Genomic DNA, 119,635 nt, shown 5'->3' with positions numbered 1-119,635 from the left:
CACTCACTTTAAAGACCTCTTTAATTGGTAATGAAGAGAACGTGGGGCTAAGAGACTCTGGTAGCTTGAATATAACTGGTCCCCATAATCTTATAGGGAGTGGCAATATTAGGAGGTGTGACTTCGTTGGAGTAGGTATGGCCTTGTTGGAGGAATGTGTCACTGTGAGGGAGGGCTTTGAGGTTTCCTATGCTCAGGATACTGCCCAATGTCTATGTCAATTTCCTGTTGCTTGCAAAATATAGCACTCTCAGCTCCAGTACCATATCTGCCTGCACGCCACCATGCCTCCCCACCCCCGTTATGATGATAATGGACTGAACTTCTGAAACTGTAAGCCAGCCACCCCAGTTAAATGTTTTCTTTATAAAAGTTGCTGTGGTCATGGTGTCTCTTCATAGCATTAAAAAATCCTAACTAAGACAGAGACAGACACAGTTTTTGCAACAAGATCTCAAAACCAGGCTTGGTCACAAGAACCAAGCAGGGTGCACCAAGCCCTACTAAACATTTTGGGTAGGAGTCATGGCCAGAGAGCCCAGGGAAGAGGGTAGAAGGGGTTCTCACCCTTACCAAAGCCATACCCCACCTAGGATGTGACCCCCCAACACCCTGTTCTCCCCTCCCACTCTCACCCCTGTTTACGTCCTGTGACTCTGTGAACCATAGCTGAAGACTTGGGCTCAAGGTTGAAGGCAGATAAGGATGTGTATAGATTCCTGGTGGTCCAGTACCGCCACCCTCCCCTAGTCCCAACCCCAAGGTTATGCAAGTGGCAGGCTGTCCTGGCTAAATTCCACCTCTGTCCCAATGCTTGACTCACTAACTCACAAAAACAGGTCAGAGTGTTTGTGCAGCCCTCAATAAAGCCAGATCCCTCCACTCAGAGGGCAGGCTCTGTTTACCATGCGCAAAGGACAAAGTCCAGGCTGCTACCTGTCCTGTGAAGTGAGCCCTACTTTTTTTTTTTTTTTTTTTTGAGACAGGGTTTCTCTGTGTAACCCTGGCTTGTCCTGGAATTCACAGGCTGGCCTCAAACTCAGAGATAGGCCTGCCTCTGCCTCCTATGTGCTGAGATGAAAGGTGTGTGCCACCACCAGTGGGCTAGCATTGGCATTTTGAAGCACAGACTGCCTTCACGTCTTCAGCGATCCGTGGCTGTTATCATCCTGCTGAAGTCTGGCCTTCACTTCTAGCAGAAAAAGAGGGGCTCCCTGCATTGCAGGCCCAGGCCCTCCACGTTTGGTTCCGTTACACGCTCTCCTCAAGAGTTGGTTTGACAAGCCAGGGACTCTTTGGGGGCAAACACTTGCACAGGAGAGAAACTATGGCACAACACAAAGGTTTGCCTGAAAGCCAATGAAGGCCTGGGTTAGCTCTGGTTAAGCACACGTGCACACATATCCACACCCTCTATTGTATATCAAAGCCCATGCTATCTTTAAATAAAAAAGTGACTCTCCTTTTAAATATTTACTCCTGGGACTGTAAAATGGCTCAGTGGGTAAAGGTATTTTGCTGCCAAACCAGATGACCTAAGTTTGATCCCCTAGATCCACATGGTGAAAGCAGAAACTGACTCCTACAAGTTGTCCTGACCCCATACATGTGCTGTGGCATGTACGCCCCCCATAAGTAAAAAGTACAAACAAATAAACAAACAAATAACTCTATTTAATACCTGTTTCCACTCTCCAGATATACATCTCTCGGTTGCAGCCATGGGGCTGTGGAGAAATCACCTGGGCCTGGAGAACTTGTAGGGTTATCTCATTTGCTCAGACTCCCTCCTTCCCAGGGCCCCGTGAGAACGGTGTTAGAGAAGAAAAGGAAGACCCATTCTGCTTCTATCAGATACCAGTGAGGCACTGACTGGTTTATTAGATATAAGGAGCCAGGATTCAAGTCAAAAGCAAGGAAACTACCATCACATTACGGGTTAGAACCCCAGGACCCAGTGGAGCTTGGCTCCCAGGGACCCCTGGCTTATCCAGGTCTCCAACCTTCATTCCTTTCTCTGGAAGGGTCCCACGAGGCCATCTCTGGTGAAACCCAAGTCTTTCTGTCCCCAGGGAAAGAGTACTAAGACAGGACAGCAGGATGCAGTTTGCTGCATCTGGTTTACCAGCTGGGAAGCAGAGCTCAGGCTCAGTACAAAGACTTTTTCAACCAGTGACAAGACAGGACAGGCACCTCAAACCACAACAGCTAATGTGAATGTTGTGTAAATCACCCTTTTGACCAAACTCAGGTCCTGTGAGTGAGGTACAGCAGAGATGGGTTCCGAAGTGAGGGCTGGCGAGGAAGGTTCATCCTTCCTTACCCAGGAAACTCAGCTGATTTAAATGTGCCCCTTCCTAAGTTTCAAACATGGGTAACAAATACAAAAGATTTTTAACCCTGTAATTTCCATCTTAGACAAATTCCTAACTTAAATTTCAAGTCCCTTTCCTTGATCGAATAATAAAACTCCAGCTGAATGATTATATAGGATTGCATAAGTCAACACTGTAACAAAAATATAGCAGCTTCAAATACACCACCCCCTCCATTTAAAAACAAAATCAAGTCCAATTGATAATTCAACCCCCTCCCCCTTGAGACAGGGTCACTGGGATTACAGGCATGTGAACCGCATCCACTTTATATAGTGTGGGGATCAAACTAGCAGGCGAGGCTATCCCTCTACTAACTGAACTACACCCCCAGCCTCAATTTCATTCTTGAATAAAACATGCCAGTTGGGACCACTTCCTGTGGGACAACCTTGCATTATTAGAATGATGTCTGCTTCCCCCTCATGCCAGGAAGAAGCCATCCCTCTGTACCTCATACTCTCTCCATGAAACTGAAAGGGAATAGGATTAGGTTGTGGATTACCAAGAAGAAATCAAGGCATAGAGCAGGGAGGGTCCCCTCCCTTGGTATTGTCACAGAAAGGGTTGAAATTATGACTCAAAGGTATGCAGCTCCGGGCGGTGGTGGCGCACGCCTTTGATCCCAGCACTCGGGAGGCAGAGCCAGGTGGATCTTTGTGAGTTCGAGGCCAGCCTGGTCTACAGAGTGAGTTCCAGGAAAGGCGCAAAGCTACACAGAGAAACCCTGTCTCTAAAAAACAACAACAAAAACAAAACAAAACAAAACAAACAACAAAAAAAGGTATGTAGCTCCTCACAGGGAGATATACAAAGCATGGCACAATTGTATGTCTCAGAGTGGATCACATGAATATGTGAATCTATCCACATCCCTCTGACAGTACTGTTTGCACATCAGGGAAAACCAGAGTGGCCCTTCCCCTTCCAAAGACTGATTTCCCCAGTTGCCTCTGCATGAATAGACAGCCTAGCAGACTCTGTAGAGAACATCACCCATCTATGTGGCTCACAGACTCAGGGAAGATTCTAGAATAATTGGGCTGGGACCTGAGATCTAGTACAAGTCAGGGCGTTGAACACCCCAACACCCTGGCTTTCTCCTCCTTGGTGCTATAGGCAGCTCCCAGAAAACTTTTCCACAGTGAATTTGGCACAGTAATCAGTGTCCACACAAGAAGGACAAAGGCTGCTTTTTTTCACAGCATGCAAGGCGCTTTTGGTCCTGGCCCTGCAACACACAGATCATCTCGGCTCTGGCCTGGCAGGTCCCCTCACAGCAACAGCCAGGTCTTTCTTTATTTTGGCTTGTTCTGGGAACCAAGGTCCCAGGAAATCTAAGGGGGATCTCTTCTTCACAGAACAACAGGGAGAAGGGATTGGCTCTTCCATTTCTCAAAAGGGTCACAACTGGTATTCTGAGGAAACCAATTATTGGTGGTTGGATCGTCCTACACACTGTGAGATGCCCACTAATCGCCCTCACACAAGTTTCCAGTGTTGCCTGCAGGTGCAGCCTAGCCCCTGGTGGAAAGCCCACTGGGCTGGTAGCCCCCTCAATCATTTGGGAAACAGAAGCCCCGGACAGAGTGACAAAGTGGGACAGTGTCTCCTGGGCTCAGAGAAATGAAGGCACAGATCAAGATCACCGCACCCTGATCACAGAGCAAAAAGCACGCAGTGCGGAGCAGGCCCTACAGGCCCTGGGACCTAGATGGTAACAGTGAAAGTGTGACCCCCAAGCAAGTGGGGTCTTTATGGTCAGTCAGTCACCAGCTGCTGAGGTCGACACTGTGACATGAAGACTCAATGCGAAGGTATAGACCCCAGTGTGCAGGTTAGGGCCAGTCCAGGAGTCCAGCCTTCATCTTGTGTCCCCTAAGGGCTTGGGTGGCAGGTGGAGAACTCCATCCTGGGCTCTAGATCCACTCCCACGGTCTTCACAGTCTCCATTGGGAAATATGGCTGTCAGTGCAAGCTCCTCCTCTGAGACCTGGAGGTGTTCTGGAACATTTGAGAATGAAAAGGTCAAGTTTATGAGGCAATATTCAAGCACTTTGTAAAAAGTCAAGCAAAATACAGGTCTAAAACCATTTTTCAAAAAGGCACACCCCTTCGACCCAGCAAGCCCAATTTTAGATGTTTATGCAAGGACATATCAGGAGTGATCACTGGATGAAATGATGGGCCAGCAGAGAGAAGGAAAAGTCCCAGGTCCTTAATGGGGCCTGTGAGCTCCTGGGCCGATGCTGACCACCTCTAAAGCCAGTTCCACTATTTTTATGAGCGATAATGCGTTTCCATACAGCTTATACTGGCTGAGTCGTGGCTTTCCCACCTGCTGCTGAACTATTGCAATTGACCTTCAGTCAGCATTTGAAGAAGGCACAGGCAAACAACCTATGGTTTCTATGTAGGCTGGGGCATTAAGAGTGGGGTTGGGGACGTAGCTCAGTTGGTAGAGTGCTTGCCTAGCATGCATAAGGCCTAGGGCCAGTCCCCAGCACCACATCAACTGGGTGTGATTGTGTTTGCCTGTATCCCAGTACTTGGGAGGAATACCTAGAATATATGAAATCCTGTCTCAGAAACAACACAACATGTATAAAATTGTTAAGGAATACATAAAGAATATTCTAAAAAGCAAAACCAAATAAAACAACAATAAAATGTTGTGCATGTAGCTCAGAGTGAGGTTGTAGGTCCATCTCCCAGAATCACAAAAAAAACGGTGTGTTTTGTTTTGTTTAAAATAAAAGATGTTGTATAAAATTCACACACACACACACACACACACACACACACGCACGCACGCACGCACGCAGCAGTGAAAAGTACTTGCTATTATTGCAGAAATTGGGTTCAGTTCCCAGTCAGTTAACCACATGGTGGCTTACAAAGGTAAGTAACTACAGTTTCAGGGGATCTAGCACCCTCTTCTGGCCTCAATGGGCACTATATGCACATGGTGCACATACATATATGGAAGTTAAACACATACACATAAAATAAAAAAAATCTGGAAAAAATTAAATACAGTATAACAAGTACTCTCATGTTATAAATAATCCAGAGATGACTAAAATGCACAGGAGGATGTACATAGGTTATGCATACATACTGTGTCCCCCTCCCACTTTTCTTGTGTGTGGTATGTGCATGTGTGTATGTCTTTTCATGTATGTGGGTGCATTTGTGTGTACCACTGAGCCATCGTCCTAGCCCAGTGTATGTTCTTTTAAGCCGCTGTTCGTAGCAAGCGATTAAGCAGTGAAAGAAGGCTATGAGGTCAGTGCACGGTCAGTTTTAAACAAGGGAGACAATCCAAGCTTATTTCCAGCAGCACTCACTGTTTGTCTCCACTCTTTCCTCACCTCCACTTGCCAGCAGGGTGGCTCCACCCTGGAAGCCACTCTAGGTGAGTCACCTCCTTCCTAGCCTCACAGCCTCTGTGCGTCCAAGTCACCCACTATCTCTTCAGAGCTGCTGTGATCCCCTCTAGCTGGGATCTGCCTCTGATCTCTCTGTGTGTTTCCACAGGCTGCCAGCTTTCTGCTTGTGTCTAAGACCCTGCACCCCCAAAGGGCATCCTGGCCCCCAGGTGACCCAGTTCCACACCTTAAGGTCTTCCATTGCCATCTGCACCTCAGCCCTGAGCACCCTGAGGGCTCTTCCTTGAATATGATATCTGCTAGCTGCCTTTGCTCAGGGTACTCTCTGAGTCTTTCTGTGTCTGCCTACAGGAAGCCCTGTATCTCAGCTCAAATGTCACTAGTTCCTTAACACTCACGGTTCTTCAGGGGACCCTGGCCTGTTCCCTATCCCCCACTACGCATGGAACTCCGGTCCTATAGTTCTCTCCATGTCTTCACCAGGGTGGAGGACTCTTGGGGCAGGAACTCTGCATGACCCAGCCCTAGCCCTCTCGGGGAGGGGGGGCGCAGGCACTGAGTGCTTGTGCTGTTCTCAGCATGGAGAAAGTGTGTCCTTAAGGCCTCTGTTTTCACTCTGGAGCAGGCAGCCTGTAGTTAGAGTTTTCAATGTACTTACCCTGAGCTGGGCCTTGGGAGGAGGTGGTATCTCCTCGGTTCTTCCTCTGGTTCCGAGGACCCCAGGAAAAGCAAGTTAGTAGGCCAGGGAAGCCGGGTCTTTCCCAGGTACCTTCTGCTAGAAAGAGTCCAAATCCGCAAGGCAGAGGTCAGCTAGTGCCTGCTTCACAAACCAAGACACTTTCTTCAGCAACCCAGGCGTCTCGACTTTCCACCACCCTGCCTTCATCTCTCTAGTTATCTCACTGCAGCCTCACACATTTCTGTGACATGTGCACATGCTGGGGAAACCATGGCAACACAATGCCATGGAATCAATCACAGCTGCATACCAAAGAGGGCGGTCAGTTCTCCTTCGGTCCTAGTTCAAACTCTCCCTCCGTCCCGTGTCTCCCACATCACTTCTTCATTTGTTTGTCCGTCCATCTATTCATTTGTTTTGGTGACAGGACCTCACTATGTAGCCAGGGTTGCCCTTGAACATTCCGCCCTGCCTCAACCTTCCAAATGCTGTGATCACAGGCATGCATCATTGTGCCTTGCTTCAAATTACTTCTGAACGCAATAGATTAAACGCCTTTTTTTTTTTTGAGACAGGGTCTCTTTCCTTAGTCTGGCCTGGAACTCACTACATAGACCGGGCTGGCCTCAAACCACAGAGATTTGTCTGCCTCTGCCTATTAGGTGCTAGGATTAAAGGTGTGGGTTATCATGCCTGACTTTCACAAAACATTCGAAAAGCAGGAAATGGATGCACAAGGAGTTATAATTAACTCATGACCTTGACTCATTAGTAAAAGTTTTTGTTTTTCTCAGTGTGTTATAAAAGTAGGCAAGAGTTGCGTACAGCGGAAGATGATATTTCTGCTAAGGTCCCATTTTCCAGAGTGTTAGTGTTTACTTCAAAGCAAGAATTTACTTCATCCATCTGGGATGCCAGGCAGGGTGTTAGGAAATGGGAATACTAGGGTTGTTAAACTCACAAGAGAACAGTGACCAACCATTGGTCGTCGCCGAGAGCGCCAAAAACCAAAGGTTCTGAAATTTCACTAGTGAATTTGCAAACGGGACCGAGTGTGCAGGTTTTTCAGAGGGCTCCCTGAGGGAAGAAGCCGGTTCTGAATGGAGGGGTGGGTGAGCTCCAGAAAGAAGGGAGGTTGGGTCACAGACATGGGCCGAACCACGGGCACCCTGGCCAGAGTTCAGCGTGCCTGGAGAAACTGCGAGCTGAGAGAAGGAAGGGCTTAGAGGGTTTTCTAGGTGCCAGCTCCTGAGTCTAGGGAGAGTTTGCCTGAATTCCTTTCTTTCCCTCAAGGCCCGGTAAGGAATCAGCTGACCGGATACTATCGGAACAGGAATATACATGGATATATTCAGGATGCTGGAAGTTGCTCAGCCTGCACAGAAGGGAAATTGGCCGGAGGCTAGGGGAGCCTCCAGTGAGAGAAACACATTTGCCAGGCTGACAAGTGTGACATTTGGAACATCAGATAGTGTCTCCCCATGAGAAAGGTCTGACGTCTCCCAGGGGATGGCTAATGGCCAATAGCAGATGCCCCGGAACACCCCACACAGCCACTTATTAACTCGGAAGCTTACTATGGTAAAGAGTCAAGTGGAAGGGAGTTGAGCAGAGCAAAGATCTCCCCAATGTCTGGCGCAGCTCCGTTGAAGGTCCACATTTTAATCCCACTACACTGCACAGTTCCTGTAAAACCTGCTGCCTGGGACATCTGACCCGTCTGTGATGGAGCAGTGCCCGGCTGGGGGAAGCTCTCACACCCCTCTCTACACTTCAGAGTGTGGAAGGAAAAAGTGGCCCCACTACACCTAGCAAGGCAGCCAGCGATCAGTGGCGACGCAGTGCAGGCAGGAAGCCAGGAATCACCGAGGTCACCATGGTCTCGGTTCCCCGAGACCTTCCCGACTGACACTTATTTCGTGCCTCTGCCAGGAATTGTGCCTTCCACCCTTCCACACCGAGCCTCCAGGGCGCGGCTCACCCTCTCCCAAAATTCCTGCGACAACCGTACCTGCACCGTGTCCTAAAGCTCCAGTCACCCTCTCTCCGCCTAAGTTCTTCACCATCCCCCACGCACACCACCCACACTTTTGCACCCCGAGACGTGACGTCTTCTTCCCTATCCCCAGTCTCCAACCCCTACATTTTTGCTCAGAGTAGTTCAACTCTACTTCATATCCACTTACTGACCAGTTGTACCCTCCCTCGGCTCCTTGTCCCCTTCTCCCGTACAGTCTGGATCTGGCCTGACCGACTCAACTTCTTGTCCAGAGCCAGCAGCTCACCTTAGGCTGAACGGTCTTGAGCTAGGGACTTCCCTGCCCCGGGCTTCAGTTTACCTCGGTGCACAAGAGAGTTGGGTGGCCTAAAGCGGTCCAACCGATCTAAAGGCTTCCCCAGACGCCTTCACCTATACCCAGCCAGACCCCGCGCAGCCTCACCTGGTCGACCTGGCCCCGCAGCTTGCAGGGCCCTGCAGGCCGCCTCCTGGACCGCCAGGCTGGAGGCCGGGGAACCGGGACTGAAGGCGGCAGCCTGCACCGGGCCCCCCACCTGGCGGCCGAACACTGTGCGCAGCAGCGTCTCCAGCAGCTGCAGTCCTGGCGCCACCGCGTCCTCTGCTCCCGAGTCGGCCACCAGGACCCCGACCAGCGCGGCGCCCTCCCGCCGCCGGCCGCGCACATCCCGCAGGATCTCCCGCAGGCTGCGCCGCGGCTCCCGGGCGGCCAGCGACGAGGAGCGGCACAGCGCGAAGACGAGCGGCGAGCGGATGACGCGCGCTGCCTTCGCCCCGGGAGCCCGATGCGGCCCGGTGGCCGCTGCGGTGACCGCGTTCCCGGCCTCTGCGCAGCCCGGCTTGCCTGGTTCCGGCTCCGGCTCCGGCTCCGGCTCCGGCTCCGGAGGGAACACGGCGCGGGAGAAGTCCTGCAGCAGCGCGCGGCTCTGCTCGCGCTCCCACAGCTCGCCCACCAGCAGCACTTGCCCGCGGCCGCCCGCAGCTTCCACCAGCGCCTGGAAGAGCGGCTCGGCCGGGCTCGCTGGCTGCCGGGCCAGCGCCTCCAGCTCGCTCTCCATGCTAGCCGCGGCCGCCTCCTGCGCGGGGCTGGGAGCTCCGCTGCGGCCTCTACGGACACGCCCCCGAGGGCCGAGCCTCCCCGACCCCTTGCTCCAAGGCTGCGCCCAGCGCACTCCTGCCCCAGACGGCTAAATGTCTTTCATTCATTCATTCATTCATTCATTCATTCATTCATTCATTCATTCATTCATTGAGACACCCAGTACATACCCAGTACATACTTACTGAGCACCTAATAGGTGCAGGCTCTTGAGGAGCTGAGGGTGAGTGGACATTAACGTACTCACAAAGGTACCCGCTCAAGGTAAGATGATTTTGAACCCCAGAACAGATTTATTTATTTATTTTTCAAAAAAGGACTTCTCTCTCTCTCTCTCTCTCTCTCTCTCTCCTTATTTATTTTATGTGTATGAATGTTTTGTTTGCATGTATGTGCACTGGTACCAGCGTCTGATCCCTGGAACTGGAGTTGTGGGTGGTTATGAGCAACCCACGTGAGTGCTGGGAACTCAACCCAGGTCCTCAGCAAAAGCTGATGCTTATTTTTGGGGGAGTCATACAAGGTTTGGGGTTCGGGGCTGCTTTTCTCGTGGTGCACGCGTTGGAACTGAGATGGAGCAGAAGAGTGAGTGAGATCGGGAGAGGGAATCGAAACATGGCATCCTAGCTTCATTTCTGTTCTGTGATAAAAACACCCTAACCACAAACAACTTAGGGGAGGGAAGAAAAGGCTCATTTTAGCTCATAGTTCCTGGCTGCAGCCCATCACTGCAGGCTATCGACAGAGGCAGGAACTCCAGACTGCTGGCCACATCACACCCACAGTCAAGAGAAGAGAGAAATCAACACTCTACTTGTGCACAAGCACACCAAGGAACAGAGTCATCCACTTTCAGGCTGTGTCTCTCCACATCAATTAAGTCAATCAAGATAATCCTGGCCACCCCCAGACTTGCTCACAGGCCAACCCGACCTAGACAATCCCGCCTTGAGACTGATTTCCCAGGTGATCTAAAGTGTGTTGACAACCAGAGTTAACTGGTACACAGGGCATACCTCCTCTACCCAGCTCTCCTTTTCAACCTCCAACACTTCCTTCAAATGGATCAAGGTCACCATTTCCACAACTACTTGTTGAATTCTGGGTCCTGCCCCATATAGTGTGGGGCTGTTGCTCCTCATGGACCAGAATCTAAAGCAGTGGTTCTCAACCCGTGGGTTGAGACCCCACTGGAAGTTGAACAACTCTTTCACAGGGATGGCCTAAGTCCCTCAAAAAACACATATATTTACATTAGGATTCATAACAGTAGCAAAACTACAGTTATGAAGTATCAATGAAAATATTTTTATGGTTGGGGTCACCACAACATGAGGAACTGTATTCAAGGGTCTTCATTAGGAAGACTGAGAACCATTGATTTAGAGTTAGATGTGGGATAATGGCATGCTTGATGTTGGGGTGCATGTGTAGGTATGTATGTATGTATCTATGTCTGTGTGTCTGTCTGTCTGAAAACCAGGTTAGAAGCAGGAACGCTTTTCCTACATTCTCTTGGACCCTGGCAACTTTCTCCAAAAGAACATTCTGTGAAATGCTTTTCCTCCCTTGTGCAAATGCAGTTGCCCTGAGGCACATGTGGTTATTATTGTGCACAGGAGAGGAGCTGGTGCAAATGACTTTTACATGCTATTTAACGTCACTTTAAATCCAAATAGCCTCAGTGGCTTGTGTCTAACCTCTTTATTTTCCTTGCCATTCACTACATAGCAATTGGCCCAAAGGCTGTTGGTGTCAAGACATTTTAATGCCCATGTAATTTTAATTCACCATATAACTCTAACCTTTGAAATACCTGTTCCCTACTTTTATAACTATGCTCCCGAATCATGGAGGGTTTTTCATGTCCATAAAACAAATCTTTCTTGGGTACCTACTGTATGCACGAAGCGGTCAAAGGTGTTCAAGATGCAGCCCTTCCCTAAGTCTTATTGTCTAGTGGTTGTCTTAGCCAGTATTTGGAGGAAGGTAACATGTCTTCTCCTCTCCCACTCCTCCTCCTTCTTCTTGGTTTTTTGAGACAGGGTTTCTCTGTGTAGTCCTGACTGTCCTGGAACTCACTTTGTAGACCAGGCTGGCCTCAAACTCAGAGATCTACCTGCCTCTACTTCCCAGGCTGGGATTAAAGGCGTGCTACTCCCACCCGGCTAAGGCAACATATTTTTTATCTGGCTCTCATTAATGGGACTCTTGTCTTTGCAGACTAACTTGTGAACTCCCCTGGAAGGGTGCTGTGATGTTCAAAGCAGAGTTTGGGACCTGGGTGGGAAAGCTTCATGTTTAGAGATGAATACAAAGTGGGGTTCCTTCACCAGATCAGTGATGAAGTCACTTCACCTATATAGACTGGGTATCTCCGGTTTCCACCATGCCCAGTGCTGGGGAGCAGTTGTGAATGGGCAAGCTCACCTCCACAGAGACAATGAACAAGTGAACACACAGCAAACAGCTTCAGATGGTGGTCTGTATTGTGGAAAACAAATAATGTATCACTGACAAGAGGCCTGAGGCCCTGGTCCATTCTGAGTGCACAACTCTGACCATATCCCAGGAGCAAGGGGTAAGTGAATAAGGACCATGACAAATTAATGTAAAAACAATAGAAACCCCCACATGTCCTCCACCCAGGGCAATAAAAGCGATTAGGTTAAGTGAACACATCACGCTCCCCCACCCCACCCCATTCCTATCTCTACCTCCACTGTGATACTTGGAGACAGAACAAAGCTGTGCCATTGAGGAAAGGTATACAGGAAGTGGCTAATAGAGAGTAACTTTTCCTAGGTTTTGGAGGACTTTGTTTTTAGAACAGTGATTATTCTTTCCTCATACCACCATAATGGCAGCTAAAGCTCCAGTCATCACATCTCCCTCTGAAGAGCTTGATGGCAGAACTGAATAAAGAACAGAAATCAAGCACTCCATGAAGAGACTAGGATGTCGGAGGAATAGCTCCGCAGTAGAGTACTAGTATGTATAAAGCTCTAAGAGCCAGGAGGATAGAGAGTCTAGGATTACTCAACAGCACCATGTGTGATGGTTAATCTTCATTGAAACTTGACTAGATTTCAAATCACCTAGGAGACACACCTCTGGGTGTGTCTGTGAGGCTGTGTCCAGAGAGATTTGAGTGAGTAAAAGCCTATCCTGAATGTGGGTGGAAAACACACACACACACACACACACACACACACACACACAAACACTGAACCCCCAGACTGAATAAAAAGGGAAAAGGAGAAAGAAAGAAGAAAGGGACCTGAGCCCCAGGAATTATTTCTTTGCTTCCTCCCTGGAAGCAAGTGACCAGATGCCCCAGGCTCCTGCCACCAGGCATAAGGGACCACATCCCCAAACTGTGATCCAGAGTAAGTCTGTTCTTCCTTAAGCTGCTTTTGTCTAGCAGTTAGTCACAGTAGCTGGAAAAACTCCAGGTATGGAAAATTGCCTCTGAAAAGGGCTGTTTCTGTGATGAACCTGACCATGTGGTTTGTAGATATTTGGGACTGACTTTTGGAAGGGATGTGGAAGAGTTTAGAACTGTATGCTAGAGAAGCACCAAACACTCTGAGGAGAACTCCATGAGGGTAGACAGTAAAGACTGTACTCAAGAGTTCCCAGAGGGGGACAGTAACTCTGTCAGGAGACAGATTAGGCGATAATCATGTGCTATTCTGTGAAAGAATATGACCACCTTCTGCCCATGCCCTGAGAACTTGTGTGAGGCTGAATTCAAAAGTAACAGACTAATTTGTTGCACAGAGGCTTTTTAACACAATGTAGCATTCAGTCCATAGTTACTGATGACTATTCTTATCCAGGTTTACAGTAGAACGAGGAGAAAGTGGGGGAAAGGATATGAAAAGTGTGCCATTTAGTGAGGAAAGTGATGCGAATGAGTTTAAAGGCTGCAGATGCAAAGGGTGCAGCTCAAGCCTACAATGTCGGAGAGTTTAGCATGGTTGCCCTTCACACTGAGATGATAGGAAAGATACCTTGATCCCACCTATCAAAGACACTGAATGTGGGCTGGAGTTAAGAGCACTGGCGATTCTTTCAGAGGTCTTGAGTTCAGTTCTCGGCACACACCTGCAACTCATAACCCAACTATAGTCCCATGGGATCCAATGCCCTCTTCTGGTTGCAGACATACATAGGGATATAAACAAAAAAAATTTTTAATCTTATTTTGGGCGGGATATGAGTTCTCTGTCTGCATGTATGCCTGCATGCCAGAGAGCATTAGATCCCATTACAGATGGCTGTGAGCCACCATGTGGTTGCTGGGAATTAAACTCAGGACCTCTGAAAGAGCAGCCAGTGCTCTTAACTACTGAACTATCTCTCCAGGCCCCTAAACAAATCTTTAATTTTTTTCTAACTTGTGAAAAGGCAAATACATTTGACAGGAAGAAGACTGAACTTAAAATGCAACTAAAGGGATCTCATGCTTGGTGATAACCTCCTGTGGCTGGCTACCATTCTCTGCCAAGGTGCCCAGGGGGCACTATAGCTGTGGTAGAAGGGGGTAGACTATCTTTCACTGTGGCATCAAGACCTTGGCATAGTCATCTACATGGTGCTGGTTTTATAGGCCTGGAAAAAAAAATGCAAGAGTTACACAATGGAGGCTTACATTAAAGTTCCAGAAAGACATGAGACCAGGCAATGTGCGGCAGGGTCATATTCCCTGCAAGGAGACCCCTGAGAAATCATTTCATAAAACTGTGAAGGTGAAGCCTCAGTTGCAGGGGGACCCCGTTTTGGAGAGGCCAGGACTGTGGGATGTCCACCAAGACAAGCTACAAGCATAGAGTTGAACAGGCCTAAGAGAGGCTGTGTGTGCTGCAGTCCGCAGACTGGAGAGTGGTGCTCCCCATGACTGTAGGAGCTTCAATGACCTCATAAAGGGCTCCACATTCAGGACACGGAGCAGAAGAACACGGTGTTTTTCCTAGTGGGTTTCCTTCAGGCGTCGCCCAATTTTTCTTTGCTATGACCCCATTTCTCTTTTTGCAGTGGGGATGTTCATTTTGTGTCATTGTGTACTGGAAGTATATAGTTCATATTTTTTATTTTACAAGGACTCAGTTAAGAGATTGTGTGAATTTTGGAAGACACTTTGCACTTACATTTTCAAATAATCTGGAACTGTCAAAACTATGGGGAGTTTAAAATGAGAATGGGGGGTTGAGGATTTAGCTCAGTGGTAGAGCACTTGCCTAGCAAGCACAAAGCCCTGGGTTTGATCCTCAGCTAAAAAAAAAAAAAAAAAAAAAAAGAATGGATGCACTTTGTATTATAAGATTGCCATGTGTCTGCAAAGCCTGGGGGCTATTTTGATTTTAAAATGATGTGTTTGTGTTGGAAAGGTGATTTAGAGGGCACAGGCCTTGCTTGCAGCCCTGAAAACCTAAGTTTGATCTTGATCTTTAGATTACACAAGGTGGCAGGAGACACCTGAGAATTGTCCTCTGACTTCCACATGCATGTGGTGGCATGTGTGCACCTGTCTATACATGCTTGCACCTACACTCTCATGTGTGCATGCTCACCCATACAAATCAATCAATCAATCAATCAACCAATTAATTAATTAAGTAATGTGTTTAGGTATAGAATTGGCCAGGGATAGCCTTGTAATGACTAATTTGTTGTCAACTGACCACCTGGGAGGCACATCTGGGCATGTCTATGAGTGTGTTTCCAGAGAGATTTAATAGACAAAAGACCCATCCTGAATGTGAGTGGCACCATCCTAGTGACTGGGGTCCTATACAGAATGAAAAAGTAAAAAGTGAGCTGAGTCCTGTCAGTCACTTCTCTCTACTTCAAAGAAAAATTCTTCTATAAACTTTGCTATAAAAAACCAAACTTGCAACTAAAAAAAAAAAAAAAAAATGCCACATGCAGAAATGAACCAGACTCAAAGTCTCTATATCATCTTAATGAACTTCTATACAATGAGAACAGCCGTTCTGGATCTGGAACTTCACACTGGGCTTTGCACTTTCTGTGTTTGGAATCTGGAGACAGTGTGGACTGGTTGTCACCTGCCCCTTTCTTGCTACCACACTTTCTCTGTCACAATGGGCCGTGCTTCCAACCCAAGAGCCAAAACAAGCCCTTTAATCTTTAGGTGGCTTTTGTCAGTTCAACAAGAAAAATAAGACTCTGCTGGCCAGGATTTTCATCAACCCGACACACTCTAGGGTCTTCTGGGAAAAGGAACTTCAGTTAAGTAAATGTTTCTATCAGATTGGCCTGTAGACAAGTCTCTGGGGGCATTTTCTTGATTAATGATTAATATGGGAGGGTCCAGCTCACTGTGGGTGGTGCCACCCCTGGGCAGATGGTGAGCAAGCCAGTAATTAGCACTTCTCCATGGCCTCTGCTTTTCAATTCCTGCCTCTAGGTTCCTGCCTTGTGTTCCTTCCCTGACTTCCTCTCGAGGAAAATCAGTTCTTTTCCCTGCAGGTTGCTTTTGGTCATGGTGTTTATTACAGCAGTAGAAACCCAGTTAGGACGTACAGCAAGCACAAGGGATGGAATGACTTGTCAAAACTCTGCAGTGCCATGCCAGCGAGACACGACCCTTTGGCTCTTTCTCCTGGCCCTGTTCTTTTCATGAGCTAGAATCCCTAACCCATGCAAGGAGGAGAAGGGAGTGCTAGACCTCTTTGTTGTGGCTTCTCACCTCATTCCTGGCTTGGACCCTGCTCTGTCTACCAGTGTCATGCATAGGGGTGGGGCTAGAGGTACGTAGTGATTCCCACCAGACATCAGAGCACAAGCCTAAGATGGTAACTCAGCCCTGGTCCCCCTTCCCTTTCTATCTATCTATCTATCTATCTATCTATCTATCTATCTATCTATCTATCTATCTATCTATCTTTCTATCTATTTGCCTTGAGGTGGAGGCCATGTGGTGTTTCTCCTGTTTTTGCATTAGCTTCTTAGCATCCTTATTAACCTCCCTCTTCCTCTATAGCAGCACAGTTGAGGTTGTGTACACAGAAGGGGCTTGCCTTTCAAGGGCACTACCACCTTGAAATGGGCACAAGCTGAGAGGACGGCAGGGCCAGGCTGAGTCAGGTGAACAGAAAGGGAGTTGACCCCACTAGGTCACCTCTTTAAGGAGTAAGGACAGATCGTGGAGAACTTCTTGATAAGGCTGGGCCTCCTGAACTATTTATCTCCTCTTGGGCTCTCAATCTTCAGGTAACAAATTCCAAACTTTCCAGAGGTGGGATGCAAGGTAGACCAGATAGAGGAGAGAATGTTAAACAAAGGTTGGAGTCCAGGGCCAGTGAGTTTATCTTTACCTGTGCTATTTACACAGCAAAGGTTCTGGTATGAAATTAACAGGAAATTACAAAGACCTTAAAAACAAAAACCAGGCAGGATGCCAAGAATCTTTCTTCTTTCTGGTCATCCACACTCTAGGAAGCAACAGGAACCAAAGGGAGTTCCTCTTTCTGGTGTTCAGTGGCTGTAATTGGAGACTAGGATTTCTGAAACCGTTTGCCCTTCCTGTCCACTTCATCAGGATTTAAGTGGGGGCCCGGGGTGACAAGGAAGGGCTAGTTTGGAAAACAAAGGGCGCAATTTCCACCCCTTGGCTTGGGGCTTCCTTCCTCTGCACTGCTTCCCTCTTTCTGTCTGTTTTCACTTTCACAGTTGTTTTTGTTTTTTTTTCCCACCATTTACTCTTTCATCCTGCTTCTCTCTCTCCGGGCTGTCTCTTCTTGCCTGACTATTGTTTTACAGGCTGTGCACTAGTAGGTGGGAGTGAGAGACGGGGGAGAGTATTGATCAGAGAAACCACAGGACCCATAGAAGAATGAGGGCTGGTAGAAAGAAAGCAGACTAGAAACATTCTGACAGGGATTGTGGGCACTCATTGGCTAGCCCCAGGCTGTGTTCTGGCTGCTGGATGGCCAGACAGGACACCACTATTGGAAGAGTTCACTTCTTCATCTGCCTGGCAAGGGTTGGTTTCAATCTGGCCCAGGAAAACATATTTCCATGCCAGCTGGCATTCATATGGAGGTAATCATCTCAGTTTCACTTGTTGAAGGTGTGTTAAAAAGACCGGAGGAGGGGTTGGAGAGATGGCTTAGTGTTAAAAGCACTGGCTGTTCTTCAGAAGATTTGGGTTTCATTCCCAGGTCGCACATGGCAGCCCATAACTGTCTATAACTCCAGTTCTAGGGAGAACCGAATGCTTCCTTCTAACTTCTGCAGGTACCAGACATGCATATACTGTAAAAACATACGTGCAGGCAAGACATTCATCCGCATAAAAAAACCAAAAATCTGAAATATAAAAAATAAATAAATAAACAAAATTTTTGTGAGACAGAACCCTGGCACAAGGAAGCCCCTGCTGTGTTCTTGATGGGCTCAGGAGTACTTGACAGTACTTAACTTCAGGAGGAAGTGCAGACAGGCCCCTGGAGTGTGCCTGCCCTGACTGAGAGAGCTAGAGGGACAATCCTGTATGCAGAGACACTAAGCATGCAATGGCAGAGAATGTATCAGCACTTGCCACCCTGGTGTCCTGCCCACAGCCCCAGTGTGACTTCATGGGAAGCTGTCATTATCTGACTCTCCAACAGCCAGCTTGTTAGTTAGTGTCATGGTGGTTTCAAAGCCACTTGATTTGGGTCTCTCTCTCTCTCTCTCTCTCGTTCTCTCCTTTTTTGGTTTTTCAAGACAGGGTTTCTCTGTGAAGCTCTGGCTGTCCTGGAACTCACTATGTAGTCCGGGTTGGCCTTGAACTCACAAAGATCTGCCTACCTCTGCTTCCTGAGTGCTGGGATTAAAGGCGTGAACCACCAAGCCCAGTGATTTGGGTCTCTTGAAATTTAGTTGGCTTAATCAAGCAGGAGGTTGAGCCTAAGTTTCTATGGTCCAAATTTCCTGGGGAAATGGTGCTGGTTACCAATTCGATCAGGAAGCAGTCATGTTCTTTTTTTTTTTTTTTTTTGGAGCTGAAGATTGAACTCGGGCCTTGCGCTTGCTAAGCAAGTGCTCTACCACTGAGCTAAATCCTCAACCCTGCAGTCATGTTCTTTATTGTGTGGATTGATTCTTCCTTATTTGGATGGCTGTCTTAAGTGTGTACCCCCAAGGGTTCACATGTTGGGAGCTTGGTACCCAATGTGGTGGCAAGGTTACTAGGGTTCTTTTGCAGTATTTTCATGGAAATCCTAAACAGGATAAGAGTAACTCTGTAACTTGGTAGCCCTGCACCTCTGAGCAGCAGACACTTTGAGCTGGGTTTTCAAAGCCAGTGGCTTCCATCTCTAATCCTGGAGAAGCAGACACAAGCCAGTGATTTACACCCTAGGCTCTCAAAGGCAGAGGCACGCTGCCTTGAGCCTTGAGTGCTAGGAAGCCAGTGTCCAGTGTGTAGTGTTACAGCCCTGAGCTTGACCTGCTAGGGCTCTTGGCTCTTAGCTCCTCTAGGTGACTCAGCAGCTTTCTAGAACTCTTCAGTCCCTCATGCTTGAGCTACAACCTCTTGCCTTCCATAGACTCCATTCTCTTCAGCCCCTGCACTCAGTTACTCTCTGGAATGTTCTTTCTTTCCAGATGCTGCTGAGTTATCTGGGGCTAGACACTCTGGAAATTGCCCATTCTGTGCAGACAGCTGATTCTACCCTGAGAAAAGACCAGAAGGAGACAATGGGCTTTATTGGGTCCTGTGTTTACTGCACAGGGGAGACTATGGGAGGGAAGTCTTCTGCACAACCACCCTAAAGTTGGGAAGAGCATTGTTCAAATAAACAGACCTTCTCCCTGCTAACTACTCACACAAAACAGACACATAGAAAAGTCCGAGGTGTGCGTAGTTAATAGCAATGAACTAAATGCTATGTAAGAAGCAGAGACTGTCAGACTGAATTGAAAAACACAGAGCATCCACCAAGGTAGACTGTAGGCTGGGCAGTGAAACAAGTCTCAGTGAACTTCAAAGGACTGATATTCATCCCCACTTGCTCCCAGACTGCGGATGTAACATGACCAGCTGCCTCAGGCTCCTGCCGCCAGGATGGACTGTACTCCTCAACTGTGAGCCAGAACGAACCCTTCCTACCTTAAAAAACAAAACAAAACTTTGAAGGATTCACTACACACATGATGTGAGGTATTAAATCAGTAATCAATCATAGAAATAGTAAGTTGTAATCAATCTCAAAATTTCTAGAATGAGAATTGAGCAATATACTTTGAATTGACCTGTGGGATAGTCTTAAAAAATCATAATTGATGTTAAAAAATATTCTTAATTGAGAAAAGGTGATAACAGGGAGCTGGGGAGATGGCTCAGTGGTTAAGAGCACTTAACACTCTTGCAGAGGACCAGGGTTTGGTTCCCAGAACCCACATGGTGGTTCACAGTGATTTAACTCCAGTTCCAGGGGATCTGATGCCCTAAGGGCGCCTCCTTGGACACTGGGCACTTACATGGTGGACAAACATACACACAGGCCAAACATCCACACACATAAAATAAAACAAGTCTAAAATGAAATGAAAACAAAATACCAAAAGTTGTGTGATGTATCCAGATTAGTAAGTAAAAGGTTTTTTTTAAAAAAACAGCTATGGACTAGTGGTTATAATGAGCCCCCTCGGCCCTCACTCAGCCTTTTTGAGTGAGGGGATTCTGCAGTTTTTCTGTTACAATTTTTCCTTTGTGTGCAGGGGAGACAATCGGTCTTTGTAGTTCACAGATCTCTGCAAACAGTAACAGCCCTTGAAATATTTCACCTGGATCACCCTGTGATCTGACTTTGATGGTGACCTGTAGGACCTCAAACCCGAGTCTGACTCTGGAAGTCAGGTTTTGCTTTAGGGGTGACTCATTTTACAAGCAGATATGAATCATGGAGAGAGTCAGAAGGCAGATTGTGATAGATTATTGAACTGGCCCTCAGGGAAGCCACACCTCCTGGTATTAAAATTCTTATGTAGTTTCATATGGACTCAGGCCATGGCCAACAGGACATCAGCCAAAATAAGCAAGCCAACTTTAAACAGGGATGAATATTGAGGTGCATCCAGTTGAAACACTTTTGGAATTCAGCTGCTGCTGTCAAGAGGCACCAGATGACTGACCCATGCAGACACTTCAGAGAGAAACCGTGAGGCTGAGGCACATCCTGGGTTCTTGTTTCTTCCCAACTCTCCACCAAAAACTGCATGAAGAGCCTCAGCTGTACTGTATGGTGCAGAGGCCCCCACACTCATGGCCTGGTTCAGTCTGGACCCCCTCCAGTTGCCTCAGGCTGTGCTCACCCATATCTATGAGAAACCTCCATCTCAACCCATACCTAGGAGCTGCCACACCCTTGGTTTATTTGTTTGTTTTCCATTCAGCTGGGATGGCCTTCCGGAATTATACCCAAATGAGGCTCGGATCCAGGCTTTTCTTAGCCACACATGGACTTGCCATTCAACCTACATTGCCTTCTGGGGACATGGTATGATTCTGAGTGAGGCAGCTTTCTTTAGTTAAAACAATGCTCAGAGACAGGTATTGCTATAAATGGCCAGCAGTGAATAATACACCAGAGTCCCAAGGTAGTGAACTCATCTGTGGGCAATACACTACCATATCGACTTCAGTCATATCTTTGTAGACTTCCATGTTTTCACAGAATACAGGAAGGTCAGTTTACTTGATGCCCAGACAAATTTCTGTCAAGAATGTGCTTGGCTTAAAGTGAGGAGTAAATAATTAGATTAAAGACACAAGACGGGTGGGTTTGTCCAGTTAGGATTTCTGATTTGATGTGAACACTCTTTCATCACGGCTGACCGTCATAGGATGAGAATCAAGTTTCAGATTTTCTGACCTCAGAAGGCCATCTGGATCAGGCTGGGTAGGTAACAAAAGTGAAGGTGTGAGATAGCCTGCTTGTGTGTGTGTGTGTGTGTGTGTGTGTGTGTGTGTGTGCGCGCGCGCGCGCAACCTTGGACAAAGGGCAAGAAATTTCTCCTCTAGAAATCAGAGGAGAACAGCATTGAAAAGGATCTTTTCTAAAACGTTTACTGGAGGATGCCCATTACAGCGCTATTTATAAAAAGTGGAACACTGGAAAAGCTTCTAGATCCCTTGAAAGAGAATGTTTCAAAAGGGGGAAAAAGCCAGGCAGTGGTGGCTCACACCTTTAATCCCAGCACTCGGGAGGCAGAGGCAGGCAGATCTCTGTGAGTTCGAGGCCAGCCTGGTCTACAGATCGAGATCCAGGAAAGGCGCAAAGCTACACAGAGAAACCCTGTCTCCAAAACCAAACAAACAAAAGTGGGGGGGGAGATACTGAGAACTGATATATGTTGAAGCCCCCCATAGCTTTCTATTAAAATAACTAGATTTTTATCTAATGTCCCCCTTCCCTCACGCAGCCTACTTGATCCAAGGGTAGATAATTCCAACCTTAACTCCCAAGTGGGCCGTGAGCAGTGTAAGCCAATTGAGTTATTGCAGTTCCCTGGCCCCAGTCATGGGTATTCAAGTGACCTAAGTTGTTCCAGAAAGATTGAACCATAGGACTTTCGCTTGGGATGCTAGGAGATTGACAGGCTCATGGGCATGCTCTCTGGGTGGGGACAAAGATCTATTGGCAGCTGTTGGAGCTCAAAAACAATACTCCAAAGTATGGTGCTTTGAGCTGAATAAAAGAAGCCTGGACAATTCTCAGCAGCTCAGCACCTCTGACTTGCTGCCGGTCTCCTGTTGCCCCTCCCTCCCAGAGTCAGAGAAACCAGAATTCTCCCTCAAGCTGGGGCATAGGAACAAGAACCTTTCCCTAAACCATAAAAATCTACGAGTCAGGGAACTTTCTCCCTTGAGGGCCAGCTATCATTCCAGATCTTCTGCCCCATAGCCAGGAGGAAGGAATGCTACACCAAGGCCGACAAGAATCTGAGAAGACAGGACCTGCTGGGTTTCACCTTCAGTCATTTACATTCTTCACGTCCATGTGGGTGTCCAGGCTTCATCAAACCCAGGTCTGGAAATGGTTTTCTCTGAAGCTTGACTCTTTGTTATTTATTTATTTATTTAAATTTTATTGTTTTGGACAGGATTTCTCAGTGTAGCCCTGGCTGTCCTGGAACTCACTCTGTAGACCAGGCTGGCTCCAAATTCATAGAGACCCCCCTGCCTCTGCCACCACAGCCCAACTTCATTTATTTTTTTATTCATATTTTCTGAGACAGGGTCTCACTGTGTAGCTTTGGCACTCTTTTATGTAGACCAGGCTGGCCTCAAACTCATAGAGATCTGCCTGCCTCTGCTTCCTGAATGGTGGGATTAAAGCTGTGCTTCAGTAGACCCAGAGGTCTTCAGTACTGAAGGGCTTGAGTGTCACATAAAACCAACTCAGAACATGTCCTGTGCTTTTGTTAGCCTGTCTTTCGTTGTAGGAAGGCAGGCTGTTACGATGGGTGAGGAAGGGATCACATCTTTTTGTTCCAACACAACCATCATAACCACAGGGGGAAACCAATACCTCATAAGGTAAAAGGGGAGTGAGGAAAGAAAGGAGTCTGTGGATAAAACCTTCCTCAAAGCCTGCTACTTATGGATTATATAGTTGCACAAGCCACTAGATTCCCCTTGTTGTCCAAGGCACGTGGACCTGGTTTCCTCTCCTTTATTTGTGACTGTAACTGGCATCATAGACAGAATTCACCAAATGGTATGGTGAGCCAGATACTAATGTAAGCCTGGCCGGCTAATGCTTGATCTGTTATAAAACAGGCATATGCTGGAATATCATGCAGCCACGAGAGATTGGCTGGGTTTGGTGACATTCACCTGTTATCCTAGTACTACTGGAGGTGCTGAGGCTGGAGGATCATGAGTTCTAAGACATCTAGCTACATCATGCGCTTAAACAAAGAAAGCCGGGCATGTTGGTACACGTCCAAAACCCAGGAGGCAGAGGCAGGAGGATCACTGTGGGTTTGAGGCTATCCTGATCTACACAATGTCTTCCAGGCTAGCCAAAGCTACACAGTGAGACCTTGTTAAAAAATAAAACAAAGTAAAACCAACTCCCCCGTACCCCACAAACAAAGACATTTCATGAAAAGATTCTCTTGGAAAGTGGGAAAAGCAGGTACAAATCTTTAGTGTAAAATTCTACAGAATCCAGAAGAAAACCACCCAAACGGTTGTTTGGTGGGGGAATGGGGAGCTATGGAGAGGGAAGAAAGAGCCTGGGCTCTTCAGTTATCTCAGCCCCAGGGACTCCTATCTGACGCCTGAGACAAGAGAACATCTTACCCTCAGGAAGAGCCTGTGGGGAACAAGGGACCCTGGGATACTGGGTTGGGGGCTGGGTCAGGAGCACCAGAGGAGGGTAGGGAGCACCGTCCGCCAGCCTCATGCTTCTTGACAGTCATCTTCAGAGTCTGAGGTGGGAGACCTTAGCTAGAGCCTTCGGGTTACTGGGGTGGAGGGGAGCTATTTGCTCATTTAGTGGCTTATCCAGTTTTCTGGATTTGAACTGTGGATCAGCAACAGCTCTGTCAGGTTGAGTCTCTCATCACCCATGATTAATGTGGCATACAAACGAAAGGACAAAAGTGGCAAGGCTGGGGTCAGGATGGGCACCTCTACAAAAAAGCAGGAGACCCGACACCTGCAAATCCCCCAAAGGGTGAGCCTCCTGCTTGGCTGCCAGCCCCAAGTTCTGCTCCCTACAAACGCTAACATTAGTTCTTCAGGAGCCTCCTGCCTTGGGAAGCCTGCCTCATCAAGAATATGCAAAGTTGGTGTTTGAAAAGAAGGATCCGCTTCTGAGAAATTTGCATTTCCAGCAAGCTTTCAATAGCCGGCCGGCCGTGAATGAGGTCTTTCTGAGTTTGTGAACAGTGCAGGGACAAGAGGAGAAAGCATCCACACTTCATACCCCCCAGCAGCTCCAGGCCAGAGAGGCAAGAAGCTGCCTTTGCCAAGAGCAGAGGATGCTGGGATGTGTGTGTGAGTCATTTCTTCCCGGAGGTTTCCAGGGAGCTGAGCCATGAGAGGCAAACCCGCAGCCAAGGCCCAGGAAGGCTTCTTTTCCCAGCTTTGAGCGTCCTCTTGCTCAAGGATATGTCTTTGTATAGCCGGCTGAGCGCCTTGGTGGGTGGGGCCTGGCTGCTCCAGTTTGAATGGGGTTCACCTCCCTCTTCCTAAGGGTTTCCTTTTTATCCCTTTTGCCTTAGGAGTCACCTGTGTAGTTTATGAATGCTACCTTGGACTGATCCCTACCTCATCTTTGTTCTCAAGAGGCAGAAACAGCCTGGAGAAGGAAGACATTTAACACCTGACTCCAAGCGTTCACCATAAGGCTTTGGCCCCAGTACAAAAACCCATGGTAGGTCCCTGAGCCATGGCAGGCAGCGCCTCTTGGAGATCACTGTGAGAACCGCGGAGGTTTTAGCTCGCATCTGTTCTCATTCATGACTCCTCTCCTAGGACACAGGCCCTCCCTCTGCAGTTTGTGGTCAGCCTGTTGGAGTGACCTTCAGGAAGGACAAAGATAGAGTGTCAGAGGATCCCTAGTACCGCTATCCTAGATCTTGCTTCAGATACGCTGTGTGCACTGCGGGGGAGGAGGGGATCACAGAGCTGAGTAGTCCAGATGTGCAGTTTTGACACCCCCCCCCCACCAGAATGCATTTCAAAGTCATTGGCATGCATGGACTATCACCACAGAGGATTTTGTTCTAGGATCAGCTGTCTAACCCGTAGACCAGTGGTTCTCAACCTTCCTAATGCTGCGGTCCTTTAGTACAGTTCCTCATGTTGTGATGTCCAACCAAAAATTTTGTTGCTACTTTGTAACTGTAGTTTTGCTAGTTATGAATCATAATGTAAATATTTGATATGCAGGACATCTGCTATATGACCCCTGTGAAAAAGTCATTCAAATCCCCAAAGGGGTCTTGACACACAGGTTGAGAACCATTTGGCTTTTGGTTCTAGGGCCCAGACCAAGAAAATGGCTTTATTTTGTCTGGACGCATAGTTTATAGTATGTTAGAAGGTACTGAGTGCTGGTGGGAGATCAGCATGGAGATTTGTAGTTTTAAACAGGGTGGACCCTAGCTTGATCGAGTGACTAACCAGAGCTGAAGATAGATAGCTAGGGACTCTTGGGGAAAGGTGTGACAGGAACAGCCAGTACAGAGATTCAGGCAGGAGGTTTCCCCACAGAGGCAAGAAACAGCAAGCAAGCATACACAGATGCTGTCAGAGTGGTGTTTGGGGACCTTGTCTTCGAGTGAGATAGGAAGCCAGTAGGGGATCGTTTTGTTAAAATTATGTTTATTATTTTGTATATGTGCATTGGTGCTTTTGAAATGTGGGTCTGGAGAGCAAGTCCAGGTCATCAGGTTTGGGCAAGTGTCTTCCCTTGCTAAGGCACCTGACCAGCCTTTTACCTTTAACTCCTGCTTCCGAGGGGGCCTCCTTCATGACCCAGAGATCAGCGGACATTTCTCATCAGCAAACAATGACAGAAAAAGTTGAGAATGTACAAAAATAGTGTAGGGAATATCTTAGTCTATTTGTACTGCTGTCTCAAAAATACCTGTGTGGTACAATGTGTGCATTTTACATTTATACTTACCCCTTTTGGCTTTCCCTCTCTAGTGCAGGCCATAAAGCTAGAATTTCTTTTCCCCAGGTCAGCTGTAGAAACTCCAGTCTTCTAGCCATCTTGCAGTTGACTGTAAATAAATTCTATGATCTACCAGAGGTCACAACAGCCTCCCCATTACCCTAGAGGGAGAAATGCTGCCCAGAGATGCTAAGAGGAATCCTAACAGGCCTTGCTGTGTCTGCTCCCCCACCCATTCAGTCTGTCATCACTGGAACAACCTCTTTTTGTCCAATTACGTCTCTGCACTGGTGTCTGTGCTTGTGTCATGCCTAAGCAATAAAGTCTCCATAGACAAGGCTGGGGCGATCCTGCAGAGCTGTTCACAGAGGATGGTGCATGAGAGGACAGGGAAGTTCCTTGCTCCACCCCATAACCACAGGAGATTTTTTTGTTTTTAAGACAAGGTTTGTCTGCACAACAGTCCTGGCTGTCCTGGAACTCACTCTGTAGACCAGGCTGGCTTCAAACACAGAGATCCACCTGCCTCTGCCTCCCGAGTGCTGGGATTAAAGGCATGCACTACCACCACCCCGCCTCTGTAGATAATAAATATGTTTCCTTGGGTCCCTAGAGGGTCATTCTAGCAAACCTGAATACGAGGAGAGCTTGGGGAAACTTTGATTTATGCCAGTGGGTCAGAAGCACAGCGTCTGGGTCTAGAACCTGCTGGATGGGGGCAGTCTTGAGATCTGAGTCCTCAACCTGTAGGATCTATCTCCAGGCAGGTAGTGCCAGAACTGGATTGGAAAGACCCAAGGATGTTGACTACAGCATCAGTGTTGCTTGCTGGTGTGGAGAAGTCTCCTCTCCTCCTGAGGTCACAGAGGTTTTCAGGAGTCTTCAGTGTTGTGAGGCATGAGAGCAGAGGAGACATTTTTTGGAGGCACAACTGAGCTTGAGGCAGGGTCTCCTGTGGCCCAGACTGGTCTTGAGTTTGCTATGCTGTGGAAGATGATCTTGAATTTCTAATCCTTCTGCCTCTGCCTAGAGAGTGCTGGGATTGCAGGTCTATGTTGTGCCAATGACTGAAGCCAGGGCTTTGTACATACTAGGCAAACATTCTACAACTGAGCTACATCCTCAGCCCCGAGACCTTTTGCTTTTGTTTTAATAAAGGTACTAAACTCATTTATGAGTGCCTGATCTAATCATGTTCCAAAGGCCCCACCTTCTAATACTGACATATTGGGGATTGGCTTATGTTTTAACATACAGATTTTGGGGATTGAGATGAAAAAATTCATATCTAATGTGGAGGGAAAAATCCTTTTTCCTTTACCCATGTTAGGTTTGTTGACAGTGCCCTCCAAATTAGACTGACAAAAGGCAGATTAACAAGAAAAAACCAAGTTATTAACGAGGCAGCATATACACACATGAGGGCATTCAGAGAAATAACCAAAGGAAGGACTTAGAGAGCGTCTTCACAAATGGAAACTTTTGTAGGGAAGTTTTAAAAGGTCTGAGTGTGTATGGTGGCCAACTGTGGAAGGGTAAGAATGTGGGGTCACCAGTGGCAGATGAGGCAAGCTTTGTGTGGGGTGGTTTCCCTGTAAGCTGTCTCCAGGGACAAGACTGTTTACCCTTCCTGGGGTGAGGTCATCTCATGGTAATAGCAGAAATTGTGCTCTGTTTTCAGGTAGATCAGGTCAAAGAGTTATTTCTCAATGGCTTTCTGCTTAAACTAACCCTTCTGCAGAGTGTTGTAGGTGCCATGCCATGAACCCCTAAATGAGCCCTCACCTGGTTCCCACAACAATCACCCATTTCAACTTCCTCTGAATTTCAACCATCTAGTGTTCTATTTATACCATTTATTATATTTGTATTCTGTGTATATGACTGTTTTAACCCTGACTATAAAATCACTTTCACAGCTAAACATTTACTGTCAATCCCTTAGTAAAGGTCTAGCAGTGGGTCAGTAAAGTGTTTTGCTGGTCCAGAGGGGTACCATGCACTGGCTCACTAAATGGCTGGGTAGTGTGGCGCCTCCAGAGCACTCACAGTTCTGATGGAGGAGTCTCACATGGTACAAACACTTCAGAAAATGTCTCACCAATTTCTTTTCTAGGTCTTTAAAAAAAATGAAAACTTTGCTTTTATTTAAAAAAGTACACAAGCACATTAGCTTCATTTATGAACCCTACCTGTAAATAGCACTTTATCAGTAGCAGATGAGTGGAGGCACACTTAGAAATAAAAAGAGAACAATTGCTATATATAGGACCAAAATATAAATTCAAAACATTGTGTTGAATAAAAGCAGCCAGCCAAAAGAATCCATGATAGTTGAGTCCATTTACTTTGGTTCCTAGAACATATATGTGGTCAGCATGGTCCCATCGGTCAGTGCCTCAGGGACAGGGTAACAGGCACTGTGGGCAGAGTCTTAGAAATAGGGGGAAGGAGGTGGAGGAGGTTTGAGGACAACAGATAAGTGATTGAGGAATATAAGGTGATTTGAGCCTAGCGGCTCACAGTCCCACCCAGAGTCCGTGGTCAGGTATTTAGAGTAAGTCTGGGACTAGAGATGCATCTCAGTTGCTCACATGATTGTCTAGAATGCACAAGGCCCTGGGTTTGATCCTCAGTACAGCGTAAACTGTGCATGGTGGTTTATGCCTGTAATTCTAGCACATGTGATGTGGAGGCAGGAGGGTTCAAGGTCTTCTCAGAGAATTTCTTCTCCTCCTACATAGGGAATTTGAGATACATGAGACCATCCTGGGAGACATGGCCAGCCTGGGATACATGAGGCACTGAGAGAGATCAAGAAAATGAACAGAGTGAGAGAGGAACTAACGTGAGTCTGGCTTGTGTGGGTAAGCAGCTCCAAGTGTGTCTGCATAAGCCTGCACGGCCTGTGTGCGGGGCAGAGGGCTGTGTCTAACCAGGGTCAAGGTTTTGCCAAGTTATTTACAATAAAGGGGGTCTAATTAATACACCAGGGAGAGGAGTTCATCTTCAGTCATAGGAGTCAGGCCTTGCCAAAACAGTGGCCACTAGGTTTCTGATATCTGTGGCTGCTTCATCTCCAACCGTAGCACAGGGCGGAAGCACAACCCTCCTGTGTCTCTTGTTATGCATTCTTCAAGAGCCTGACTTTTCAGAGAAGGCTTTATCGGCTCAAGGAGGGAATCCCAGTGCTGGCCACCTCTGTTCCCTGGACATTTCCTTTAGCTAGTGGTGTTTGCTGGGATCACCTTAAACAAAGATTCCAGAGTTCTGGGGATCCCAGTAACTAACCAGCCTGGCCTATCCCATCCACTTCTATCTACTGCTACAGGAAGATCAGTCCCCTGACTCATTGGGGCAGTCTGGCTAGATTTCCCCTTGGGCAACTCTTAGAGAAACAGCAAGTTCTTAGCCCACCTTCTCCTGCCCCACAATAGTTAGGCACAGCTTTCTCTGACATCTACTCTTCTCTGTCTACAGGTTTCCTCTCCAGAGGAGGACAGAAGTACAGCCTTTCTCTCCTAGTAGGCCTCCATCAATGGTAGACAGGAGTGGCTGTTCACTGCTTAGTTTGCTCTTGGGTGGGATTACTCTGGTGGTGTCTAGTGCCATCTTCCAGGGTGGCACCAGCAAAGTCTGACTCCAGCTGCCTGCAGAGGCCCCTGGAACCAGTGCTGTCCATCTCCTTTCCTTGTCATATCTGCCTCTTCCAGGGGTATCTGCTGAGATTTCTGTTGACGATGAGTCTACCTGACTAAGAGAAGAAAAAGCTCACTCAGCATTGGCTAGAAGCATCTATAGGGTGTAAGCAGGTCAGGACCCATCACAAGAAATGCTAAGAGGGGCCATTTCCTAGAGATAGCCCTGCTGGGTTCAGGGCTCTTGCCTCCTAGAACACAGGCTTTTTGTTAGCTTATCCCTCCTGCCTCTACTAACTGGCCTGAGGTGAATCTGATTAGTCAAATCAGGCACTGAATTGACCCTTGCAATTCTTGCTTTTAGAGTGAGAAAAATGAAAACACATTGTCTTGTTGATTGTATGCAGAGTGTGCAGAGAGGCTAAGACCAGGAACGGTGGGTTCCTACTCCAGCTCTAAACATCTTAAAGACACTTACCTCCCCGACTGTGTGCCGGATCCAACTTCCATATTTCTGAGCAAAAGACACTGAAGACAGATTTCTAGCTGGGTGTGGGGGCACAAAATGCCTGTAACCCTAGCACTCTGCAGGCTCTGGTAGGAGGATTATGAGTTTAAGGCTAATATGGGCTACATAGAAGTCCTTGTCTCCAAAATAATAAAAAAATAAGCCCAGCAGTGGTGGTAGTGGGTGGTGGTGGCGGCAGCTGCCACCGCTGCCACCGCCACCGCCTCTGGCGCACGCCTTTAATCCCAGCACTCGGGAGGCAGAGCCAGGCGGATCTCTGTGAGTTCGAGGCCAGCCTGGTCTGCAGAGAGAGATCCAGGACAGGCACCAAAACTACACAGAGAAACCCTGTCTCGAAAAACTAACTAAATAACATAACATAAAATGAAGAGAAGAGACAAGATATTTTTCTCTCTCTATTTTGGTGACAAGTGAGATCCTTTGATGGAAACTGGATCTGTAAGGAAAAATAAATAAATGACAGGGCCATTAGCTTCATCAGCCCCTTGTGACCGATCTCAACAACTTTCAACTTTTACAGTCTTATCTATGAGGGTTCAACAGCTACATGCTTTTTTCAAAAAAAGTAAATTATTTTAGAATTCCAATTCCTTTTATCATCCTCCTCTTCTTGCTCCTCCTCTTTCTCTCTTCTTCTTTCCTCTCTCCCCACCTCTCTCTCTTCCTTCTACCTTCTCTTTCTTCCTCACGGATATCTCCCATTCTTCACGTTTCCTTCTTCAGTTGAAGTCGGCTACACTGTTTCACCCCAAGGCTGTGACAGTAACGTCTAAGAGCATCCTCTCGGCTCTGCCAGGGTCAGCATCCTCCCTGCTAACTCCCCATTCCTCCAGAGACCGCAGCAGCGAAGAGGGAGCCTCATCCCCCCAGAGGTTGGCGATGGTGCTGGCTTTGACCATATTCAATGTCCCAAAGGAACCTTTTGCTTTTGTCGCCTCTTTATCAGCTGAGGAATTTGCTGAGGGAGACGGTGATTCCCCAAGCTCTAGGTAGGAAGGAAAATTCTGGGAGCATCTTTCTCTAAGAGGAAGCAGATTTGCATATGTATGTGGGAATAAATGTGAGTAGGTGTCAGGAAGCTAGAAAGGGGCCAGTAGATAGAAGAAAAAGGCTTTAAGTAAGGGTGTGAGGAGGAGGATAGGTCACAAGAGACGTGGAAGGGGCAATTCCTGGACAGAAGAGTACAGTTCGGATGGGAGGGTGGGGAGATGGGAGGAGTCGGGGGAGAATCAACCCAAATTAAATATATGTGAAAATGCCATAAAGGAACTTGTTACTTCAAAAGCTAATTAAAGGTCTGGAGAAATGGCTGAGCCCTTAAGAACACTTGTTCTTGCAGAGGATCCTGGTTTGTCTCAGGTGACCTAATGCGTGGTTTTGTAGCAGCACACGCTCTTCTCCTCCCCCTCCTCTGCCCCCTCTCCGCCAGTCTGTCTCTGCATGTGTGTACTGATTGATACATGTAAGTATGGAAGCCAGAGGTCAACATGATGTCTCCCTCAGATGCTCTCCACCTTACTTTTGAGACGAGGTGTAGTCTCTCCCTGAACCTAGAGTTCACTGGTTGGCTAGACTGGCTGTCCAGAGAAGCCCAAGAATCCTCCTGCCTTACTTAGCTCTTCAGCATTGGGATTGCACTGCTGGATCCTGCTTTTTATATGGGTGCTGGGGATCTGAACTCAGGTCCTCATGCTTGCAAGGCAAGTAATTTACTGGCTGAGACATCTCTCCATCACTAATTTTTAAAACTCAGTCTTCCAAAAAGAGGGTTCTGCTGGTATTATCTCCACTTAATGGGAAGAGAATAAGAAGTCAGAGCCTGCCCCAGGCTCCAGGCACTGGATGCCAAAGGGACATCTAACCCTAAGCCTGTATGCTTGCAGAACCCATACTTCAAGCAGTCAGTGACACTATAAGGAATCTCATAGATAAAATGCTTGCATCCTTCATGTGCCCCACCTTAGGCAGTGGCCCTGCCTAGGACACCTCTGAATCTCTCTGAATCCTCATGACCATTATCTTTGGAGAGAGCTGTTACTCTCCACCAGAGAAGTTAAGAACATGCTCCTAACACTGAGTCCAGGCGGCACAGTCTAGACTAGAGATTGTTAAATTGACTCCAAAGCCAGAATCTTCTCAGGCACCATGCTGATATGATAACAAGGCACAATAGCCACCAGCTATCTCCTACAGACACCTCCTCACTCCCAGCAAGTCCAAGAGGAGGGAAGCCAAGGCTCTTAAGTGCTGTGGTATTTCCTGGAGGTCAGGTGGTTTAATACTATTAATTAGTATTAGATGATCGTTGAATAGACATCAGGAGCTCCAGAAAAGAGTTTACACTCTCACTGGAGTATTTGTAGGATTTGGATGTAAATATATATATTCTGAGACAGGGTTTCTCTGTAGCTTTGGAGCCTGTCCTGGACTAGCTCTGTAGACCAGGCTGTCCTCGAACTCACAGAGACCCACCTGCCTCTGCCTCCCGAGTGCTGGGATTACAGGCATGCGCCACCATTGCCCGGCCTGTTTATGTTTTAAGCATTGATTCCCAGACCTATGTTTGACTATAATCATCACCTGTCCACTCCCAGGGAAGATGGAGGACTAAGGGGTGGGCTGAAATGTCTCTCTTGGCTCTCACTCCCTTCCTCAGCCACCACTTTTTAAGCATTCACTGAACAGGACCTAGCTGTTGGGATGACTGTGGGTGCTGTTGGTGATCACCTTCCCCAGTTCCCTTTGCAGCGGATGTGTTGGCTTTTTGAATGGTAGATTTTGGCTGCTGATGACCAAGAGCTACCCTTCCTCCAGTGACTGGCCCCCAGCCTGAGAAATTGCTTTTCCTCCCTACACCCATATAGTCACTGTGATCAAGTGACCCAGGGACATGGAGGGGAAACCTCGTGTCTCTCGAGGGGTTGGCTCTGCTGTACAAATGACATTCTGGGACTCTGTGGAGCCGGGTGGAGGCCTTCCCTTCTCCTTTCCGACTTCCTCTAGCCTCCGCACTCACCCCAGCTTTCTCCGGAATCAGGTGCACCCAATCCATGTTTCCGGCTCTGCTTCTGGGGCTCAAGGGGGCTCAGGTGAAACAGGTGACTGAAGACGTCCTCATATGCAGAGATGGTGCATTGTAAGTGAGGAGTGGGGGAGGTCACACATATTCCAAAGAACCATGTGGAACAGGCTGGAGGACACTGGTGTGAGTGGAAACAGTCGCTGGAGTTGAGGGTGCACCAGGGGAGCCAAGCCACCAAGGAGATGACGAGAAGGGTAACCAGCCTTCTTAGACGTTCTGAGAAAGGCTCCGAGATAGTGAGCAACCTCTACCCCACTCATCCTACTTCCTCCCATCCAGGACTAGGGAAGCAAAGCAAGTCGGGGACAGGGAGGAGGCAGCAGCTCTATCCTGACGGCTCTATGTCCTGACATGACGGCTCTAATGATAGGTCTCCAGAGAGGCCTGAGAGAGCCACGGCAGACCATCTTGAGGCAGGAAGGAGTTGTCTAGATCATGAACTTACCCTGACTGGCTGAAGGCCTAGTCCAACTTGAGATATTTCTATCTAGAGAAAAGGGATAAGGCGATCTTCGTACATACCTGCCGGACCGTTGGCCTGGGGTCCAGTTCAGAAGGATTCAGCGATGAAGTAGGCAGCTCCTAGGGCCCCCAGAGCCACAGCAACAGTTCCGAGAGCTTGAAGTACGTGAGTTACGGGGAGTACAGTGTTTCCTTGAAGGTTTTCTATAAAGCAAACCGAAAGGGGGGTTTGGGGAGAAAGATTGATGTCTGTGTACTGGAAGGAGACAGTGGCTCTTACAGGGTCCCCCCCCAATCTTCCTCCTCAAGGAAGGAAAGGGTTTCCTAAGGGGTGTCCCCACCCCTTCCAACAAAGCTTCCAATAATACCCTGGGGCATGAGAGTGGGCTGGCCTAGGCCTGATGTCAGGCCATGTACCAGACACCTCCCACTCAAAGTCCTCTTGAAGCTTCACAACAACTCCCTGAGGCATTTCAGAGGTTTAGATATCAGGAAATGACACATTAGTTACACCCACTACAGAGCCTGGAGCAGCAAAGGAGTGTGCTGGTAAACAAGGCAAGGAAGGCATTCAGAAATGCAGTGTCCAGTCTGATAGAAAGCCCACTAAAGCAGGGGCTCTTGTCTAATGTGAACGCCTGCTTTAAGTCCTCTGAGAAGGTAAAGACTGTGGAAGCAGGGGCTCCCGTGGGAAAGAAATAAAAACTACAAGTCTTGCCCTGGCCATGGGGTTCATGCCTCTTTCCCTTGTTTCCCTAAGTCAGACCCCTGTTTAAACTACCTTAAACTACCCTCCTCTTCATCTTAAGCCGTAGAGGATCCCAGGATGCTGTGGGCGCTGACATGGTGCTACCTTACTCCCAAACTCCCAGAAGCCCGCCTGTACCCAACATTTCCTGTTTGGGGAAGAGGTTTCTAAATGCATGCATCTTGGCTAGCTCCTCCAGATGAACACATCAGAAGGTGAAGGTCTTTAGGTGTTTGTCCCTCGGGGCACCTAGCATCCTACCAGAGCAGGCTTTGATTTTCCACCCATGGGAGCCTACAGCACCACCTGGCAGCAGGTGAATGGACACACTGTGTGGATGAGTGGTGGGCAGACTCTTCCTGGGTGAGATTGACTAGATGGTATCTCTGACCCTAGGTATGTCTTATTCCCCCAGATCAGCTCTGTATTTGTGTGGGTTTGGTTTTTTTTCCCTTTCATATTCTGTAAGAGAGGAGCTGGAAAGGGTAAGAAGAGGAGGAGGATGGGACAGTGAGCCGCGCTCCTGATGTAGGATGTGAGACCTCCAAATGAAAGGACCTCTTCCAGGGGTTTTTGTGAGGTCTTGAGTACAAGCGGGGCTGCTCCTGTGGGTAGAGGCCCCTCTCCTAGCCCCAACACATAACCCAGAAGTCCTGCAAGAATGAGGCCGTATTCAGTCTGTTCTTAACATGGACAGGGGCTTTTGCATGAGTGACAGTGGTTAGATACATTTCTTCTGGTATTTTTGTGGAAGAGGAACAGCAGAGTAAAGACTGGGTGATGCCATGATGGAGGAGGGGCTACCAATAACAGACCAGTCTGGAATATATGGCCCTTATGGATACTCAGGGTAACAGCGTGACCTATTCTGAATGGGGCAGGTTTTGCTATTACTAGCAGAAGGGGCTTATGAGTTACAATCAGGTTTGTCAATGAGTTCCAAGGATAATTCACATGTAGTGTAATAAGTAGCTGCTCCCTGTGTATGCTATGAGATAAAAAAAAGGAAGTGAGTGGTCAACTGATGTGTAATTACAAAGCTCCCGGGTGACTGGAGTTTATAATGGGTTAGGTGGGAGGGTGCTCTCAGGAATGAGAGCTTCGTGGAAAAGAGAAAGGTACCACAAGAGTCTGCCCACCCAAGCAGAATTGGTTATTTAGAAGGGAAGGCTTTCCTTTGGAAAAGATCTACGGCTTTTGGAGGAATTTATTGCACGATTGCTAATAAGGTCTGAGGCCAGTGCCTGGCCCTGGGAACTGGACATTCAAGGCTCTAACCCTCCCACTGGTTCAGGAACCTGTAGAAGGTGAGGAGGTTTGGGAATTGTCTCCCTGGCATGGCCTGCCAGTCCCGAGGCAGAAGAACATCGAAGATGCGGCTGTGGCACAGCCCCAGACGACGCCAGCAAGCAGAGCTGCCAGGGCACGCTGCGCAGGAGCAGGAGCGTGGAGCCACATAGGTCATAGGCACTGCTGGGCAGAGAAGGAGAGAGGTGAGGGCTGACTGCACTCGGGTCCTAGGGGTGGGACACAGTCTCAGGGCAATTCGAGAAGTCACACGTGGCAGCTGCGGTGTTACCAAAAGAAACCCTAGGCTTTTTAAAAGACATTGTCAAAGATGTGAGGCTGAAAGCCTCATGAAGGCCACTCTCCTGCGGTGCCACCCTTCAAACACAAGGAGAGACTAGTGGCTTGGGAGAATTCGTGGGGTACAGACTGGTGTTACTTGGGAAGAATTACAACATAAAGGTGGCTGCTTATACCTGTACAGTGCTTCCTGTTGTTATCCATGTCTAACTGTGACAGAAAGCCTGTGACATGGAATGCTGCTGGTTTCATTTTTCAGATAAGGAATCTGAGGCTCAAAGTACAGCAAGAACTTTACAGAATCGGACCTCAGGGTTTTTCTTTTTTCTTTCTTTTCTTCTTCTTCTTCTTCTTCTTCTTCTTCTTCTTCTTCTTCTTCTTCTTCTTCTTCTTCTTCTTCTTCTTTTTCTTCTTCTTCTTCTTCTTCTTCTTCTTCTTCTTCTTCTTCTTCTTCTTCTTCTTCTTCTTCTTTTTCTGAAACAGGGTTTTTCTGTGTAGTTTTGGTGCCTGTCTTGGCTCTCGTTCTGTAGACCAGGCTGGCCTGGAACTCACAGAGATCCTCTTGGCTCTGCCTCCTGAGTGCTGACATTAAAGGCTTGTACCATCACTGCCGGATTCAAGACAGGGTTTCTCTGTGTAGCCCTGGCTGTCTTGGAATTTGCTCTGTAGACCAGGCTGGTCTCAGAGATTCTGCCCTTTTTTTTTTTTTTGAGCTGAGGATTGAACCCAGGGCCTTGCACTTGCTAGGCAAGCACTCTACCAGTGAGCTAAATCCCCAACCCTGATCCTGCCTTTTTAACTTTTAAGTCAGTGAAAATTCTCCATGGAACCGGTAGGAAGTGATGCAAGCAGGTGATGGCACTGCCCATGAGGGTCCTGGAGTTGGTGCTGCCACGTCCCATGTATGTAGTGGGTACCAGTTCACCCTGATGACAAACATCACGTGTTTCATTCCACCGTTTGTGTGCTCTTCTGGGACCTGACTTAGCAGAACTGAGAGATGGTACCCTTTGTTTCTGGCCAAGTCATTTTTTTGGTGGACAATTCCAACTGGATTTGACAAGGGCTTCAGTCTTAAGTGCCGGAATGCTGGTTGGTCAACCAGCAAGTTCAGCACACTTCCTGCTTAGACTATCTATGAACACATGCTTTTCTTGGAATGGGGAAAGCAAGGATTCTACAAACAACACTTTCTTTTTTTCAGCTTAAAAAGTTGAAATTGAAATATCTTTCTCAAAGGCCTTAAATGTACTATTAGTGTGCTAGGTGGCTTTATTATGCTTTGAAGTTGTGTGACCATCCCAACTCTGCAGCTTTGGGACAACACCTCCATCTCCTGAAGAAGAAACCTCACCTCGTCATCAGACATCCACATCTCTCTCCTTCCTAACCCTGGCAATAGACTAATCTAGTCTGGGCATTTTGCAAATGAAATCATATGATATATGTTAGCTCTTGGGAGGATTAATTTCTTTAACCAGACTAATATTTTTTAGGTTTATCTGTGTTGTAGCTATTATCAGAAAACCATGCCACTTTTTTTTCTTGACAAGTACTGTTTCATCACATTCTGGTATTTTATACCACATTAGCTTATCCATTCATTATCTGGGGGACATTCATTATCTGGCTTGTTTCCAGCATTTAGTTATTATGAACAGCGCTGTTAGAATGTTCACATATTATTGGTGAAATTATTAAGGCCACTCCACGTAGTTAAAAGGGAGGTTTATTTAGTGGCGTAACTCACAAATGAATGGATAGTTAGGTTGCAGGGTCTGGGAAAGGTATGGCACAGTCCGGCGGTGTTCTCTGGAGAACTCTGCTCCATCTACCTCCAGCATCCAGGGTCCTGGAACCAAGAGAAGCCTCTCCTTTTGATCCTCGGTCTTCAGCGTCCTCTCTCAGCTCCTCCTTGTAGGTATGACCATTACGGACCCCTCAATGGGGATTGGAACTTCCAGGCCAAGGCTGGAATGGCTATCCACTACATATGGGGTTCTGTGTGGGTGTGTTTTTAATGAGTGAGTCACATGTTAACTTGATGTTTTCCTGAGAAACTTCCAGATTGTTTCCCACAGTGGCCATCCCACTTTACATTCCTACTAACTATATATTCTAAATTCTAAGTCTCCAACTTGTTTTTGTCTATCTTTTTTACAACAGTCACCCTAATGGAGGACTAGTATTGCTTTGAGCCACAATATTTTGCATTAAAAAGGCCTGCATTAGAAAGTAACATCATATGTTTAAAAGTCTTCAGCCCATATTTCCAACCTTCTTTCCTGCTCTTTCTCAGATGGGGAAGATTACTTGAGAAGCAACATGAGGTGTCCACTATAACATCAATGAACATGATGATGAATGTCATCAACTCGACTGGATTAGAAAATGACAAGGTTATCTGTAAAGCACACCTCTGGGTGTGTCTATTAAGTGTTTCTGGAGAAAAATTAGATCTGTGGAGGCTCTGATCTAATGAATGGATTAATCTCTTTCTTTTCTTTCTTTCTTCCTTCCTTTGTTTTCTTTTCTTTTCTTTTTTTTTTCTTTTTCTTTTTCTTTTTTTTTTTGAGACAGGGTTTCTCTGTGTAGCTTTTGTGCCTTCCTGGAACTCTGTAGCCCAGGCTGGCCTCGAACTCACAGAGATCTGCCTGGCTCTGCCTCCCAGATTAAAGGCCTAAAGGCCTGCGCTACCACCGCTGGATTAATCTCTTTCATGGATTCACAATGTAGCATTATTGGGAGTTGGTAAAAGGCAGGAGGTGGAGCCTAGCAGGAAGAAAGAAGTACTAGGTGCATGTTTTTGCAGGCTATTCTTGCCTTGGGCTCTTCCTGTACTACACTTCCTGTACTACACTTCCTGTCTCCACTTCCTGGCTTCTTCATTGCGAGCTGCTTCTTGCCATCAGGTTGTCTGATGATGCATGGATAACCTTAAAACTGTGAGCCAACATGAACAATTCATCCTTTAGTTACTGCAGACGTCCGGTCGCAATGGTGAGAAAGTTAACAAATACAGTGGGCCACTTCTTGCCCCTGCTTTCCCTTCATCTAAGTGACCAAATCAAGACCTAAAAGATTTGATACAGGACAGTTTTACCTTCCGCTGACACCAGCTCTGAGGCTATCATCCAAAAAGTTTGTCTCCAAGGTTGATGCTCACGTTAGACACAGCTGCCACATGTCAAAGACAGGTTGTTGCTTGGTCACAGAAGTACCGGTGTCCTGGCAATTCCTTGGGTTTGGAGTTTTTATTCGCTTGTGTCCCATATTTTGTGTTTTCTACTCAGACTGTCTTAGGATTGTTGTGGCCCAGAGAGTGTGGCCTGCTCAAGGACATAGAGCACCTGGTCATGGCTCAAGGAAAGGTCAGAGAAAGATGTCCTCCTCCTTGAGAAACTAGCTGGCTTCTTGGAATTGCAAGACCAGCTGTGGTTAAGGGTAAGGATTCTGGAATCAGAATAGACTGAAGTTCCCCTTTTAACAGTACCAATGGCTGCTCCAGGATGTGTTTGCTAGTTTGAATCCTGTTTTCCTCATCTATAAAATGGACAGAGGAACAGCACCTTCCCTGCAGTACTATCAGATAATATTATTAACTTAGATGACTGAGCTTGAGTTCTAGGTACTGAGAGAATGGTCAGCAGTCAGTTTGGTCAGCTTTCTCCATTATCCTTAGCAGTCTGAAGCATCCCAATCCCCAACTCCACCTGAGTCCCCTTAATATTGTTCGAAGTTTTGCCTCTCATTGGCTGTCCAAGAAGATGGAGACCACTTTTTGATAGCCAGCCACTTAATTTTAAACAGAGCTGATGGCTACAAAGTGGGTTTTTTGTTTGGTTTTGTTTTTGCTGTTGTTTGTTTTAGACATCGAGCAGATCCTTTTCTAGTAACTTCTGTGGAAAAGGTTGAAAACTTAGCAAACAGAAATACAGGATGCTTATTTGGAACACATACTAACAATTATAACAATATTTGTGGTTTGTCTGAAGTTAGAATTTAGCCAGGAACCCTGTATTTCATCTGACTTTCCTCCCTGTCCAAGGTCAGACTTCTTGAGACAACATGGAAAAAAATTCTCCTCTTATCTTCCACCTGACAAACAAAAACCCCCTTCTCTCAAAAACTGTCACACAGCCACCCTCACCCCATCATCCTGGACTAGTCAGGCCTCTCATGAGAACAGCCAGACAAAAGTAGTCAGAAAACATATGACCACTGCCTTGCTTCTTCTAGACTGTATTTGCTTTTAATTTCTTTCTTTTTTGTTTTTGTTTTTGTTTTTGTTTTTGGAGACAGGGTTTCTCCTGGAGTTCGCTTGTAGACCAGGCTGGCCTCGAACTCACAGAGATCCGCCTGCCTCTGCCTCCCGAGTGCTGGGATTAAAGGCGTGCGCCACCACCGCCCGCCTTGCTTTTAATTTCTAAACAGTTGCTGACTGACTCCTAATGAGAGTCTGACCACAGAGCAGAGGTAAATGTTATTATGTATTCAGGGCTATTTCCAGTGAGACCTGGGATGTATGGAATGACAAAACCCAGGAATCCTGGTCTCTCTGGTAATAACTCCCCTTCATACTTCCTAAACATGGTCTCAGGTAACATACTAACTGTCCACCATGGCCGTGCCAGAACCCGCCTCTGGTGGCTCTGGGACCTTATCAGCAGCAAGGCTAGAACTACTTAGACAGGAAGTCTGCGCACCTGATTTCCCGGATGGGAAGGATGCTTTGGGTTCAGTCTTTGAAGGCATCAGGCACGGAGCTGAGGCACGTGGTTCCTCAATTTGGAGAACTTGAGATATAGGCTGTTGCGGTACAGGCTCAGGGTTAACTTGTTGTGGCGGGGTGGACTCCTGGCAAGGCTGCGGCGGCGGCGGCGGCGGCGGCGGCGAGGTGGGCTCTGGACATGATGGCGGGGTTTCTGAGCTGTTCTGCTGTGAGGAGTCGGAGCTAGCCTGCGGTGAAATGGAATCCCTGCGGCGCCTGGAATCAGACTTTTTCTTTCTGACCTTCTTCATGGTGGTCCTTCTAGACTAACACCGTGGAGCTACATGGAGCTGTGGATTCCCTGGCTCCCTCCCTAGGGAGGCCGTCTCCCTTACGGGTATCGCTCTTGTCTTTGACTACAGCAAGGTCCCACAGACAAGAGTCACCCATACCTGCTGTGAGGTCACAAAAGCTAGGGTGGATCCCACGGCGAGGGCTCTGGCATAGTCTATTCTGCGGCATCTTTCCTCTTCCGGGGCTTCCTGCTGGAACAGGCAGGGGCAGCAGCTGCCCCGTCTCTTCGGGGCCTGATTAAGACAGTCTCTGGGCCTATGACAACCGGATCCCTTTGGTTCTGTGACCAGAACACCCATTTCGGGCACCTTTCCAACTGCGTGTTCCTGGGTCCATGTGAGCTATCTTTTATTCCATAGATTCTCAGCTCTGTTACTGGCTTCCACATGTCTATCCCCAAACACAAACATCTATGGTCGCCATATGTTTAATAAGTTTTTAGGGAACTTTCCTGAAGATTTGGCTTCTTTTAGAACTTTACCTCCCACAGCCCACTGCCTCTCTCATCTCTGAAATTCTTCCTCTTTGCTGTAGGAGGGGACTGTGGGTGCATGGATGCGCGCGCATGTGTGTGTGTGTGTGTGTGTGTGTGTGTGTGTGTGTGTGAGAGAGAGAGAGAGAGAGAGAGAGAGAGAGAGAGAGAGAGAGAGAGAGAGAGAGAGAGAGAGAGAGAGAAGAGACAGACAGAGACAGAGATACACACACAGAGAGAACTTTTATATGAACCCTTGAATTTGGCCAAGAACTCTACCTTAAGCCAGCTCTCAGAAAACGAATAATTTCACTGTTACATCAGTGAAATAGACTTGCTACCTCCCGAGACACTGGTTGGGTCCAATAGACTATGAAGCTTCCTCGAAATCAACAATGTGTCTTTCATTTTAGGGTGGAAGAATGAAAGGCATTTTGAAAATACAGCCTAAATGTCACACACCACGACAGAGAAATGTGCTCCCAGCGAGAGACAATTTCCTCCATGAACTAGGTAAGCTGTGTGGGTAAATAACCTGCCCTCGCCAGAGTCCCACAGCTGTTTCGGGGGCACGACACAAGGTCAGGGGAGAGCTAGCAAGCCAAAAATGTCCTCTAGCAGCCTCACACAAAGGCCAGACCAGATATCAGCAGTGAAATGAGACGGTCTATTTTCAGGCTTCTAGAGCCAGCAAAGACTTTGCCAGTTATATCATCATCATCGTCATCATCATCATCATCATCATCATCATTATCATCATCATTTAACATTATTGTATTGCTAAAAAGGATACTAAGGTTCAGAAAAGTTAAATTACATACATAATACCTCCCCATCCCCGGCTGCTTGTCAGCACACTAAGGACTAAATTTCAATTAAGGGTTCTTTTTCTTTGTGACTCCAGCCAGCAGTAGGGAATCAGATTATACAGGCTTTGAAATTAATGAATTGAAAAAAAAAAAAGGTTTCTTGTATGAGAAGATTGAAGAAAGGTAATGGAGAATTGGAAGTTTAAAGCTCAGGTTAATGGCATTGGGGTGTGTTCGGTTGTTTTGGAGTAAGGGGGTCCAGTGGATGGTTTCTTGAGGGCCACAGCAATGGACCAGTTGAGGGGATGCCATTTAGAACCAGAGAGACTGGAAGTCTGAATGATGTGCATCTTGGCTAAATTGCCTTTTCAGTCACTGAAAGACGTTGACGGAGGAGCTTAACCTGGCTTACGCCAGTTCCTCAGTCTCAGATGTGATTGATGCTATGCGTTGGATCACATCTCCTGCAGGAGACTGCTTGCTGCGTGTCATAGGAAGCTCTGCAGCCTCTCTGGCCTTGACTGGTCAGCACCCCATCAGGATAACTAAAAACTTCTCTAGATTGTGGCTAAATACCACCAGAGCTTTGAGGAGGTAGTAACATTGTTTCTGGTTGAGAACCACTGGTTTAAATGATCAGATGGGGGCAGGGACATATGTATACCGGGAGAATGTCCTAATAGGCATGAAATAGCTTTTCCATTTCACCTAAAGAGAGGCCACAGGGCACAGGACACACAGGCTGTGTTCCTGGGAGACAGATGACAGAGAGTGCTTCTACCATTGAGAAGAAAATAGGGTGCAGAAGCTGGGAGAAGTCTTTGTGAGAGTTCCCGGCCAAGAGCCTGGCTCCTCTACAGAGCAGTCACACACTAGCCTTTTGCTTGCTTTGTCTTAGCTTTCGTTTCCCCAAGCCCAGAACTGGGCAAGGACAGCCAACAGGATTTATGCAAGCTGTCCAAATTGAGAGCGAGAAAGCAGAAGGACTGAGCACAATCCTACTAGGCAGAGACAGGGAATTTTTACTATTAAGAGGCTGTTGCCAAAGATGGACTAGGATTTTTGTAGTCCCTTCTGAGAGTCACAGTCGGAATGGCCCATCTGTGGAGGCTTTTCTTAACCAGGAGCACCGACCATGTGAAACTATCCATATGAAACATAATCATGTCAGCAGCTATTTAGGAAAAGAATAAGTTTTAAAAGGTTGGGGGGATAGGTAGTGAGGTTACAAGGTCTTGAAAGTGATAATACTGTCCCTGAGGTTCTGGCCTTTCAGTGTGTTCTGGACACTAGAATGAGTGTGTCACCATGTATCCTGAAGCTCGCCTCTTTGTGCTGAATCTGGTATCAAGCAGTCTTTTATACTTGCATGTCATGTGGGAGGGTCTAAAGAGAGGGATCTTGGCCACTGGATGAAAGGTGGCAGAGACTCTGTAAGGCAACATCGAGGCTCCTGTGCTCAGAATGTTTTTTTTTTTTTCTGATCTCTATGCTGTCACTGAAAGGAGCTTCTGGAAACAGAAAGTGCTGGAAGCTCATGTTAAGACCCTACTGCTCAAGGACCCTAGGCCACAAATTAGCCCCTAGGGCCACAGGGGTTTGAGTAGAATTGCTCTCCTGAAGAGCAACCTTAGAGAGCTGCTGTGAAGCCTGGAGGTGAGAGCCTTTGGCAGTGACTGGCCCACTAGGCTGTTTTATTGACATTTTTATCCCCCCCCCCCCCCGGAGGAGTAACAGGAGAGAAGTAGCCCACTAAAGAACCAGGAAGGGCTTGATCAGTGAATTTGGAGAGGAGAGGGTGGGCTATTATAGGTCCTACAACACCCATCAGGATGTTATAAAAACATGATTTCTCCTAAACTGTGGGCAGGGCAGATGGATGGGAGAGGTAACCCTCTGGGTTAACTTGAGCGCTTCAGATTGTCCCAGCCCGCACATCTTGGGAAAAGGACACTGGCTCATTACCACGCAAATTGTACCCCCAAACTTCTGCCGGCGCCAACACAGGGCAGTAGGTCAGGGATTTGCTTGCTTCTCAGGGGAACAACAGTCCCAGTCTCCACCCTCGGGCCCCTCACCATCCGTCTGGGTCTGGCGATCCACTAGGGTGTCCATGTGCGCTTGACTGGCAGCGCGCTGGACATCCAGGACACCCTGGGAGCGGCTGGGACAGAACACTGCTGTGTGCACCTCGACCCCTGGGTTCTCTGAAGCGAAGACGCTGCAGAGCAGTTCCTCCAGACGGCGGCGCGACTCTGCCTCCTCATCTGGCCGTGGATGCACTAGGATTCCGACGAGCGCGGCTGGCGGGCGGCGGTCCTGGACGCGCACCTGCTGCAGGAGCAGCTGCAGCCGCGGCAGCTGCGTGCCCAGCGCCGACGCGTGGCAAAGCACCAGGAGCAGCTGCTTGCCAGGCTCCGAGCCTAGTTCGGCGATCTCTGCCGTCTCCGAGCTGGGGACCTCGGATAGAGCTCGAGGCTCCTCGAAGTCGGGCAAGTCCTTTTCCTTGAGATCCAAGAGTTGCTGCTTCTCCAGGTTCTCCGGCCTCTCCGGCCTCTCCGACTTCTCCGCCAGGCACTTGGACTTGGTGGCTGGGGCTTCAGGGCTGTCTGCCAAGCAGTCGCCGGTACGCTTGAGTCCCCGCCTGGCACTGCTGGACCTACGTTGGCAGTCTGTTGCTTGGCTGCAGGTGGGCTCAGCGTTCGGATCCTTCGGAGGCTGACCCGGAAAGTTCTGCAGGGTCGTGTAGCTCTCTTCCTGCTTCAAGAACTCTCTTATTAGCAGCACCCGACCACGGCCGGAGACAGTCTGATTCAGGGTCTCCGGCTGAGCCTCGACCTTCTTCTTCTGGGCCCTTGAGGGCTGCTCCCCAGGCCTCTGTTCCATGTGGGTCCGGCTCCCTTGCCCCAATGGGCGGGAGCCTTGGTTGGCCAAAGGGAAAACTGCCTTTCCCTTGGAGCATGTCATAATACCCCTCGGTCTTACAGCCTCATGCCGCAGGCAGCCAAAGGCCTCTATCCCACTATTCCTTGAGAATCTTCCAACATAGGGAAGCTGATATTGGAAGCTGGGATAATACATGCTGACCTTGGGGCTGAGTGTGTGTGTGTGTGTGTGTGTGTGTGTGTGTGTGTGTGTGTGTGTGTGTGAATTCAAAAGGCACATCTTTTCAGACGGTAGATGGACATTTTAAAAACTGGACCAGATGAGGTCTGCACACAACAACCACAGAGACCGGGATCCTGGTAGTTGGGTAATTTGTCCCTTTTCTTAATTTTCCTGTAAAAAACGAGCCTTGAATTTTTTTTTTTCCGAGACAGGGTTTCTCTGTGTAGCTTTGAAGCCCATCCTAGAACTCTCTCTGTAAACCAGGCCTCGAACTCACAGAGATCCGCCTGCCTCTGCCTCCCGAGTGCTGGGATTCAAGGCGTGCACCACCACCATCCGGCTAATTTTTTTAATGTAAAAGTCAAAACAAGCAGGGGGTGGGGGTGGGGGTGAGGGGTGCACACCTTTGATCCTAGCACTTGGATGGCTGGATCTCTGTGAGTTCAAAGCCAATCTAGTTTACAAAGTGAGTTCCAGGACAGCTAGGCTGTTATACAGAGAAACCCTGTCTTGGAGGGGAAAATTTTATATATATATACACACACACACACATATTTACATATACATACACACACACACACACACACACACACACACACACACACACACACACACACACACACACACACACACACGGTAAGCTGATGGTCAGAAAACCCTGAGCTGAAATCCCACTAAAAATTCCAAAGCCCTGAGGCAAGTCCGGGCAAAGCCAGAATGGCCAGCCTTGGCAGAACCAAACTAGTGGTGATGTCTGCTCCCATCCTAGGTTTCAGCCTTTGTCCAAAGACACTCAGCTATCTCCAGGGAGCTGGGTGAAGGAGTAATGCAGTCTGAAACTGAGGTCTCCAGGGCAGTAGGAAGCCTCACCTAGGCTGTGACTTTTGCTTTCTAATCCGGTTTGTATGAAAATGTCCTGCAGGGCGGTGGTGGCACTCTCCTTTAATCCCAGCACTCAGGAGGCAGAGCCAGGTGGAAATCTGTGAGTCTGAGGCCAGCCTGGTCTACAGATCAAGATCCAGGACAGACTCCAAAGCTACACAGAGAAACTCTGTCTCGAAAAACAAACAAAAAAGAAAGGAAGAAAGAAAGAAAGAAAGGAAGGAAGGAAGAAAGGAAGGAAGAAGAAAGAAAAAGTCCTAAATTGGGGCGGATTGCTTAGGAAAGGAGCAGAGATCTCAGACTCTCGAGATTTGACAGCTCTGTCCCCTCCACAGCTGTTCATCAGGTCAACTTCAATGGAGCTGTCAGAGGTTTCTTATACAGGCCTGTTGTGGGGCACTCCCTTCATCAGTCCATGGCACACTGAAGCCACAGTGTGGTGGAGAGACAGAGAGGTTTCAGATCTACCAGACTCTGTGAGACTTTTGGGAGGTGGGCAGAAGAGGAGAGTCGACTGGTCTCTAGGGCTCTCAGGGTCCCTGAGGTCCTATCATTTAAGGAAGGGGAGGAGACTTTGGCAAGAATTGGCATTAAAGACAAGGGCTCCATCACATCAGCTAGTGTTAAATAATGAATATTGGGATTAATAGGTTTGAAATCCTTGATTGCTTTTAAGTTGATGTAATGGAGAGATCTAAAAACACAGGACTTAGAAATAACCCTTTATCTCTTCTATTGTCAGTGATGCAGGCCCTTCACCATACTCAACAGTGTACCAAAAGAAGGTCCTGCCTTCAGGGCTGCTGATCCTGGGCTCTGTAGCTCCTGGCTACAGAGAGAGAGGAAGGAGAGGAAGGCAGTCTCTTTTTTGGCCCAGGACTTGAAAAGTGGATGAATCATTTCTGTTCATCTTGCATGAGCAACCCAGGCTCAGAAATAAAGCCTCCACTTGACTGGTTAAGTACCAGTTCCACCCTTGGGAGTGAGAGGGCTTGGTCATATGTGAGACACTTGCCTGGTGCCTCCTGGGCATATGTGACATTTGAGAAAGAATTGTCTTTAACTAAAAACATTGTATTTATGTGTGTATACCTGCTTATCTGTATATGCACCATATGTGTGCAGTACTTGTGGAGTCCAGAAGAGGGCACTGGATCCCTTGGAATCCAGTTACAGGTGGTTGTGAATTGTTAGGTATAGTCAGGAATCAAGCCTGGGTCCTCTGCAAGAGCAGCCAGCGTTTTTAACTGCTGAACCATCTCTTCAGCCCCGAGAAAGGATTTTCTGATACTTTTGAATAAAGAAAATTGAGTATTGTTTTACTTATTTCAGAATTAAACAACAGTGATATGCTTGGCTATATTAAAAACCAAACAAAAGACATTGTGGTTTATGGTTTTTTGTTGTTATTTTGTTTTTGGCTTGGACCAGTATGTCAGAGGGATGCCACTCTTGTGTCCCCGTGAAGAGGTCTACATGTTAGAGACTGAGGCCTTCTACAGCAGCTATTAAACGCATCATCGTGGAAGTGTTCAGTCCCAGTCAATCTTAAAAAACTGGAGCCTTCATATGTATCTTGTCTGCAGCTTTGGGAAAGACTCCAACTAGAAACACTCACCTGAGCTGAACTATGGTTTTTGACCCCAGATTCGGGCTGAGATGACATTGGTTTAGCTCATTAAGTTCTGAGGTAATTATAATTTACATAACCATAGATAACTAGTACAATTACTATTCCTAATCTACACTAACTATTGTAGGAACTCCATTTTATAAGCATACAGCCTGTGTGAGATTCCACCATTGACACAGTTCTGTGTGCCAACCTATTGGTCTCACAGATGTCCTCATTCTAGCCTATGATGAGTATGTTAGGTTAACCAAGGAAGGGGATGAAAGGTTACAGATGGTTTTAGAACAGATTATTCTGAATTTCCCCCAGGTGGGTCTAGTCTAACCCCAAAGGTCCTCAAAAGGGAGGCCGAGGAAATAGGACTACAGAGGAAAGGATTTGAAGATCAAATGGAACCAAGAATCTAAGGACTGGGGGTAGTCTTTAGAAGTTGGAAATGAGGAAGGAAATGGATTCTCTCCAGCCTCTAGAGAGGACTGCAGCTCAGAGGTAAATTCAACCACAAAGATGCACTGGTTTAAGCTGATGCAGTTATAGCATATCATAAGGACCACAAAATCATATAACCAGAAAATGGCAGAGCAAGGGATCATGTTAGTATGTCTGACCCAAAGCCCTCTTTCTCTCCACAGAAACCCCAAACTCACTTTTTTTCCTTACTCCATCCCCACACACCAGATATGGGAGACTCTTTCCTTTTCCGGGGTTTATTTTTTATCGTGAAGTTTTTGAATGCCTGTTATGTGCAAGCAATTTGAGCATATCCTATAAAATGTGAGAGAGATCCTGATAGGTATGAGTTTTCCCACCACGTGGAGGTTGTCATCTAGTGAGGGAAGAGATGGACTGAACCCACAGTGATCACCATGGTTACCATGGTTGCCATATTCCGCTGTGTCACAGTTAAAAGGCAACATGCAAGATGACAGAGCTGGCGACTAGGGAGTCCCATGGAAGGGTTAGACCCACAGTGAGAGTCCTGAGACTGACTGAGGACAGCCCCACCCCGGCTTTTCTGTATTGTGAACTGAGGCTGGTGCGTCTCCAGGAATGTCACAGCCAGAAGCATGGGCATCCCTGGAGGTAAAGCCAGGGAAGGAACAGAAAAGACTCTTCAGCTGAGGATAAAAGAAGAGCTTAGGAGACTACAGTCTCCAGATATCTCAAAGTCCGGGTCACTAGAAAACACTGTTAAGGGTATAGAGTTGTCAATTTAGCAAATGCACAAAAAGGCACCTAAAACTGAATTTTAAATCAACTACTAATAATTGCCCCCATGCAATTATTCTTTATGGACCTTAAATCTAAATTTATCTGGATGCCCTGAATCTTTATTGGCAAATTGATATGGGATTTTCTATTTGTCTGTGTTTTGAAGAAACAAATGTATGGTACTTTAATTTTTAGAACATGTAATACACATAATACAAAAATTGTACACATTTCTCGGGTAATATGAACCACATTATTTTTTAAAAAGAAAAGAGAACAGGAGGAATTGTGTCTGTTCTCTGCCCAATTGGGGAAACTAAAGCCTTGCTTGCACCCTGGCCCCAGTGTGGGCTCTGTCAGAGAAACCGATACCACCAGGGGGCGCTGCAGGTCAGAGGACTAGAGGCACGTTCGCCTGCTCTTTGATCTGGGTGGCCCTGGGGAGTCCCCAGGGGCAGGACAGATGCCGGAAGAACTGCGTGCAAAGCTGGAGCTTTCTTCAAAGTTTGTCCTGCTCGGCTTTCCTTTTCAAAGTCTCAGGACCGCTGTGGCTGGAGGAGTACGAGGTGCTGGAACCCAGGGATTCGGGGGGGGGGGGGGGGGGGGGGGGGGGGGGGGTGGGTCCCGTCCCTCGGAGTTCCTTTCTCGGCTTAATTCCTCCTGGGGATCCAGCTCCAGTCCTGGAACCCTCAACTCTCAGCTGACTCCAAAGATTGAAGGGGTGGTGACTCGCCTTCTGGGGAGAAGGGAGCCAGACAAGATGGGAGAGAGCCGCTGGAGGTACTTCAGTGAATGCTTTTAATTAGTCCAGCACGTGGAGGCCTCCCAGTTCACAGTTATGATCCATCTGCCTTAGGGAAGTGATGCCTACCGAAAGGGAGGGGCAAGGTGCTGGCAGGGAGATCCATTCCTACCCAGGCACAGACTACAGCCCTGGGCTTCTTGGGGGTGCGGGTGCTTTGAGGGTTGTGGGAGATGAGGTTGGAAGTGTTGTGGGAGGTGGGAGGATGAGGGATTGGGATATCATGGTATAGATCCAGGAACCCTCAGAGTGAAAGAATCCAGATGGAGGAGGGGACAACAGGAAGAGCCCTGTCCTTAGGACCTTTTTCGATAGACTCAGTCAGGGAAGACACAGAGAAAGGCAGAGAGGTGACTCAGCTCCCTGTTATTTTTTCACCCATAATTCCTTTCGTGTAAAGGGATTGAGTGGTCTCTGAATGAATCCATTGGAATAGTAAGACCATAGGTATAGACATCACCTCCTGGCTCTCTCCTCTTCACCCAGAGACTTGTACCCAGCACCTGCCCTGCTCTGTGGCCCACTCAAGCAGTCGCAAAGGGCTTTCCTTCTGTCCTTGAGAGGCTAGGCCCACCTTGGCTCATCAACAAACACGACGTGCTATGAATTCCCTACAATGTGGGAAAGCTAACTACAACATCTGGGTGTGGAGGAGGGGAAGAGAAAGATCTCTTCAGCACATTTCTTTCTTGCCACTTCCCACACATACTTCAATCCAGACCTGCCCAGGGCATGGGAGCCTCTCGTTCAATGTGAGGTGGCTCCTTTGGTTTACAGGATGATTTGGGCCACAGACATTTTAGCTTCATGTACTGACTTTTGTGACTTTTACTCCCCACTTCTAGGCATCAGGGACAGAACAGTTCCAAAGCTGATGTGCAAAAGCCATCACATGGCAGCCCAGGACTCATTGCCAAAGGATCATTTGCACAGGACTGGTGCAGTTTAGGCAAGCAACACCAATGCCAGGAGCCATAAATTCCACAAAAGGCAAGACATTTTGGTTCTGAGTTAATGAGCAAAGAACTTAAGTGCAGGGGGGTGTGGGAACAGCCATTGAAGAGAGGACCATGTGCATAGACGGAGTCTACCAGCATTTCCCAGAATGCTTTTTGTTTTCTACAGTGGTGAGAACTTGTGGCAGAGATGGGTTTCTCAGTGTAGTTCCAGAATGAGTGGTCTTTGCCACAAGATGCCGTCACCAAGTCAGAAAGCAAGCAAGTTAAACCACTGACTCCCATCCCTGATGGTTTGTTAACAAAGTCTCATGTCCAAATTACAATTCCTGGGAAAACAACCTTATTTGGAAATAGGGTCTGTGCAAATATCAGAAGGACCTTGAAAGGAAATGATTCATAGGACCACTATCTGTATGAACCTCCAATCCAACAAGCTGTGTCCTTCAAAAGACGTTCAGAGGAGATGCACAGGGGAGGCAGAGGCTGAGATTGGAATGTTACAGTCACAAGCCAAGGTCACTGGAAGCCATCAGCTGGAAGAGGCGAGACCAGGCTGTTCTCTTGTCTCTGGAGGGAGTGTGGCACTGCCAACACCTTCACTTAGGGGGTCGGGTCTTCAGTTGAAAGTTGTTGTTTTAAGTTACCAAGTTTGTGCTTTTGTGTTGCAGGAGCCCCAAGGGGGGAGTATACCACCTGCTCATATTGTCTGATTCCTGGGGTGCTTGTTCTACACCCCCAGACCCTCCTTCCGTGTGCAGCCTTTTCCATCACTCCTTTGAGGTATCTACCTGGAGGACAGCCTCCATCCCATTGTTGCATTCTCCATACAACACATTGTTACACCGAGAATTTCTTAGTTTTGGAGTAGTGGGGTTGGCGGTTGGAGGGAGGATTCCATTCTCCAGCATGGACTCTGGGACTTCTTCTCGTTGGTCAAATGTGAGTGAATGGCATCTTGAACCCTTGCAGGTCTGACAGACACCTCTGGTCCAGCAAATCCACAAAGCATCGTGTCTGGATGTATATGTGCCCAAACACGTGTGTGTGTCCTGAGCTCGTCCTGAGCTCCTTCTTCACGTCCTGCTCCACACACACACATTGCCTTTAGGAAAGAACCAGCAGAGCCTGTCATAGCCAGAAATTGTCACCCATCCTGCCAGAATTGCCTTACAACCAGAAAGAATTCGAAATTGAGATCACTCTGAGCATATCCTCCCGAGAAAAGTAGTCATTTCTAGAAGAAGAACAAGACAGGTTCCTGAGGCCTAGAGAGATGGCTCAGTGGTTAAGAGTACCAGCTGTTCTTCTAGAGGTCCTGAGTTCAATTCCCAGCATGTCCATGCAGCTCACAATCATCTATAATTATAGTCCACGTGAATTCTGATTCCTTCTTCTGGTGTGCAGATGTACATGCAGACAAAACACTCATACACATAAGTTAATAAATCTTAAAAAATTAAAAAAAAAACCCCACAAGTCTCTGCCATACATAGCTTTTGTGGCCACCGATCTGTGAACAGTTCACATACCCATAGCAAAGTGTGGGCTTCTCCAGTGTGTGTTCAGTGGCCTGCATGCATCCCTGTCTCCTCCACCTCCTCCACATACCTCCTCTAGAACTTCCTAATGAAGGTCACCACCTTATGGTCAGTTTTATAAACTGGAACCCTGAGAGTGTCCCTTGATAGTCTCTGTATCCTTTCCAAGTCTACACGCCCCTCACACACACCCCAAACCCTGGAGATTATATTCCCTGCTCTTTTTTCCTTGCTGTGACAAAAATACCTGAGGCTGCGGTACTTACTAAAGAAAGTAAGTTTATTTATTTCATAGTTCTGTAGATTCCAGAGTGTAGCACCAGCACGTACTTGCCCCATGAGTGCCCTCTGGCTACATCACATGACTGACAACATCCTGCTGGACTCACAAGATGGAGCAGTCACGATTTGACTTAGAGAAATTCAGAAGCCAGACTTATTCTGATAACAATTCACACTTGACAAACTTAACCAGGACCCCTCAAGAACTATATGAAATCCTGCTAAGGCTGACTCTTCCATGATCTGTCTTGCACAAGGCATCTCCCAACACTACCACATTGAAGACCATCCTTCCAACACATCAACCCTTGGAGGACACACAAAAATCATATTCAAACCAGAGCACTGCTTGCCACTCAAATGTCGGTTCAGACAGCTCGCCCCATCACCATCTCTGATAGGGTCCCCCTTGGGATGCTTGTCACATTTGTTTTGTGAGGACGGAGACCGTGGTTACTTGTTCACTGTCGTCTCCCCAGGGCTCCAAACTGCCTGGACCACAGACAGGATGGACAGATTGAGAGTTGGTGCTGCAGAAGGGATACTGGTCAGATAATTGAGTAAGGAGTAAGGAGGTGAGTACATGCTATTTTAATTTTTAAAGTATAGTGCTGTGTGTATGCATATGTGCCATGTGGAGGCCAGAGGACAACTTTGTGGAGTCGGGTCTCTTCTACCTTTATGGGAGTTCCAGGATTGAACTTAAGTCATCAGGGTCAGCATGTGCCTTTCCCCGCTTATCTCCCCAGCTCCGGGTGCCATTTGGAGCCACAGTAGTGGTATCAAGTGGAGGCTTCCTTTGCAGAGTCCAGGGGTCACATCAGAACAGGTGTTCTAGACCATTGGGCTGGGACCCCCCAGAGGCTTCCGAGGCCCAGAACCAGGACACGGTGCAGAGATCCCCACCAGGCATCCTCCAGTGCCTTGGGTCTGGCTGCTAGCTCTATGACAGCATTCTCTGTGCTTTGCCATTCCCACCTACCCCCAGGACTTCCAGTTTTGAAACTTCAAGCCTGTAGATTTAAAGAAGAGTATAAGGACTGACTTATCCCATAACCATTAACACACTCCCCCCCCCCCCTCTCCTCTCTCTCTCTACAATTGGCAAGCAAACTGCTGACATCTTGATACCTCACGTCCAAATCTATCAACATCTCCTAATAAGGTCATCCTGTCATGAAACCACAATGCTGCGATCGCAGCCATAGCAGCATACCATCTGCTTTTGGGGCTCTGCAGATTTCCCCCAGACGTCTTTTTTTTTTTTTTAGTTTTTCAAGGCAAGGTTTCTCTGTGTAGCTTTGCACCTCTCCTGGAGCTCTCTCTGTAGACTAGGCTGGTCTCAAACTCAAAGAGATCTGCCTGCCTCTGCCTCCCAAGTGCTGGGATTAAAGGCGTGCACCACCACCGCCCGGCTCTTTTTTTTTTTTTTTTATTCAAACCCTGATTCGTGTGTGATGCTTAGCCATTGTGTCTTTAATCTAAACTACATCTTCCCTTGCCTTGTTATTGCTGCTTCTTGCTTGTTTTTGTGATTTTCCCTTTTTGGAAGAGTCTGTGCTAGTCTTTATTAACATGGTTATTAGCGCAGAATCTGGCCTTAGGATTTGGGGCATCGATTCACTCATTGCATCAGATCGCGATCAAATAATGTGAGATAGGCTGCTGGTATGAACTTGATCACCAAGCCCCTCCATTCCTTTTCATAATCAATAATTTATGGGATCCTCCCAGGATGAAAGGGTCAGTGGGGGGCCAGGTTCCCCCTGTAACTGATGACACTTGACTGGAGAAAATATTGGGGGTTACAGAATGGAGTTTCATTCCTTTTACATCTAGTTGGTTATTTTGTTTCTGCAAGAATTCCAATGAAATAATAATCAGGGAGCTGGGGTGATGAGTTGGTGGCTAAGAGCATTTGCTGCTCTTACAGAAGACCTGGGTTAGTTCAGAATCATCTGTAACTTCAGTGCTGGGGGATTTGATCACATCTTGCCTGTGACAGTGTTAGGCATGTGTGTAGGCATGTTAGGCATGTTGTCCTTATTCATTTTGATGTTCCAACTGTGCCACCTTTGAGCAGCCTGAGGTCAGCTCCTGAATCAGTTTGGCAAGATCCCATGTATCTTTGAGTCCTGTTTTACTTTACTTTCTGGGTCAGACATGGTATTCTAGGTTCGTGACATGCATCCTTAGCCCCAAACCTAGGATCAATTACTGTTTCAAGGAGCCTTGGTTTCTGTAGTGGTGAAGTGTATAGGACTCAGGGGCGCCTGTACCATGGTTACTAGCTTGTCAGAACTTCTGTGCCCTTCAGTGGACAGAACTCAGAAATCATTCTTTTTCCAGTCATGACTTCAAACTGGTCTCTCCACCTCAAATTTAACATTGTAGGGTTTTTCTCTAAATTTTACTTGCTGCTAGTGTCCTTTATTCTTTCCCAGTAAAGAACGTGTGTGTGTGTGTGTGTGTGTGTGTGTGTGTGTGTGTGTGTGTGTGTTTTATACTATATCGTGCAGAAAAGAGTTTCAGAATGATAAGATCAGTATCAGGAAATCTACTACATACCAGATATCCTCAGAACAAACCCATTGTGTGTAATCAGAGTGCTTCAATTGATTTCTGGATTGGTGTGGGTTTCAGTTCAATATAAATCAGTAGGGCAGTGCTGTGTTGGGGCTCTACCATCAGCCAAAACCACACTCAGCATACAACAGGATTCCAGCCTGTAGTCACGAGCCCCTCCAGTCACCAAGTCAGTAAAACAATAACAGAGCCGTCTCCTTTGCAGGAGCCTGGAAGTTTCACTGCTGCCTCAAAAGACAAAAGTGGGGACATCTCCAGCCTGGGCGGAAAGAAGTTCCGGTCACTTCACACCCACTAGGATGGCTGCAATCAAAAGGGAGGGAGGGAGGGAGGAGAGAGGAAAGAAGGAAGGAAGGAAGGGAGGAAAGAAGGAAGGCAGGCACTCAGGCAAGCCAGCACCAGTCAGGCAGAGCCAGGAGGATTCTAAGTTCCAGGAAAGCCTCGCCTAAATTGAGAAAACTTATCTCAAAAAGAAGATGTTCAATGGGCAGGTGGAGAAGCTGCAATACTCATACATTGGCTGCTGGTGGTGTAAAATGATGTGGCTGGTGAGGAAACAGTTCTGCTGGGAAAACATGCTAGGACACGTGCTTACCATGTGCAAGGCTCAAACTTTGCGCTCCAGTGTTCTCCAAAAGAAAATGTGTAAACAGTTACCATAAGATCTGGTTGCTCATTCCTAGGAGCACTCTCAAAGAGTGAGTATGGGCATTCAAACAAAGATTTGCATCTGAGCATCTGAGCAGCACTGTTCACAAGACCAGACTAAACTGTGGAAGATGCCCACGTGTCCATCAGTTGGTGGATGGACAAACAGGCTACAGAACACCCATATGACAGATATTCAATCCTAAAAGGGAAACCAGTACTGAGTGATGCTGGGAATGGAATCCAAAATGGGCAAATCCACAGACATGAAGCAGGTTCTGTGGCTGCTGGGGCTGAGGAAGGGAAACAAGAAGGGATTGATAATCAGGAATGAGGTTTCTCGTAACACATACACGACCTAGTGAATGTCCTAAAGTTACTGAATGTATACTCTAAAGTGATCAAAATGGACATTTTATATTGCATGGATTTCGCCTCAATGTTTAAAGAGCATGTGCTTTCTCTTCTATATGTATCAGATCCTCTGGAACTGGAGTTTCAGAAGGTTGTGACTCACCATGTAAGTTCTGGGAACAGAACTCACTGCAAGAGCAGTGAGTGCTCTTAACTGCTGAGCCAGGACCCCAGTCTCCAGTCCCATGTACCCCATTGTTTTCTTTGAGATATAGTCTCACTATGTAGCCAGCAATGGCTTTGAGCTTCTGATCCTCCTGCCCCAGTGTTCCAAGTGCTGGGATTACAGGTGTGAGTTGCCACACACAGACTAAAATCATCTATTGTGATCAGCAGAAGGCACAGAAGTCAGCTCTCGGCTTGCAGCATTTCATAATCTGTCAATGCCAAAATCTCTCCCCCAAAAGATACCTCCAAAGCTGTGGTTGCCTTAACAGACAGGCAGGAGGGCTGACTGCAGGATAATCTCACTCCCACTCCGAACCTTGTCTTGCACTTTCTCATAACCTTCAGGATCAGGAGGACGTAGAGGATCCAGAAGGAGCTCCATATTCCCTATAGCCCAGCAACAAGGCATGTCTACCCAGCATAGGTAGATTCCACATGAAGGAAAAATGTTCTAGCACAAGAAGGGAAGAAAGTGAGTAGTAGGGGGCTGCTGGTGGATAACAATGTTTAGGGTAAGAAGCAAAGGAGGAAATACTGAACTTGATATTGAAAAGAGAAAAGAGTGTGTGGGTGTGCCAGTTATGTGAAAAGAGGTACACAGATACAAAAGAGAAACTCGGGGGTGGGGGAAGGCAGGGCGATGAGGCTTGAATACCCCATCTCCATTTCACTTCAGAACCATACATATGTTTAGCAGATTCAAAAGCTAAAACTGGACTTTGGAAGGATGGAGTAATGCAAACAGACCCTACTCATCTGTTATGGAGTAAAGAGACACAGAGGTGGGGGGATGTTTTTGACTGAAGTGAGGAGTGTGAAGTGGTCATGGAGACAGTGACCTTTAAGGCTCTTGTGAAAATACTTAATGTGGTCAGCATAACCTGGCCGAAGCCTGCAACTCCAGGTGTCTTGACAGAAGCCACGTTAATGGGGAGAGCAGCCTTTTGACCACAAGACCCTCAAGGGACTTTTTCAGTAAACCATTCTATAGCTGTATTCTAGTTTCCAGGGCCTGTGAGCTCAGGCCTTGAGGTCCCCCAAGGTAAGAATTTACCACTTCCTGTAAAACGTCACATGCGTCTTGGTTCCCACTATGGCCAAAAATCAAATCAGACTCTGCATATCTCACCCTCAAGTCCTCCATAGACAGTCCTTCACATCCAAGGTACTTCACAAGCATTTACGTGGGTTAAAGGTGGTTGATGAGTAGGGAATGGGGATAGGTGGGGCAGGGGATAAGGTAGGCAGTGGGGGTGGAATGTGGTGGAGGATGGGGATGGAGGTTGGAGTGGGGCAATGAGGTAGTGGGGAAGGATGGGGGAACAGGATAGGGGAATGTGGCAGAGGAATAGGAATATTGTAGAAGTGGGGGATTGGGTAGAAATGAGGGGTGAGGATGGGCGTGAGGTGGAGGGATGGGGATGGGAGTGAGGGATGAGGATGGGGTGGGAGTTGGGGATGTAGTGGAAGTGGGGATGTGTGCAAGGTGATTTCCTGCATGGCTGGGTGATTTTAACCATAGACTTTTTCAGGGTTAACAGATTTGTTACCCAGCTTTTCTTTGCTGTGACAAAATATCTTACTTAAAGGGGGAAATACTGATTTTGGCTCACTGTTTCCGAGGCTTCAGTTCATGATTGGCCCAGGTACTTCAGTGCCTGTGCTGGGAACATGGAGCAGAGGAAGTTGTTCACCTCAAGGTGCTAGGAAAGAAAAAAAAAAGGAGGTAGGGGAATGGAAAGGGAGGAAGGAAATGGGATTCCAATGTCCTCCCACTTTAAAACAAAACATTTTATCTATTTATTTTGTATGTATGATGGAAGGCGGGGTGGCACAGGTGCGGTGGCACATGAGTGGAAGTCAGAGGATGGATTGCACAAGTTGGTTCTTTGCTTCTACCATGTGGATCTCAGGAATCAAACTCAGGACCTTAGGTTTGTCAGTGAGTGCCTTTACCTGATCAACCATCTTGCCTAGCCCCAGCATCCCTTTCAAGGGCACACCCTCAGTGGTATAAAATTCTTCTATGCCGCTTCACCTCCTGGTTTTTCTATCACCTCCAATAGTGCCACAGGTAGGCAAAAGAAACTTCTATACATGAGTCTTTGAGGAAACTTTGTTACCAAAGTCATGAAGGGAAGACACTGGGACTTGGTAACTGTTACAAGTCAGGCTTTGACATTGGTCCTCAATAAGCCAATTAAAGAAGTGAAGTAAAAATGAAAAGCAGAGAAAGATTTATTCAATGTGATATCAGGATAGAGGAACAAAAAGTCTAGTAGTCCCACTAGTGCACATTTGAGGTCTTGGTACAAGGTTTAGATTTAAATAGTGTCTTAGTGTTCTATTGCTGTGAAGAGACACCATGACCATGCCAACTCTTATAAAGGAAAGCTTTTTGTTTTGTTTTGTTTGGTTTGGTTTGGTTTGGTTTTTCCGAGACAGGATTTCTCTGTGTAGCTTTGCGCCTTTCCTGGAACTCGCTTTGGAGACCAGGCTGGCCTTGAACTCACAGAGATCTGCCTGCCTCTACCTCCTGAGTGCTGGGATTAAAAGCATGTGCCACCACTGCCCAGCAGGAAAGCATTTAATTAGGGATAGCTTGCAGTTTTAGAGGTCTAGTTCATTATTGTCATGGTGAGGAGCAGGGTAGCGTGCAGGCAGACGTGGTAGTGGAGAAGGAGCTGAGAGTTTTACATCCTGTTCTGCAGGAAGCAGGAAGAAAGAGACACTGGACTGGTGTGAACTTAGATACCTCAAAGCCCACCCCCCAGTGACACACTTCCTTCAAAAAGGCCACACCTCTTAATCCCTCCCAAGTAGTGCCACTCTCTGATAACTAAGCATTCAAACATATGAGCCTATGCAGGCCATTCTTATTCAAACCACCACAAATAGAAAGCAAGAGTCATACAAGAAAAAAAGCTAAGCCACGAGAGAGAAGCCAGTGTGGAGATCAGCTGCACAGTAGACAAGCAGGGAGGGAACATTAGAGAAAGAGTGGGAAAAAAAACAAAAAAAAAACAAAGCCCCAGAGCACCAGAAAAATCACGATGAGGCTCTGGCCAGCATCTGAAAGACAGAAGAGAAGAAAAAGAGAGTTCTATCTTTGTGGGTCAGGACTCAAAAAGATGAACACACTTAAAAGTATCTCATGGCAGTTATAGTAATTATGCTGGGACATGGGGGTTCTGGGAAGGAAAAAAATCCATGATCTCATTGTTTGGTTGGAACCCCTGCTTGCCCTGGCACAAGCTGGAAACCTCATCTGCCTTACTTCCCCCAAACCTATCCACACTGAGAAAACTCTGAACAAAGGACCCAAAGCCCAGGTCTGCTTTTCTTCCGTGGCCAGTCCACCAGGTGCTCGCCCAGAGGCATAGCTTTGGACCATACTTGGGCACAGTCCCAGCTCCTGGCTGGCATGTCATCATCCCTCACCTAAGAGCTATAAAACCTCCCTGCCTTTGCCTGGGTGCTTGACTTCTCTGGCCATGTCTTTGGGACTGGTGAATCCATCCAGGAGCATACCCAATAAACCTACATTTACCTGTTTTTTTGTATAGCTTTGGTTTGGGTTTTTTGGTTTTTCTGTGTAGTTTTGGTGCCTGTCCTGGATCTCGCTCTGTAGACCAGGCTGGCCTGGAACTCACAGAGATCCACCTGCCTCTGCCTCCCAGTTCTGGGATTAAAAGCGTGTGACACCACCGCCCTGCTCATTTACCTGTTTTTAATCTGGTCCGATCTGCCCTTTTTCGTTGGCAGAAACCTATCACTCATCAGAGGATTAATTATTCCTCTTACCTCTTTAGCACAGCTTAAACCTACCTTCCTAAAGAGTGGACCCTTAACCAGGGACTGACACAGCTGGGTGTGCTCTTAAGGGAGGCAACAATGTGTGTCCACCCGGAGGCAGAGAATGTGCTTTTCTTATCTTACTGGAGGACAACCAGAATGTATCTCACCTGGAACCTCAGCCTGGGAGCTTATTTGGGAACAGGGTCTTTACATGTATAGAACCTGTTATTAGGATGAGATGATTTAGAAAAGGATGTCACAGCAGCATGAAAGGCCCATTCAGGGAAAACTACATCTTTCTGTCCAAGAGAATGGAATCTCTGGCCCCCGGTGGAGACCCAGCACTCCAGTTAGGCAGGTCAACACTTGGTTAAGAGACCACCTTTAAGGCATGTTCATCTTAAACTATGCTAAAGAAGTAGGAGGAATAATTAACCCACCAATGAGACAATTTTTTCTTTCCCAGCTTTCCTACCTCCCAGCTCAGTCCCCTATGAGCTGCCATGAAATTTGGCTAAGTCTGAGTACTGACTCAGAAAAGTATAACTTTCTTCTTTTTAATTCTCTCTCTCTCTCTCTCTCTCTCTCTCTCTCCTCTCTTTCTTTTTTTTTTCTCTTCTAAATGCTGGCCAGAGCCTAAAAATGCTGGCTTATTTATTTAGGGGAAAGAGGCATGCTTTGGGCGTCCTTGCTCTTTCTCTAAACTAAAACTCACTCCTTGCTGTGTGTCCGGTTGTCTGCCATGTGGTTGGTTGACTTCCATACCAGCTTAACTCAAACAGCATGGCTTCCCCTTCCTCTTTCTTCTCCATCAAGCAACTGCCATAATTTTTAATTTGCCTGCCTTGGGATTATTCTTTTAAACTCTAGTGAACCTGTCCTCAAGCTCCTGTTTGAGTCTGTCCTTGAATTCTTTATAATAAAACTAAGAACTCCAAGAGGGACCCCCAGTTTCTTTGGTATTATATGGTGACTCTGGTGAAACTCCCCAAAATTTCTAGTAAGAAAATCATATAGGAGGGCCCTAAATCCAAACACACACACACACACACACACACACACACACACACAATGTTGAGACAGGGTTTCATATAGTCCAAGCTGGTCTTAAACTCGTGAGGACCCTGAGTTTCTGAGCTTTCTGCCTCCATCTCTTGATCGCTAGGATCACAGTCATATGGTACCATGTTTCGTGTTCTGCTGAGCTGGCTCTGGGTGTAGTTGACAAGTGCTCTGTCAATGGAGCCACAAGTCTAACCCCAGTGGCATACCTTTGTAAGAAAACACACAGAAACAAAGACACAGGACTGAAGGAACTTAGGCCATGACACCCCACTGCATGCTACTACCTTGATATGAGGATTCTATTTAGTAAGAAGCCCTTGGAAAGAACAGAAGGTAACAAAAGATGATTCGGCCTTTCTATTAGTTCTTCTGAAAACAAGAAATAAAAGTTGCCTCCCTTGCATGGACAGTGCACTCCCCCTGTCAGGAGCAAAGTAGCATTCTTAAATCAAGGATACAAAGCCAAAGCTGAGAAAATTCTGCACAAACAAATCTTGTTCAGCTAACCTTATCTGCTTCCTTCTTTTTCCATCCAATTAACTTTTTTCTGAGGCAGGCTTTCTCTGTGTAACAGTCCTGACTGTCCTGGGACTTGCTTTGTAGACCAGGCTGGCCTCAAACCCCTCTGAGATCCACCTATCTCTATCTCCCAAGGGCTGGGATTAAAGGCCGCCTCCTCCTCCTCCATTGCCACCACCACACCCAGCCCACCCAATTAACTCTTAGCTCAAGCCTCTTAGACTACTGTTAGGTCTCAAAGAAACCTGGGACAAATGGCTAACTGGGGTGTCTATTAGCATATCAAAGCAGAGCAGGCCAGCTCTCCCAGCCTCACTCAGTACCTGTGGCTCTTCCCAGCCCTTCTTGCCTGTCCCCTACTCTAATCCTCTCCATCTCAGGGGTTGAGATTGCTTCTCTTCTCCCAGCTTCTTTATTTCCTTTATAACCCAGCCATTTTGGCCGCATAGTCATCTTGGCATCTTGCTTGGTTCTCTTAGCCTCTTGGTCCACGGCTCCTCTCTTGGCCAGCTTGCCCTCTCTTCTCTTCTCTTGCTCTCCCAGCCTCTTTCCTCTTATGGTCCAGTTCAGTGTGGACCCTTCCAGATGCCTTGACTGAACCCTCCCTCATATCTACACGAAAACCCTTCTCAACCATACCCGGGAGCAGTCATGTCCTCATTTTCATTCAGCCTAATCATATTTGGGCAATTCACTGTTCATTCTTGGTCCAGCTCAGTGTATGACTGTTCATGTCTAATTGCTTCTTTGGGGCTTCAGTTCTGTTGTGGTTTGACAGTGTCCCCCCAATTCATGTGTTGGGATTTGAATGTCTAGTGCAGCATCAGTGTTAAGAGGTGGGGTCCAATGGGTCATGTTAGGGTGCTAAGGGTGGCACCCTCGCTGACTCATTAATGCCAATGTGGAAGATGTTTGGGCAGGAGCTTCTTTTGCTGCTCATGTTGTGTTGGGTCCTGACATTCAGGGGAACATCTTGGATGCAGAATGGACTCTCAGCAGACTACAATCAAACCTTTCGGCTTCCCAGCCTCCAGCACTATAAGAAATAAATTTGGACACTCTAACAGTTACCCAGTCTGAGGTATTTGTTATTGGCACCAAATGGACCTAGGCCCTTTCCTTCTACGGGCTCTGGTATCACACAATATTATTAAAGCATCTGCAGGTCGTTTCTCTGTCAATCACCTGTGTTAGTTTAAATCTTGGGCTCAGCTGAAACGCTGAGCTGTGTCAGTTACTTTTCTGTGGGCCGTGATAAGTTATCCTGACAAAAGCGGCTAGAGGGAGGAGGGGCTGGTTTTGGCTTTCCGTTTGGCAGGAAAGCGAAGGCCGCAGAGGACAGAAGCACGGGCTCAGTCTACCGTCAGGGAGAGGGAGAAGTGCTGAGTGCTGCTGTTCAGCTCTCTTTTTTGTGTGAAGTCTCAGACACAAACCTGGGAAAGACGCCACACACTTTCAGGTTGACTCTCCCCACCTCAGTTAACCCAATCAAGATGACCCCTCCCAGAGGCTAACCTCACACCTTCCAGGCATGCCCAGAGGCTAACCTCACACCTCACAGGTATGCCTGGAGGCTAGTCTCCAGGGTGAATCCAGATCCTGTCACCTTTACAGTTAACATTAGCTATCACAAGGGGAGAGGTAAAATTGTGTTTCTTTTATGGTAAAAGCGAAGGAATGCTACAGAAGCTCAGGACCACCAGAACCCAGGAAGAGGCAAGGGAGTGCTGCAGAGAATGTGGCCTTTACAGCGTCTTGGTTTTTACCCTCAGCCTCCAATGCTGTGAGAATAAATCTCTACTGTTGATGCCACAGGTTTCTGTCACTGCAACAGTGGCCCAAAGAGAAGCTACACCACAGGACAGTGTTCTGGAGTCTTCTGATGACTCTCAGGGGGCTTGGGCTCTTGGGATGTGACCTTGAGAAGCAGTTCTTGACCTTTCTTTTTCTGCTCTCAGATGTGAGACTGGGAGGACAAAGAGGTTAGAGCCCTGGTTTTGCCCTGACCCCCTAGGGAAGATAAGGCCCTAGTCAAGTAGTGTCCCTTCATGGCCGGCCGGCCTTGGTTAGGAGCGCAGAATGTACCGGACTTTGAAAATCGCTACTTTTCAGGGGCCTGTTGTGAAAGGGTCCCCCCCCCCCCCTGCCTGAAGCTGGTGGATTTTCTCTGTCTTCAGAGCCAGTCTGATCTGGCTTCCGGAGTAAATGCAGTGCAAGTGTAGTGCCCTAGGCTTGGATCCCAGCAGGCCGTCGCTCTCACACTAGCCCCTACTCTTGTCTCCAGCGACTCACCCCTTGCCAGGTGAGAGTTCCGAACAGTTCTCACTGGCTCCAGGATGGCCTCTCCTCCTGGTAAGTCGTAGGCATGGGTATTCCCGTCGCCCATCCGCAGATCTTCTCTCTCCCTTCAGTTCTCCGAGAGAATCTGGGGGAATGCTTGGGTTTTCAGTTTGCTTCATTTCTCTCTTTGAGGATGGAAGCAACCCATGGCTTCCTGGCTTTTTACTGTTTTTTTTGTGATGGCTTTTTCTCAGTTAGAATTCTACATGGTTTCGTAAAAAGAGTGTCTCCCTGCTATGTCATTTGGTTTTTCAAAGATACTTTTGCTTTTGTCTGATGAAAATTATGCAGATACAGACACAGAGTAGGAAAAATATGAAATAGTGGAAAATTTCAAAGGGCCAGAATTCTATGCAGTCTCTAGAATTTCCTCCTAGAATTTTTTTGTCGTCGTCTTCTTCTTCTTCTTCTTCTTCTTCTTCTTCTTCTTCTTCTTCTTCTTCTTCATTATTATTAATATTATTTTATGATAAGGGTTTCAACACATAGCCAAGGATGGCCTCAAATTCATGACTCTCCTGCCTCAGCTTCCCACAAAAATTTTTTGAATTCCCCAGCAACCTATTCTGCATCTGACCTTCCTGGTTGGTGGTTACCCTTCATTATATTCCACTGAGCATATTTTTATCTCATCCTCATCAGTTGCTTCCTGTGTATTTCTCTGTCTTCTTTGACCTTGTTTAATATGATACTCAGGGTACAGCTGTGACTTTGATGGTTACCTAGAGTGTAGGCTCAGCTCAAGAGAGGAGCTGTGGGAAAAGTGGACCATCTGAGACCTGGATGCTTGCCTGTGTGGTTTGCTGTCCCAGGGGTTGTATGCATTGCTCAGCTGAGCTTTCTAGCATGTGAGCTCCATTACCGTGATCTTGGCTCTCACAGTGACAAGTGACTCCCAGGAAGAGCCTCCCGAAGCTGACATCTAGGAATCTTCCCAATCAGCCTTTGCTCTTTGAAAAAGCATCCGGTGGACATCCATCGTGGGCCTCGGAAGGGAAGCATGGAGAGACAAAGATGAGTTCTAGCCTCAAATCACTGCTTTGTCACACCTCTCTGATCTCTTAATTATGTGTGGCTAAAACTCAGGGGGAGATGAAGAGTTAGTGATCGATTAGGATTGCTGTGGCCACCGTCTATGTCTATGAAAAGGAGAATTCGGTGGTTTAGGAGGCTGGCTGGTCAGCAGCGTGACCTCTGAGGTCAAGGGGATCTGAGTCCAGATTTGTGGTTGTCATTCACTGGGTGACCTTAGGCAAGCTGCCTTTCTGTGTTTTTCATTTCCTCACCCTCACACTGGCGGGCTCTACCTCAGGATAGTGGGGTCTCTAAGTGAGCTGACACACTTGAAGCTCTTTGACCCAGTGCTAGGAGCGGCACATTCCACAGGCAGGGCCGCTGGAGGGGGCAAGTGGGTGGAGGGAGAGACGTGGAGACCATGAATGTGGCAGCTTCTGCTCTGGGGGAGGAATGATCATCCCTCTGTATGTGTGCACAGTTGTATTTCCAGGGGAAGAGTCTTTGGGGTCTCAAATGTGGTTTATAAGAGTTGAAAGCCAAGACTTCGGCTAATAAATGAGGAAGGAGTGGTAACATTATATGATCACAGGCTGGGCATGGTGGCACATATCCATCATCCTAGCTCTGGGCTGACAGAGCCTGGGAGACTTGGAGGCCAGTTTTGGCTACATAATGAGTTCAAGGCTCACTTGAGCTACAAAGTCAGACCCCATCTAAAGAGGAAAAAATCACCAATGTTATATCCATGGTAAATTCCTGGGCCATGATGAGTAATAGTGTTCTGGTTACTATATATGTAATTATTATTATATTATATACATGCATTCACACACATACAATTGATAAAAAGTAAATGAATGTTCATTTATTTTCCATCTTTTCTGAAATTTTAACATCTAAAAAATAACAACAACAAAAATGCTGGGTGCCGTGGTGCATGCCTTTTATCCCAGAGGCAGTCTGATCTCTGTGAGTTTGAGGACAGACCGGTCTACATAGCAGGTTCCAGGACAGTCAGGGCTACATGATCCTGTCTCAAAAAGGAAGACAAAACAAAACCCTAAAATCAAACAAACAAAAAAGAATACAAAAAAGTTTGGGGAGATGGCTCAGAGGCTGAGTGTACTTGCTGCTGAGTGTGAGGACCCAGGTGTGATCCCCAGGGTATGAGGAGAAAATTGATTCCTCAGGTGGTCCTCTGACTTGCATACCTAGTCCATGGCATGTGTTCCACCTCTCTCTCTCTCTCCCTCCCTCTCTCTCTGTCTCTGTCTCTCTGTCTCTCTCTGTCTCTCTGTCTCTCTCTGTCTCTCTGTCTCTCCCTCTCTCTCTCTCCCTCCCTCCCTCTCTCTCTCTCTCTCCCTCTCTCTCTCTCTCCCCCCCTCTCTCCTCTCTCTCTGTCTCTGTCTCTGTCTCTCCCTCTCTCTCTGTCTCTCTCTCTCTCTCTGTCTCTCTCTGTCTCTCTGTCTCTCTCTCCTCTCTCTCTCTCCTTCTCTCGGGCACACACACTGTCTTAGTTAGGGTTTTTATTACTATGAAGAAACACCATGACTATGGCAACTCTTATAAAGAAAACATTTAATTGAGGGGGCTCGATCACAGTTTCAGAGGGTCAGTCCATTATCATCACGATGGGGAGCATGGCAGCGTGCAGGCAGATGTGGTGCTAGAGCTGAGGGTCCTACATCCTGCAGGCAAGAGGAAGTCGACTCACACACTGGACTGTATCCTGAGCATAGGAAACCTCAAAGCCCACCCCCACAGTGACACGTTCCCTCCAAAAAGGCCACACCAACAAAGCCTACCTCTTTGAGATTTTGGGAACCAATTACATTCAAACTATCACGAATACCAAATGAAAGATAATTTTAAAAGGATCAAAGATGGGGAGTGAAAGCTTACTTTGAGAGGAATGCTGGCAAAGAGTTGTCTCTGACTTCCCTTGGCCTTCCTCCCGCCTCTGCCTTTCAGAGACTCATTGACTTGGGAAGCCTCTGCTTTAAAGATGCCACTGCAGTTTTTCTAGCCACACTTCCTGCAGGAATCTCCCTTATGGATAGCTGGTCTACCATGGGGTGGGTAATGTTCTCTATACTTGAATTATACTTGGTTTACTTGACAGTTGGAAGAATACCCCACTAGCGTTTAATAGTTTCCTGAATATTGACACTGTTAACATGCCACTAATTTTACACCTGAGAAATGTCTAGAACAGACCAAAGAGAATGGGTGTCAAGAAAGAGCCTGTGTTCAAGTTGTGGGAATTTCACATATGTACCAAACATGGAGTTTGTGTGAAAGTCTCCCCCCCCCTCTTTCTCTCTCTCTAAGATCATCTGATTAAATGTCGCACCTACTCATAGTGAGGTTATAAAGTGGTTGTCACATTAGGGAACCACAGAAAGCAGGAAGTCAAGACCTACCTAGTGGGCCACCTCTGAGGAAATAACCCCAAATCACAAAGAGTGTGCAGTGTTTGTATTACCTCCCTTAATCCCACGGGTGTGCTGGGAATACTTCCTTGCCACTCAAAGTACACAGAGATGATCATTTTATGGAAAGGAGAAATGATATCGGTTACTAGCTCTTGATGACTGGAGAAGTGACTGGCACATAATAAAGGGACAGAGACAGAGGAGAAATCTAAAGATGCTCTGTCTCTGATGGCAGCAACAGGCGTGTGACCCAGCATGGCAGTACATGGCGCTAGGTAGGTCAAAGCAGGAGAGATCACAAGTTCAAGGCCAGCCAGCTACATAGTAAGTTCCAGGATAGCTTGGGATATATAACAAGACTCCATCTCAAAAAACAAAAAAAATAATTTTTTAACTGATTCATTAATTAAAAAAGGCCAACCCCCCCATATTTCTTCTCACTTGCCAATTCAAATTGTTTGATGGGGATTGCCTAAAAGGTGGTGAGAGAAGGCTCTCACACCTGGGCATTTCAGATTCATGGCAAAGGAATACAGGAATTGAGTATTGTGTTGAAAGAGTGATGTGCTATACATATGTTTTCCAAGTCTGAAGTTTCAGTACAAATATATTTTGGAAACTTGAAAAGCACTAAAGCCTTTAAAAAACATCTGTCAAGGGATTTCTGTCAGGGTTCCCTAGAGGAACAGAAGTGATAGAATGAAAAAAAAAATATATATATATATATAGTGTTTTTTTGCTTTGTTTTTCAAGACAGGGTTTCTCTGTGTAGTTTTGGTGCCTGTCCTGGATCTCGCTCTGTAGACCAGGCTGGCCTGGTACTCACAGAGATCCGCCTGGCTCTGCCTCCCGAGTGCTGTGATTAAAGGCGTGTGCCACCACCGCCCAGCTAGTTTATTAAGCCAGTTCGTATTGAAATAGTATCAAGAACTGCCCCACAGCCGAGAGGCTGACAACCCTTGATTGCTGAGTCCTTGAGATGGGCATTTTAGCAGTCCCAATCTGGCATTGAAAATCTGGAGGGTTCCTGGAGACAGAAGCTTAGTAATGCTGGTTCTGATTTTAGAGAAGTTATGCGGGCAAGATGGGATATCAAGGGAACAAAGGCAAATGACCTTCCCTCTTTGCCCTTTTGAAGTCTGAGCTGCTCTCAGAAGGTGCCCCCCCCCCCCATTTGAGGTAGGTCTTCTCACATCAGTTGAAGCAATCAGGACTGTTCTTGAGGTACTTCTAATCTGTGGCAAGCTGACTTTGAAACTAACCAGTGAATATTTATTAAGTGCTGCTAAATCGCATACAGAGCTCTGGGTGCCTTTTATATACTGCCTCACTGGATCCTCATAGTAAGGTCATGATGCAAAGGCTGTTTGTGTCATCTCCGTGTTCTAAAAAAGGAGGGGAGCCGCTTCCTGCAGGTGTAGGCTCACTTTCAGCATTTGGTTGGTTCTGGCTATTGTACTTCAAGGCTCACTCTGTTCCTCTCAGTCCTCTTTTCTTTTGCTTTCTTTCTTTCTTTCTTTTTTTTATCCTGGGCACCTGTCACCAGCTGCCCTTCTATGACAGAAGTGCCCCCCCCCACCCCCATTGCAGTGGGTATTTGTAGCCATCTGAAAAAGTCTGTTTCTCAGAAAGGAACCTAGAGCTGGTAGGAGTCAGGGCACCAACAGGAAGCGGATCCTGAGAGTGTTCATTGAAGTCGCCATCAGATGACGAAGTGGCTCCAGGGTTGGAACAAAGGCTTGGATGCCATTTGTCTTAGTTAGAGTTACTATTAGTTAGTAACCCGTTAATTAGGGTTACTATTGCTGTGATAAAACACCATGACCAAAAGCAAGTTGGGGAGGAAATGATTTATTTCACTCACAGTTCCACAGAACAGTTCATCATCAAGAGCAGTTGGGACAGAAACTCAAGCAGGGCAGGAACCTGGAAGCAGGAGCTGATACAGAGGCCATGGAGGGGCGCTACTTGCTGGCTTGCCTCCCATGGCTTGCTCAGCCTGATTTCTTATAGAACCCAGGATCATCAGCCCAGGGATGACTTCACCCACAATGGGCTGGGCCCTCCCCCATCAATCTCTAATTAAAATGCCTTATTGGCTTGCCTACAGCCCGATCTTATGGAGACATTTTCTCAATTGAGATTCCCTCCTCTCTGATGACTTTAGTTTGTATCAAGTTGACATAAAATCAGCCAGTGTGCCATTGTGAAAACACTTACTGTTAAAGACTGTCCTGGACAGTGCACTGTCCATGTAGGCTAGCTGCAACCTGGTAGGGTTAAGGCTAGGGGACCTGGTCCGAAGATGCATGCGGGTTGCTTGATGTCCGAAGCAGGGACATTTTGACCACCTAAAGCACTGTTCAGGAAGGTCTCTGAGGCACGGCAGCTTAGGGCTGCACATCAGAGTCTGTGAAACACCAGAGTCATGGAACTTGCCCCACAGCCTTCTGGTTATGATTTGGCTTCCTAGGCACCTTGGCTTGTGTTGAGACCAAGCCCTGTTGATCAGAAGCCAGTGGGTTGGTAGCTTTGGAAGCTGAGGTTCTCAGAATGAGCTCAGCTAACATGACTTGCTCTTCCAGGCCTATGTATCATGCCTCTGGGCCTCCAGGCTGATGACTCTCCTTGGGATTCCCCTGGGGGAGGATGTTTCAGAAGCCCTTGGGGGAACAACTAGTCTCTCTCTTCCAGGTTGTACAGACTCAAGCTGAAGGTCTTCAAGCTCTTTCTGGGTGTTGTCCGCAGTCCCCCTGCCTCTTACCGTGTGCTTTGCAATCTGTTGAGGCCCTAGCTTCTCTTCTGATGGTGAACAGGAAGCTGTCTGGCTTTCCTGCTGGCTATAACAGATATTTATTTTATACAAGAATATAACAGTATTTTTGTTGTATTGTTTTTTGAGACGGGATTTCTCTGTGTCACAACAGCTCTGGCTGTCCTGGAACTCACTTTGTAGACCAGGCTGGCCTTGGATTTACAGAGATCAGCTGCCTTTGCCTCCTAAGTGCTGGGATTAAAGGTATGCACCACTACCTCCTGGCTGATCACTGCATTTTTAATCCAAAAGTTGTACAAACTGAGCCCCAGGGCCAAAACTCAGAGCCTTCCACTGCTCTGAAAGAGGTGAATGGGCAGGGAGAGAAGGCCAGGAAGGCAGCGGGTCAGAGGAGCTAGCCGTGGAAGGGGCTGGGGTCAGGTCTGAGGATACTCACAGGACCATGGAGGCCGTGGGTCCTTTTGGTATGGAGATGCCTGTCTGATAACCCAAAGCACATGCTTCTGAGATTTGAACTCTCTGTCTCTCTGTGGCTCCCAAACTTCAGAAATGCCTATGACGTTTGTGCCTACCAGTGAACTGTAGACTTGGTGGGACTCTGAGAAGGGACAGAGGGATGGAGGGGGAAAGCAGAGGGCTGTACTCAAGCGGGCTGTGGAGAGTCAGTGGTCCAGCTCTGGGGACCTAGGAATCCTCCTGTCTCTACCTGCCTAGTCCTGGGAATACAGACTCTGCTTTGCCTTACTCATTTTCTCCCCAAGGGTCCTCGGGATCTGAACTCAGATCTTTCTGCTTGCACATGGACTTTACAGGCTGAGCCCTCTCTCCAGTGTCTAGGCTGAACCTTTAAGGGTCTCTGTTATTACTGAAGGCTTGGAGAAGGCACCAAGTATGCAGCTCTGGGCAATTCTAACCTGTGGTCCACCACAGGCTTTTCTTTCCAGATGGGCCATGGCCTGCTGTCTGCATCCACAGGTTTCAATGAGAGTTCCTCTGCCTGGGGTCCAGGAACCCAGCCTGTCCTCCAACATAGTCTTCTCTGAGCCCAATGAAAGGGAGAGGAGTTACCGGATTCTCAGGTCTCAGGATTGCAGTTCTAACTGGTTCTGAGCAAGCGTGTTCCTCCGTATCAAGGCTGTTTTGAAGGCTCTTGGTACAAGTTGTCAAACTGCCTTCTGGAAACCACACACAGCTTAATGCTGGCAGGCACCCACTTGATAAATCTCTGCCAACTTGGTATGAAAAAGAAATTTTGTTTCATTTCCACTTTGATTACGTGTGAGATGTGTTTAAAAATATACATATTACTTATTTTGAATGGGGTTAGTAATCATGAAAATGACTTGAAATGTCATCCAATTTCTGTTTGGTTGTGAGAAAACAATTCGGTTGAGAGGAAGAAGGGAATGTTTTGTTATCTGTGTGGCTTTTGTTATGAGAGTTAAACGACCAGAGGGGAGGAAAAGAAAAACAAGGGCCTGAGCGGGCAAGAGGGAGGAAGGAAAGAAAATACAAGCAAGGGCGGCAGAGCACAGTGTGGAGTTGCTTGGCTTCTTGTCTGGGACCCTGCAAGCGTCCCGGTGAACCCGGGCTTCACCCATTCTGCCACAGCACCCCCAAGCCGGTGGCTCTCAAACCGTGTGATCTCTTGAGCCCTTACACTGTGGGAAATTGTCAAGGATACCTAACACCCTTCCTTATGCAGGTTATACCCATCCTTATCTCTGTCTTAGAAACAAAACCAGAAAACTTTAGATATTTATATAAATAATAGTTTTAATTAAAAAAGGATTATTTGTTTTATGTATAGGAGTGTTTTGCCTGCATTTATGCATGTGCATTACCCCTGTGCCTGATGCCCACAGAAGTCATAAAAATGATTCAGATCCTTCAGAACTGGAGTTGTAGGTGTTTGGGAGCTGTCACGTGGGTCCTGGAACTGACCTTGGGTCCTCTGCAAGAACAGCATGTGCTCTTAATCACTCAGCCATTTCTCCAGCCCCCAAGTAATAGCTTTTAGAAAAAAATAATTACCGTTTCCAAAGCAAAACAAAAGTTAGCATTCATTGAACCTGCTGTGATGTCACATGTGGCCTTTGGAAAATCCCACTCAGAAGAGGAAGAAGAGAGTGGAACAGCCTAATGTTACCTTAGTACTATCACGCACATGGTTTTAACCTGTGGATCTCCTAAAAGTGTCTCAGGAACCCCTCATGGGTTTGAGAAATGATGGCGGAGGCAGAGGGACTGGGTGAAGATTCTTCTCCAAAAACAGAGCTCTTGTACATAAGAAGGCCATAAGTGTCCTCGACACAATGATTTCCCCTTCAAGGAATACATTTTAAAACAATAATCCCAGAGGGAAGCAAAATGATTTATAATTGAATAATAGTTGCTAATTACCTGTGGAAGGAATATATATATTTCTCCTTAAGTGAAATTTGCACACTTAAAGACTAAACCCAAAGGCAGGTAAGGAAAGTGGGCTCTATTGGTTAAGGTGGCAGCGCTGGTGGCTGGCCGCTGCCCGCAGTGGCCGTGCAGACAGAAGAAGAGTGCTGGAGGAGAGTCACGAGCCATAGTTACCTTTTAGAGCTTTATTGATGGAGAGAGAGGGAGGGAGGGAGGGAGGGAGGGAGGGGGAGAGGGAGGGATGGAGGGAGGGAGGGGGAGAGGGAGGGAGGGGAGGAGGGAGGGAGGGAGGGAGAGAGGGAGAGGGAGGGAGGGAGGGAGGGAGGGAGGGGGAGAGGGAGGGAGGGAGGACGGGCGGAGGTGTGGGAGAGAAAGGACATCGAGGAGGGAAGAGAGAGGACAGAGAGAAGGGGAAAGGACACACAGAGGGCCCACCTGCTTTTTAGGCTGGGCGGCCTTCGCTGGCTGATGACGTAATTAAGGACAGAATCCTTACTGGCTCTATTTGACATGTGAGGTCAGAAATTATGGGAGATGGGTTTCTTGTCTTTGGGGCTTATTGTCAAGGCTTTTTTTTTTTTTCTTTTTAATTTACTTTTTTTTTTTTTTTTTTAATTTCTTCCTCCTTCTCCTTGGTGTTTTGAAACAGTCAGATGTAGCCCCAGGCTGGCCTTTAAACTACTGATCCAGCCGGGTGGTGGTGGCGGTGGCGGCGGCAGTGAGTGCCTTTAATCCCAGCACTCAGGAGGCAGAGGCAGGCGGATATTTGTGAGTTCAAGGCCAGCCTGGTCTACAGATCGAGATCCAGGAAAAGGTGCAAAGCTACACAGAGAAACCCTGTCTCAGCCAGGCAGTGGTGGCTCATGCCTTTAATCACAGCACTCAGGAGGCAGAGCCTGGCAGATCTCTGTGAGTTCGAGACCAGTCTGATCTACAGAGCGAGATCCAGGACAGGCACCAAAACCTCACAGAGAAATCTTGTCTCGAAAAACAAAAACAAAAACAAACAAAAACAACCCCCCCCAAACTACTGATCCTCCTTCCTCTACTTCCAAGTGCTTGAATTACAGACATGTACCATCACATCTGAATAATCAGATTTTAAAAATTATTTTGAGTAATTAAAAGCATTATGAAAGGCTCTCTAATCTATCTTGCTTCTCTTGGGCAGTGCGGTTATGGAGCAGAGGAAAGTTACCTAGCAGCCTGGGAGTGGGAGTCAGGAACGGGCAGGTTGATGTCCAGATCGCTTGGTGGTTCCCTGTATTCCCTGGTGAGAGGTCTAACATTTGATGAGCCACAGGTCAAGGCTAGCAGGAAGATGACAGAACATGCTGGGGGAGCAGAAGCTGGTAAGGGCGTTGGTGGGTGTTGGCACAGAGGAAGTCAGGCTGTAGATGCCACGCTTCCTGTGCCTGTTGGGTGGAATGCAGAGAATTCTTGCCTAGGCCAGCTCAGGGATGGGTTGACACTTCTGCAAGCTTCGCTTGTAGCTTGTTCATGCTTCTTTAGAAAGGGCTTGGAGATGACCAGTTAAAGCTGAGCACAGCAGCACTTTGAACATGAGACTCAGCTTTATTGGGCAAGGGGCCGGACATATGAAATAGGTTCTATTCCCCTTCCAGCTAAAAATACACCCAAATCCCTTATTACACTTTCAACTTGGATACAGTCTTCTAGACTGCCAGTGTGCTCTTCAATTACATTCCTGGGCTCGGCCTGGAAGCTCCAGGTTGGCTTCTGTTCAAGGGCTGCTACAGAGCTCTGCGGTTTGCTGCTTCAGCGTTTCTAATAGTCTTCTGCCTTTGTCTGGCTCCTGCCAAGGTCATCTGCTGTCACTGATATTAGTAATTATACCCTGTGCACCCCATTTCCTATTCACATTCCCAGAACAACAGGGACCTACCTCAATAAAATAGACCCACAACACAAAATAGGCATGGTTCAGGCCAAGAGGAAGCGGCTAGAAAACCGAGGTCTTGACCAGGTAGGTGCTCTGCTTGGCAGCAGTCGAAGAAGAGGCAGCTAACGGGTCTCTGGGAAGAATGGGTGTGAAAGGATGGAGGGCAGACTTCGAGCCACACTCAGTTCAAATGGGAAAACCTGGGACAGGGTTGGTGTGAAGCCAGGTTCGGCACAAACCTGTGAACATACTTGTCTACTTTGGGGGTTTGCTGACAGGCTATTACTAAGATGTTTCTCTTGCTTTGGAGGAGTGTCCCAAAGAGTGGCAGTGGGCTCCTAAGGAATTGCATTGTGCCTGCCATGCTGGCTCTGTGCCAGAGTCTCCTGGGTCTGAAGGGCTGGGTAGACTAGTCTTTCTGGCTGCTGTTCTAATCCCCACTTGGCTTGTCGGGGGGGGGGGGGGGGCTGCGATGGGAACTTGCCTGCCCTGTGCATCTCCCACTTCTTCCACACACTTGGTTCAGCCCCCACCGCCATCAGCTCTTGGCAGCCTTGTCTCACTAGTCACCACACCCACTCACTCATCCCTCCAGGCATCCTAGCCTAGCACGCAGGCCCACCTTCTCCACCCTGAGCCAGACGTTGTGTGTATTTACAGTGCATGCCATGTTTTGATACATGTGTGACACCGTGAAATGATCAAATCAAGCTAATTAACAATGCCATCAACTCACATGCCTATTTTTTTTTTCTGTTGAAAACATTTGAGATCTTCTCTTAGTGGTTGTCAAATCCATAAAATGATTGGTAAGAACTGTCACCATTCAGTTCAATAGACCACTAGAACTTTCTATTCTTATATAAAACTTTTTGCGTTTTGAACAACATGACCCATTCCTCTCTCCTTCCTCTTCCCGATTCCTTTTCTTTTCACTACATTGGTTTTTTTCAAAGAACTGGAGTCTTTCCTCTCTGGGTCTGTTCTTGACTATTTTTTTCCCCATTCAAGACAAGGGCTTGCTATTTAGCCCAGACTGACCCAAAAATCTTCATCCCTTCCTGCCTCAGCCTACCATGTCCTGAAGTTATAGGCATGTGCCACCTGTCTGTCTGGAGAGTCCACTCTTTTTTATTATTATTAATTTTTATGGGTATTTTTTTTTGCTTGTGTATATTTCTATGCACCACTTTTAAAAAAAGATTTAGGGGCTGGAGAGATGGCTCAGAGGTTAAGAGCACTGACTGCTCTTCCAGAGGTCCTGAGTTCAATTCCCAGCAACCACATGGTGGCTCACAACCATCTATAAGGAGATCTGGTGCCGCCTTCCGGCCTACATAATCAATCAATCAATCAATCTAAAAAACAAAAAGATTTATTTACTACGTATACAGTGTTCTGCCCAGAAAAGAGTACCAGATCTCATTACAGATGGTTGTAAGCTACCACGTGGTTGCTTGGAATTGAACTCAGGACCTCTGGAAGAGCAGCCAGTGCTCTTAACCTCTGAGCCATCTCTCCAGCTCCCCCGACTCCGCCTCTATTCTTTTCCACCCCTTTTGGTTTTATTTTAAGACAAGGTTTCTCTGTGTAACAGCTCTGGGTGTCCTAGAACTGTAGACCAGGCTGGCCTCGAACTCACAGAGCTCTGCCTGCCTCTGTCCCCTGAGTGCTGAGATTAAAGGCGTGTACCACCACCGCCTGGCTCAAGGCTATTTTTTGGGGAGGAGGGGGAGTCTATTCTTAATGCACAAGAAATAACCAAGATCCCTTCTGGCACTTGCCTCTAAATCCCCTCCCCAGCAGCTCTGCCTAAATCTTCTTCCTTGTCTTCCCTCAAACCACAGCAGCATACTCACCCTCTTCTCTTTGTCCTGTGAGCTTGGCACCCAACCCCCAATACACACTTGAGCTCAACCACCCAGCCTCTGCCCACACCAGCACACCACCGCATGTCCTGTCTACCTGTTACCTTAAAGGGACATCAACAAGGCCTGAAGCCCTGAGCCAGATGCAACCTGTCCTGGGAGGGAGGGAGGGAGGGAGGGAGGGAGGGAGGGAGGGAGGGAGGGAGGGAGCCAAGCCGCTTGCTGCTGTCACAGGGAGCTGTGGGCATCCGGGTTCTTCACCATGCCTTGATGCCTGGGGCGGATTCTCGGTTCTCTGTTACATCTGCAGGGCCCAGCACAGGGCCTGGCCTGTCTCCTGCATGAATGCATCAAGAAGGAATTTTGGTCATCATGAGGGCAGGTGTGGGAACTTCTCTGGGATAATTGGGGCAGTGTCCTGGGCCCAGAGAACTCAGATAAGAAGGTTTACTCTATCTGTGACAAAGCCTTCGGACACATTTGGGCCCTCTTCCTGCCAGCTTCAGACGGGACAGCAGTTGGGGCTTGGCTCTGCACACACACCCTCCTGTTTTCATTCTGACAATCTTCTGCCGTGAGGAGTCACAGTCATCTCTGCTGAGGGTGTCCCCTGCACTAACCCTTGATGCTTACTGGAATCAGAGTCCCTCCAGGTCCCCTCTGAAGGCTCTCTCCCTTTCTGGGGTTTTCTTGGTGTCTGCAGGCAGGTGCATATGTCAGCTCACAGATTCCACATGAAGGACAGAGCTGCTTTACAGTTTCTGGGTCCTTATGCTCGTGGAAGGCCCTAAAACCTGCATCAGGTCATATGTTGGCAAGTGTGGATTTACCCCCTCATACCACAGCCTTGCCTGTCCCATATGCAGCCCTAAGTGATTGCCGTCATCTTTTCTAGCCCCTCCCTAGCACCCAGATGGGCCCAGGTGCTGCTGTGACAAGTGATAACAGAAGGTATCTATCTGAGAGACCCCACACGTCACTGTTCTCAGGCCCATGAGAAGAGGTGTGGCACTGGGAATCGCCATACCTGGCTGATCTTTCTAGGAGACTTAGCAATCAAGGTCCTAGACCAACACTGCCATGATTCCTTCTGCTGTGGCTCCACTCTACTCTGAGATGTCCAGACACAAACACAGGTGCCCATGATCACCCCAGAAAATCCCTGAGCCTAGGCGTCTCAACCTGTGGATGGGCTGTAGGAGAGGATGGCTCCCTCAACCCACTCCAGAGGTCAGTCATCAAGCAAGCTCTCAGAGGAGTCTAAAAAGTGATCCAGTCGTAATGTTCCCAGCCAAGACAGGCCCCAACACAGTCTGACTTAGGTTGTACAGGGGCTTCGTTCTGGCTCTAGACCAAGAACTGACCATGCCGGACTCCAGCAGGAGCCTTAGTGTTCACATCTTTATAATGGGCACAGCTGTACTGCAGATAGAATTTCTGGCTCCTCTTCTCCCTTCCCTTCCCCTTCCCCCCCTTCCCTCCCCTCCCCTTCCTTTCCTCTCCTCCCGTCCCCTCCCTTCCCTCCCCTCCCCTCCCTCCCCTCCCCTTCCCTCCCTTCCCTTCTCTTCTTTCCCCTCCCCTTCCTTTCCTCTCCTCCCCTCCCCTCCCTTCCCTCCCCTCCCCTCCCTTCCCTCCCCGACTCCCCTCCCTTCCCTTCTTCCCACCTCTCTTTCCCCTTCCCTCTTTCCTTCCCCAGAATTGTCTCCCCCTCTCTCCACTACTGTCCTCTTGCCCCCTTTCGATGCATAAGCCCTCCTTGTAAAGCCTTAGGGGAATGGAGCCAGGCCCAGGGGCCCTGCCTGGTGCCCCGCCCTTCCTCCTACTCTGCTCTGTGACCTTCCTTTACCCTTCACTTCCCTTGGGCCTTTTCCGGTTCAGCTGCCTGTGCACTTCCTCCTGCCGTCTCCCTCTCTGGGAATCTGCGTGTCTCCCACCAGTGGACATTGTACCCTGCTGGGCACTGGGGTTGGCACATGATGGTATGTAGACACCCAGGAACCCCAGCCCCCTCCCCGTAGTGAGTCTTCTGACATCTGGGGGTCTGGCCCAGTCACTAGGCAGGTGATCTTTTTTGAGTCTTATTCATAGATCAAAATTTAAAAAAAGTGGCACAACTTCTTTTGGGGACTATTATTAGGTCCCAGAAAAGTTACTAGCGTCCTCTCTTCTTCAACCCCCTTCTATCTAGAAGGGGAAGTAGCCCCTGTTTCTGTGTATCCCCTGCTCCCTAAAACCTGCCTCCTGGGGCTTCCCTTTGTAGGACATGGGCTTCACAGATAATGCCCTGCTGCAGGGCATTGGGGTGGAGGCTGGGGATTTGCCACCCCTAAGATGCCAGACTCTCTGAGCCTTAAGATAACTGACTATTGGGATTCAGGAAACATAAGCCAGACTTTCCCAGGCTGGAGACCAAAGGGCATCTTTTTTGGTCAGCTCACAACGCTTTAAGCTCATTTCCATATTTATTAAGCAAGGAAGATGAGGGCCATTGGAGTGTGTCTCCACTGGGAAAAGACACAAGTCCCTACCAAAGAAGTCCTTGATATTTTGTATGAAGATGAAGGCAAGCCATGAAGTGATTGATTACAGGAGGCTCCTGACTTGGGCTGAGGCCGGGGAGGCCTTCTGGGGAGTGATATTCAACCTGAGACCTACATGACTGGGAGGGGACAGAGGCATGACTCAGAATGGGCGGGAGACTGCAACCCTATCTGTCCCTGAGATTTCCCTGGTCACAGTCCAGTTCCTCCTAGTGAGACATCCACCCACAGGGGAAAGCCGTGAGATGTAAGGGTCCTGGTGCTCTCAGAGAGAGGAGGCTGAGACACGTGTGTGGGAAGCCATGGGCACACGACTTGAAGTGGTAGAGGGTCTGGAAACACCTGGGTATACAGGCGAATCCAGGGTGTCTGGGGCCTGGGGAGTGGACAGAACCTTCTGATGCTGGCGAAAGGATTCTTGCTTTTGGGGGGCTTCTGGACACTCAGATGACAACTGTGGCTGGCCATAGCATCCAGCCATCTCCAGATGGAGTTTCTACTTCCTTGGAGTGGTTGTAGGCTCTAAGGAAGTTGCAGGAGAGAGTTCCAACCATTGGGCCTTAGCTACTCCACAGTATCCTCATTCCTTTTCCCAGAAGTCCCCTACACAACCAAGGCCTGCAGCCGCCGTGGGCCCACCCCCCCCCCCCCTACCCCCCCACCCCCTACCCCCCCACCCCCCCCCACCCCCACCCCCATGCTCCCTAGCACGTAAGTAGGGGAAGACAGCCAGGGGACTGCTCTTCAGTCTGCCAGCAGAGCCACACAACTCAAGCACATCACCCTGCACAGGTGAACCCTGGGAGTCTTAGCTGACCTTCAGAACTTGACCAAGGGCACAGGGTGCTGTCACTTTGTGTGTAGAGGCAGTGTGTGGATTACCGCTTGACCCCAGCCTGCTGTTTGTCAGAGTCCATATTTGCTTCCTTTTAGTCCCTGTACACATATGCATCTCAGACTTGAAAGCCACCTGTCTAAGGGCTAAAAGGCCTTCCTCAGCACTCACAACATCCACCGCTGAAGAACTTTGAGCTCACTGGCTGACGGCCTTGAGTTTGCTGATGGTTCTGAAGTGATTGCAGTCTATCAGGAAATACCAGCCGTGTGTGTGTGTGTGTGTGTGTGTGTGTGTGTGTGTGTGTGTGTGTGTGTATGTGTGTGTGTGTGTGTTGTGCATGCATGCATATGCACACACACATGTGAGTGTATGTGTGACTATGTACATGCTTGTGTCTGAATGTGAGTTCATGATGTGTGTGGATGTGTGCATGCAAATGGAGACCAGCAGTTGACACTGGCTGTCTCCCTCAATGGCCTTCACCTTATTCTTTGTGACAGGGTCCCTTGCTGAACCTGGACCTCATCAATTCAGCTGAGCTGGCTGGCCAGGAAGCACCAGGGACCTGTCTGTCTCCGCTTCTCCGGTGCTAGGATTACGGATGCAGGCTGCCATGCATGGCTTTTGACCTGGGTGCTGGGGATCTGAACTCAGATCCTCATGTTAGCATGATGAGCTTTTTACCGACTGAGTCATATCCCTAACCCCAAACTCTATGTCTTGATGCCAAGGGGGTGCAAAGAGGGGAGGGGTATACAGAGTGCAAGAGCCTCTCCCCACTGCCAGCAAGACCCCCCACAAGTGCTTAGCTCCTTTCTTCTCTTTCTTTCCATCTGGCTGCTTACCCTGTCTAGGCACAGGCCCAGGAGTCAGTCCCTGGGAGGCTGCCTCTGCCCCAAGCCATTGACACCTATCTTCCACACTATGACATCACAGGATTTAAGTGGGGACCACCAGCTCAGAGGATTGGATCATTCCAGAATCTGCCAAGACACTTTGGTTCTAGGCCTCCTGGATATAGCTAGGAGTGTCACTGGGGGTGGGAAAGCAAACGTGCCTCCTCACCTATGTCTGCCCCACCCGAGGGTGGGGGATCATCTGAGTAAAGGATTATTCTTTACTGCCCAGCCTGGGACCTCCTCCTGGTGCCCACAATGCCTGGAATGAGGTGGCCTGGGGGTGCCATGTTCTTTTTGCACACGTTTATGTCACCTGGCTTGTGTTCAGGTGTGCTCTTCCTTATTCCCTTTGGAACATACCCAAGTCTGTACCCGCGGTCTCCCTTTTCTGTGGGGTAAATAGACATGTTAGGCCTTCTTTGTTTTGGGGTCTGTGTCCGTTGCTTTTCTCATTGCTGTGACAAAAGTCTCGACTAAAGCAGCTTAGGGGAATAGGGGTTGCTCAGCTCACTGCTCGAGGGTGTAGTCTACGGTGGCAGAAGATGGTGGTTAAAGCTGAGGCAGCCAGTCATACTGCATCCGGTCAGGAAGTAGAGAAGTGAGCACTGGTGCTCAGCTCACTTTCTGATTTTGTCCAGAACTTCAGCCTATGGAAAAGTACTGTTACAGTTTGGGCACATCTTCCCACTTCCATTAACACAGGCTGGAAACTCCCTCATAGACATGCCCATGGACATTAAAGAGATTCTTCCACTCGGAGCCCACCCCTCACTCCTGGCCTGGGGACAAAGCGAAGCCCTGGGTTCCCTGTAAAGAGGTGGGGGCGGGGAACGGGCTGGGGAGTTGCTTGTTGTCACCTAGTCCTCCCTGTTTTTTCCATCCCAAAGGCTTGGCATCTTAAATGGAGCCCACTGGTGGGAAAGCAGGAGATATTGTGTCTGTCTTCTCAAAGGGAACTTAGAAGTGGTGTGTGTGTGTGTGTGTGTGTGTGTGTGTGTGTGTGTGTGTGTGTTGTGCATGTATACATGTGGAGGCCAGAGGTCATTAATGTGACTAGCTGGGATATTCAGTGAGCTCCAGCAACGCTCCTGTCTCATCCCTCAGTGCTAGGATTATAGACACTACTGTGTCTGTAATTACACACTACTGTGCCTGGTTTTTGTGTAGATGCTAGGGGTTCAAACTCAGGTCCTCATGCTTATGTGGGAAGCACTTTCCTGAGTGAACCATCTTCCCAACCCAGAAACAGTGTTTAAAGAACTCTGGGGGAAGCCCTGGTTCTCCTGAGGTTTTCTACCAAGACCCAGAGTGATTGGCTGGAATTAGCCTCTTGTGAACAAATCACATGACTGGGAGCTTTGTTTTCTTTCATCCCCAAGGAGCATCCTCCCAAAGTCCAAGAACAGGAGGGAGTGCCAGGCAATGCCAAATAGTCCATGGGTACCAGGGTACAGCTGTGGCTGGATGGGAAGCCCTGGACTCCCATGGACCTCCTAGGAGTTCTGGAGAGAGTCACTTGTTTTATAGAACCTTTCAAATGAGCTCCCAGAACCTTCATTCACTGAATACAGTGTCCTCAGCACCCTGCCCCTCCTTCAAGTGAACAGCTATCAGAGCAATATGAGAGTAGTAGTGTTATTTTGGTCATTTCAGAAGGGGCAGAAGACATTATATCGTCTCGATTGTTTTTTGCAGATGGAGTCTCATGTGTCTCAGGCTGGCCTCACTCTGTAGCTGAGGATGCCCTCGAACCTCTAACCTCTTGCTTCTACTCCCTGGGTGCTGGAATTACTAGTGTGCACTTCTGTGCCTGGTTTATCATGTATTCTAGGCAAGCACTCTCCCATCGGAGCTTCATCTCCAGCCCCCACATAATAAATTATATTATACAGTTTGTGTGTATGTGTGTGTGCCTGAGTGTGTACATGCTCACCATGGGTGTGCAGGGCCATCAGAGGTCAGAAGTGGTGATGGATTCTTTGGAATTGGAGTTAATATGTGGCGGTGAGCCACATGTGGCTGCTAGGAACTGAAGCTGGGTCTTCTGCAAGAGCCATAAGTGCTCTTAGCTGCTGAGCGATCTCTCCAGCCCCACTACATGGTCTTTTGAAGAAAACGTGTTCCATGGCAGCAAAAATTGGTCCTGGCTTGGCCAGGTTCTTTTCTTTTCTTTTCCCTTCTTTTTTTTTGTGATGTTTTGCACAGCCCCCAACTATTAGCACAAGAGTGAGTCTAACCAAATTTTAAAGGAAATACTTCTGTCATTCTACAGAGTCAAATTTCCCCATTTTCTTTAGTGGTTTTGGTGAAACCTGTGTTCATAGTTGACAGAATTCAAGAAACTCATATTACTGTTCCTCCTAGAGAAGATAAGGCCTTTGCTGCCACATGCCACTGCTCTGAATACCTGAAATGGAACTTAGTTCAGTGGCTCAAGTGTTTACCCAGCATCAAACAAAACACTGTTGTCCTAATGTATCATGGAACAAACTTTACTACCTCAGTCATAAGGCCCAACTTAAACATAGGATCATTTTACTTAAGGAAACTAGCTGCATTTTCAAATCTATTATTATGCTTCTTAGAAGACTAAGAAGGGACAAGGACGGCTGGGCAAACAATATTTGACTTAGGAAATCTGGCTCAGTTTAGAGCGAAGGAGTCAGTCCAGTTCTGTTTACACGCAAGCAGGAGCATCATCAGCACCAGCAGTAGCAGCATCCTAAGTGATGCTCAGTTCCCACCTGGTGCCCCGCCTAGCATTTTCGCTGGCCTTGGAGGCCATGAATGACGAGCAAATGAAGTTCCAGCAACTCAGTTCTGAATGGCAACTTAACAAACACACCCGGGGAACATTCTGGACTCAAGCACCCTTGAAGATAGCGAAGGTTTGTGGGCTGACACCACATAGTTGCCGCTCTCCTTGGTCTTTGGACCACTTCTGAATCCTGAACCCATACACACAGTGCTGCTGGCAACATGAGGTTGTCCCATTCCCCTCTCGGATGCAGTATGTCCATTGGCTCACCTTCAAGTTTGTTCTCACACCTGCCAGCCTCTTCATCTGGAATCTCCCTGTGGCCCTTGTGACTTGCAGTTCTTCTGTGTCTGACCCACATCTTTCCATCCTCCTGGGTCTAACCTCTCTCTCAATCTCTCTCTCTCTCTCTCTCTCTCTCTCTCTCTCTCTCTCTCTCTTTCTTGGTTTTTTTTGAGACAGGGTTTCTCTGTGTAGCTTTGCACCTTTCCTGGAACTCACTTGGTAGACCAGGCTGGCCTCGAACTCACAGAGATCCGCCTGGCTCTGCCCCCCGAGTGCTGGGATTACAGGCGTGCGCCACCACTGCCCAGCATAACCTCTCTTTAATGTTGCCAGTCTCTTTAGTGTTGCTCTTCCCTAGAGTTCATTATCCACCCCCCCCCCCTCCTCCCTCCTCCCACCCTTCCCCCCGACTTCTTCTTCACTAGCAATGGAACTCCAGGTCTAGTGCATGTTAGTCAAGCACTCTACCACTGAGCCACAGTCTCAGCACGCAGATTTTTGCTGCTTAAAAATTTAAGGCATTTATTTATTTACTGTGTATGTTCACAGCATAGTGGGCATGCGAAGATAAGAGGCTAACTTGTAGAAATTAATTCTATCCATCCACCGTGTGGGCTCTGGTGATCTAGCTCAGGTGGTCAGGCTTGGCAGTAAGCACCTTTACCCACTGAGCCATTTCGCCTGCCCAGACTTTGCTTCATGGTCACTTTCTGCACACATTTCATGAGATTCCCCTCCTGTCCCTACAGTGGTCCCAGCCCTTCTGCATCCCACTGTCTCACTGTATGGATGGGGCATCTTCTTCAGGGACTTTAAATCCCTGGTCCAAACTGGAGCTACTCTCCTCCCAGCCCAGTCCCGTACCCCATGCTTCTTCACCTGATTTCCCACACAGCCCATCTCGTCCATGCATCAGGAACTTAGAATATCCCAGCATTCCTGGTCCTGCCATGCCTCAGTTGGTTCCTTGGCCCTCGGTTCTCCTAACCACTCCTGGAATCCACACTTCCTTCTCTGAGCCTGGGTGACATCTTTCTAAGAAGACTCAATGTGAAGACTGATTCATTTGTCTTTGAGTTCCAGACACTGGGCACAGAGTGGGGCCTCAGAACACGTGCTGATTGGTTATTTTCGCTCTTTTTTAGTGCTAGAAATTGAACCTGGGGACTTGTGTGTGATAAGCTCTCAAAATGCCACTAAGCTAACTACATTTCAGACCTTTTATTTTGTTTTTATCAGAACTGAAATCAAAAGCTGAAGGCTGGCTTTGGTAAAAGGGCAGATTAGAGAGAAAATGTCCTCAGTGTCAATTTCAGTCAGCTGGCTCCTTTTCCTTCTGCTGAACGGCATTCTTCTTCATGAAGCTATTCAGCGTGAGAAGTGGTAACTTTATCCTTTGCTGCTAGGTAGGTTTCTATTGCATCATGCTACTTGCCTGCTTTATAGAAATATGGGGAAAGAAAAATTGTCCAACATGGCCATAATCTGTTCTTCTTACCACTAGCATTTCCCTTTGTGTATTTTCAATTAACCTGTCAATACTTACACTCTATCAAATACTTACTTTATTTGCATAGTTGCAATCATAATAGAAAATTTGACTTAAATATATTGTCTTAAAATTATAGTATAGTTTATACATTATTATATGTGGCTAAAAGCCTAATAAAATTGTTAGACACAAGGTCTATTCAAATTAACCCAAATGGGGTTCTTGCTCCTCATATACTATCTCCATAGGGTTCATATGCTTTTATCAGATCTGTGGCTCTTTGGAAGCTTTAGAGGCTAAGGACTTTCCAAGTGCACTTGGGAAAAACATCTTCAGCTTGTGCAGCTGCATCCTGAAGTGGTCCCCAGGTCTGGGGGTTACACCATACCATTGGCTGATTGTGCCACATCGTAGCAAGGCCACTGGCTCAGGTCAGGATGCTAGGACCCTGACTTCAACCCCTCTGGGTGTCTCTTGAACAACTTGCTCCTTTTCTCCTGTCAAGTGCCTTGGTGAGGAGGGCATGGGAGACCAGGACCAGGGTGTCGAGAAGGCCAAAGGGCTTAGCAACAAGATAGGTGCTAATAAGCTGCATGGGGTTCACAAGTGGGTGAGTGGGTGCAGAGGTGTGCCTTCTTGGGGGTATGTGTGTAGCTTTCTGACTTTCTATCTTCTGTGACTTGTGTAGGTGCTGTATGCTTCATCCTTGGGTGTGCCTGTGGGAGCGTGAATACATCTGCATATGAGTACATGTGTCTTTGTATGCGTTTCTTTGTACATGTGTGTATATAAAGTGTGTGTGTTTTTAGGTGTGTGTGTGTGTGTGTGTGTGTGTGTGTGTGTGTGTGTGTTTGAATGTTTCCAGTCTAGAGTATGTCTGAGTATGACTATGTGTATGTCTGGGTCTCTCTGTGTATGTGTCTTTGGTTATATGTGTGATTCTGAGAACATGTTTGTGGGCTAGGATATGTCCCTGTGTATGTCTGTATATGTGGTTATATGTGCACGATTGTATGTCTATAGGTGTGCACATCTGAGTATATATGTGTGATTCTGACTCTGGGCTTGTGAAGGTTAACGAATGACTACAATGCATAGCTAGTCTAGCTTCAGGGCTGGAACAAACTGGACAAATCATCTTGGTAATCAGAACAGGTGACCCAGTGGAGACCTCTGGAATCCAGTTGCTAGTGTGTGGCCTCCCATTGTGGATCCTGAGCCTGTCATCAAGTGGAGCTAGGCTGGGGTGGGGTGGCCACCAGGCTCTGGACTCTACACTCTGGTTTCCTGAGTGGGACTACCCTGTGTAACACTAGGTCTCTTCTCTGATGTGTTTTAGACATGCCTGTGTACTGGCAGCAAGCCTAGCCTGAAGTCACACACGGGAACCTTTTCTTGTGTGGTCACGTGGTCATGGTGGTGCTGAAACTGGAGTTCCTGCCAGCTATCTCTGAGGAAAGAGGGCAAGGATCCTCTGGCCCAGGTTCCGGAGACCCATGTGTGTTTGGAACAAGGGTGTCTGGTATGCTTGTCTGGCAAGGTGATGAGAAGTGGTATCTCTGTGCTTTCTGGAAGCCAAGACCATCTGGGCTCAGTCAGCTTGGAACCACAGTCCTGGGTAGGAGATGAGAATCTTGGGAGTAGGGTCAGGATGAGAAATTCTCAGACTAAAGAGAGGGAGCCATTCTCAAGCTCCCTTAAGGACTTGTGATGGCCAGCTCTGTCACCTGGTCAGAGACTGTTCTTGTTCAACACTGCAAGCTCAGCATCTTCCCAGGGTCCCCTCAGCCTTGGGTCACAATCAAAATGATGATCACCCCATCCCTACTCTAGGTATCACATGGGGACTACACTAAGGAACTTCAATGCTAAACCTTCCCAAGGGGAGGTGGGCATTTTAGGACAGGTCCAGGAGGGCCTGGGGAATCTCCCTGGCAACCCTGTGTTAGGCACCAAGGCTGCTTCCATGAATCTTGGGGCTACATCCACCTTTTCCTGGCATGAATCACTTGGAGTCTGGGCTTTCAGGACATTGTTTTGGGTCCTGGGTCCCCTCTCTGGTGGATGTGGGGCTGCTGGAGTGACTAGGGGTCGCCTCTCCACAGAATGTGAGTTCTTCTCACTAGCTTTGGTGAAGGTGCAAGGGAGAGGGCTGATAGAATGATCCCAGAGCCAGGGGCGGGCTGGAAATCACAACCCTGCCATCCAAGGAGGGGGCAATGAGAGAAAGAAGAGGTTCTGCCAGTACACAGGAGGCAGGCAGACAGACAAAACAGCACGCCAAGGCCAGGTCCTATGAAGGCCATCTAGTCTATAAAAGGAAAGAATGGTTAAGGCAGAGGATGGGGACATAGATACAAGTGGGGGCTGAAGAAAGGTGACCAGATGGAGCAATATGTGCCTGACCAGCTCTGCTGCGGTTTGGAGTGGCTGTAGATGTAACCTTGAAAGCAGGGTCACAAACATGATGCTGCTCTGTGATGTGGAAGACCTGGAAAGGCTTCTTAGGAACCCAGATCCCCATCTCCACCATCTCTATCCGCTGTCCAATGCCTGCCACTGTCTTTTAAAGAGACCCCTATCTTCTACTGAGGAGAACGGTTTGGGGGTGCAGGTGTGCACAGACATGGGGTGCTGCTCCTTCTTGGCCTGGGGACTCGACATGGGGTGGAGATGAGGGTGGGGCAGTGGAGAGTGTCCTCAGCCTTCACCCCTCTCTAGTTCAGTGCTCTTGGGGTGTTCGGTCAAGGGCTTGTCTGCGTCCATCTTAAGGGTTGAACGGTTTGAGTAGGTGAAGGGTTTGGGGCCAGGTCCTTTGAGGGGAGGTACTGCAAGGAAAGGGCAGCTCCGAGGCCCCGAGTGTGTCATATCTTGACTTCTCATGGTCTCCTGGGGGTGAGGAGCCTCAGGAAGGAGACAAAGGGAGTTTGTTCAGTTTTCTTTGGCCTGATATTGCAGTGACTAGACCAGGCCTCCAACACCTGGGGGTGAGCTCACTGTGAACTGGGGGCTTCCAAGAGCTTCCATGGCCTCACCAGGCTACACAGAAGCTGCCCACCATAGACTGTGCCCTGGGCTCAGCAGGCTTTCAACTCCTACAGCTTCCAGAGGTCCAAGCACCCACTGTCATGGGCCCCTGGACTTGTTGACAGAAGCCTGGGGGAGGGATCAGGAGGAGGCAAGTGGTCAGGAGAAGGTGGGGACTGAAAGTCAGAGAAGGGCCAGAGGGAGAGGCAAGAGAAGAGTACAGAGCAGAGGGGCACAGGAGGAAGTCATTGAAGAGCTTGGGGCTCTAACAAGGGAGGGCTGCTGGTGGGAGATAGGAAGCTAGCTGAACGAGGTGGGCAGTCAGGAAGAGAGGGTACAGAAGCAATGAGGGGGTCGTGTGAAAGCGGGACCCCGGGGCTCTGGAATCTCAATCTGCTCCTGGCTCAGTTCCTTTAGGACTTCATAAGGAGGTAGAGGTGGGGAGGAGAGAGAGACAGAGACAGAGACAGAGACACAGAGACACAGAGACAGACAGAGAGAGAGACAAAGAGAGAGAGAGACAGAGACAGAGAGAGACAGAGACAGAGACACAGAGACAGAGAGAGAGACAAAGAGAGAGAGACAGAGACAGAGAGAGACAGAGACAGAGACACAGAGACAGAGAGAGAGACAAAGAGAGAGAGAGAGACAGAGAGAGAGACAGAGAGAGAGAGAGAGAGAGAGAGACCTGTAAAACAGCTTTGCCCACTGTACAAGTGTGGAAACTGAGGCCCCAGGGGCAGCAGCTAGAAGTGCTTAGGCTAGAGCTGGGTGTGCAATTGTTGCAGGAGGCTGGGGAGTGATGGGCTCAGGGGTGAGGAGGGGCGGCTTAGTGCAGGCGGCTGCCTGAGCACAGGGACACTCAACCCCACAGGACTCTGCATGGGGTGAGGCTGGGGGTAGGGCAGTGGAGAGTGTCCTCAGCCTTCACCCCTTCTTTAGTTCAGTGCTCTGGGGGTGTTCAGTCAAGAGGCTTCTGGGCTTCCATCTTATAAATATTCATGCCCATGCTCTCTTCATTTAGAAGTGTAGATCCAATTATTTTAATGAACACTGAAAACTTTCTCTTCCATAACAGCTTTCTCTTCATATAATGGTATGTGCGTTATGTAACACAATTGGGTGTTCCTTTGCAGATGTCTCTGAAATGTAAGAATTACATAACTCAGAAACCAAGGCTTCCGGTCACCCAAAAATCTTAGAGCACAGAGAACATGCTTCATGGGAAGCCCTTAGTATTCTTGTGACATCTCTGACATTTCCTCTGCTCTCTGGCTTGCCCTGAGAACAGCAACTGCTTCCCGATGGAGCTAATGCCCCAGGGAAGTGGGTGGAGGCATTTCTTTAAGCAGTGGGTGTCCTGGCCAGGGGCTAGCTTGCTGCAGATACTGGCTGGGCTGCAGGACAAAGGGCCAGAGCCTCTCACCTGGGGACCCAGTTTGCAGGTGAGACTGGAAGTGAAGGTGTTTGTGGATGGTCATAAAGAAGAGAGGATGCCTAGGGTGGGGTGGAGGCTGGGATGGGGCCCAGCAAAACCCTGGAAAGGGGCACGGAACCACGGCTCTCGTTTGAGAGGTTGCTTTGTCCTGGAGTGTTTTCCAGGGGTTTGTTTGTCTGCAAGTAGAGTAGAGGAGGGTTGGGACAATGACCCAGCCTGAGGATGATCTGAGGAGCGAGTGAGGGGCTCACGCACAGTCTAGGAGGCTCTTGGGGCTGAGAGACTCCACTGTGTTCTGGATAGGATGGGAACTAAACTGCAGAGGTGAGGTGTACTGGCTGGTTTTGTGTTTTAACTTGACACAAGCTAGACTCATTCATCAGAGAAGAAGAAGCCTCAGTTGAGGACACATGCATCTATGAGATCCAGCTGTAAGGCATTTTCTCATTTAGTGATGAATGGAGGAGGGCCCAGCCCACTGTGGGTGGTGCCATGCCTGGGCTGGTGGTCCTGGGTTCTATAAGAAAGCAGGTTGAGGAAGCAAGCCAGTAAGCAGCTCCCCTCCATGACCTCTGCATCAACTCTGCCTCCAGGTTCCAGCCCTGCCTGAGTTCCTGTTCTGACTTCCTCCAATGATGGACTATAATATGGAAGTATAAGCCAAATAAACCTTTTTCTTCTCTACTTGCTTTTTGGTCATGGTGTTTCATCACAGCAACAGAAACCCTAAGACATGAGGGTAAGTTTCATTGTGACATCAGTATGTGGAAGGCAGGGACTTCATGGACTTAGAAAGATCGATTAAAGTCAGAGCTTTGACAACATGTGGACGAGTTTGTCCTGCTGCTCATCTTCAATAGCTTATAGTTGGCACACCATAATTGTGCAGATTGTGGGGTTCTGTGTGAGACTTCAATATAGGTTCATAATGATCAAGTCTCGTCCATCATCTCAAATACTGATTCTTTGTGACAAAACATTGAAAAGATTTCTTTTCACTGTCTAGAACTATAAAGTAGGGCTGAGAATGTAACGTGGTGATGAATGGGCTTTATATGAAAGATACCAAGGGTTCCATGTGCCAGGGGTGGGAATGGGGGAAATCAAATGCAAAAACAGATGGTGATGGGCTGGGCACGGTAGCACATACCTTTAACCCCAGCACTTGGGGAGACAGAGGTAGGGATTGTAAGGTATCTATGATTCAAGGCCAGCCTGGTCTTCATAGTGAGTTCCAGGCCAGCCAAGGCTGCATAGTGAAATCCTGTCTTAGTCAATGTTCTATTGCTGTGAAGAGACACCATGACCATGGCAACTCATAAAAAAAAAAAAAAAACCATTTAACTAGGGATGGCTTTCAGTTTCAGAAGTTTAGTTCATTGTGCAGTAGGAAGCATGGCAGCATGCAGGCAGATATGGTGCTGGAGAGGTAGCTGAGATTCCTACGTCTGGATCAGTAGGCAGCAGGAAGAGAGTGACCCTGGGCCTGGCCTGAGTATTTGAGACCCCAAAGTCTCCTCACTCCTCAGTGACACACTTCCTCCAACAAGGCCACACCTACTCCAACAAGGCCACACCTACTCCAACAAGGCTACACCTACTCCAACAAGGGTACACCTCCAAGCATTCAAATCTGTGAGCCTATGGGGCTCTTATTCAAACCACCACAGACACTGTGTCAAAAAGCAAAACAAAACAAACAATACAGCATACTTTTTGCTTATCAACCAACCTCTCCCCATCCCTGCTCTTCATTCTCCCCAACCTTTAGGAATGCCCTTTTCTCTGCTTCTAGGACTAAGCATGATTAGATCTACCTGTGAGTGTGGTCATGTGACATTGGTCTTTCCATGCCTGTTGTGGTTTTTCACCTACTGGAATGCTCTCCAGTTCCACTCATGGTGATATAAGTCACAAGATTCTCTCCCTCCCTCCTTCCTTCTTTCTTTCCATGTCAGTGTGTCTACACACTTGTGTTCACATGCTCCTGTGTGTACATCATTCATATGCAGGTCAGAGTTACATCAGGTGTCATCCTCAGTGGCTTCCCACCTTAGCTTTTGAGACAGGATCTCTCATTGAACCTGGAGCTCACCGATTTGGAACTAGACTAGCTGACCAGCAAATCCCCAGGCATCCTTCTCTCCTCCATTCCCAGTGCCTAGATTGCAGATGCACACAACATGCCCTATCTCTATCTATCTATCTATCTATCTATCTATCTATTTATCTATCTATCTATCTATTTTGGTTTTCTGAGACACGATTTCTCTGTGTAGCTCCGGCTGTCCTGGAACTCACTCTGTAGACCAATCTGGCCATGAACTCACAGAGATCTGCCTGCCTCTGCCTCCCTGAGTGCTGGGATTAAAGACTTGGGCCCAACTATTTATTTTTTCTTATGTGGCTTCTGGAACATCTAACTCAGGCCCTCCTGCTTGTTTGGCTAGCACTTTACTGAATGAGCCATCTCTCCGTTCTCTTTTCTTCTCCCCTCCCCTCCCCTCCCTCCTCCTGATGCCTTCTTTCTGTCAGGGTCTCATGTAGCCCAGGCTGGTCTCACATTTGTTAGTAGCCAAGGATAATCTTGAACTCAATCTTTTTTTCTCTGCCTCCAAAGTGCTAGAATTATAGGCTTGTATCACCATGCTTGGCAGGATTCTGTCCTTTATTAAGGCTCAGTAGTTCTCCATTGCGTGTATGTATCACATTTTCTTATCTACTCGTCTGTTGCTGGACACTTAGGTGGAGTCCATGTCCACACTGTGACTAATGCACACACACACACACACACACACACACACACACACACACACACACACACCCCTTTGTTGCACTAACTTCATTCCCTTTGGCTTACAACCCAGCAGAGTGCTTGGCTTTTTAAGTGGGAATGGTAGGCAAGTAGTTGAACCTCAGGATGTGCATTGCCACATCTTCAGAGTAGGGATGCTCATCAGCCCTGCCTTCTTGGGCTCGGGAAGGATCCTCAGCTCTGAGCCTGAGAGATAAAATTCTAGATTCTCAGGAGCCATTACCTGAGAAGGCCCAAACCTCAGCTCTGCATTGCATGCATGATGCATACATATCTAGGCTGTTACTTGGGCTCTCTACCTCAGTTTCCTTCTCTGAAAAAGAGGCCACTGTGGTGTAGGGAACTAATTGACTTTTTTCTTAAATCATAGCCTATTGGCTGATCCCTAGAACATGTGAAGTGGTGAGGCAGCTGTCACCCTCAATGACAGCTCCTTGAGCAGTCAAGGTGACCATGGGTGCTGATTAAGACAGAACAAAGTGTTGGTGAAGTGTGACTGGGAAGATGATGACATCAGAGAGAGCAGAGGTGGGTATACCTGGAACAGGGAGCAAGTGCTGGCACACTGTCCCAGGCTAGTAGCAGAAGACCTCCCTCGCAGTCCTGACCGTCAGGCTCTTGGTATTGGAGAATGATTTCTACTCTCCACCCCAGAATTAAAAGAAAAGTCAAGATTCTATCAAAGACACACCCAAAAAGGAAGTGAATACAGTAAGCTCCTATATCTGTGAAGGGTTTGCTAGAGTTGTGTGTGGGACACTTGGTTCCCAGATAGTGGCACTATTTTGGGAGGCAGAGCTTAGGCAGAGGAAGTAGTGTCCTGTGATGTGTCTTTGAAGGTTGTATGGGGACCCAGGTCCCTTCCTCTCTCTGCTTCCTGTTCACTGTGAGATGAAGTGCTCACTCTAGACAGTCCCACTGGGGTGATATTCTGCCTCGTGGTCTAGAAACATGGAGACAAGTGATGATGGACAGAACCTGACACTGTGAGCACAGGTCCATCTCCATCTCCCCGAAGATGCTGTTCTCGGAGTTTGACCACAGTAAAGCTAAGATTGACGCTGTTCTCATTAGTAAAGAGCCCACAGGAAAGAAACCTTTGCGAGAGCCAAAGCACAAGTTATTGTTGCAGAATCAGCCATTTCTGGGCACCCAAACTGAATGTGCAGATATGTAAAGAAGGGGAGGGATGAAGAGAGAAGAGAATGCTCACAGGAACCAAGGATGGAAATTTAACAGCTGAAGCATGAAGGAACATGGCTGTGATGGGCATGTGGGGAGAGGGCATAGTCCACTTTCAGCAACAGAAACACAAAGAGAAATTATATATATATTGAAGAGGCTCACTACCTGCTCCCTCTTCCACGTCCATAAGAAATAAACCAGAATGAGCTAGACATAGTGGCGCACACCTTTAACCCCAGCACTCAGGAGGCAGAGACGGGTGGATCTCTGTGAGTTCCAGGTCAGCCTGGTCTACAAAGCGAGTTATAGAGCAGCCAGGGGAAGATACAAATAAACTTCCTTTAAAAAATGGGGGCTGGAGAGATGGCTCAGTACTTCAGAGCCCTGGATGCTCCTCTAGAGGGCCAGAATTCAATTCTCAGCACCCACATGGTGGATCCCAACTGTCTGTAATTCCAGCTCCGGGAGATCATTTGCACCAGGCATGCATGTAGTGCACATATCTGTGCATGCAGGCAAACTACCTGTACACATAAAGTAAATAAATCTTGAAAAAGATGACTTGGTGGCTGTGGCTTTGGGCAAAGTCAAGGAGATCAGAGGAGGCTTCAGAGATGAGAAAATGTGCTAGATTTATCCAGAGGCGAGGCCACTGGTTCAACCGAGGACTCTTCCACCTCAAGTCAGTCCTCCCTCAGCTCCAGGAGAAGCTGAAGATGAAGCCAGTGGTGCTAATCCAGGAGCATTCACTTAGTATCTGCGAGATGTTTGGAGACCTCATGCAGCAGGGGGAGTGGAGGTGTCTAAGGGCCTGGTGGGCTTCCCTCCCACCATGAGGACCTTGATAACATAAAGCACAGAATATCCTCCTACCCTGAATTCAGCAGCAGGGAAGCCTTGGAGTCTGTGTTTTCTAGAATCTTCATAGTGAGGGCTCCCTTCTGGATACTGTGGACTTTCATCAGCATGACAATCACCAGGTTTGAAAAACACCTTTGTCTGCATCTGCATGTTCAGGGGAATCCAGATGCCACCACAGCCAGGAGCTGCGCTGGGCAGTACATGGAGGGAAGGGGGCAGGAGCCTCTGATAGAACTGGCCACCATTGGTGAAAGCAAGAGCATACAGGTCACACACAGATGTCTGAGCACCTTTCCAGGAAGGAAGAGGCGAGGGAGGGGCATCCTAAGCAGCTGCTGTCCCCGCCTTGACATGACACCTTGCTCCCTGCAAGCTGCGCAAGCACTCTCGAGGAGGCTGCTGGTGGCTAATGTGGTCCATGTGCCTCCAGGAAAGGGGACCTCCCTCAGGGTCTTGGCCAGGACTCTAAGGCTGGGGACTCATTTGTACTCGTCAGCTGTCTGACCACTCATGGGAATCATCTGGGCTTAGGGACCAAACCTGGGATTTGGAGCAGAGGTGAGACAAGCAGCTACTGCGAGAATGTGAAGGGTCTTCAACCCATCCTCTCTTCTTGCTTCTCCTTTCTCGATTTATCCCGCCTTCCACTTTGTCGGGGCTTCCTCTTAGGGTCGACATCCTGCGGCTGTCGTCGGGATGGCACTAGAATCAGCACCTCTCCTTACCCTTCCCTCAGACTCTTCGGGGGAGACAAGGGCAGACCATGACATCCACGGGGTGCCCGGGTGTCCGCTGAGTTGCTGCTGCTCTGTACCCTCTCACTCCACCTGCTCCTCTGGTTTTGAGAATGGTGTTACTGTCTGTCTTGGAAAGGCTGTGAACAGGCTACAGGAGAGATAAACAGCAAGTGCTGGTTGATTGGATGAACTTGTGACCCCAGTTCGAAGATGAGGAAGTCAGCTAGGAGAAGTTACAGAGCAGAAACTCTTCAAGGGGGTGTGGCCACTCTTGGCTGCCTGGGCTTTCTTAGGAATCTAAGGACCCTGTGACCCCATTCTCAGACACCCCATTCCCACTTCCTGCCCTAATTCCTTCTCTGTTTGGCCTTTCCCTTTATTCTGACCTGCCTCTTGCCCCTGAAGGGCAGTGTCTGTACCAGCCCCTGAGCTGCCTTATCCATGGAGCAGAGGCAGAGAAGGGCTGGAGGAGCATCCAAGGCTTCCTTTTTATCGGTCAACTTCCAATATGACGTTCCTGTTCAATGTATTTGTTCAAGGGGACCTTTGAGAGCAGCTCCTACTCCTAGAGGCTTCTAGCCTCTGTTCTTGTTCCCTGTGATCCTTGGATCTCAGCTACACATAGACACCCTCAACCCTGGCCTCAGTGATAGCCCCACCCCCTACCCTTGGCCTTTCTGAATGCCAAACAACCCCTGTGTGTGAGAAGACCACTTGAGCTGTTCTCTGTGCCTCTGGTCTCTCCCCAACATGGCCCTGTCCTGCTCCGTGCCTCCCCACCTGGCCCAGCTTAAACCCCTGCATAGGCAAGTCTGTCCCTCAGCGTGGGTGCTGGGCCTCTGATAGCTGAAGGGGTGAATGGAGCAGTGTCAGGAGAGGATGTGGTACGTGGAGTGGCTCTTTGGCAAGCAGTCAAAAGGACTGGCTCTCCGCCCTAGAAGGAACTGCTTCCTGGAGCTCTCACGATGCCTGATGCACTTGATGAAGTTGGAGGTATGTGTGACAGCATCATCGCTGTAGAGCCCCCTCTGAAAGGAGGCAGAAACCCATCCCAGGGGTCAAAGCTCCTAGCTTGCTCTTAGAAACAAGAGGGTAGGGTGGATCAAAGTAGATCCCAGGCTTAGGAAACCCCTGAGAAAGTTTTTTATGATTTTTTACAGGTCCCACAGGGATTCAGGGAGTTAGAGCAAGGGCTCTGAGCCATGGGTGGGCCTTGTGCAGGTCTTTGTAGGAATGCTACTGAGACATTCCATCTTTCCAGGCTTTAGAGAGTGCTCAGGAGGCCAATGACTACATAACTGTACTAAATGTCTTCATGTGTATATTTGGCTCATGACCATGCATTTAAGCATTCAAATAGCAAGCCACAGCAAGGCATATTCTTTTTAAAAAGAATATATGAAGCGGGATGGTACACACCGGTAATCCCAGCTGTATGGTGAGGTGAGTCCAAGTCCAGTCCTGGGGTGCATGAGATCTTACCTCCCCCCAAAACACACACACACACACACACACACACACACACACACACACACACACACAAAGAAAGAAAGAAAGTAGCAATAGCAGGAGGTGGGTGAGCCCCGGTTTGAGGAGCAGCAGCAGGGCTGACTGAACCCCTTGCTGTGTCTCCAGACCCAGGCTCTGGACAACATGGTGGGTAATAGACATCTTTGTATCTGTCTCCTGCCTGTCAAGCTCCTGGCTGCCCTGTTCTTGCTGCCCTGGTCTAGATGCTCTGCTTTGCCCTGTAGCGGGGCTCTGGCTAGGGTGTGCCTGGGGACACGGAAGGTTCCTCACTTAAAGAAGATCTGCACAGAGTCCTATCTTGGCTCCTACGGCAGTTTAGTCTCTATGTCCCAGGACAGAGTGCTTGGTGTTACCATTGCACAGCCTAGGGTGATCAATCAGTGGCAGCAAGGGTTATCACAGATCTGTCAATGACTTCACTGAACAGTGGGAGCTTGAGCTCTGGAGGACCCCTGCTTCCCACAGAAGCTGATATTTATGCAGGGAGCACCCATGTACCGATATGAATCACCCAGACCCACCTTGGGGAGTTTCTATTCCTGTAGACAACATGAAAGTCACAGTGTGCATGATCTGTAAAAATAGCCTTGCCTCGACACTCCAAGGGGCCCCGGCTCCTCCTGACACAAGAGCTAGCTGCATTGCCAGGCTGCACATCAGCCAGGCTTTCCTAATTGCCTGGAATGTGTGAGGGCTCCCTGCTGAGCACCCTGCAGCTGCTGGCTCAGCTTTCTTGGGAAGAAGGGCCCCAGGGAAGTATCTGCTGACTGTCCTTGCAGACACCTGTGTGGGTCTGACACAGGCTGGATCATGAGGACTTGCTCATAATCATGGTCTAAATCCGAAGCCTTCCCCTAGTGCTCTCCTCTCTGGCCAGTGTTTCCCTGTCCTACACCAAAAGTGCTGGATGTCCTGGTGACCCTCCTCAACTGCTCTCTGCTCCCGAGTGATGCTCTTGTGCGAATGTCAGGGGAGAGAAGCTTCCTTCTCTTCAGAAAACATACCAGGCCTACACTCCTCATCCTCCACCCTCACATCCATGGCCTACTCCATTCTTGGCTTTTTTTTTTTTTTTTTTAATTTTTGTTTTTGGAAACTGGGTGAGTGTACTTCTAAGGGACAGAAGAGAGTGGACCCACTTTGTGGAAATTCTCTCTGCTTGCCCAACATTCTAGCTCTACTCAGAGGGGTGTGGACCCCATCGAACCCCTTTTTAAGCCCCAGAGGAAGAGTCCCTAAGCCAAACAGGTTAACTTTGGAGCTGCTTGGGAGTCTCTGGCCCCACCCCTGCACCCCCCCCCACACCCCCCCCAAGGAAGTTCAGGCCCAAAGGGGGGAAGTGGCTCTGTCAGGAGGGAGCTTGCAGGTGGTTGGTCCTGGGGAAATGGTACCTCAGAGCTCAGTCGGCTGCACTGGACCACCTACAGGTAACAGTCTCTGGGCACTAAGGGAAACTGAGGCCCAGCGCCTCTGACCCGATCTTGCTTTCCTGAAGGTCTGGGCTCTGTCCACACCTGTCCTGGAACAGTGGGTTCCCCCGGGTTACAGGCAGCAGCTGCCCCTGAGTACACTGTACTCCGTGACAGCAGCAGCCTACAGTAGGCAGACCCGGTTTGTCCCTGATAATGGTTGACATTTTTCTACGAACCCTCAACTTCCTCCAGATTTGAGTCAAGGCTGCAGGCTGGGGTGGGGGAAGCTCCCCAAAGGCAGCACCGGAGCCCTCTTGGCTTGCGTGACACTAACCTCTACTGGCCCACAGTCCACTCCCCCGAAATCTTGCTGGGAAATCACCAAGCACCAGAGATTACATATTCTCAGGAGTCGGTCCTACAACCCCTAGGCAAGAGGTTCCTCATGAGCCACGGGTGGGTGTGGGAGCCAAGACCCAGCCGCTTATTACTTGTATCATTTACTTAGCCTCAGTTTACCTCTCTGGGGATGGAGGGTTATTAGTCTCCTTTTTACTGGCTCTTGAGGGTAGTAAGTGATGAGACTTGGGCCCTGGCAAGCAAGTGGTCGGCTCAGACTGCTATCCTATAATGGGATCATTCTTGAACTCCAGCCAAGCGTCTCGTGGAGAGGCTGGGAGAGAAAACACACTGGCATCTAGAACCCTGAAAACTCTAAATTCTTCCTTGACAGTGAGGACAGGTCAGGAAATATCTGCCGGTTTGTGCTGTTCAAGATGGGGGTAGAGCAGGGGTGTGCTCATACCCCCATAGCCTCGTGGAAAGTTCTTCTCATTTCTCTTGCTCCCCTGAGGGGTCACTAGTCACCGCAACAGATCAGTCCACCTGCCTGCCTGCCTTTCATTCTTTCTTTAGTAAGACCCTCTCAAGGATGCGTTTCTGTGTGAGTTTGTGTTACGTAGGCAAAGAAGATATGGTTCTCATCATGGCACCGTTACTGGACAGTAGGGACACTGCCCTGTTGCCCACCAGTGATTCCTAGTAGTCCCCACGTAACCAACAGAGGGCAAATCCTATGGATGACCAGGAGTATGATGTCTGATGTGAGTCCCAGTTGGTCCCTCTCTGTCTGCCTGAATTTTTCCTCTATTTTTAGCACTTACTCTGTCCCACAGATGAAGACAGAATTCCTTACGTTGCCCAGGATGGCCTTGGACTCATGGCAATCTCCCTGCTTCAGTCTGCCGAGGGTTGAGATTACAGGCCTGAGCCACCGTGTTTAGCTGACCTTGGGCAGACTCTCTGAGCCTTATTTTCCTCATTTGTAAAATGTGCACAATTCTCAAAGCATCCAGGATGTATCCCACCCTCTCTGTGGAGCACTTAGCACATAGCCAATCAGATCTCACTTCTCTAAACTACCCTCCCAGCCCTACTTACCTGCACTGCTTTGTGCGTGCATATGTATGTATGTGGGGGTGGGGGGGTGGGTAGACGCCAGAAGTCAATGTTTCAAGTTTTTCTTCATTGCTTTTTACCTTATGTTTTGAGTCAGGATCTCCCACTGAATTTGAGGCTCCTTGATTTGACTAGGCTGGCTAGTCAGCAAGCTCTAGGAGCTTCTTGTCTCTGTCTTCCCAGAGCTGGCATGGAAGGGGCTCACCTAGTTTTTATGTGGGTGCTGAGGATCTAACTTGAGACCTCTTGCTTGTAAGGCGAGTGTTTTACTGACTGCGTCATCTCAGGTCCCTCCTTGTGTCCTTGCACCCTGGTTTGCAGAACCAAGCGCAGGCACGCTCATTTCTGCTGCTTTGGGGTTGGTATTTGCATTCTAACTTGGGAATCTCCAGGACACTAGGGCTTCAAGCAAGGAAAATGCATGGCTGGCACTGCTCTAGAGAATGCTTGAACTTCCTCCAGCTGAACTCCTGAAGCCATGCCATCTGGGCTTCCCCATGGTGGGAGGTGCCATCTCTGTCCAGACCCCTGGAGGTCTGTCTAGAGCAGTGGCTGGGCACTGGCAAGCTTATTGTGGTCTAGGGGATGGATATCTTCTTGGCCTGCAAACATTCTTGTGTGTGCGCACTGTTTCCGTTACCTGTGAGGTGTGGAAAACGCAGACCACTGTGGGGAAGGAGGTGTTGTTGGTGTCGAGTCTTACAACTTTGGATTCTCAGTCTCAGCTGTGAAGATGCAGCTTCTGCCTGCCCCAGTGTGGCATATGGGGGCACCCTGGACACAGGGGCTACAGTTGTCACTGTTTATATTGCTGTGTGGAGGAGCCGGTGGTAAGAGCTAGTGTGGCGAAGCTGACTCCAAACTCCTGGGACTAAGCAAGGTTTTATGGACAGGCCAGCAAAGCCATGTCCTCTGATAGAGTCAGACATGAACTAGAGCTCAAAGCCAATGTCTTCCTTGTGGTGGATACTTTTTCTCCTTATTGAACTTTAGAAAGCAGCACTATGTTGAGAAAAGATTCAATTTCAGGGCTAAAAACAAACAAAAATATCCTGCAGCAAGAATGTATGTGAATTCTCTCTATAGTTTTCTGGATAAGCTGGCCTCCTGCTTCTGCTTGCATACCTCTAATGTCAGGGAGCTCATTCACTCACAGTGAGGCCTCTTTTTTCTCAGAAGTACTTACAGCAAAGCAGGCCGGCTCCCTGAAGCACCTGGTGGCTACTCGTCCTACGGCCCTGTGAAGTCACACTGTGGACCGTGTCCTGAGCCCCGGAGGGTGGGCTCTCCCCTCCATGGGTCAGGAGCTCTGGGTTCTGCAGCCCTTCCCCTGGAGCCCCTGCCACCAGCCAGCTTTGGGGCCCAGCGTGACTAGAGCCGAAAGTCAACTGCAGGCCCTGATCCTCTTCTAAACTGTGGCAGGGTAGTCTGGGTTCATCTCGCTTCTTTCTTTCCTGCATACAGGAAAGAAAATCTAGAAATTCTCATTTGCTGCAACTCCTTCTGTGTTTATTCCTTTCCAATATTTCAGCCACACACTTCTGATTTTATCTCTGACTCACATCATTTAAGAGACTGTGCAAGAAGATGTGGAAAAGCCGTTTCCGTGTTAGTCAAGGGTCTGTGGATGTGGAGGTTCAGATGCTCCGATAAACCGTTTGTGGTCCCAGAAGGAGCGTCGAAACAGTTTGCTCTTGAGTACCGCCTGGACTCTGGAGTGGGGACTTAGCGTGGGACCCTCCTGTCCACAGAGACTCCCTGACTTCAAATTCTGCTCCAACCTCTGTGCCCTGCTCGCTCTCCTGCGAACTCGGCTGGCCAGAGCTCTGCCGTCTCTGCTTGATTAATGACATGTTTAGGGTCAGTCACCACGGTCGCTAAATGCAGTTTTCCCTTCTCTTACTTTGCATCTCTGGCATTCCCAGCTTGTATTTCCTCACTGTGCTCACTGGAACATAAATTCAGTGTTTCAGATCTCATTATTTGTCACAGTTATTACCACTGCAGGCTCTCTGCCACCCTGGCAGTTCTTTTGACTAGAAAAAAATTTCCCATTTCTTTCTCTTTTCACATACTACAAGTCCGATAAAGAGAGGTAGAGCCATTTATTTTAGTGTGCCCGTGCCTTTTTGTTCTCTGTTTCTTATCCATAAAAGATATTTGGGTTTTTAAGTGGCTGCTTTTTTTTTTTTTTTCCCGTTTTTCGAGATAGGGTTTCTCTGTGTAGCTTTGTGCCTTTCCTGGGACTCACTTGGTAGCCCAGGCTGGCCTCAAACTCACAGAGATCCACCTGGCTCTGCCTCTCAAGTGCTGGGATTACAGGCGCGTGCCACCACCGCCCGGCTAAGTGGATGCTCTTTATCAGAGAGGATATTGGTATTAAAATTATTTACTGTATCTGTGTTAATGGCAGGAGAGTTATGCCCCTCCCTTTTGTATCGAGGCTATTTTTTCAATTTCGGTTTCATTAAGAAATTTCTCTTCTTTTAGTATTTTCAAAATAGATAAGATCACTTAACATAAATATCAAATTGGAAAATATCAAAACCCTGATGTTTGCATTAATATCGTTTAATAGCTCACCAGACTTTGAGAGAATTACATTTTAGCTATCTTCACTTTTACCCACTTCATTTATTTATTTATTTTGAGATTGAGTCTCAAATAGCCCAAACTGCCCTTAATTGAGATCCTCCTAATTCAGCTTCCTGAGTGTTAGGGCCACCGAAATGTACCCTTCCACCCGGCTACTAAAAACAAAACAAACAAAACAAAAAACAGTTTAAAATAATGGATAAATTTGGAACTTTGTAGTCTGAGGCCAGCCTGGTCTACATAGTGAGCTCCAGGACAGCAAGAAGTACACTGCCTCTAACTAACGAACAACAAAATGATTCTCTCTGACCTGGGAAGGCTATGCCCCCTCAGTTGAGCCCAGGCGGTTCAGAACATCTCTTCCTTTTGTATGACTCTCACACCCTGGTCACACCTCAAGTTAATCCAGGCCACACTTCGTTTCAAAAGCTGTTTTTATTATTTACTGTTCCTGGTGCTTGATGTAATTTTTTAAAGGAATCTTATGTTGTTTCTGTGTTTTCTTGTATCATTATGTTAGAAATATGCATAAAAAATAATAAATAGAAAGCCTACCATCCAACCTCTGGAGTACAACACTGTCTGGTATACGGAATTTTTTTCTAGGTTTTTTTTTTTCTCTGTGTGTGGGTTTTTAAAAATCACAGTTGCAATCATTCTGAATGTATAATTTTATAGTTTGTGGGTTTTTATGTAACCCAGTCAGCATAAACATAGCATCAAAAAATTTTCCATTGAGTAGATTTACTGTAGTGAAATTAACCATTGCTTAGTATTTTAGTGAGTGTATTTTTTTTATTATTAGAAAAAAATGCCAAAAAAAGAACACATTCTCTACATAACTTTTTTTTCTTTTGTGTAGTTTGCTGAAAGTCTAAGAGTTACTACATAGAAAACTAGGATGGTTTTTGTGGCTCATGATTAATCAGATTTTCTAAGTTGTGTGCTATGTACTGGCTTGCACACTCATTTTAGTATTGGTGAGTTCTTGCTTGGCTTCTTAGGCTTGTTAAACATTTTATCTCTCAGTAAATCCTTTTCTGTGTCCTTTGCCTGTTTATCAAGCATCTCCTCCTTAAGGAAAAGACATTGTTATCTAAAAAAAAAGTGTTGCACTTGGTTTTATTCAGTATAATATTTTATCTTAAAATTTTAAAAGAAAATTTCTGTTCTGCAAAGCTATGCTGTTCTTTTTCTTTAAAATTTTTAAGAATTTATTTATTTTATAATTTTATGTGCATGAGTGATTCCCTAATGTATGTTTGTACATGTGTGCCAGGTGCTCACGGAGTTCAGAAGAGAGAGCGCTTCTGATTCCCTGGGACTAGAGTTACCGAGGAGTGGGGGCCGCCGAGGGAGGCTGGGAACTGAACCTGGGTCTTTTGTAAGAGCGACAAGTGCTCTTAACCACTGAGCCAACTCTTAATGTGCTCCCCACTCCTACCCCTACCACGTTGCTCTTCCTTTCTTTTGGGGGGATTGTACCTTGGGCCTTGCCTTCCCCTTTTCAATTATCCTAAACCGACAGTCCCTCCCATCTTCTGACTGTTATAAGCAGTTTGCTTTCCCCTCTGCTTTATCTTTGTCAAATGTAGTTCCTTAGAGTCTGGGTGTCTTTGGCCGCCTACTGTAGGGTGAAGACAAGTTACTTCTTACCAAGGTGATCTAATGGTCTCAACTCACTGGACTGCACCTTTATTACTGATTTTTTTTTTTCCGGGGTGGAGGATGCCTCATTTTATCTGCCAAATGTACATTATCCGGGATATCTGAGTGCTGGTGTCTGATTTCAATAAGAATGCTTTTATTATTGTTTTACCATTAAACACAAAGTTGCTACGGTATCAGCAAGTTACTCCTTATCATTCTAAGGAGCACTTTCCATCTCTTCATTTAATCAATTGTCATACTAACTGTCATGGAAAACTACGTACTAGCTTTTCATTCCACTTTCACGATGTGATCACAATGCTAGGCGTTGTCCCAGTTGGAACTAGTTCCTATTTCTGCCACAGATCTGACTTATTTACAGGGTTTTAATTGTAATAGACTGAACTCTACCTGGTAGCCTCTCAGTTAGGATGGCTTTTCTCTTTTGTGCTTCACATATCAAGCTTGACAGCAGACACTCATTAATGTTATCTTGTATTCTGACATAGTTCATAGCACATGGAGGTCACCAGTTGCTTGAAACTCTAAAGTAAGTAGTGCCTGATTCCTGGACAATCTTTGATGGCACGCTGTCTCTTTCATGATTACTCGTCTAGTGGATGCTTCTCCTTCTTGTCCAGTTCTGGTAACTGGTGCTTCATGCTGTCCGTCTTCAGCTGTGAGGTTTTGCGGGGTTGCACACGGCGGACAGACAGTGTTTCTTGCTGTAGCTTCCTCGTTCCTCTCTGAGCTCTAGATAAACATTTCAGTTTGTTTTCTTGATCCTAGCGGAGGATTGCATTAGACATACGTCCATGGTTGAGGCAATGTCTGCCCCTAACCTACTTCACTTTTGGATTCTGGTATTTCTGTTTTATCTTTCTTCTTTTTACTCCTGATTCCCCTGGGACTGACTTTTCCTCCACTTTTCTAAATGCTCAAATGGATTGCTTCACTTATTTAGTTTCCCCCTCCCTTTTTTTCCTCGAAAAACTATATATATGTATGTATGTATAAAATAACAGCCAGGGCAATATATTTGCCTCCAAATGGCTTGGGCTGCATCATGAGAATTAACTTTTAAACAACAAATAGAAAATGTCTTGCATTCGTGACCACATCTCAAGCGTTTTCTTCCCTGGTTTTCACTTTAGTTTTAAACAGCCAATTATTTTTCTTCTATACTTTTTGTTTGTGGTCAGAGAATATAGACAACATGATTTCTGCCTTGGCTTTTTGTTTTGTTTGGCTTTGTTTTTTGAGACAGATTCTCACGATGTAGCTAGGCTGGCCGGGAACTCTCAAAGTAGACCAGAGTATGTATATATGTATGTATGTATCTATGTATCCATGTATGTCCTCAACCTCAAAGATATCCACCTGCCTCTACCTCCCAAATGCTGGGATTAAAGGCATACATACACAACCACACCGGGCCTACCTTGGTGTTTGGATGGGTGTTTTATTCTTGCTAGACAGATAATCCATTTTGGCCAATGTTTCTTGGGTATATAAGGGTAAAAATAGGTTACTTATTTGCTTAAAACCAGACTCGAGAACTGTTGAGTAGTATCAACTATACTGTACATTTAATTTTATTCTGCTTTTTCTGCTTGATCTGTTTGAATCCGTTAAAGTCTCTGCACCATTCACCTTGGTTAGCACACCTCTAAATTCTGTCTTTACCTGCTTCTGTACCGTGCGGTTTGTGCGGGAGACTGTACGCTGGCCTTCACAGTTCTACCTCCGTTTCCTTCTTTTATTTAGTTTATGAGGTGCTGGGGCTTCAACCTAAGGCCTGGGCACACCAGGCAAATAAATGCTTTACCACTGAGCTACACTCCCAGCGAGTATTTTCCCTTTATTAATTGAAAACAACCCTTTCTCCCCTTTCTGTTTATATACATTTTTATTAGCGTGTATCTGTTGTGCGAAGTAGTAGGTTTTATTATGCCAGTGTCACCCACGAGTAGAGTATCGGAGTATTCCCATCACACCCCTCCCCACTCTCCTCCCCTCCCCCTCTCCCCCAGATGCCTTCCCAGTGCTGGGGTGATTATTCCGGGGCTCCAGAGCTTGCTTGCTTGTTTTCTTTGTTGTCATGGGACTGTCATACTGAACACAGTGATGCCTGTGTGTCCTGGATAAGAGCAGAGTTGAATAATATTTCTGGTTAGTTGTTGTTGGTTTGTTTGTTTTATAGGATTTCACTATGAAGCCCTGGCTGGCTTCGAACTCACAGAGATCAGCCTGCCTCACTACACCCGGCTTGAATAATATTTTTTTTTTAACTGAACTGAGAATGTTGGGAGAGAGCAGTCTGGATGTTTCATATTTACTATCATTTCTGTGCCTTGTTCTCTCCTGGTTGTATTTACTCTGTGTGAATAGTCTGATGTTTTCATTTCTTTCTCTTTCTCTTTGGTGATTTTGAAGATAGATGTTCTGACTTAACCACGGAACTTAGCAAGTATCAATCATACATAACAGGTTTCACTATGACATTTTCATATATATTCAGGTATTTTGATCATATTCACCCCCATTATCTCACGCATCCTGCTGACTCCCCTTTCTCTTCTCAGCCAGCCCCCCCCCCCTTCTGCTCTCACAGATACCTATTTTTAGTAGTCAGCAGTCACTTGAAGGTTCTTTTTTTAAAAAAAGTCCTACATTTGGCCTGGTGAAATGGCTCAGAGAGTAAAGGGGCTTGCAGGCAAGCCTGACACCCCAAGTTCAATCCCAGGAACCCACATGGAAGAAGGAGAGAAGCCAGTTGCATAAGTTGCCCTCTGGCCTCCACACACTTGCTGTGGCACATGTACACACACACACACACACACACACACACACACACACACACACTGTAAATATAAAATAAAAATTGAAATCTTATACTTTACGCTTTGTTTACCATCAGCTTCTTGGATGTCTAGCGCTGGTTTAGCATCTGCTTCTGACTTGGAGGGACTCGGTCACCTGCGGTGTGGTCTGTGGATTGCTGCAGGCCTGGGTTGGTTGGGACAGAAGGTGCCACAGCTCCAGGCCTTCGGTTGGGTATGAGCTGGTCTTTATAAGTGACTTCTCTTCTCTAAGGATAGCTGTTTCATCTCTTTCCCAGAGTACATTTATGCCTTTTTCCATATTCCTGTGAAGACCCGTTTTTTTTTTTTTTTTTTTTTAAGATTTATTTATTTATTATGTACACAGTGTTCTGTCTGCATGTATGCCTACAGGCCAGAAGAGGGCACTAGATCTCATTACAGATGGTTGTGAGCCACTATGTGGTTGCTGGGAATTGAACTCAGAACCTCTGGGAGAGCAGCCAGTGCTCTTAACCACTGAGCCATCTAGCCATCTCTCCAGCCCCCGTTTTTTTTTTTTTTTTTTTTTTTTAAAGATTCTTAAAAAAAAAAAAAAAAAAAGATGGGGCTAGAGATATGGCTCAGTGGTTAAGAGCACTGGCTTCAGTTCCCAGAATCCACATGGTGGCTCACAACCATCTGTAATGAGATCTGGTGCAATCTTCTGGCATGTAGGCATACATGAAGACAGAACGCTGTACACATAATAAACAAATCTTTTTAAAAAAAATCCTCAACCCCCTCAAAATTAAGAAAAAGAAAATTAACCTCCTAAAAATTAAGAAAACAAAGATGTATTTGTTTTCATTTTATGTGTATGAGAGTTTGCTGCTTGTATATGTGTACTACAGGCAAGAAGAGGGTGTCCGATGTGCAGGGGAGTTACAGACCATTGTGAACCTCCATGTGGGTGCTAGGAAATGAACTCAAGTCCTCTGTGTGAGCAACAAGTGCTCTTAACCACTGAGCCATCACTTCAGCCCCCCTTTGAATATTCTTTAAAAGATGAATTCCCCTCGACCCTCAGAGGAAATTGAGAGGATTAATATTTCAGACCCTCCAATCACCTTGCCATTAGCTGGAAGCAATTTTTTTTTCAACCTAATTCCTTTATGTCTGTTTGCAGAGAGTGCATCTTCTAGCTTCAGAGATCACCTTCTGACAAGGCTCCATTTGAAGTCTTTCAATAACTTAAATGGGACCTTTCTACTGGGGGGTGGCAACAGCTGAATCTTGTCTATTACATACATACACACACACACACACACACACACACACACACACACACACACACTCCAAAGTCTCAATGTAGACACATCCCAGCAGCCTAGATCAAAACTTTTGACAGACCAATTTTCTCCTTTTGTTATCTGTTGTTCTTCTCGTCCCTTCCTCCTTCCCTCCCTCCTTCTTTTCCTCTTGCAGATGGTTTCACTGTATTGTGCAGTCCAGTCTTGATCCTCCTGCTGATGTACGTGTGTAGGCCCAAGGTCAATGTCAGGTGTCTTTTCTCAATCTTTCTCTACCTTTACGTTTTGAGACAGGATCTCTCACTGGAACTGAAGCTCAGGCCGGCTGGCCACAGGCTTCAGGGATCCACCTGTCTCCACCCTGCACCAAAGCTGGGGTTACAGACACACACCACTGTGCTGGGGCTTTTTTGGTGGGTTATAGGGATCCAAACTCAGGTCCTTGTGCTTGTATGGCAAATACTTTACCAATGATCCATCTCCCCAAGTCTCAAATGTTTCTTTCTTCCTGATTTGGTGGGTGCATCCCTGGAGTTTTCTGTGTTTGTCTTTTCTTCTTTCTACTTATCTTTGCAGTTCTTGGTTTTCTGCTGTCTGTGGTCTCAAAGGTGGCTGTTGTCGGCTTTATTGTCTTTGCTGTTGTGACATTGTCCCTTTGGTCCTGCAATGGACTTGGGGCTGCTTCTGCCACCACCCTCAAGTTCACCTTGCAGCTTCCAAGTCACACTAGCTGTTTTTGAGATTGGCATGTGGCACTCTGAGCATTTTTTGGCAGGAGGAAACAGCCTGCCGTTTTGCATTTCTTTTAAGCCTCCTGCGGCAGGGCTGTTCTGCTATTCTGCCCTTAGCAGAGCTACATGGGAGACCTGAACTCAAGACCTTTGCCGGAAATACCACATCACAGGGGTCTTGTCTTAGTTGGGGTTACTATTGCTGTGATGAAACACCAAGACCAAAAGCAAGTTGGGGAGGAAATGATTTATTTCACTCACAGTTCCATATAACATGTTCATCATCAAAAGTAGTGAGGGCAGGAACTCAAGCAGAACAGGAACCTGAATGGAGGCAGGAACTGATGCAGAGGCCACGGAGAGGTGCTGCTTACTGACTTGCTTCCCATAGCTCGCTCAGACTGCTTTCTTATAGAACCCAGAACCACCAACCCAGCGATAGCCCCACCCACAATGGGCTGGGCCCTCCCCCATCAAACATTAATTAAGGAAATGCCCTACAGGCTTGCCTACAGCCCAATCTTATTCTCAGCTGAGGCTCCCTCCTCTCAGATGACTTTAGTTGTGTCAAGTTGACATAAAACCAGCCAGCACAGGTCATCCTGGGAGAGGTGCTCTCTTGGGTCTCTGTGACATAACCTAAGAACAGTTCATACACAGGAAAGCACAAGATTCTTAAGAAGCCAAGTCAAGTGGTGTGCCTTAAATGTTTAACAGATAATACTCAATAAAGGGTCTGTCTATGAATATGTTTACATGTCTATATGTATAGCTTTTCTTTTAAATAGGTGTTGCAAAGAGTTTGTGAATGGTATTCCACTTAGGATCTTTAAAATGCCCAAATTTGGGGCTGGGGTGGGATGAGGTAGGGGTCAATGGATAAAGCATTTGTGTGTGAGTGCAGATCTGAGATCCCATCCCCTGCACTCACATAAAAGCTAGGCACAGTGTAGTACATCTGTAGCCCCCAGTAAGTTCCAGGTTCAGTTAGAGACTCTGTCTCAAAAAAACAAAGGAAGGGGGGTGGGGAAGGTAGAGAGTGACAGAGAACTCTGACAGCTCCTCTACCTCCACACCTGTACACTCAGTCTACACACATGCATACACCTCCACCACTTCCCATCCAAAAATGTCCAGATCTTTTCCTCTCCCATGCTCCCTAGAAAGCTGTAGTAATGAGAAAAAGCCAAGGAATGGGAATTCTCTTGGCAGCCACGAGGTAGCAAAGAAATAAGCAAAGAAATAAGCCGCAAGGATGTGTGATGTGGAATTCTTTGTGAGCCAGGAAGACACTTGTAAGCCTAAATGTTTGTTAATAGGCTTCTGGTTGAGTGAGTGGTGTTCAATCTACAGAATAAATTCAGGAAGGCTATTAGAGAGAGAGAGAGAGAGAGAGAGAGAGAGAGAGAGAGAGAGAGAGAGAGAGAGAGAATTGAGTCACAGATACTCATATGAAACAATTTCTAAGAAATATTGTTCACTGGAAAAGCAAGGGACAAAACCGTAGCTAGAATGTTTTTTTTTTTAAATTTCTAAGACACCATACTTATGTACAGGTATGAAAATATGATTATAACTGGAAACTCCTGGAGAAAATTTGCATCTGGACAGTATGACTGAGAGCCTGGGGTACAATGTAGGCATGTGCTTTTGGATTCTTTGGATATTTTATTGAATGCCCAAATTCCTTTTTCAGCCATAAAAAAATTCCAATATAATAACATAAGCTAAAAGCAACATCCTGACGAGTACAAGGTTATCTCTGGTGGTAGACCACATTGACACCCCTTCTTTGCATCTTGGGCTCCCTCTCCCGGTAGCCAGGACCTTGGGGACTGTGAAGGTGGGACAGAAATAGAGTTGGAGTAGCCCTTAGCTGCACTTGTCCCCCAGGCGCCTGCTGTTGAGGCTGTAAGAGAAGAGCTGGGGGAAACCACTTTTCCATGTACACCGGTGAACACCGCCCCCCACGTCTAGAGCCTGGTGCACCAACAGTTTGGCTTCACTCAAAGGAGTTGGAAGAGGGGATGAGAGAGAACGAGAGAGGAGAGAGAGGTGGGCAGAGGTGGATGAGGGAGGGGAAGTGGGCATTAGGTCCTATTTCCTTCATTTTTCTAGGAGTCTAGCTCTAGAGCCTGGGTTGAATATCTGTTTTTAAGCTGTTCCTGGAACACTTTCCTTTATGCGGACTCCCACAGTGACAATCTTACCGTCCTAAAGTGGCCAGACTCGTGGCAAGACCTGGTCAGAGCCTGAGCAAGGCCGTGTCTCTGGGAGAGCACACTTCCATCCAGCCTCGGCTCTCTTGTCTTTACCTTCTACTTGTCTAAAGCATTCTTGGTCCTAGGCAGACCTCAGGCCCCCACTCCATTCCCTTCTTCCATGAAGAGTCATTTTCCTGCCGGATTTCTCTTCAGGACAGCAGAGGCTGGAGCTGCTCCAGACTTTTTTATTTTATTTTATTTTCCATCTCAAGTCCCCCAGAAAGAGCCCAGGCACGAATCTGATTGCTTTTAATTGCCTCTGGACAGGCTGTCTGCCTTGCCTTGAACCAGTGGGCAAATCAGTTCCTGTATCCAGGGAGGATTTGATGTGCTGATTGGGGTCATCCCTGCAGTCCGAGGTGGCATCAACTGTTCAATCTGGAAAGTGGGTGAAGGACAGTAGAGGGTGCCATGCTTAAAGAGGAGCTGGAGCCTGTAAACAGCATCTGAAACCTGATCCAACAGCACCCCAGTACTTTCCCGTCCCTTCCTTCCTCCTCTCCCCTCTTTTCCCCTCCCCTGTTAGTGTTACTGGACTAGAGGTGTTGTATAAGCTAGGCAGGCGCTCCATTCCCGAGCTCTATCCCCAGGCCCTACTAAAGTCTGAGTCAGGCCCTCACTCAGTTACCAAAGCTAGTCTTCAATGTGTGATTCTCTTGCCCAGCACCACCCTCTGCCAGTTTCTGGATTAGGGGTTTACACTGCAGGTGCCTACCACCAGGCCCAACAGTTTTCAATGATGCAGAATTCTCTCTTTGTTTAAACCAGCTTGACTCAGAGCCTGTGTGGCTCTTCATTTCAGTAAGAGCTCTGATTGAGAAAAAGGAGAGAGGTTCATGCACAAAAGAGTCCATTTCTGTAGGGGTGTGTGTGTGTGTGTGTGTGTGTGTGTGTGTGTATGAAAGAGAGAGAGAGAGAGAGAGAGAGCAGAATAAGAAAATGAGTGGAATGATATGCAAATAGTCCTGATAGTTTGGGGTTATGATGGGTGAGAACACAGCCATACAGCCATCCTATTCAGTGAGTATAATGGTCAATAAATCACATTGATCTTGAACATTTCATTACAAAATGGGCTTCGTGTGAGGTGTTTTGCTCAATCACAGGCTAATACAAGCTAGGCTAAACTATGGTGTTTGATTAGATATATTACATGCATTTTTCTCCTGACAATATTTTCAACTTAGAATGGGTTAAGTGGACACAAATCCATTGTAAATCAAGAGGCATCTGTAAGTCAGAGTAACTGGATATTGGGGAAGCGGGATTAAAAGTAACTGCTCTGTTATATATTTTATTCAGTTAGTTTTACACTTATGTACGTGAGCATTTTTCTTCCATGTATGTACATGCATGAGCATGCTTGATGCCTGTAGAGGCCAGAAGAGGCCGTTGGAGCCTCTGGAACTGGAGGTAGTCAGCTGTGAGCCTCCATGTGGGTCCTGGGGATCAAACCCAGGTCCTCTGTAAGAGCAGCCCGTGCTCTTAACCATGGAACCAGCTCTCTAATTCCAGGTTTTTTTTTTTAATTTAAATTTATATTTTTAGATGGTTTCAGTATGTATTACTGTCTGGCCAACCTCAAACTCATCTTTGTGCCTGTTTCTGCCTCCTTCGTGCTGGGATTAAAGGTGTGTGCCCCCACAGGTAGCTTAAAATCTGTAGCCCTGGCCAGAATTCATCATTTTCTTACTTCAGCCCCTTCAGCATACCTACCAGTAAGTGCTGCTACAGTGGACTTCCTTCCTTCCTTCCTTCCTTCCTTCCTTCCTTCCTTCCTTCCTTCCTTCCTTCTTTTTTCTTCTTTATTTCTTTCTTTTAAAAATTTATTTTGCATGTTTGTGTGTGTGTCTATGTGTGTGTGTCTATGGTGTATGTGTGTGTGTGTCTCTGTATGTGTCTATGTGCATGTGTGTGTATTTGTGTGTATGTGTGTCTATGTGTATGTGTGTGTGTCTATGTGCATGTGTGTGTTTGTGTGTGTGTGTGTGTCTATGTGCATGTGTGTGTGTACTGCTCAGAGGTTGATAGCAGGTGTTTCCTTTTTTGTTGTTGTTGTTGGAACTGAGGATCGAACCCAGGGCCTTGCTAGGCAAGCGCTCTACCACTGAACTAAATCCCCACCCCTGCAGGTGTTTCTTTCAATCACCCTTCACTTTATATACCAAGGCAGGATCTCTTTCCTTGAACTCAGAGCTCACCAATTTACCAATTTGGCTGCTCTAGTTAACCAGCTTGTTCCAGGAAGCTCAGTCTCTTCCCATGAAACAGTATGATGAGTGGGCCACTCTGCCCATTCAGCGATTTTGGGGGGCGGTTCTGGGGACCTAAACTCCAGCATTCATACTTGCGTAGCAAATGCTTTACCCCCAAGCTATCTCCCCAGCCCCTGTTCTGTGTTTATTATTTGCAATGCATTAAGCATGGATTGCTAAATGCTCATCCTTCTCTGCCAAGTTGTTTTAGTTGTCCATCATCAGCTCAAGGGGGTGAGAGGAACTCTCTTCTCTACTGTTGGTGTTGCAGGCAGGAACATGAGCCGCCTAGATACAAGTAGCAACTGCTCGTTTGAAGCCGTGGATAAGCTCATGAGTACCTTGCAGCTGGCCGTCCACATCCCAACCTTCCTCCTTGGCCTGGTCCTCAATCTGTTGGCCATCCGAGGCTTCAGCACCTTCCTGAAGAAGCGGCAGCCAGAATACATCGCCACTTCCATCTACATGATCAACTTGGCTGTCTTCGACCTACTGCTTGTGCTCTCGCTCCCATTCAAGATGGCCCTGCCACAGGTGGAGTCCCCCTCCTCAGCCCTCTGCACCCTGGTGGAGTGCCTCTACTTCATCAGCATGTACGGGAGTGTCTTCACCATCTGCTTCATCAGCCTGGACAGGTTCCTCGCCATCCAGTACCCAGTCCTAGTCAGCCACCACCGGTCCCCCAGGAAAACCTTCGGGATCTGCTGCATCCTCTGGATCCTGGTATGGATTGGAAGCATCCCCATCTACACTTTCCACGGGGAGGAGAAATACAAATGTTTCCACAACATGTCTGACAGCACCTGGAGTGCCAAGGTCTTCTTCCCCCTGGAGATCTTTGGCTTCCTCCTTCCCATGGGCATCATGGGCTTTTGTTCCTACAGGAGCATTCACATTCTGCTGGGCCGTGCAGACTACACCCAGAGAGCCTGCATCTGGACCATTGCTACCAATCTTGTCATCTTCGTGGTCTCCTTTCTCCCAGTACACTTGGGCTTCTTCCTGCAGTACTTGGTAAGGAATGGCTTCATCTCAGAGTGCAGGGTCAGGCAGGGCATCAGCCTCTTCCTGCAACTGTCCCTGTGTTTCTCCAACATCAACTGCTGCCTTGACGTTTTCTGCTATTATTTTGTCATCAAAGAATTCCGCATGGGCATCAAGGCCCACCGGCCCTCCACAGCCCAGCTGGTCCACCAGGACACCACAAACACCAGGGGTTAAGGGAAGGGACCCCTCTCAAGGGAAGGAAATCCAGGTCCCAAATTCTCATAAGGAACATCCAATCCTTCTTTGACACTCGCTAAGTACCATCTTTGTTCTTTAAACCCTAAGACCTTTCCACTGCACCTGGACGGCTGACATATGTCACACTTGTTTGGGGTTTGCTAAAGAACCAGGTGACTTCTTCATTTCTAAGTCCAAAATGTATGAAGCAGAAGAATCAAAAACGAAAATGTCACTTTAAAAGTGTGTTTCTCAGCTTTCCCATCTTTCCCTTTTGTTGGAAGAGTCTAGAAAGGAAGAGAGAGATGGAGAAAGGATCAGGGCAGGGAATCAAGAGCATTTTGGTGGAGATACAGGGATAGGGAAGGAATATGCCTTCTAGATAGAGCGAGCTTACACTTATTTTCCAGATCCTTCTGAAGCTCTGTTGACAATGACCTCACAGAAATGATGACAAAGAGGGCTTTTGGGGCTGAGCCCTAGAAAGGCATAAGAGGCCAGCCAAACCTCCTCATGCCCCTGAGAAGGATTAGATGGAGGGAGGGGGCTGTGTGAAACAGGTCATGGGGAATCAGGAGTCACTGTGGGGCCAATGGGGGCAGAGTGGAAAGGAACAAGACTATACCCAGGGAAGGAGCGAGAAGAAGAGACACATGCTGGAGCTGGACGTCCTCCCTCCTACTGCCATCCAGTAGTGCTATCCCAGGGCCAAGAGCCTAAAAACAATAGCTGTCTTGAAGGTGACCAGCCTTCTGTCTTGGACAGCCTTGAACTAGGTCATCAGACCAACATGAAGGGGATGGATGAGAAAGGGTTGGTCTTAACTTGGTTCAGCCATAGCAGCATGAAAAAGCTGTCCTTATTGGGTCCTTGTTGGGCAGTTGGCACTGGTGACACCATCTAGGGAGCTGGCCAGGAATTGGAGGGGAAGAGGGGGCTTTCTTCACTGGGCAGCACAAAGGCCTGGATTGGAGGAGGGTGGTGAGGCACTCGCCGGTTCCTGGAGGCAAACTGGAGACAGCTGAACCAGTGTCAGAGCTTCAGCGGCTCTTCTCACCCTGGCGTGGGAGCTCACAGTGACAGCTGAAAGCCTCGCTTGCGATGACTCAGCTGCTCCAGAGAGTGAAGTGATAGAAGAATAAATTGTGGGGTGTTTCTGCAAGACGGAAGGAGTGGGATGAGAAGAAACCCATGAGACTTCACATGGATAAGACACAGGTCTTTAGGAAGAGACACGGGCAGCCTAACTAACAGACCCCACAGGATAAGAGGCTGGGGAAGGGGTGGTGATGTAGGGAGGGATGGGGGAAGACAGAGGTATGGCTATAATCTGGCACCTACCCACAGGGCAGAAGCTGGAGGTGAGCAAGGATGTAGGAGAAAGGAGGAGCAGGAAGGGGTGGAAGAGGAAGGAGGGAGGGAGGGGGGTAAGGAAAAGGAGGAAAGGAGGAAGGGAGATGGGCAGGAAGGGCTGAGACAGGGAGGGATAGGAAAGGTGAGGAGTGAGGGTAGAGGCCCAGGAGCTTCCTCCTGCGAGTCTGTCATTCCCCTTGGATTGGAGACCATGGAAGGGCAGATATTTCCAGGCCAGGGTGGCTGTGGCAGTGTTTAGGTGGCACTGTGGAGCCACCTGTGGGCCACTAAAGGAAGATTTAAGGAAAAGAGTTGAGGAACTCCACAGTGGCTGGAGGAGTGAGGTTACTAGGATCAGAGTCCCACCTCAGAGCTGGGCCTCCAGGAACCTGTCGGTGGAGACAGGGCTATCAGACCCAGAAATGAGGGTCCCAGCCTTGGGTGCTGTTTTCTCACACCACTGTCTTGGCCAGAGATACCATGCGTGACACTGAGACAGCCTGACTGTCACCTACAGCAGAGCATTTGGGGCTGCTTTGGGTTAGTCCATGACTGGGTAGGTCTTGGGATCACCTCCTCCAAGTTCTCTCTGTTTACAGAGCTGTTAACCCACCCAACAGAGTCAAGTGTGTCTGCCTGGCAGGCTTCCCCAGAGCAAAGGCTTAGCAAGCCCTGACTACCCACCAGCCCCATCAATGACCAAAGCTAAAACCTGGTGTGTGCAAGACTCTGTGGTAGAAAGGGCTTTGTGTCCCCAAGAGTACCATTATCAAAAGGGCAGGGAATCTAGAGCTATAAACTAAGGACAAGGTCCCTGGAGGGGTACAGCAGTGTCGGATTGGTGACCTGGAGATAAGGAGGATAATTTTGATTCATTCCAAAATAGTGAGTGAAGGGAAGGAAATTCTTGACTTTTCCCTTGGAGACTTACTTAGGTGTGTCCAGACTCAGGTCATCAGTCCTATGGGTCCTCAACTGGCAATTGGCCCAGCAGTACAGGAAATGGGGAGGGTCCAGAAATGGAGTGCAGCAGATTGCCAACAGCGAGTGAGGGAAATCTAGGACTTAGTTGTGGAAAAAGCCCAGATTCCTGTTGCTAATTAATTAGAAGCTATTGTTTAACCATGAATATGACCTTATTTGTACCCAGGCTAGAAAATATCAGCTACATGTACAGTTGTGAAATCTAGCAAAATTAATTGGAAAACCAATTTGATTAACATGATTTACCAAATAAATAAATTCATTTAATGCATTATGACCTTGTCTTGGGCTTCAATTTCTGGTTACAGAGAAGAACTGGTTTCTCATGGCCCCTGCTAAAGGATTCAACCATCGTGGTCCCTTTACCAGCCTCTGGGCACCAAGTATGATATTACAGAGTGCCTATCTCAGGTGTGCAGCTGGTCTTCCCAATTAGTTAGGAGCTAGACCCTGGGGGGTCTAGTGGCAGTCACATGGGTGCTAGGTTGTCTGTGGTAGCCACTGAATCTCACAGACCGCACACACCTGGCCTCAGTCCTCTTCAGCTGCTCCTCCATCTTGTCCACACAACACTGACTCTGTATGAGGGGCCTAGCCAAGAGGCCTGCTGACCATATGTCCTCCAATGGTAATGCTTCTTTCTCTGGTAAGTCACGGTATAAATCTACCTTTCCTCATGGGGAACTCCTCCTCACCTACCACAGCCCCTGATAAACATGGCCTGATAGGTTTAGGCCTAACTACTTTTTCCTAAGTACCTCAAGTTCCAAGACATGCTTGGATGTGGAAAGCTGACCAGGGACCTCCTCATTCCTTAGCAGTCATTTTTCTGTTAACCCTAGTTACCTCATGGCTATCCCCTTGGCTCCCAGAGGATTTCACTGGAGAATGTCAGTCATGTCCCTTATGTGTCCCCTCCCTGTGGACCCTTCCAGGGAGAATTTGATTAGAAAATGCCTATTCATGTCTTTCACACTTGTCAGCTACGTTCCTCATGAGTCCCCTCCCTGAGAACCCTTTGAAGATGAAGTCATAACAGTAATACAGTGGAGATGCCCTGGGTTCCTGAGAACACCCACAGGGAAGATTCTACCCTCTAGAAAGTTACCATGAATCACTAGTAATTTCAAAGATGCTTGAGATGACTGTAGGTTTGGTAGTAGCTGCAGAGACGTGCGAGGGTTAGAAAGGATTGGTTAACAGATCAGCGAGGAAAAGACAGGGTGAGCTTTCTAGCCAGGGATGAAAAGAGTGCCAACCAAGCAGGATCCATGTGGAGATGCCACCTGCAAGATCTTCCATGGTCCTCAGAGGGCTAGCTACACTGTGGACAGCATCCTTTGGGGGCCACAGAGAGGCTGGCTGAGGCCACTGTGAGAATCCCTTTCTGGGGACAGGGGATTCAGGGATTCAAGAAAGCTGAACTTGAGGTGCACACCCCTGAAACTACCACCATAACACCTCTCATTTTCAGGAGTGCCTCTTGGCAAGGCCAGGGCAGAGCTACCATGAGTGCTGAAGGAAGGTGTAGCACACTAGAGGTGATCACAGTACGGTCTGTCCCCTCTTCCCTTTGTGAACAGTGCTGGAGGAGGGACCTTCACTGAGCTACCACAGAAATGAGGCCCTCTGTCCTTTGATGTCTGCAAAGGAAAGACTTCAAAGGAATGCTTGTGGGAGCACCCTGAGCTCACCTTTGAGGCCCCAGGCAGTGCCTTTGCTCCAAGGCAGTCACCTGAGAAACTATAACCATACTTGTCTGCACAAGGTGCAATGCAGCCATGGGGTGGGAGGAGGTGGGAGAGTGTGGGAGGGGTGTTGTACAGCACAGTCACACAAAAAGGCTATTTAGCGTCATCTGCAGAGTGTGGTTCTATAAAGAGCCCCTCTTGCCTAAGAATGGCTTTGCCCGTTCAAACATACCCCCTATGTTCCCTACCCAAGTCGCATCTTGGAAAAGTGAGGAGGGTGAGGCACTTAGGGCCCTTGTTCAGGGATAAGCCAAGCCTGACTAAACCTGAGGATCTGATCTCAAGAGCTGATTCTCACGGGCATCACCTCTCACACAAGCTGGGCCTGCCCAACAGATTGATGCAAAGGACCCAGTGCTGGTGGCCAGGGTCCAGGGAGAAGACAGTGTTCCTCCCCTTCCCTCTCCAGTAGAGAGGGCCTAGAAGCCAGGGACCCTAGGATGGTTAGGGATGGGTCTAGCTAGG

The 119,635-nt window shown here is 47.7% G+C and overlaps 3 protein-coding genes and 1 long non-coding RNA gene across 10 annotated transcripts; 2 read left to right on the top strand and 2 right to left on the bottom strand.

Annotated features, from left to right (window-relative positions):
• Positions 1-3,623: 3,623 nt before the first annotated feature.
• C23H2orf72 (chromosome 23 C2orf72 homolog) lies at positions 3,624-9,593 on the bottom strand. Of its 2 annotated transcripts, none has more exons than XM_036173249.1 (3): positions 8,888-9,593; positions 6,426-6,539; positions 3,624-4,379 (listed from the first exon to the last, which is right to left on the bottom strand). In XM_036173249.1, exons 1-3 carry the CDS (start codon positions 9,519-9,521, stop codon positions 4,240-4,242), a joined length of 888 nt encoding a protein of 295 aa, XP_036029142.1. In that variant the 5' UTR covers positions 9,522-9,593; the 3' UTR covers positions 3,624-4,239. The 2 variants fall into 2 exon arrangements, with proteins under 2 accessions (XP_036029142.1, XP_036029141.1); XM_036173248.1 differs by having other exon boundaries at positions 6,426-6,542; positions 8,888-9,592.
• Positions 9,594-24,783: 15,190 nt separating this feature from the next.
• Positions 24,784-42,490, top strand: LOC118573129. Its single transcript, XR_004943590.1, has 3 exons — positions 24,784-24,969; positions 28,962-29,065; positions 42,214-42,490. It is a non-coding gene; the product is annotated as an uncharacterized LOC118573129 (long non-coding RNA).
• On the bottom strand, positions 28,387-45,504 carry Spata3 (spermatogenesis associated 3). 5 transcript variants are annotated; one of them, XM_036173246.1, is made up of 5 exons: positions 41,427-41,646; positions 40,970-41,222; positions 35,975-36,146; positions 33,989-34,132; positions 28,387-29,971 (listed from the first exon to the last, which is right to left on the bottom strand). In XM_036173246.1, exons 1-4 carry the CDS (start codon positions 41,625-41,627, stop codon positions 34,027-34,029), a joined length of 732 nt encoding a protein of 243 aa, XP_036029139.1. In that variant the 5' UTR covers positions 41,628-41,646; the 3' UTR covers positions 28,387-29,971; positions 33,989-34,026. The 5 variants fall into 5 exon arrangements, with proteins under 5 accessions (XP_036029139.1, XP_036029140.1, XP_036029136.1 ...); XM_036173247.1 differs by having other exon boundaries at positions 40,970-41,494; XM_036173243.1 differs by lacking the exons at positions 35,975-36,146; positions 40,970-41,222; positions 41,427-41,646 and adding an exon at positions 44,688-45,504.
• Positions 45,505-51,877: 6,373 nt separating this feature from the next.
• On the top strand, positions 51,878-115,288 carry Gpr55 (G protein-coupled receptor 55). 2 transcript variants are annotated; one of them, XR_004943565.1, is made up of 3 exons: positions 51,878-51,985; positions 53,505-53,600; positions 55,817-55,923. XR_004943565.1 is itself a non-coding variant. In XM_036172740.1 (3 exons), the coding sequence occupies exon 3, from the start codon at positions 114,138-114,140 to the stop codon at positions 115,077-115,079; it is 942 nt and encodes a 313-aa protein (XP_036028633.1). In that variant the 5' UTR covers positions 51,878-51,985; positions 53,505-53,600; positions 114,130-114,137; the 3' UTR covers positions 115,080-115,288. The 2 variants fall into 2 exon arrangements, 1 of the variants encoding a protein (XP_036028633.1); XM_036172740.1 differs by lacking the exon at positions 55,817-55,923 and adding an exon at positions 114,130-115,288.
• Positions 115,289-119,635: the final 4,347 nt, after the last annotated feature.

This window comes from Onychomys torridus, chromosome 23 (genome assembly GCF_903995425.1).
Source record: "Onychomys torridus chromosome 23, mOncTor1.1, whole genome shotgun sequence".
In the NCBI taxonomy this organism is placed as follows: Eukaryota; Metazoa; Chordata; class Mammalia; order Rodentia; family Cricetidae; genus Onychomys; species Onychomys torridus.
Note: the sequence above shows the minus strand (reverse complement) of the source record. Positions and strands in the feature narration are given on the sequence as shown.

Coding starts and splice junctions, on each gene's coding strand:
- C23H2orf72 (XM_036173248.1), bottom strand. CDS start 9,521: ATGGAGAGCGAGCTGGAGGCGCTGGCCCGGCAGCCAGCGAGCCCGGCC. Junction 6,543..8,887: donor TGCGGGGCCAGGTCGACCAG/GTGAGGCTGCGC, acceptor GACTCTTTCTAG/CAGAAGGTACCTGGGAAAGA. Junction 4,380..6,425: donor CTCCCAAGGCCCAGCTCAGG/GTAAGTACATTG, acceptor CAAATGTTCCAG/AACACCTCCAGGTCTCAGAG.
- Spata3 (XM_036173243.1), bottom strand. CDS start 45,495: ATGGAACAGAGGCCTGGGGAGCAGCCCTCAAGGGCCCAGAAGAAGAAG. Junction 34,133..44,687: donor TCGCCAGACCCAGACGGATG/GTGAGGGGCCCG, acceptor TTTGCTTTATAG/AAAACCTTCAAGGAAACACT.
- Gpr55 (XM_036172740.1), top strand. CDS start 114,138: ATGAGCCGCCTAGATACAAGTAGCAACTGCTCGTTTGAAGCCGTGGAT.